The sequence below is a fragment of the Rhodamnia argentea genome, chromosome 1 (assembly GCF_020921035.1).
Source record: "Rhodamnia argentea isolate NSW1041297 chromosome 1, ASM2092103v1, whole genome shotgun sequence".
Classification (NCBI taxonomy): domain Eukaryota; kingdom Viridiplantae; phylum Streptophyta; class Magnoliopsida; order Myrtales; family Myrtaceae; genus Rhodamnia; species Rhodamnia argentea.
Genome location: NC_063150.1, coordinates 36,994,691 through 37,100,003, shown reverse-complemented (window position 1 = coordinate 37,100,003; position 105,313 = coordinate 36,994,691). Strand labels below are relative to the sequence as shown.

The 105,313-nt window shown below is 40.0% G+C and overlaps 11 protein-coding genes and 1 long non-coding RNA gene across 28 annotated transcripts; 3 read left to right on the top strand and 9 right to left on the bottom strand.

The window, feature by feature from the left end:
* The first annotated feature begins 5,058 nt into the window (after nt 1-5,058).
* LOC115755104 (probable manganese-transporting ATPase PDR2) lies at nt 5,059-21,765 on the top strand. Its single transcript, XM_030694389.2, has 22 exons — nt 5,059-5,226; nt 5,679-5,941; nt 6,569-6,661; nt 9,936-10,132; nt 11,600-11,672; nt 12,711-12,883; nt 12,969-13,140; nt 13,888-13,992; nt 14,069-14,179; nt 14,275-14,361; nt 14,451-14,633; nt 14,929-14,979; nt 15,061-15,186; nt 15,841-15,920; nt 16,262-16,370; nt 16,666-16,794; nt 17,744-17,809; nt 17,917-17,988; nt 18,222-18,373; nt 19,110-19,221; nt 19,300-19,416; nt 20,233-21,765. The coding sequence occupies exons 2-22, from the start codon at nt 5,693-5,695 to the stop codon at nt 21,346-21,348; spliced, it is 3,573 nt and encodes a 1,190-aa protein (XP_030550249.2). The 5' UTR covers nt 5,059-5,226; nt 5,679-5,692; the 3' UTR covers nt 21,349-21,765.
* Nucleotides 21,766-22,529: 764 nt separating this feature from the next.
* LOC115755116 (tetratricopeptide repeat protein 27 homolog) lies at nt 22,530-37,768 on the bottom strand. Of its 2 annotated transcripts, none has more exons than XM_048282155.1 (20): nt 37,266-37,768; nt 36,939-37,068; nt 35,908-36,239; nt 35,388-35,469; nt 34,742-35,045; nt 33,808-33,866; nt 33,375-33,464; nt 33,014-33,105; nt 32,577-32,675; nt 32,413-32,490; nt 30,925-31,009; nt 28,943-29,001; nt 28,764-28,833; nt 28,544-28,635; nt 26,498-26,560; nt 26,330-26,396; nt 24,355-24,591; nt 23,568-23,684; nt 23,085-23,169; nt 22,530-22,912 (listed from the first exon to the last, which is right to left on the bottom strand). In XM_048282155.1, exons 1-19 carry the CDS (start codon nt 37,676-37,678, stop codon nt 23,113-23,115), a joined length of 2,526 nt encoding a protein of 841 aa, XP_048138112.1. In that variant the 5' UTR covers nt 37,679-37,768; the 3' UTR covers nt 22,530-22,912; nt 23,085-23,112. The 2 variants fall into 2 exon arrangements, with proteins under 2 accessions (XP_048138112.1, XP_030550271.2); XM_030694411.2 differs by having other exon boundaries at nt 23,085-23,237; nt 37,266-37,766.
* A 733-nt stretch (nt 37,769-38,501) lies between these two features.
* LOC115755128 (protein SUPPRESSOR OF GENE SILENCING 3) lies at nt 38,502-43,431 on the bottom strand. Of its 2 annotated transcripts, none has more exons than XM_030694423.2 (6): nt 43,339-43,431; nt 40,405-41,453; nt 39,904-40,198; nt 39,509-39,753; nt 38,929-39,086; nt 38,502-38,850 (listed from the first exon to the last, which is right to left on the bottom strand). In XM_030694423.2, exons 2-6 carry the CDS (start codon nt 41,431-41,433, stop codon nt 38,652-38,654), a joined length of 1,926 nt encoding a protein of 641 aa, XP_030550283.1. In that variant the 5' UTR covers nt 41,434-41,453; nt 43,339-43,431; the 3' UTR covers nt 38,502-38,651. The 2 variants fall into 2 exon arrangements, with proteins under 2 accessions (XP_030550283.1, XP_030550285.1); XM_030694425.2 differs by having other exon boundaries at nt 38,932-39,086.
* Nucleotides 43,432-46,291: 2,860 nt separating this feature from the next.
* Nucleotides 46,292-48,827, bottom strand: LOC115755123 (GDSL esterase/lipase At5g08460). Its single transcript, XM_030694418.2, has 5 exons — nt 47,772-48,827; nt 47,487-47,614; nt 47,109-47,351; nt 46,753-47,014; nt 46,292-46,651 (listed from the first exon to the last, which is right to left on the bottom strand). The coding sequence occupies exons 1-5, from the start codon at nt 48,022-48,024 to the stop codon at nt 46,428-46,430; spliced, it is 1,110 nt and encodes a 369-aa protein (XP_030550278.1). The 5' UTR covers nt 48,025-48,827; the 3' UTR covers nt 46,292-46,427.
* A 1,227-nt stretch (nt 48,828-50,054) lies between these two features.
* Nucleotides 50,055-54,422, bottom strand: LOC115755132. 4 transcript variants are annotated; one of them, XM_030694430.2, is made up of 5 exons: nt 54,238-54,422; nt 52,552-53,464; nt 51,434-51,846; nt 50,489-50,558; nt 50,055-50,369 (listed from the first exon to the last, which is right to left on the bottom strand). In XM_030694430.2, the coding sequence occupies exons 2-5, from the start codon at nt 53,340-53,342 to the stop codon at nt 50,306-50,308; spliced, it is 1,338 nt and encodes a 445-aa protein (XP_030550290.2). In that variant the 5' UTR covers nt 53,343-53,464; nt 54,238-54,422; the 3' UTR covers nt 50,055-50,305. The 4 variants fall into 4 exon arrangements, with proteins under 4 accessions (XP_030550290.2, XP_048139004.1, XP_030550292.2 ...); XM_048283047.1 differs by having other exon boundaries at nt 52,552-53,357; XM_030694432.2 differs by lacking the exon at nt 54,238-54,422 and adding an exon at nt 54,078-54,214.
* Nucleotides 54,423-55,325: 903 nt separating this feature from the next.
* Nucleotides 55,326-57,637, bottom strand: LOC115755131 (ataxin-10). 4 transcript variants are annotated; one of them, XM_030694428.2, is made up of 4 exons: nt 57,324-57,635; nt 57,262-57,284; nt 56,369-56,992; nt 55,326-56,245 (listed from the first exon to the last, which is right to left on the bottom strand). In XM_030694428.2, exons 3-4 carry the CDS (start codon nt 56,967-56,969, stop codon nt 55,374-55,376), a joined length of 1,473 nt encoding a protein of 490 aa, XP_030550288.2. In that variant the 5' UTR covers nt 56,970-56,992; nt 57,262-57,284; nt 57,324-57,635; the 3' UTR covers nt 55,326-55,373. The 4 variants fall into 4 exon arrangements, with proteins under 4 accessions (XP_030550288.2, XP_048136371.1, XP_048136367.1 ...); XM_048280414.1 differs by having other exon boundaries at nt 55,326-56,158; nt 57,262-57,637; XM_048280410.1 differs by having other exon boundaries at nt 57,262-57,634.
* A 1,252-nt stretch (nt 57,638-58,889) lies between these two features.
* Nucleotides 58,890-62,588, top strand: LOC115755130 (SUN domain-containing protein 4-like). 2 transcript variants are annotated; one of them, XM_048280408.1, is made up of 5 exons: nt 58,890-59,070; nt 59,512-59,716; nt 59,875-61,157; nt 61,238-61,323; nt 62,200-62,588. In XM_048280408.1, the coding sequence occupies exons 2-5, from the start codon at nt 59,557-59,559 to the stop codon at nt 62,429-62,431; spliced, it is 1,761 nt and encodes a 586-aa protein (XP_048136365.1). In that variant the 5' UTR covers nt 58,890-59,070; nt 59,512-59,556; the 3' UTR covers nt 62,432-62,588. The 2 variants fall into 2 exon arrangements, with proteins under 2 accessions (XP_048136365.1, XP_030550286.2); XM_030694426.2 differs by having other exon boundaries at nt 59,502-59,716.
* Nucleotides 62,589-68,714: 6,126 nt separating this feature from the next.
* LOC115755098 (chloride channel protein CLC-c-like) lies at nt 68,715-76,324 on the bottom strand. Of its 5 annotated transcripts, none has more exons than XM_030694375.2 (8): nt 75,929-76,324; nt 75,507-75,806; nt 74,335-74,535; nt 73,061-73,238; nt 72,107-72,369; nt 70,860-71,129; nt 69,424-70,552; nt 68,715-69,062 (listed from the first exon to the last, which is right to left on the bottom strand). In XM_030694375.2, exons 2-8 carry the CDS (start codon nt 75,719-75,721, stop codon nt 68,967-68,969), a joined length of 2,352 nt encoding a protein of 783 aa, XP_030550235.2. In that variant the 5' UTR covers nt 75,722-75,806; nt 75,929-76,324; the 3' UTR covers nt 68,715-68,966. The 5 variants fall into 5 exon arrangements, with proteins under 5 accessions (XP_030550235.2, XP_030550234.2, XP_030550233.2 ...); XM_030694374.2 differs by having other exon boundaries at nt 76,020-76,324; XM_030694373.2 differs by having other exon boundaries at nt 76,058-76,324.
* On the top strand, nt 71,889-92,341 carry LOC125315086. The gene is made up of 3 exons (XR_007198454.1): nt 71,889-72,032; nt 89,087-89,100; nt 92,331-92,341. It is a non-coding gene; the product is annotated as an uncharacterized LOC125315086 (long non-coding RNA).
* LOC115755101 (uncharacterized protein At5g08430) lies at nt 79,054-88,982 on the bottom strand. 3 transcript variants are annotated; one of them, XM_030694385.2, is made up of 8 exons: nt 88,900-88,982; nt 87,412-88,174; nt 86,452-86,564; nt 84,853-84,912; nt 83,761-83,811; nt 82,794-82,864; nt 81,172-81,419; nt 79,054-79,845 (listed from the first exon to the last, which is right to left on the bottom strand). In XM_030694385.2, the coding sequence occupies exons 2-8, from the start codon at nt 88,064-88,066 to the stop codon at nt 79,337-79,339; spliced, it is 1,707 nt and encodes a 568-aa protein (XP_030550245.1). In that variant the 5' UTR covers nt 88,067-88,174; nt 88,900-88,982; the 3' UTR covers nt 79,054-79,336. The 3 variants fall into 3 exon arrangements, with proteins under 3 accessions (XP_030550245.1, XP_048135017.1, XP_048135022.1); XM_048279060.1 differs by having other exon boundaries at nt 87,412-88,118; nt 88,900-88,972; XM_048279065.1 differs by lacking the exon at nt 83,761-83,811.
* Nucleotides 91,599-103,594, bottom strand: LOC115755102 (ammonium transporter 3 member 1-like). The gene is made up of 4 exons (XM_030694386.2): nt 103,583-103,594; nt 93,253-93,944; nt 92,624-92,909; nt 91,599-92,322 (listed from the first exon to the last, which is right to left on the bottom strand). Exons 2-4 carry the CDS (start codon nt 93,919-93,921, stop codon nt 91,802-91,804), a joined length of 1,476 nt encoding a protein of 491 aa, XP_030550246.2. The 5' UTR covers nt 93,922-93,944; nt 103,583-103,594; the 3' UTR covers nt 91,599-91,801.
* On the bottom strand, nt 96,691-101,696 carry LOC115755103 (probable magnesium transporter NIPA6). Of its 2 annotated transcripts, XM_030694387.2 has the most exons (9): nt 101,321-101,694; nt 101,195-101,251; nt 100,922-101,012; nt 100,637-100,797; nt 100,402-100,529; nt 100,155-100,292; nt 98,481-98,573; nt 98,249-98,366; nt 96,691-97,245 (listed from the first exon to the last, which is right to left on the bottom strand). In XM_030694387.2, the coding sequence occupies exons 1-9, from the start codon at nt 101,439-101,441 to the stop codon at nt 97,115-97,117; spliced, it is 1,038 nt and encodes a 345-aa protein (XP_030550247.1). In that variant the 5' UTR covers nt 101,442-101,694; the 3' UTR covers nt 96,691-97,114. The 2 variants fall into 2 exon arrangements, with proteins under 2 accessions (XP_030550247.1, XP_048135030.1); XM_048279073.1 differs by lacking the exons at nt 96,691-97,245; nt 98,249-98,366; nt 98,481-98,573 and adding an exon at nt 98,581-99,454 and having other exon boundaries at nt 101,321-101,696.
* Nucleotides 103,595-105,313: the final 1,719 nt, after the last annotated feature.

Here is a 105,313-nt window from a genome sequence, read left to right as displayed (position 1 = left end):
AGGACAGTTGAAATTTTTTGTTAAATGAGTTTGAATGAGAAATTTTCAATGATGGAGTCAAAAATCCTAAGGTTTAATCGGTGACTATAAAAATCTTCGAAAGGAGACCATTATAATAATGAGAAACAAAGTGATTTTTTCCTGGTGGAGGTGGGGATCTAATAAAAACTCCCCTTCCGGCTTTGGAATGATGGTTGCGTAACTCATACTGAAAATCTTGCATCGATTGGACTTGATAATGGCCAAAACAATATCACATGCCAAGTGTTATACTAAAGAGCAAAAGGAGTTGGCTTTTAGGCGTGCGAGATCTCTCTCAATTTCCTCATTTTGGACTCCTCTCTCTCGCTTCATCATGACATGATTGATGATACAGTGAGTACGCATGAAATTGAAAAGAAGACTTGTTTGTGAGTGCCATTCAACATGACTCGCTTAACGCTCAAGCTTGTGCTCCTCCTCACATCCCCCGCCCCACATACGCGTTCTCGGATCCTGCCCTCGAATGCTTTATGGGTGTCAATGAGTCAGGTTGGATTTGGCCGTAGCCAACCCCAAACCATCCCCGAAACATTAGAAGAACGTGCTTGACTTGACCCAACCCGACTCGAAATACTATAGAAACTAACTCAAAGAGGTCGGGTCGGGTTGATGAGGTTCGAGCTCTTGGTGGTTTTTTATTATTATTTATAGTTATTTGCAAAACCTCATTTTACACACAAATTAGAAGAAAAATAGCATAGTGCAATTAAACTCACCACTCGTCTAATAAAATGAAAAATAAGCGTTCGAAGTTGAAGTACATAATATTAAGTACTTGGTATGGGCTAGGGTGTTGTGGTTCGCCGTATGACTAGCAAGATTATCACGACCCTCATCAAGATCAAGCAAAATTAGCCGTATGGACTCAATTGGCAAAACGTAAAAATATTTTCAGCTCAATCAAAATCAAAAGACTTAAGATTGAATTGGCAAAAGTATGTTAGGATGCACATGTGATGAGTTATGTTAGAAAGTCCCACGTCGGAGAATTGACTTAGTATTGAGTAGTTAATATATCCGAGTTAGCCGATAACTTATTAACTTATACTTTTGAGTGAAAGTGGGTTCAACTAGATATGTTGACACTCTCGAACTTGAGCTCCCTCTTGGCAATCTTTGCGGATGATGGTATCAAACAAATGGTATCAAAGCCGATGGTTTATGACCAATGTAGTTTTTAGGCGAAGGGCCTTATAAAGGCGTTGTGGTGGGCATTGATGGAGATTCAAGATAAGATCTCGGACTTATTAACAAGCTCACACGTGTGAGTGAGTTGTGTTAGAAAGTTTCACATCGTAGTGTTGAGAGGTTAATATATCCAAGTTAGTCAACGACAAAGGTATTGAACTTCTAGTGAGCCTTTCCAACAAATGGTATTAGAGCTGATGATTTGTGACCAATACGATTTTTAGGCAAATGGAGGTTGTTAGGATACACGTGTGAGTGAGTTGTGTTAGAAAGTTTTACATCGGATAATTGATATAGTATTAAGCGGTTAATATATCCAAATTGATCCATAACTCATTCGATGAGTGTAGGTTGATCTAATTGGATATATTGACAAACTCGAACCTGGGCTCTTTCTTGGCATCTCCCCAAATGAAAATGTTGGACTTCTGCTGTTCGCTCTCAATAAAGTGAAATAGGCTTAGAACTTTTTGAACAATTTTCCCCACGCGAAAGAGAGGGGAAAAGCAATCTCACAAAATGTGTTTGCTAGTTTTTCGTTCGGTCCTTCAAGTTTTGGTTTTTCCAATTGCATCATTGTATCTTTCGCTTAAACCAATTAAGGCTTCCGATAAATCTCATCCCGTTGGCATTAGATATGGCAATCCAATTTGACCGCGTGAGAGGGTCTAGGATTAGCTATCCTTGTCAATACCCGATAGCCAATCCTCGACAAGGGCGGTTGGCAAAGAAGGGGCAAATAGTTCCAACTAGAAATGTAACCAAGTTAGCCGAGCCAATACAATGCTAAGCTTGACTAAACTCTCACAATCGGTGCTTAAAACTCGAATTGATTGGACCAAATATTTAAAAGATAAGTACACTTGAAGTCCAAACAACTTATTAAAAAGTGCAATCGAATCAAATTTTTTTAAAAAAAGTCCAATCAAGCCATAAATCCTGTCGAATTAGTGTAATCGAGTCCTTCCGTTAATTTTGTCCAACTTGATTAATGGAAAATGTCGATGTACTTTTCTTTTTCTCTCTCCTATATAACATTGATGTAGTTAAAACATGAAACATAAGTATAAATTAATTAAAAAGTAAAACTAATATTTTTTTTTAAAAAGTAGGCCGCAAGGGCTTTGGCCTCATGGACCGTACGCTCAGGCCCTCATCCATATTTGGGCAAGGTTCGCTAGATTTGGCTAGCCCTAGCCAAGATCTAGCGCTCCGCGGTTGTGGTCGGAGTTGACCATTGACTAAGGCCCTTCGACCTAGCCGACCATCACCCCACCATCGACGGCAATGACCAGGGCTATAGCTTGCTTGAACTTTTCCTTTAGTATTATTTTTTTAGATTTAGTTTTTTTAAATTAAATTTAACTAAACATTAGGTTAAAAAATAAAATCTAGATCAAAACAACTTCGTTTTATCCTTATGTTTCATGTTTTAACCAAGTCAACGCCACATGAGAGAGAAAAAAATGACAATGTCAGCATTTTTCGTTAATCATATTGGACGGAATTAATAAAAGATTTGATTTCACAAATATGACAAGAGACAAGTTTTAGGATTGAATTACACTTTTTCAAATTTTTATGATTTAATTGCACTTTTTTGACAAATTTAAAATTTTCGACATACTTATTTTAAGGAAAAATTTCAAAAAAAGGCCCGAAGTGTCTTCATTTTCTCAAATAAGAGTATGAAGTTGACTTTGTTTAAAAAAAAATCTTGAATTGCCTTCATTGTCTCACATAAGAGCCTAAAGTAGATATTATTTCAAATAAAAGGCATGAAATGACCATATAGTCTCAAAAAAGGGCTTGAGCTCACTAGTTGGTAGGGTATTTCCATAATTTAATTCTTTTTTATTATTTTTCTATTTCCAAAAAATTTAAAAACTAAAAGTAAAAAAAAAAACGAGATAGCAAACAAGGTGGGAGGGCGCCCGTGGCAGCTGCTCTAATGCCGGTGGGATGGCGACAATGGTCTTTGGAGTCACCGGTGCTTCGGCGAGGGTTGGCCCCTCGCCGAAGTGGGAGGCAACGGGACGGTGGCAATAGGCGAGAGGTAGCCCCTCCCGCCCGAATACATTTTATTTTTTTTATTTTTACTTTGAGTTTTTTATTTTTAATTTAATTTAAATAAAAATTAGGTTTTTTTTGTCAGAATATAAAAATTAGGTTAAAATTGTAAATTGACAAAAAAAGCCTTGATCGGCAGGAGTATTTGGTCGATTGGCCGGCCGGTAAGGTCATGCCCTTATCTAAAACAATCATGACCACTTCGGGCTTTTATTTGAGATAACGATGGTACTTGAGACTCTTTTTTGAAATAATGTCAACTCCATGTTCTTATTTGAGAAATTAAGAGGACTTGGGGCCCTTAGTTGAAATTTTTTCTTATTTTAATGTTTGAATAGCTCGAGCTCGAGCACAACTTGAAGTTAAATGAGTTAACCTAGAGAGCATCATCCAGCTAAGTTCAATGAACAAATGTGGGTCTTGCCTTGAAATGGGACTCCCTTCCACCTTCTTGGATTTCCAAACCTCCCCATCTCTTGTGTCCGATTTTATGTTTTGATTTCGGAAACTCTTGTTATTCATCTTTGAATTAGTAATGAATGGAGTTTTTTTTTACCAAAAAAATGTTAAATGCCAATTGAACCTATATATATATTATAGTGTTAATACTACGAAAAACCCTAAACTGGTATATTTATGGCAAATTTACCCTAAATTATTTTTTTGACCACAAAAAATCTCAAACCGGTACACTTATGACAAATTTACTCCAAACTGGTAGACCTGTGATAAATTTGCCCTTCGTTAGTTTTCATTAAATTTAACCGTCAAATTGTTGAGTTAGATGGCGTGTTGCGGTTCATAAATGTACCAATTTAGGGTTTTTATTCTTTGTTTGTCACACTTATATCAATTTGAAATTTTTCGTGGTATTAACCCAATTTAATGGAAGGTAAATTTATCACATGTGTACTAGTTTTGGATTTTTCTTTGGTCAAAAAAATTAATTTAGGGTAAATTTTTCACAATTGTACCGGTTTAGGGTTTTTGATGGTTAAAAAAATAGTTGAAGATAAATTTATCGCAGATATTCTAGTTTGAGATTTTTCATGGTAAAAAAAATAATTTGGGATAAATTTGTCACGGGTATACTAGTTTAGGGTTTTTCGTGGTAATAACCCTATATAATATTCCCTTTTTTTTTTTTCAGAAGTCTATGCCTACATTTTTTTTTTCGTGTAACTAATGTGCAAACAAAAGTCCATGCCGACGTAGTAACCGAGAACAAGAATAATTAAGGTGAAACTGAAATTTTGAAAAATGATTTCTTCCATTTGCTAAAATAATTTCTTAGCAATAAGGTGTTGATATAGATGACAAGAAGTTTCCATTTTTTTGTGTGCTTTTGAGGTTAAAATATTAAGAAATTCATGAGTGAAGATTCTTAATGTAAGAGGTGGAAACTGTATCTATTATTCTGAAGATAGATTAATTTTTTTTTTTGTTATCGGTCCCATGTATAATTCTTATCTTTCTGACTTTTGCTCTTCTTTTTTTTTGTAAAGCACGGGATTCGAACTTCGTATTTATGATACTAGCTTTCCCGTTCCTCTTCTATTGGCGAAAGTAAAGGAGTTTGTGGTTATACCTTTTATCAGTTGGGTCGCTTGCCTATTGACGAAAGTAGATTAGTTAAAGTTGGTCGGACACCGCCCGACCCGCTATACCAAAAAGAACAAAGAAATTGTCTTTATAAAAAAAAAAAAAAGCAAAAGGAAAAGAGCAATGAGCAAAGCTTAATTTGGGTCCGTAACCAGGGGGAGCCCTCGTTGCACAGAAAAATTGAAACTTTACATTGGGAAAACAAAAGCAAGCGAGAGAGGATTAAGAGAGATCGAATCCTTGTTCACGAACGCTGATCTAGCTAGGGTTTTGGATCTCCTCAATTGCAATTGCACCCGCCTTTCGTCTTGGCCTGCGAATCGCGTACGCCCCCCCATCTCTCTCCCCCACTTAATTTTACTTTTCCATGCTCTTTGATTCCACCGTTTCTCTCGAATTGCTTTTTTATACCATACTCAGTTCCCTACATGGGATCGCTCTCGCGCTTTCGCTGCCTTAAAAGCGTCGCAGATTTGACGACCTCCGGATTCCCTAGTTCTCCGGCTGCATGTGGCAATTTTACTGAGATTTGATTCCGCTTGATTTTCTCGTTGCGCAGCTTGGTACTGTAATTCTTCATTGTTTTTGTGCAGTTCAGTTTACTTCGTATTACTAATATTCTGCTTAAGAAAAATGGATGCTCCCAGCTCCGGTCTTGTTCCCGCTTTTAGCGGTTTTCGCTTATTGACTGAATACTGTATCGTGGAGGACGGGGGTTTTTGCTTTTTCTGTGATGCCTCTTCAGTCTGTGATGATAGGTCTCTCTTTTCGCTCAGCGGCAGGTGCAGACATGTCGAGATTCCATGTGGGTGGCAAGGTTGTGGAAAATGTGGACTTGTTGAGGAAAAAACACTGGACTTGGCGTCTGGATGTTTGGCCGTTTGCCATTCTGTATGCAGTCTGGGTGACTGCAATCGTGCCTAGCTTAGACTTTGCTGATGCTGCCATCGTACTCGGTGGCCTTGTCGGTCTTCACATTCTGGTCTGGCTTTTCACAGCTTGGTCGGTAGATTTCAAATGCTTCGTCCAATATAGCAGGGTAAGTAAGTGGTTAGCTTTTTGATCTCATGAGGGCTGTGAAAATGAAAACATTGGATTACTTAGTAGTGCCTTCAACTCCAGAAAACAATCAATCACTTCTTTTTTGATAAGTAATGTAATTCAACCAACAAGCATCAAGGGTGTGCAAACCCATTTACGAAATCATTCAGTCACTTAGTGCTGACAGTATCATTCTGTGGACGGACAGGTTTATGTATATTTGCCTTTACACTGGCTGCCTTTTCTTCCTTTCTTCTTCTTTGTTTGTTTTTATTTTTGACTTTCTCTCTCTCGAGAGCATTTGAATTTTTAAAAGGGAGAAAATTACTTCGGAGCTGAAAACAAACACACATGAGAACCTGTTATCTGTCTTTATCCACTTTTGTGGTTGTACATACCATTGTAGGGCAATTATGTGCATGGACATGCATTGATGAAACTATTGAACGTTCGAGGTAAATTGAGGGGAATGGAATAGTATCTAGCTCATGGAGCTTTTCAACTTCTTGGAACTTAGGTTAGGTTTCTCATGATTGGTGCTCTTTTCTGGTTGAAATTTGGGTTTCGGTTGCCTTTGGTATGTGGTTTGGACTTTTGCTATTAGTGATTCTTTCGATGTCTGCAGGTTAATGATATACATCATGCTGATGCGTGCAAAATAACTCCAGCAAAGTTTTCTGGTTCTAAGGAAGTTGTGCCACTTCATTTTCGGAAACTAGTAAGTTAGAATCTTTTTCCATAAGGATATGGGGATGTGATAATTAGTTATAGCTGCAATTATTTTCTTGTGAAACTATGATTTTTGCTTACTGGAAGCGGATGTTGAGCAAAGGATGGACTGTTGAAATAGGTGAATTGCGCATCGTGATTTGAATAGAATCTCAACAATGCAACAGGGGATGTAAAAATCCGATGAAGTGCCAATACATCTCACAAGTTGGAAAAGTAGGTAGGAATATGTCAATGTCGACGTACTTCTATCGACTGATATCAATATCTTTTGCATCTGAGAAAATATGAAACCAAATTAAATTTTGTAGCAGGGCATACTTAAAGAAAATTTTACTGATGAATTAATGTCACAGCGGATTCTAGTATGCTGGTAGAAGATTAAAGAACTGCAATGATCCTCAAAGAACATTGATGATAGTTTATGCTTTCCCAATGCTTCTTCTCTTAACTGTATTAGTTTGCTTCTTCGGTGGGTTGATGAATCGAGGAAGATGCATCTCAAGGTGCCTCACCCATGGCCATTACTAAATCACAGTAGGGTGCTTTAGAAATGGCTATAATTGAATGCACTTTTTAGTGAACTAAATTTGCTTCAACAACTGGGGCCTACGGTGCTTGTTGACATTTTTCTTTCAAATATAAGTTGTTTTTTATCTACCAGTTGGATCTTGTCTATGTATAAAGGAGACCACAGGAGCCATTTGCTCAGTTAAAATGCAAATGTATCGAGAAATTCTGGCGGAGTTTTACTATGTTGACATTTCCATCAAGCCAACTTCAGCTTGCTGTCATTTCTCTGCTAAAACAACAAAAGATTCAGAGAACATTGGATTCCTTTGTTGTTCCTGTCAAACAGCTTTCTCAATTATGAGTAAGGGACATGTTAACAAGCTACCCACCAAAGCACTATGTTTTTTTGGCTTCCAACAACTGCTGTTTTCTGCCTCAGTTTCACTTTTTCATTTGAAGGTCTTCATCAAAACCTTCCGAATTTCAGGCTGCTAGACCTCCTATATTCAATTGATTACAAGATAGCACCTCAATTTGTTGGTTGGACTTTGGTGACTTCTCATGTTCTTCCATAAGGAAATCCATAGACAGTTCTTTAAGCTTCTGTGAAATACGGAATGAAGTGGGAGTGGAGAAATCTAATAGCAATCTTTTGAACCATGGTCTTGGATGGAACTCTATTCAAGTTCTCTTTCCATTCTTCATCTCAAATTTTATGGGAAAAGGTTTTAGGAACAGCTCAGGAGTAAGCCAAGAACCTCCATTTGCAAGGAGCCATATTAACCTAAAGTTTTTGCTATCTAAGGTCTTAACTGTTCACAAGTTTCTTTATAGAAGGCTGATGTCTGTTAAAGAAAAGTTCATAATATGTGTTTTGCTCTCTTCCTCTTCCTTCCTCTATCTGCAGTCCAAAGAGGAGGATACTTTTAAAATATGTGGATTCCCGATCTGATAGATCTGAGGAAGTTTCTCCTGAAATGCAAAAACTCCTCCCCTTAACCTTCACAGACAGTTGATATAAGAGAGCACCAGCATACACGACGAGAGGCCTCTTTATATCCAGTTTGCACATTGGACATGGATTGCTCCATTCAAAGCCATTGACCATTCCCTGATTAGCATATAGCAATTGACAAGGCATTTAGAAGTTCCATGTTGTAGCAATTTTGAAACTCTGAGGTTAGCTTATGGTATCTGCTTTAACCTATTAGTTGCATTTTTGGTGATATCAGCAGCATATAACTTTGTCAGTCAAATCACTGCTGATTTTTGTTTATTAGAAGATCCTTTTAATATTTAGCAGCAAAGTTATCTATGGGATAACTGCTGAAAGCATCTAAGTAGTAAGCCCACCCCAAGATAAGTGCTCTCCTATTCTGACTTCCGCGTTGTAACATTCATAATGATCAACTTTACGAAGATCCCATTGGATTCCGGAAGCTCGTAGCATTGGTCCCAATAAACCCCAATTTATTCCTTCTTCTGGACCAATAATGCCTACCACCTCAATCCACAATTCTGTTACTTAGTTTACTGAAATAATTTTACTGGAATATAGTAGTGGGAGAAATCCCTGTAGGGTAGAAAGAGTATGTCTTGAAATTGCCTTTTTCTACTTCTTCCAAGTGCAGGATAACCCCTCTGTCGTTAAACCGGGTAGAATACTTTATGAAATGGGCAGAGTAGCAGAAAATATAGCCAGAAAGGCTATTTCAATAGCAGCCCAAAATGCCTATAGGAACTCAATTTATTATGTTGGAATAGGAACGTAGAACCCCAAGAGAACATGGCCGAGATTGGCAAGGATTATGCATGAATTTCTTTATAGAATGAAGTTTGAATACCAATGGAGACTTCAGAAAGCATAAGACAGTTCCTTATTCTTATACTTATTGCACTGAACCTGCTTGGCTGACGTATGAAGGTTGATGTATTGAGCCATGGAATTTTGAATAGAGAATATAGATCTATTCCACATCAATTGAAATGATTATTGTTTGTCTTTGCGGAAATGAACTTGAAGATGGTGGGCATTTGAGACGTTGGAAGTCTTATTGTGGATGGTCAATATTGAATTTCATTGGCAGGGCCAGAAAGATATGTTTTTACTTTCGTGGATGCTGTACCCGTTAGAGTGAAAGATTCCTTGCATTTGATGTTCAAACTGGAAATAAAGACCTACCAAATTTGATAACCTGAAAAAGCATTTTTGACTTCAAAAAAGATCTGGATTTGATTGTTACCATCATGGATTAGTGCTTTATGTCCACTTATGGGGAATGTGTAGAACATATTCATATTTCTTTAAGGTTGCTTTGGATGTTTGGATTGGTTTCAAGAAAGTGGGAAGTTAATGTGGTATGCTGAAAGATGCAAAGGACAAAATTATATGCAGGAATTGTCATGAAGGAAACATGCTCATAGCTCATCCTTGATCTGATGGGTGGAACATATGGTTGCGGGGACTATGGGGGTTTGTTAATGTATTGTTAGTTTTCTAAGCCAGTTGAAGGCGTGGAGTTACCACATGAATTGAAGATTTTGCTCTAAACCATGTTGTTAGCTGGAATGCGTCCGTGCTTTCTAGTTCGAAAGTTCTAGAGTGTGCTTTCATTTGTCTCTCTTTATGCTTTCCATTTCAACTTTTACCAAAATGTCGCCAGTACGCTGTTTTTGCTATGAGCAACTTTTCAACACTCTCTTGTTATTCTTTACACTGCTTTTATGTTGATGCCATACTTGCATGACAGGTAGGTTCATCGTCTTCGGATGTGGAAGAAATTTATTTTGATTTTAGGAAGCAAAGATTCATATTCTCTAAAGAAAATAAAACATTTTGCAAGCTTCCTTACCCGACAAAGGAATCATTTGGCTACTATCTGAAAAACACTGGCCATGGTACTGATGCCAAAGTTGCTGCAGCCACAGAAAAATGGGGACGTAATGTGTGAGTTGCCTTTCTGAATCAGTATTGAGTTGGCCTTTTGAATCTTGCTCTGTGTGTGTGTACTTTTGTTTCTTTTTTATTTATTTTCTTTTATTGGTGGGGTGGCATGGGGGTTTTGCTTATGCTTGTATATAGCAGCATCATCACTGCTCTTATGTGAATAAGGTATCGAGGACTATTCAGGAGCCCTGGTGTAGTTAAACTATGCATGGTTTTGATCTGACAGTGCTTTTTTTTCTTATGGGAATAAGGTATAGAGGACTCGGAACATAACATTGGCTTACTCGAGCAATAGAGGACTTGAACATAACATGGTTTACTTGTCCTTTCAATTATTTCTAGCTTGTGAGTTTTAGCTGCTGGTCTGTTATTGGACTGTTTTTGCTGGAAAGACAATGCTTGAGCCTTTGCTTCTGCCTGCATACATCACTTTAGACATGAGAAACTTAGGTCCTATTGGATAACTCATGACGCGCTGAAAGTACGTTCAAGTTCTAATGAAGTTAAGCATGTCTGGTGACGCCAATTACTTTGACTTAAAAATTAGATTCAGTAATAAATTCACTAAATAATTTCAGAAGACAAGGGGCTACTAAATCATTCCAATGGAAGGTCTTTAATGGCATATAGAATATTGTGGCAGCTATTTTTGAGTTTTATAAGATAAGGTAGTATTATTTTTGGTAGAATAAATTAAAGAATGTTTACCAACTTTGCACCAAAATGGGCCTTAGTACAAATATTCACTGTGGAATTATTGGGCCATTGAATGGAGTTGTTAGTTGTTGTTGAGGTGCAAGGCTCTGCAAAAGTGGTTTTCATATCAGGCATTAATGGAATTTCAGACAGAGTTATGTTGTCTTTTTTTACCCCAGGTGCTTATCCCTTGCTAGAGGCAAAATTGGAATGTTTGTGTTAAGCACTCATTAGTCTTTTTGTGCATTTTTTTAAGATACTCTGTGGATCAGCTTTCTTGCTGTATTTTCAGTCATATTGCAATTGTTAAACCTCCCAAGTCTTTCACTCATTTGTCATTAATTTTTATGGATGTCTGTTTGGTCTATTGCTTGTTTAATTGGAATTTTCTTATTGGTTGAATGAAAATGTTTCTCTTACCATGAAGAAGACAGCAATAAATATTTCAATTCACTATTTCGTGTGCTGTATGGGGTTGGTTTTGCATATTTATGAATATAGAGGTCCAGAAAAAGGAGATCAAGTCTGAACTAAAGAATATCTAATCCTAGCATAGCATGAACTGTTAACACGTTTTATGCATATCCTGTTGGCTTGCAGAAGGTGTTTGGAAACCTATATATATGTGTCCACCTGTGAATGCAGATTGAGCTCGAGCTTTGTTTTGTCTGTCATAACAATCTGATGTAAACTTTTGGCCAAGATAGATCTATCAAGGCATCATTTGTAGAATTTTAATTGATTTATAATTCACTATTTTCCTCTATGCAGATTTGATTATCCGCAACCTACATTTCCAAAATTAATGAAAGAGAACTGTATGGAACCATTTTTTGTGTTTCAGGTTTGTGTCCAACCCTTCCCCCCCCCCCCCCCCAAGGAAAAAAAAAAAACCACAAACAAAAGCACCCCCTCCCTCTCTCTCTCTCTCTCTCTCTATCTATATATATCCACACAGAATTGAAAAAGAAAAAAGACATATATGCTGCTGCTGCATTTCCATTTTGGCCTAATACCCAAAAAAACCCTCCGACTTTAGCATTTGTGACAATTATATCCAAAACTCTTTTTTGTCTCATAAAAAACCTCCAACTTTTATTTTTGTCCCAATTCTACCGGCTTAATACCCAAAAAAACCCTCAACTTTAGCATCTGTCCCAATTATATCCAAAACTTTTTTTTATCTCATAAAAAATCTTCAACTTTTACTTTTATCCTAATTCTATCACCATCAATCTTCCGTCCATAATCACCGTTAGTTAATCCTACATGGCTTGAGTTTTCTCATTGAACTTACTAATAAATCTTCGAAATTTAGAAACAGTAGGTTTTAGGGACGACGAGGTTTTAGATCGTTAGTCTAAATATCTCCATGTCTAGCCTTTTTTGGGCTGCTGAGTGCCGAAAAGAATACGACACGTGTCGTCTTGAGTGATTCTATATCTCTCGCAATATGTAGAGGAAGCAAACCGTAGAAGAGAAGTTCAAAAGTTTTTTCATGTCAGCTTTACTGAGGTGTAATTCATTAACAACGTGAAAATGCCACGTAGGATTAACTAATGGTGATTATGGACGGAAGGTTAACGATGGTAGAATTGGAACAAAAGTAACAGTTAGAGGTTAGAGTTTTGGATATAATTGGGACATATGCTAAAAGTTACGGGTTTTTTTTTGTACTAGACTCGGTAGAATTGGGACAAAAGCAAAAGTTTGGTGGTAGAATTGAGACAAATGTAAAAGTTGGAGGTTTTTTATGAGACAAAAAAAGTTTTGGGTAGAATTGTCACAAATGCTAAAGGTCGAGGTTTTTTTGGGTATTGAGCCATTTTCATTGTGTAGTAGTGTTGCATGTTGTGGTTCATGCAATTTCTTTTTGTTGTAGGTTTTCTGCGTTGGGCTCTGGTGTTTGGATGAATACTGGTACTACAGTTTGTTCACCCTGTTCATGCTGTTCATGTTTGAGTCTACAATGGCAAAAAGTCGGTTAAAAACTTTGACTGAACTAAGGCGTGTTAGAGTTGATAGCCAGACCTTAATGGTGCATCGGTGTGGCAAGTACGTTATTTTTGCATTAATTGGATCTTCTTTCTTGCTGATTTTTATAGAAAAATAATTTTCTGTCGGATTCTTTTTCTTATAGGTGGGTGAAACTCCCAGGGACTGACCTTTTGCCTGGCGATATCATCTCAATTGGACGCTCGTCTGGCCAGAGTGGAGAAGATAAGTCTGTTCCGGCAGACATGCTTATATTGGCTGGTACTGCTATTGTGAATGAGGCAATTCTTACAGGCGAGTCTACTCCTCAATGGAAGGTTGTTCTCTTCTCTAGTTGTCTTTATGATCTAATGTCCTTGTTATGTCGGCATTGCATTATATGTCATTATGTTTGGGTTTTCACTTGCATTTGCCTTTGTGCCCTTTTTTATTTGTGGTTTACTGGAGGATGCAAGTCCAAAATTTCTTCAATGATGAACCAGTACTGCTTCAATCCTATTTCTTGGTTTTATACAGTAACTTAGGTCACTTCCTGCTGAATTTCTGCAGGACTGTTATGACGTGTGAAATTGATTCTTTGTAATTGAATCTCAAGTGTCGTATTTGAAGATTGGTTTATTTTAATAACTAAAGCAAGAACTATAGGTTGTGAAGGTTTAATTAGATATAGCTAGGTTGCAGTCTTGCAGTTTCGGTGGCTTCCTCTGCTCGGTTTGAAGTGGATTGCTTGTTTGACCATAAAAAAAGTGCTGACTCCTATCAGCCAGTTGCCGACAATGTATTTTCGTCTTTTCTTTTTATCTTTTGTTAATGGAATCAGAAAGATATACTTTCATTAGGTACATATTATATGGAAGGATGATACTATAGGGGAACTTGAGTTTTGTTTGGATTAATTATAGGATTATGTCATTAAAACGTTAGAACTGGTAATTTTCTCTGTTGTTTTGAGGATGTAATCATCTGTGAATTTGCTGCATTCTGATGGATGATGGAGATTGGAGCAGTTCCGTGATTGTACTGGAGTTAAACACACATAAAATTTGTTAGGTATGATTGGGCAGGTCTCTGTAGCAGGTAGGGGTCTGGAGGAGAAGTTGTCTGTGAAGCGCGATAAAAGCCATGTCTTGTTTGGTGGGACTAAGATACTGCAACATACTCCAGATAAGGTTGTTTCTTCTGGGTATTTTAAGTTTGGTTATGGTGAAGTCTTAGCTTACCCTTCTATCTTTTGATCTATGCCAGACTTTTCCTCTAAGAACTCCTGATGGTGGTTGCGTGGCTGTTGTTCTGAGGACAGGCTTTGAAACAAGTCAGGGAAAGCTGATGCGAACAATTTTATTTTCCACAGAGAGGGTGGGTTTCCGAATTTTAATGCATCACATTGAATGCTATGTGGAGTGGGGTTCTTGTAAACAATTGTTGAGATGAATTATTTATGCATATTGCAGGTAACTGCGAACAGCTGGGAGAGTGGGTTGTTCATATGTTTCTTAGTAATATTTGCGGTAATAGCAGCTGGTTATGTACTTAAAAAGGTAAGGAAATCCTTGTCAACTTCTATAAAGTATTTCTGGTGCATGTTGATCTTATTTATGTGGATGACATTGCTGTACTATTGTTGTAGGGATTGGAGGATCCCACGAGGAGCAAATATAAGCTTCTCCTTAGTTGTTCACTCATCATTACTTCTGTTATCCCTCCTGAATTGCCAATGGAGCTGTCGATAGCTGTTAATACATCACTGATTGCACTGGCACGCCGTGGGATATATTGTACTGAACCATTTCGGATCCCATTTGCTGGGAAGGTATACAATTCCCTTTTCGCCTTTGCAAATTATGTGTTTTAATGAGCTAGAAGACGGTCGGCAATGTGGATCATCTGACTGCTTGTGTATGCATCAAGAGGATTCAGCAGATCATCGTGCAAAATTTGACCCTTCTATGACAAGTCATAGGTGTCGGAATTTGTATCAGGATTTTGCATAGTTCTCGTTTTAGCCTGCAGCATGAGTTTGAAAGTGGTGCTTTCACAAGCAGAGGAAAACTTGACAGCTAATATAAGATTTCCTTTTGTAATTTATTAAACCTTCTGTTTTGCAGGTTGATCTATGCTGTTTTGATAAGACTGGAACACTTACATCCGATGACATGGTATATTGAAGTACTGAAAGAAGACTTTGTCATTGTTTAAAAATTTATATGTTATATCTTCATTGTTTATTCTTATATCAGGAGTTTTGTGGAGTGGGTGGATTGTCTGGACGAACAGATTTGGAATCTGATATGTCAAAAGTGCCAGTTCGTGCCCTGGAAATTCTGGCTTCTTGTCATGCATTGGTGTTTGTGGAAAACAAGCTGGTAAGCTAGTAGAGATCAATGATGTAACTTTCTGCTGATTTTACTAAAATGCTTAAAGATTTCATGCTCATCCTGAGGTTAAAATGTATGGCATGCAAGCCAAATACATTATGTTATGATTTTCATCCTGAAGAAGTCCTTGGATTTGTTATGTCAGATAAAGTTTTATCTTCATTTTAATGGTTGGAGGAATATTGGATAGGTTAGGTGACTTCTAGCAATACTATCCTCGTTCTTTTTTCACCTGACTAGACACTTGGTGTCCACAGAGAACGGCGAGAATACTTGAAGCTTGTAAATTGTTTCAACTGATCTTTTGTCACCATTGTGCTGTACTTGGATGCATCTTTCACCTGAAGGAAGCCCTTATGGATATCTTAGCTTTCAGATAGAAAAGGTCTATAGGAGCCTCTTTGATTGAAGTAACACATGCAATTCTGTGGATATGGATAGAGGTGGCTAAAATAGGTCCCTTGAAGCATAAGTGATTAAAATTAAAAGAGCTCGCTTGCACAGTCGGGCTAAACCAGTGCCCTTTTGCTAATGTAATGCTATGTCCAATTGTTTCTCCCTCTCCCCTCCCAGGAGAGAGGGTCAAAAGAAAATGACGTAATCCAACTTGTATTTTGTTTTTGTGGTTCATTGCTTCTATAGGTAGGAGATCCTCTTGAGAAGGCTGCTCTTAAAGGAATAGACTGGAGTTACAAATCTGATGAGAAGGCCATGCCAAAGAAGTGAGTTGAGTTGTGTATTGGTTTGAAATTTCTTGGCAAATTTTTTGGAGGATTTAATTTCTCGAACATAACATGATTTTAAGCTATTGACAACAATGAGAAGTCTGGTGGGCTTGTGTATATTGAGCACATGGTTTTTGAAATTAACATGCATCCTGTGATGTATCTTATTTAGTTGGTGATAATGGTCCAGTCACAGTAATAAAGCTTTCACTGAAATAGATTTGTTTGACAGAAAAGGTGAATCTGTCATCTGGTTGAGTATGTCATTTCTTTTATTTTATCTTTTCTGACTCCTGCACACATATTCGGCCTTTATCTGGTCTCTTTTTCTTATGCAGGGGAGGTGGTGAAGCTGTGCAGATTGTTCAGAGACACCACTTTGCCTCCCACTTAAAGCGTATGGCAGTTGTTGTTCGTATTCAAGAGGAATTTTTTGCTTTTGTTAAGGTATTATTGCTCACTGCTTCAATATCCCAAGAACTGTACGAATGTATGCTTATTGAACAAATATGCAAAATAGATTAGCTGGCACTGACACCATTGTACAGGAACCTCTTTGTCCACTTAAGAATTTTTTCTGCCAGGAAGAATAGTATATTGGAAAGAAAGTTGTGCTTTACTGTGGAAATTTTTGCTTTTTAGCTACCTGAAGATCAGTGTTCCTCCGTTCTCAGCCTATATAAGTGATGTAGCATCCTGAGAAACTCAAAGTTGATGAATGATATAATTCCTATTTGTTTAGGGTGCACCAGAAACAATTCAAGAAAGACTGGTTGACTTGCCTCCAAATTATGTGGAGACTTACAAGAGATACACACGTCAGGGTTCTCGTGTACTTGCCCTTGCTTACAAGGCACTTCCAGACATGACAGTAAGTGTTCTTTCTGCTAATTTGCATGGTCCTTATTTATTTCTTTGCATCATATATTCGATTTACTTCTTAATGCTGGGGAGTGAAGCTTCCTATGAGCTGCATTTGAGTTGTCTAAGTGGGGGTTAACCAATTGGGACCTGAAAACTGTTTTGTTGTACTATGTTGCTTATAAAAGGTTAAGCTGACTTCCATTTGAACCAACTTGAGATGTGTTCTGGCTAAATTAATGCGCTGAAAGTTTCATTTACTTCATGTAGCTTAAGACTGATGTTTTCCACTTTAATATTGTTTGTGATATTAAGCCAGATTTATGAAAAGAAAGAAATCAAGAATGAATCCTCATTTAGTTTCAAAGGTATATCCCCATCATTTCATTCTCTACTGAACAGATTATTATGAAAATTTTGGAAGCTGATCTTGATGACAATTCTCCAGTTAATTCTGTTTTCAGATTGCAAGATTATTGCCCTTCATCCTTCTTTATTTTATGTCTTTTGAATAAGGAAAGGGTTCTAACCTTGAGAATGAGCTGAACATAAAAATAGTTGAATACATGATGAAGATTACAGCCTATCGAAGGTTACACCGTATTATCAAGCACATATACTCTTAAATTTTACCTTCCCACTGATTTAAGTTTCCGAAGTGTATATCTGCAATATGCATCTTAGCATTTGTTGAACCATGCATAAGATTGATTTGAGGACCTGTAAGCAACAGATTAGTGGGGTCTTGGATCATCATATAATTTGTGGCTTTTTGAAGCTTGGCAATCCCATTTTTGAGGAGGAAGAACAATAAAAACTCTTATGCCTTTGGTCTTTAATACTTTAAAAGATAAACTCCTATTGCTTGTTGTAATTGCTTGTAACTTACTTCTATCAAACCAAAGTAGCGGTTCATGCAGTTTCTGTTTCCTGCTGATTGTCCTGTTAATCGTGTGAAGGTTAGTGAGGCTAGAAACTTGGAGAGAGATACGGTGGAAAGTTGTCTGACATTTGCTGGTTTTGCTGTAAGCAACAAAATTCTTGTTCTTCTACTTCTTTTTCTCCTCTTCTTCTTTCCTCTTATGCTGGTTTATGGTGACTCTTTGCTCGATGTCTATTTTTTGTGTCGCAGGTATTCAATTGTCCTATCAGAGCAGATTCGGCCATGGTTTTGTCTGAGCTCAAGGATTCATCAAACGACTTGGTTAGAAGTGCCTCTTGTTAGATATTGAATTATGATATATATCATATACTTTATATGTTCAACTTAACCATACCGGTTTTCTCTTTAACTAATATAAAAAGGAGGGTACCTAACAGGCACAAGAATATTAAGGGGAGGCAGATCCCCACTAAATATGAGTGGTTGCTGTCCCACTGTCTCGTACATGTTGAGTAGGATTGGTAGATTGTCATTAATGTTGTTCTTGTTGTTAGGCAATGATTACTGGTGACCAAGCTTTGACTGCTTGTCATGTTGCTGGCCAAGTTCATATCATCTCGAAACCTGTGTTGATCCTCACTCCTGCTAGGAGCACCATGGGTTATGAGTGGATTTCACCTGATGAGATGGAGACACATCGCTACAGGTAATCTACCTGACCAGTTTCTTTCATTGCTTCACCTTGTATTTGCTGCTGTGTATTTTGGGAATATTTTGTTTCATTTGATTATTGTAGATGATGTTGCTGCTGGTCCTCCTAGTTTGTCCTCCTGATGTTGTTCTGAGCATACTTGAAGTTGATTCCGTAGAGTCAATAAGCATTTCTAACTCATGTAAATGGATGAAAATTTATCCACTGACTTATTAGTTGAGCACAAATTATCCCCACCCATTGCCCCTTCTCGTGTGATATTATTATTTCGCCGAAAAAAGGCAGTGGTAGAGCAAGCAAACAGAACTTGAGCAAATGGAGAAGAAACATCTCATCATTGCTAATTGCTGCTGACCCTTGATTTCTCTTCTTCTTCTTCCTCCTCCTTCCTTTGTCTGTGTGGGCAACACAACTTGATGCCTTTCTCCTTTTTCCTGTTGGTGGTAATATGCTATTTCCATTTGCCATGTATTCAATCTCTATTAATATTGATGTGTGTTTTCCTCTGTGTGTACTCATGTTAAATGCACGTGCGCATGCTAATACATACACTTTTGTATATGTACGGGTATAGATTCTTGTGCGCTTTTGCAGTGATGGGTGTGTGGCGTCTGTGGTTGTATGATTTTTTCCCATAAGAATCTAATGAAAATGAATCTCTGTTATTTTCTTTCAAATGTGAAGTTGAATTTTGTTTCTCTTTGAACTGAGAAAATGTGGTTGTCTTCAGTGAGAAAGAAGTTGAAGCTTTGTCAGAGACCCATGATCTTTGTATTGGAGGTGACTGCATCGAACTGTTACAACGCACAAATGCTATTCTTCACGTCATCCCCTATGTTAAGGTACCACTTAGTCTGTGAATCTGCAGTACAACTTGTGCATCTTGTATTTATCTAATTGCATCTTTTCATTTGTCTCAGGTTTTTGCGAGAGTTGCTCCTCAACAAAAAGAACTCATCATGACCACATTCAAATCAGTGGGAAGGATGACATTGATGTGCGGAGATGGAACAAACGATGTTGGGGCTTTGAAGCAGGTAGTGTATTGTTCTCTGACCAGATCACTTTCTAGTTATTGTTTCATGTGCAGTTTCACGGGTGGTAACAAGAGGGTTGAATCTGATGAAGCAGCGCGTTACACTTCAACACATCAGTCATCTTGATTTTCGAACTTGAGGCTCAATTATCTGCTAAAACTCAATAGAGCTCGATGTTTCATGTATGAGCCCAACTCAAATAAGTAACTGATATCCAAGTGACAAGCTTGGCTGGTCTCAATTCCCGTGGTCAATCTGACTTCTTCTTAAGCTAAAGCCTCTCAAGCTTGAGATTCTAAATAAACTATATAAAAGATACTTGGTGCTCTTACTAAGTTGATTGGAAAATTCAACTACTTCACTAACCACCTGGTAATTACCAAGTCTTAGCCAAGACCTCACACATCCCCAAGATGCTGCCTAAATTGGTAAGAGTTCATTTCTTACTAGGTCCATTTCAGAATTGGTACTTGAAATGGAAGTCCATATCCCACTTGTATCTTCAAGAAATAGAGAGACATTTCACCGTATAAACTTAGTATTGCCTTCACCCTATCTGTTGTTTCATGATCTGCTTCAGTGGGGAAAGAGTTTAATGAAAAGAAAACTCTCTCTCTCTCTCTCTCTCTCTCTCTCTCTCTTGTGCACAGAACCCAACACCCACTTTCACATCTCGAGCCTTATCCTTTTCTTTATTTTGAAATTGAGTCATGCAAGTTCTCTCTCTTCATTTTGTAAATGTGCTGCTGCTACTTTTGTTTTATTGTTTTGGCCTTATATACTATTATTTTATTAGTTTGCTTTACGTCTCTCTAGGCTCACGTGGGAGTTGCTCTATTGAATGCGGTTCCTCCGCAGCAAAGTGGAAGTACTTCCAAAGAGTCCTCAAAAGATGAAACTTCGAAGTCTTTAAAACCAAAGAAATCCAAGCTTTCATCTGAATTATCGGGAAAAACTGTAAATGTGAATGGAGAAGGTTCAAAGAGTAAAGCTGCCACAAGGTCAGAAACGGCAGGTCAGCCAATTGCTAATCGTCATCTGACGGCTGCTGAGGCACAACGACAGAAGCTAAAGAAGATGATGGATGAGTTGAATGAGGATCCTGATGGTCGTTCAGCTCCTGTTGTCAAGCTTGGCGATGCCTCAATGGCATCACCCTTTACAGCGAAGCACGCGTCTGTTGCCCCCACAACTGACGTAATCCGTCAGGGACGCAGCACCCTGGTCACCACGCTGCAAATGTTCAAGATACTTGGTCTGAACTGCCTAGCAACAGCGTATGTGCTGAGCGTGATGTACTTGGATGGCGTCAAGCTTGGTGATGTGCAGGCAACAATCAGTGGGGTATTCACTGCCGCCTTTTTCTTGTTCATCTCACATGCAAGGCCCCTCCCAACTCTTTCAGCTGAAAGACCTCACCCTAATGTCTTCTGTTCCTATGTCCTCCTCTCCCTTCTGGGTCAGTTTGCAATCCATCTGTTTTTCTTGATTTCTTCTGTGAAAGAGGCCGAAAAGTACATGCCTGAGGAATGCATTGAGCCAGATTCCGAATTTCATCCCAATCTGGTGAATACAGTTTCTTATATGGTGAGCATGATGCTCCAGGTGGCAACCTTCGCCGTGAATTACATGGGACATCCATTCAACCAGAGTATTTCCGAGAATAAACCCTTCTTGTATGCCCTTTTGGCTGCTGTTGGATTCTTCACGGTCATCACCTCTGATTTATTCAGGGACTTGAATGACGCTTTAAAATTGGTGCCTTTGCCACCTGGTTTGAGGGATAAGTTATTGCTTTGGGCTCTTGTTATGTTCTTGACCTGCTACTCGTGGGAGAGATTGTTGAGGTGGGCTTTCCCCGGGAAGATTCCCGCTTGGAGGAAACGGCAAAAGCAGGCCACTGCTAATATAGACAAAAAGAAGCAGCTCTGAGGGAAACATCTTGCAAGCGTGGAAGGCATGACCTACACCAGTCGCTTGGTCATGTAGAGTTGATGGCACAACTTAAAACACTGGAGAAGTTTGATTGGCCTAGCTCTGTGCCAGTTTTGTCGCCCACACACCCCTATAGTTTCTCTGTATTGTGGTACGGGAAATTTTTGGATCTTTTAATGATTTTACCCATCTAGGAATTTTCTCTCCAATTGTACCTCACCAATCAACGGCAGCTGAGATGATCGCCCAAACATGAAGAGGCTATGGGCTCGTTTCTTCTAATCGTATTGTCCCCTTTTCCTGTTAGGCCAAAACTGTACTTATCGGTTCTGTGGTGACTTCTGAGTACAATTTACGCTTACTCAGTGTGCACATTTTTCATTTATCAAATCAAAATTTTCGTGGTTTTCTTGATCCCTTTTTTTATGTAAATGCTGTATTGTGAATATAAGGTGAAGTCCGTGTGTGATGGTGTCGTGGGATCGAAGAAGAGAGGTATGGACCTCTTTACTGGTTTCTGGGAAGGCCTGGTCTCAAACCTTTTTTTTTTTGGTCGAAAGGTCTCTGGGAACTTAAGTCACCAGGCTTTGCATGGGACGAGCAGCCAAAGGGACAACTATCTGATGCTGTCATCATCTTCTCTGGTTTTCTCGACAGCCGCCTGATGTTTCAATGATCTTGGAGAATGATGATGCCAGCTAAACTGTCGATGATCCAAAAAGATAACACTGAAACTACAACGTTGTTTACAAAAAGAAAGCTGTTACAAAAATAACCTCGACAGTCTTTCATGCCAGACTTAACATTCCATATTTGTACTCTTCCAACCCATACATTATCTGCAACTAGCAGATCCGTTAGTATGTTAGCTGCGAGAAGAATTTCTTACAGCCTGGGTTGTCCCTTTTTACCAGACAACATATTTTACACGAGAAGCCTACTCAGCACTCGGCCAAACCTGGCCGCCACCATCACCAGTCTGATATTTTGCTTATTTGTGCATGGTTTGGCCAATTATCAGATCAAACCATACATCATGGAACTCATAAATCAATGGTCAGCCATATGGAGCAATTTCTACTAAAGGAAGGACCATAATAGGAATATCTCTACAACTTCAATGGCAGAGGGTCAAACAACAAAAATACTAGATCGAAGCATCGAATCCTTTTTCATGTGAGTCCAAATCGAATTTCCTCTGTTATTAGAAGGTACCCTGGACGACTTGAACCTGATTCGGCAAATTTTCGATAATTCACTTCATGAAGACTATTTACATGGGAACAGACGTCTGATGAGTGTAATACCGAGTAGTTTTACATATCATGACAAGAATATAGTGAACGAATGCACTCATTATAGTGATGGCCAACTTGTTACAACTGTACAAAAGGACAGCACCACATTGACCAACATTATCATAGAACCTTCAGAAAGGAGAGCACGCCTTCAAGAAGCTGTCCAACCCTCAAGCAACAGAATCAGATTGAAGTTTCTTCTTCACATCATCGAGGCAACATTGGACATCAGAGAATTCTCTGGTGTCAAGAAAGTTTCCAGCCTGAATTGAAATCAATACCCATGTCAGCGATTGTCCACCAGACCATTCCAAAACAAACTTATTGGAATAAATGATAGCAGTTTAAATTCATTAACCCAGCTTAATAACTCTACTACAAATTGCAAATAACTGAAGCTTAAAGTCACTTCAGTAGGCAATGCAGCATGCTTGCCTGTCTAATGATGCTTTTCAAGTGCATCTCAGCTGCAAGGAGTTCTCTTCGGCTTCCAGTAGATGATGAAATTTCCATATATACTCTGCAAAGGTCCAAAGAGGCCAAGGCGAACTTCTTAAACCGATCACTATCCTTCCACAACTCAGATCCCTGAGAGATGGAGAGAATCACATTTTAGATTTCCAATATGATCATTCAAAGAATATTGAATGGAGAGAAGCTACCTTATGGAATTTATTGACTCCATGGATCCAAGACGTATGGGATCAAAATTATTCTTGAAGTAGTTTATCAAATGAACAAGGTAATTTAGAAACAGGCTAAGGAAAGTGTAGTTTTGTTTGATCGGCAATTATACCAGAATGAACTTCCAGTTTGGTTGGTTTTAGCACAAAACTGAAACTAAACAAGAACCAAAACACTGGACTACCATAAGAAGCAGTCAACTAGATGCCTCTTGGCGACAGTACTTGAGACTACCTGATACGACCTAACTTGCTTCAATAAGGCTTCAGAGCACATTACAAGATCTCCTTTCATCTTGTGCCACCTTGCAAATAACCCCCACATATCTGCTCCCGCACCACTTCGGACTATCTGTATTAAAAGAGATTAACCAGATGTAAATCTACAACAAATAATCATCTTTTCTCATCTCAGTACTTGTTACAAATGATTACAGAAGCATCATTTAATTTTCACCCTAAAAACTTTACATTTGGATAATTATGATCTCAAAAGCTCTAGTCATCATTTAGCTGGTATGTGCAGTACAGTTTCACGGCATCAAATGCACATTTGTCTGGTTCTTACCAAATGGAAATTGTCAAACAGGGGATTAGATCAGGAAAGGGAGACGTAATAGTGGATTTCTATAAACATGAACAATATGGCATAATGAGCACATAGATTTAACCTCATTTAACTCATTTGTAAAATACCATAACATGAAGCATGCCAAGTAGTTGGAAATTGATGTCATATGAGCAGTTAACGTTTAATGTAGATAATCAAGCTTGAAAATAATAAAAATGTCGGGGTATCCATCTTATGAAAAGATAAATATCATTTGACGATTGAGGGCTTGGGCAAGGAGTGACAAGTCATAAAAGACTTGGTTTCTCAAGATTTATACACAATCCAGAGTACGTTCTGGATAGATACCAGCGACAAGTCGCAGCAAAAAGTACGCCTGCTTTGGCTGTTTATTTATGCTTTTCAATTCAGAGGTTGAAATGAACGAAGTGCTGAGTAAAAAATAGCGAACCTGCTGTAAAATCTTTCCAAGAGAGTCTACCAACTGTTCAGTTTGCCGTAGTATCCCAGTCTGAGGATCAGTACATCCAGACTCGTTAGCCAACTCTGCATCGGAATCAGGAGATTGATTTTGATCGGTAGAACATCCAGCTCTTTTTTCTATCTCTTCAGTGACTTTCCCTAATAACTCAGCATCTACTCTTTTACTGTTTGTCATTTTCAGTACCATCTGTGTAGCTTCCAAAGCCTAAGAGGAAAAGCAAAAGAATGTAGTATTCATTTTAGTAAAAGATTGCTCCGACTAATTGCATTTCAATCAAGAGAGCAAGAGGGTTTTTTAATAAAATTTGTTTGTCAGCAGTACAAAGCACCATGCTCTCTTAGCTATATTACTATTGGAAAATGCAAATTTGACAAGTGAAGAGACTAAATCATACAGTCAAGCAGAATTCACGGGAGGCACCAGAACATGACCCTTCCAACTAAGGCAGGCACATTGGTCACGTTAAAGGGACAGTAATAGGTATTCACAATGAATAGAATAAAGTAGCGCTATTTAAGATCAAGGAACTTTTTTAATCATCTACAATGAGATTTTCATCAAACTAATTTTGTATTATTTTCCAATTCTCACTAGTCTTCGCATGCATTTTTTTCTTGAATGGAATGCCATGTTGCTTAAGTTGTTATCATCCAGCACCTTTATATAATTTCATGACTCAACCCATATATAGTTGAAGGTTCTATATATGGCTCGCATGAGATGTGTAAATTTCTTGTCCTTGCCAGATGAATTCTAAGAGATTGGTCAAGAGAATGCTAAATTTGTTGATCAGGTACAACAAAATCGGAACAAGGGATGAAAATACTCAAGATTGACTTCAACTACATTTTTTAGATGCACCCCGTAGACTCGAGCAGAGAGTCCCATGATACACCTAAAATGATGAGTTTGGCATATATGCCTTACAATGCCGTGAACCGCTTAATCGGAAAAATCTATAACTGCTATAACCAGTGCCAATACAATTCTACTAGTTTTGAAATATGTCACTAGGACATGAACAAAACTGCAAAATTCGATTTTCAGTGGTTACCACTTAAACTTATCTGGAATTTGGTCAATGCGCTAGTAATCACCATCCTCAAATTACTTCATAGTGGACATTATTAATTCCCCTCAAAATAATAGCGAACTAATTTACGCACTCATTCTATGTTGCGTGCAACATTTTGAATGGTAATAGTATCAAGAGTTGAAGTAAGTTTGCCCAATGCCATCGTATTCCTAGCATTGCTTATTTATACTCGTAAAGGTTCACTAACTCAACTTATTGGTAACAATGGACGTGAGGTAAAGATGGAGGACAATAAAGGCAACAGAATTTTCCCATATCCCTGCTCAGGGCACTGAAGAAATGCCCCAATATATTAGACTAGACAACCATAAGCTAGAAAAACACATGTTTATATTTACGGAGCACCAAGGAGGTGCCTCCTATTCACAACCTAGAAGCTAAAACATATCTAAGATATCCAAAGACTGTCAGAAGAGCTCCACCACAATGCATCAAGAATAAGGTGGAAACCCGAGTATTCTTTCCACATATAAAACTTTCCTTATTTTTTAAAGGCCCGCCTATTTCTTTCCTTCAAGATAACTCAAAGAATGGAACCGGAGTTTAAAAACAATTAAGTTTTTGATTTTTCTTAACAAGAATTAAGTCCAGACCAGGCCGAGTTCCTCTCTAACAGACCTGGCACAACCCAACTAGAGTGCAAGAGTGAGAAAGCCTTCAACTATGTTCAGAATCATGAATCATCCATAGGCTGAACTGCTGAAGCTGCCCCCTTTTTTTTTGTCAAAGGAAGCTGCCCCATGGTTTGATAGAAATTTTAAAATCAATTGGTATGTTTCAAGCATATAGAACCCGCTTACAGATAACTACTAGTATATGGGGCAGCAGAATGCAAACAATTTCTACCTGATTGATATTACCGACATCAAAGGCGACTTGACTAAAGTTCTCCCACAACTGCCAGCTGTTTCTTCTGCCAACAGAGCAATTTTTTTTTTTAATTTCTTGATCTTTCACAGTTGACCCTGCAGTTGAAGAAATCCGAACAATACTAAAAAAGAGAACGGACTTAACTTGAACTTCAAGGCTTCCTTAAATGCGATGAAAGCTTCTTTGCTTCTCTTTTTGATCATATGCCTGCAAATATACGAACTCATCTTAATTTACATAGTAAGAGAATACCATGTGTATTACTTCATGAGGAACAAACAAACTAGCATCTAACAATTAAAGACCACAACAAATGAGACACAAATACAATTCCTACAAATCATAAGGGCGTTAGCAAACATATGGGAAGCACAGACTTCTTCCTCTATTGACACCAGTTCCTTTATGCAGTATTTAAGAAATGGTATCCACAAAAAAGGAATTGTGCTGGTCAATAGATGCTGTTTTTTTTTTCCTCAAAAGAGAGGCAGAGACCGTGAGACATCTCCTTCACTGTCCGTGGACAAGAATGATCTGAGGGACCTCTTAAGCCTGCACTGGCTATCTTGGCTTATAGGAGGACCTACTGTACAAAAATTATCAGTTTGACAAGGTCTTCTTTTGCCTCATGTTAAAAAAAAGAAAGGATTTCCTCAATCCCTCATGTTTTTTGGTTGATTTGGGAAGAGAGGAATAAGAGAGCCTTCGTCAGAGAAATGACCTCTGACGCTTGTTATTGCAGAAAGTCTTACACTTTTGGTGCGGCAGAAAACATGCGAGTATGTGAATGTTTTAAGTGATATTGCAGATGATTTGTCTTTTAGCCGAGCTCTTTTGGTCATGAGCTCTCTTTATTTATGGGTTTGCACCCTCTTAGAGCCCCACAGTAGTGTTTTTGTTTACCTATAAAAATAAAAAGAAAAAGAAATTGCATTCCTAAACCCCATGCAAATTGCCATAGTTAGAGTGATAATGATTGTTACTTCATGGGGGGCAAACAAACTATCATCTAACTATTAAAGACCATAATGGCCATAGGTGAGGTATAATTCGTGCAAATAATAAGGGAGTTCCCAAACATATACTCCATATTCACAAAAGTGCAGATACGCTACTTCCCTTATTGACATCATAGCCTTCATGCAATAAAGAATAAATTATATCCAGATTCCATAGGCATATGCTACGCATACCGTTTAAAATGCACCCATTTAGGTGCATCTTATCTCCATGAGTAAGCTGAAATTGGGGAGCGCTTTACTGCACTAACATGCTTTAATCTTAATCCTTCTTCACGCATCCTTCTCCATCCACTCTTGAAAGCTAGTTATCCTCCATAAAGTTTGTTAAAGTATCCTACAATGCTTGTCTATGGGGTTTCAATGGACTTGTATGCATGCATTGTCCCTCCACCTATTCGCTTAAATTTTTGGTTGAACATTCTTACATGGAATAAGAGTCAGGTGTCGCCAAAGATATATTTTGGGTGTGAGGCTCTCTACCATCATGTGATGTGCTCAGTCCCATTTGCAGATGAGAAGAGGCATTAATGTATCCCACAGTACTTGTCTATGAGGTTTCAATGGGCATTATGCTCATATAGGCTCCTTCTACCAGTCAAGTCTTTTGGTGGGATTTTCTAACAAAGTTCATCGGTTATAAACATGTCAATGTCTTAAAGCAATTAATAGGCTTTTACACCTGGACCATTTTCAAGAAATCTAGAAAAACTCACTAAGCTCCCTTGTCAGCAACGGTACTTACTCACAAGGAAGCAAGAACAAATAGGTAAGTGACTTTCCTTAGAAAGGACACCATGCTTAGAATAAAAGATAGGAGATAATTTCCTTTCGTCCCTTTCTGAAAAACGCAGGTGAAAACATAATATGTGATACATCCAACTAGTAAGACCATCCAATTTCCAAATTGGTAGCAAAATAATGCGAGAAATTATCCAAAGAGTGACAATACAAACGGGTACCACTGCGAGGCCAGCAGGGCAGAAAAAAAGGAAAGAGGCTTAAATTCAAACCCAAAGAGATCTTACCACCGGAAAAATAGAAATGTGCCACAGAGCATATGTATTCAATCAACCATTCACTGCTCGGATTGTGATATGGTAGAAAAATGAGATATGACGCAACAACCAGTGGACAAGAAGGGTAAAAAAAAAATTGACAAGAAACTCACAAACAAGCAATATTGTTCCAAGCTTCCCCATTGTCAGGATCAAGTTGAACCGCACGAGTGAACCCATCAAGAGCCTTTTCAATGTCCCTCGCCTGTATCAAAATTAGAAAACCAGATTGAATACTAAAGAGATGTTTAATTAAGAAAAGAACAATACCTACAGGATATAAAACATTATATGCAAATCAAACTGGTCTTAAACCATGCCAACACAAAATACCTTCAAAGCTGCAGCACCCAACGCAAACCAGCCATCTGGATACAAAGAATTCAAGGCCATTGCAGACTCCCTAAGATGGAACAATGGTAAAATCAGTGCATGACATGTCACCCATGGGATAGAGGCCAAAATTTATACAAAAATTGAAACTAAAAGGTAAAGCACACATATAGACTTACCACAAAACCACAGATTTCCCATAGTCCCCTTTGTTGTATGCACTTCGAGCAAGGGACCTCTGTCATTTAAAACAAAAAAGGGAAAAAAAAAAAAGGAAAACCTTAACAAAAACTAGCAGTTTAGAGAAGCCATCTAGGAAAATGGCTTCAAGATTTATGAATCAGCAAGACCAGTTATGGAGGGGGCTTGTCGCAACACATCTGGAGTTAATGATCTTGGGTGGCTGCTTAATACGAGTAGACCATGGACAAGGAGAAGGATTTTGGAAATGTGCTAGGAATGAATGGCCTATATTTTTCAAGCTTCATTGAGTACAAGGTCGGAGATGGATCCTCTATTTCTTTTGGAACGACCACTTCCTTCAAAGAACTTTTTTCCTATCCTCTTCATGCTAGCCACAATGCTGGAGGGTGCTATTAGTGCTTTTCCACTTCACTAATGCAAGTGGTACCCAATGGAATGTCCCCTTTGTCCACATGACTGGATCAGTGGGACAACAAAGTCTAATGGACCCTGACCTCAGGTGGAACCTTTTCGACCAACACGTTCTGCCTGGCTCTTATAGTGCAACCAGCCCTGGAGATATCCTGCTTTAGATGGAAATAGATTTTAAGAGTCAGCCTCTCAAAGCTGCTTTCCTTTTTTTGGAGGTTATACAGGAGAGTATTCTAACAACTGACAACTCTCAGAAGAGGTCTTCAGCTAGTGAATAGACGCTTCTCTAAGTTGACCACATCCTAATTCATTTCCCAGAATGAGACAACTGTGAATGCTGCATTGGGACTTTTAGGTATTCATTAGTCGAGGCTTCCACACTTAAAGAACTACTCCAGGCCAGGGAACTTCTTTTGCGAAAAACAAAGAGAAAGAGATTGATCCTAGCTAATATTCCTCCAGCATCATTTTCGGGATTTGTTATTGGAGAGAAACTTCAGGCCACCTGCCACCTGAGAGTAGAGTCTAGTTTCCTTGATGTAAAGATAAGATGGTTAGATATTCTGAGTCTTTGGGTTACTTTAAACCACTTTTCATATGTTGTTAGAATCGGTAGACTCTCTGTGTTAATTGTATAGGGGTACTACTGGCACCCTCCGAGCACCTTTCTTAATGAATTTCCTTAATTAGCTTACAAAAAAACAAAATAAGGGTAAGAGCTCTGCAGCATAGAGGAGGTTACTACTATTTAAGAAAGTCCAACCGGTCCCTAACTCCCTGGATTCAAGAAAACCGTTTATTTTTAAGGCAAGGCAGGCAAGACATCAACAATTCTAGATTTTTCTTACTGCTACATAAGGGACTTTGCTCCAGCGCATTAAAATATATAGGACAACACAGACCATTCCTTATCTAAAATCCGGAAAAGCATGCCTAGAATGTTCTGTTTGCATAATCGGAGCAAAATATAACATGCTCAAGGCATAGTGGAACAAAAAGACAGTTACATACAAAATTATATATTATTTTGATGAAAAATATTCCTCCACACAAATCAGAGTGTAAACAGTTCGTATTGGAAGGTGATTTCTACCATAGCAAATCGGAAGAGTAGCATGAAACAAAGCCTGCTTTCCAAATCTCAAACAGAGTATTGTGTCTATGGCCTGAACTGCACAAATGGCTACCACGAAGCTCAATGCTTTACACGTAATTCATTTTGTTCTTCTTGTGATACAGAGAGAGTTGCAAAAAATCTCTAAGTAAATTGGAATGGGTGGTGAGGTAAAGGGGTACACCATTAGTCCTTCTTTTCATCTCCAGATCTGGACATTTGGTTCTTATTGCAAAAATATGATATCAAGATACGTTCTTCATTTCTTTCAAATTTCTTTGATCTAACTCTCACTATACCTAAAACAGCATGCATTACCACTGCTTATGCCATCACTTTGAAACCTAAGATGTATTTGGCTTCCTCGACCTAACAACTGAACAACTCTGGCATTAACATCATGGCATTAACAAAATGTAATGCAAATGTTACCTTAGCTCGAGCAGATCTACCACTTGAAACTTCCAGTGCCTTTTCATAGCAGGCATCACTATTTGTCACATCACCCAATGAACACCTAGCAAGTAAAATAAAAACAAAGTCAAGCAATAAATCAGCAATGATTAACAAAATTTTAAGCAGAAGCTAAGCAACTTGCTATGTCACGCATAACTAATAAATCAAGAGGAAACAACCGGAATTATGTCTAGATTAGAAAGTTCAGAAAACAAGTAAAAACATATAAGTAGACATGGTTGGCCGCGCTAGTTTAGAAAGATAATTAAAAACTAAAGTGACACGTGTTGCACTCACACTGTCAGTCCTACACGACATTCGCCGCCACTGAACTGAGAAAATGCTGAGAAAGTTTAAACAGGTCCTAACACATTGAAAAACCACAAGTACTTGAGTCTACTGTCTAATTATGACAAATTTCCTGGGATGTATATTGAAAAACAGAAGCCCATCAAACATGTATCTCATCGAAATAAGCAAGACACATAAGCTGACAATTGACAGCACATTGCATCAGGACATAAGTTTAAGAAAAAAACAAAGGGCTGTAGAAGGCAAGGGCTTTACAGGAAGTTGCTCATGGGGCTTTTGGTATTAATTGTGTCGTCAGAGCATGGTGGAATAGGAACTACAGGCATGGCATGATTTTAAAGATTTAACAAACAAGGAAGCCAAGCTAAACTCTTTCGGAAAAGAGACGAATAGACTGACTAATTATCCTTGCCCTAGCTAACTCTAAAGAATCGTTTTCAGGTTAGGCAAAGTGATAAATATGCTCATTGGACCATACCATCTCAAAAAAAAAAATATATATATATATATCCAATAACCAACAAAAAACAGCCACGCAAAATGGAGGTAAACTCTGTTCTGACAGGCTTTCATATGCAAGGATTACGCCCCCTCGAAGCACATTATTGAACTTTATTTGTCCGTCCAAAAAGTTTAACTCGGTCCAAATGTGGAAAATCCTCCCCCCCCCAAACCAATTGGAAAAATATCTTTGTGATCGTAAAAAGTGCAACCATCTGAACAAGATTAAGTTAACAACATTACGACCTACATTAAATCAAGAGAATCTAAACGCAACAATTCAAACTTTGAAAACTCCAATGAGATTCACTAAATCACTTGAGAGTGGAAGACTAGCCTCATTTGGTCTTTGCTTAAGTCATTAGCCTAGTGGTGGGTATGTAACCCCCTCATTGCCCTATGTGGCTTTCCTGTGAGGCAACCCAAGCCACACCTGAAGGAAGCATTGGCCAAGCAGTTTCTCTCTTCAAACTAGGTGATTTTTCCAGGGACACTTAGTATAGCTTCTGCCAAGAAAATTACAACAAATTTTCCTCCTACAAAGCTAAGACAGGTATCTCCATTGATAGGCAGACATAAAAAATCTAAAAGCAAAGAAAACGCACCACACTAATCAAATCAAGACATAATAACAAAATCTAAGCCACATACCATAGCCGCGGGTCATTGGACATGACAGAGAGCCTGGTTTTAATAAGTTCTACCGCTGCCGATTTCTTCTCCAACAAACTGAAAGAAAAATCAATGAAGTGTCAAATAGGAAGTGAACCTCATATTAAAATACTCACTTCTCAACAATAGCTATCATATCATACCGATAGCAGTATATAAGATTGTCCCACAACTCAAGATCTTCAAATATCTTGACTGCCTCTCCCATTAAACCACACCTTATTAAAAATTCACCATATTCCCTGGAAAAATTAGGGAAAAAGGCACCATAAGTTCTCACACAAAGTGCAGTAGAAAAAATGCTATTGTCAATTTTCTGATTTTCCTGGTTAACATATATTGGAGTTACAAAATCATGCAAATGAAAAAAAGTTGTATATACACATGATGGTCACGCACAAATGCATATATGGATCCAGACAGACAAATATTTATAATTTAAAAACATGAATACACAGATATCTGCATGTCTGCATCTTCCTCCTAAAAATGGACACAACAGTAAATGAGCTTATCATCATTGCCAGAAAATATGTATATTCAAAGCCTTCTATTTACTTGACTGAATAATTAATCATACTTTCGAAGTGCAGGAATAGTGGGCATATATACTCCAAAGCTACAGAACATCCTCTCGGCAACTTGTGGAGAAGGCTCATACACACCCTTAACCTGAAATATTTAAACCACGGTTGTGGTGAATTAACAAAAAGGCCAATACGAAGTAGGCAGACATCAAATTATGACTTAAAAGAACAAAAGGACAAAAGAGAGCCATTTTTAATAATCTAATTAAGACATCATTATAGAACGGGTGAGTGATAGATCAATCCACAGATCTTTTGCTAGTGCTCTAAAAAATGAGGTCAACGTAGAACGGATCTAATTAAGAAGTCATTATTCAAAGGAAAAACGAGCTCAGTCAAATAGATGCTTTATACCAAAGTATCCATCATCACCAAAGCGCGTTCCTTTGTGCGACTACGAGTTGACTCCCATTGTATACGTAATATGTCACAGAAGCAACGTATCTGAAATGAAAGAGGGGGAAGGATTAAATTAAGTTATTGGACACAAACCAATATGTGACCAGAAATCTAGACAGGATGGCCAAAGATTGATCTTCTACAGAAATACAACAACAAAATATGCATTGACCAACTACTGACTAGTAACAAGAGATGGCTTCCATAAAAACAAGTAAAGAGCACGACGTCTTGAATATATTATCAATAGGTGGTCATGGCCGAACTGGAATAAAGATGATAACAGTAGAATAAAGATCTCTCTTTTTGTATATGCAGGATCCTACATTCTTGGCACCAGGGCCTTACCATATGCAGCAAAATTACAACACAGTAAAATTAGACTCACAATGAAACACACAGACTGCTGGGAATCAATTGTCTCTATGTATGGAGCCATATCCCATCCTGAAATCAAAAAGGAAGTTACCAAAAAAAGTAGCTCCTACATATTTCAGATGAACATACAACTACCATATCAATTAGGATAATGGTGGACTTCAAGTAAAATATGGCAATGAGTCGCCAAATTAGTAGATGCCGGTCAGAAAATGTTTGTATATGTGAAAACATGCAAACTAAATGATACTTTTCATCAAATTGCACAGTAGATTTATCATTTTCAACATAGACTTTGGTTTTTTTTTTTTTTTTTGAGGTAAATAACATACAACTTTGTTCATAATTGGTTTTTCCAATAAAGTGCCACTGTTGTAATTTTGAGTCTAGAAAAAGGCATCCAGATGTTAGTACTCAAGGGTCAAGCATTAGGATGTGACTTAGTTTTTATTTTTATTTTTATTGTACTTATAACATATGCTAGCCTCATCAACTACCTGACTAGGACCGTCCACCTAGTGCAACAAAAAATCAGCGGATTGGTTTCGAAGTCCCACGAAGTCAGGTTCACAGCGCCAGAACTATTTCCTAAACCAAACTCTTTTACTTTTCACTAACATGTGTGCATGATGCACTCCCACCAGTATTCACAGCTCAAATATCAAGTATATTAACATTTTCTACTTTCAATTCTCTTTTGATCTTTCCAGTGCACTGCCTCTTTCTGTGCATCAATGGCTCGATGGTTTAAATTGTCTGTGCATAACCTCACAATATATGCATATCGTAAACATTCTCAAAGGATGTACAATTTCTGCGCCGATGTACCAAGAATACATGATTATGTAGTTAAGTAAAGGCCAAATTTTCAACATTGAGACCAAACAAAAGAGGAACATTTGCAACCCACAGATGATCTAAGGAGTACATGGTCAAAACATTACTTTGCATATCATCCTGCCGAGAGCTCCTTTCTATCAGAAGGCATTTTGCCAGGATCACTGCTTGTTGGAATGCATGCAATGGGAGAGCCGCAACACTACCATTCTGAACGCTTTGAACAGCACTCTCAACATCACCATGATTATTCTCTAACAATTTAGGAGTCATCAAGACATCAGAGGTCTCACATGTGGCATATTGCAGTGATCTCGAATTATTTTCACCAAGCCTCCTCAACGGCTCTATATCTCCATCGTCCAATGAGCTTACGTTTGTAACAAGTACCCTTTGTGCTTTTGCTTCTACCTAGGATCAAATATTGAAGAAAATGGAAAGAAAGTTATAAAGAGATGCAAACCCACTTCAGTCCAGGCAAAAGATTATGTAACGTTCCAACTGCTCCCTCTTCAGAAAAATTTCAAGAGACAAAAAACCCAGCTATATATTAAGTAGAAAAAGGGACAACAATAGAATGTTCAGATAGCAACACCAATTATCTCAATTCTGTAATCCTAGAGGAAATAGAGCATCACAAATGATGCATCACAGCCATTCAAGCATGGGTCCCAAAACAGTTCCCGTGAAACAAGTTCCGCCATGCTAATGTCCATGATAAGCAACATGGACATTAGCAGCACTTCTACTCACCTGATGTGCAGTTCGGAATCCAAGAACCCCAGTCACTGAGAGCTGAAGCCCAGCAGCCATTTCCGCTGAATCAAAATGATGCCTATTGATGACGAAAATCATCAGCACACATACTGCATCAACATCATACCTTTAGAAAGTTCAATAATAGATCCATAGGGATGGAGACTTTGGTCATATTGCCTCAGCCTAAAACCCCTAATTGCACAAGAAAATGCGCTAGTAGGACATAAGTTGCTGACAATTTTAGGATGATATTACAAGCAATCCCATGTCACCAACGAATTCGAAGTCTATTGCTAGATCTATACACCTTTAGAGAATTTAATCAAAAGCATGGAGCAGCCAAATATCATTACTCAAACACTGTAAAAGATTTCATCTTTTAGGAAAAATTAAGAACAACATACTTTATTTAAAGAGTATTACAACATGAGCTAAACATGTAACACTCATAGAAAACTTGGTTAATGACAATTCAAAGTGTAAAATGGAAAAAAAAAAAAAATTGAAAACTCACCTGCAAGAATCAATCCTTCCATAGCTATGTTCCATCATACCAGCTTCTAGATGGACCATTGATACAATTGCCTTTTTTTCATCATCACCTAACTTGGGACCCCAGTAACCAGATACCTTCTCTAAATTACCAAAATGGTGCAAACTCTCAGCACCAAAGACATGCAGGAGATCAAACAAAGAAGAAGACCTCTCATCCAATACTCTTTGATGAATAAATAGTACACGGGCCAGCCACCATGACATGCTTTGCAGTCCATCCACTGAAGCTATAGTGCCATGAACTGACAAGTCCTTTGTCCTCACAAGCAACATCTTAGCAAGGACTATGTACTATCAACCAGAAGAGAAACTAAGTAAAAAACATAGGTCAAGAAATTGATAGCTGGAAAATCAAATACAGAAAAATTCCTTTGTTGAATCACGTTTTTTTAATAGCATATCATTATTATTACAAAAGGAAATAGTGTAACTTTGTTGTAAAATGTGTACTTATGCAAAGAGAAGTAATTGTCAGGGATTGAGGAGATTCAATGGCATTAATACTTCACCCACTTACAGATTTTCCTTCATCGTCATTCATTAGTTTCAACATGAGAAAGTATGAAGTTCGTTGTGTTAAGATAGCTTTCATCATTTAAGTAAAGTGTTAAGATGTAAAAGTACAATTACTGGTGCGCTCAAGTTTAACAACCACCACCATATGCAGTTGCCATGTCAACAAACGCAGGTACACACACTGGTGCACACCCACCTAGACGAAAGAGTATCTTTTAGTTTCCCATGAGAGTTGCTTTTAAAGTTTACTAGTTGTACATTGGTTGATTTAATGGCTAGAGACAGGGCATAGTATGTTTAGTACATTGCATAAATGTGGACAAGGAATAGTGATGACTCTCCTCGTCGTATCACCAGAAAAACCAAGTTCCAGCCTCAAGGCATGTAGAAGGGGAGAGATATTACACACTCGATGTAAACGAGTTAAATACACAGCGTCACATACAACATACAAGCAGACAAATACAAACCCACCTGAAGATGAGTGAATTTTCCGAGCAAATCAGAACCTGCAGACATGAGCTGATGACGGGCCCAATTGTCCCACTCCACATATTCTTCCACATCCAATGGCAAAGGACACTTGGGAAACCCCTTCAATGGTCTGGATTTTACATAAACATCAAACCTTTATCAATTCTGGAACTGAAAAATCAGGTCTTTAAATGCAATTCGCCCATAACTAAGGAACCTTCAGCGCAATTTACCCACCGATAAGTTGGCATTTCTTCAATAAAAAAATATAATAAATAACTAGCGAGTTCCACATTATATTAGCGAGGAGACGCCGATGGGACTCACCCGGTGATGTTACATTGAGTGAAGACCAAAAGCGCCGCCACAGCCACACACAAGACGAGAACAACTCTCAAACCACTCTCCGCCTCATTGCCCGACACGTTCACGAGAAACGACTCGGCTCGGTCAATCAAATCGGAGTAGACAGCCTCAGCTGATTCGGTGGAGTCGGAGAGGTCGGGGAGGGTACTCGCGGAGAGGTTGAAGACGAGGCGGAGGGCATCGGAGTTGAGCAGAGCTGCGTGATACTCGCCGGCCTCGATGGATAGGAGAAGGTCGTGGATGAGGGCGTGGAGGTGGTGATTCGGAACGGAAGGCGGAGATGGAGTTTGAGGAGGAGGAGTGCGAGGAGGGAGGGTGCAACGGAGGAGGCGGAGCTCATACTCGCGGAGGATCGCGAGGTCAGAATCGCACATCGTTGGGGAAGAAGAAGAAGAAGAAGAAGAAGAAGAGGAGTTTCGCCGAGTCGGGGAGGGTTTAAGAGAGGTTTATATATAATGATCGGACATGATTGGGAAGCTTCTGCAGGTGTTTTAACCATTACGACATTTTCTTCGACCAACGAAAAAAAAAAAATTGAAAGTGTAGTATTTTCACCTTTTTAAGGTAAAATTCCAGTTTCCCACCCGAGATTGCACGCAGGTTCTCAAAGCACCCCACGAACGTCGTCTGTTCCAAATTGACCCCTGAATTGCACGAAAAATTTCTCACATCGCCCCAAAGTCCGGCAAGCACGAAAAATTTCAGTAAGGGAACCAAGATCCCCATTGATGCACCTACTAGAGCACCAAATCAATCGACGAGGGTATGACAGATGAAGTTGAGAGGGAGACAGAGATGACTAGATAACATTTTCTGCCTCTGTGGAAAGAGAGGCATTTCAAAAACCTCCTGGATCGACACAAATCCGGCGAGAACAATAAGAATTCAGAATGTTCGTGAATTATGTTTTTTACTATTGAAAATTCGACTTTCATATCTTACTCTAACATCTAAAGTCATGTGAAATCATACATATATTTCATATTCTTCAAAAACAAATGCAATTTATATCACTTTGCACGTCTGGCTAAATCAAGCTAGAAATAGATTGATTACCATTTGCATCTATCATAGCATCCAAAACTACAGTTTCTTATAATTTCGTAATTCCGGTGCCATAGAGGAGTCCTCCTACATGCACAAAACTTCAAGCACGTCAATCTCTCTCGCATTTCCTGCGGAACAATTCTTATTGGTGCCTAAACATCCACATACATTGCCTTCTGATCCTTTTCGAAAAGTTTCAAGGCATACCCTAAATTGTCGAAAAACATTACTTCCGGAATAAAATGTCGAAGGCCTCTCTACTCTCATGTAAGAAAAAGCAATGTCCGCATCTCGTCCAGGTCAATGGTGGGAGTATGACTCCATCAGTTGAGTGAGTTGGGTCTTGAACTCCTTCTCCAACTCCACTTCCTCATCCCAATGCCTCTTCTTCATCGCCACCAGCTTGTCTTCATGCTCTTTCTCCAGCATCTCCCTTTTCACCACGAATTCATCCATTTCCTTTTCCTGGAGCTGGATGAACTCAGCAATTTCGTCCATCCTGAACCAAAACCAAAGTCAGTACGCACTTATCGAGGGGTGAAACAAAATAGGAACAGCACAGAAGAACTTTTAGTACCCCCTCGTCTTATCTTCAGCACTTGAAGGATTAGCATTTGATTGCCTCACCCGCTCCCTCTTCTCCTGTTGTTCCCTCTCAAAGTCCTCTTCCTTCGCATTCAATTCATCATGGATGACGTTCATTTGCTCTTTGAAGAACTGCTCCTGATAATCCATCTGTTGGAAGCACATCGCAAGAGTAAGTGGACATGAAAATACATCATGGAGGAAGCAGGAATTCTTTATTCATATCGGGATTAACATTCTATGAACACATGCAAATATTCCACCAAACAAAATGAGCAAATAGCATGGACCAAATTCAGCCTTTCAAAAGGATTTGAGCCTGAGAGTGACAATCCTGAGGATTGGTTCAAACTTTCAATATTATAAACATATAGGGGTAAAAGGCATGCAAGTGGCAAAAGTAACTCGTCGCAATTTCAAAAAAATAAATTTGAAAAATGAAAAGTTTAGTTTCTTGAGGTCAATTGACTTCCGCAAATGAAATGACAACAGAAATACAAACACATGGGAGTGATGTTTCGCTATTGAAAAAGATTTTTCAAACTAAATTTCACTGAGATACGAATACATACTTCCTCCTTGCTCTGTTCATGTTGCATCTTCGTTCTGTGCCTTACAATACGGTTCTCCGCGATGGTCTTCCGCAGCTTTTCAGACACGATGTCAAATGACTTCGCCAGTTCCCTCGAGTGCATTCGCTCCTTGACAACCTTGTTCTTAAGCCAGATCAGTTGCTGGTTGTCCTCCGTCATCTGATTCACTTGGTTAACGACCATCTCTTTGTAGGATCTCAACTCAAATTTCAGCTTAGATTTAGCTGACCACAAAAAAAAAATTGAAACCGAAGGGTCAAATCAGAAAAAGAGAAAAGTAAATACACAGGCAGATGCAGATGCAGATTCAATATATAAAAAAACACACATGTAACCACCCAACCCCACACACATGCAGAGAGAGCGAGAGAGACCTTGTGAGTGCCTGTTAAAAATGTCTAAATCCTCTTTTATTGCCATATATCCATAAAGCTGACGTTTTCCCCCAGGATGAAATAAGGAACCTCGGCGATCCCAAGCACTTCTGTCTGTTCCTTGGTCTGCAAAGTGCTTGTGCAGACGTTCAGCCTCGAAAAAGCCCCTTGGAGAGGTCTCAAAAATAAGAATGCTCATGCCACGATGACCCAGAGGTCCATAAGCATGACGAGCTTTTACAGCTTGATACGAACTGAAGCAGTCCAGAAGTTCTTGGTTTCCCATACCAATCCACTGAAATAGAAGACAATGCCAAGTTCAATTGTACTCTACCTAAGCATATATGATGCATTTTCTACCAGATCACAATGCAGTTGCCTGTGCTTGCTGACTAAAATATTTATATAGAAAGTGACATGTCATCAATGAAATGAATAGAAAACACGGGTCTTTCCACTATTGTCAATACAGAGTATCGTCACGAGAGAGGACAACTTTACCTTGTCATTTTCATCCTTTTCCAGGATTGTGTTCATGATGACAACCATTGGAGGCCACACTATGTCATAATCTTTCTCCTCAACCTTCAACCCTTTCCACTTCCCAAATACTTCGCCAGCAGGGACCACTGAAGTGCCTCTCCTCATCAACTCCTCATCTAAGAGTTCTGCGAGCTCCCGGTGAAGCTTAACCCTTTTCGCTCCAATTGTTTTTGCATGTGCCATCAGAGGCTGCAGACCTCGGTACCAGTCAATAGCACCAGGACCCCCACGACAAGCAGGACAGTGCCACTGCCTTCCAGGTTCATTTATCTCCTCAACAGTCAACGAATCCATTATCTCAAAAAATTTCTTAAACCACCTATTGCTCTTCCGCGTTCCATGGCTCTTTTGACTTGCGTCAGAATCAAATTCATCACTCATCAAATCATCATCAGAATCATCCATCATATCAAGGTCATCGTCATCCACGTCATCATCGTCAGCATCACGATCCTTGTCCGCCTCACCATCCTCACCAGCAGCATCATTTGAGGACAAGTTATAATTAATTTGGTCATCCTCTTGAAACCCAGCCTGCACCGAACCAGCTCTGCCTTGCCAATTCCATCCATGCTCAAGAGGTGGCCTAAGCACAGTTTGTGGCGCCACATATTGTGAAGAGCTCATGCTTCCTCTACCAGCTGGTTTCCTGAAATCAGCAGTTTGTGGAAACCCGGATCTGTTGCCAGCTGCCCTCCCTGATCCACTATTAGTCTGCATAACCGGCTTCTGAGCCACATCTTGCTGCCCCCATACTTTAGAATTAGAATTCTGAGGCAAGGGTTTCCCGGAGCTGCTACCAGCTTTGGTTCTCGACTTCCTAGCATATACTTCCCACTCACCACCATCATCTGGTGCGGAATCCATTCGAACATTTCCCACTCCCCGACTCAATTGCTCAACCTCTGACATCTCTTTACCCTTGGAAGAGGGATGACTATTGTTACCAGAACTAGAAGAACTCCAGCTCCCTCTCCTGGAAGTCATCTTTAGTACGCAAACCCTAGCTGGATAACATATTCAGTTATTTAGTTAGAACTGAAAGAGAAGAATCGATATAAAGTAGACTATACTATAAGAACCATGCAACAAAAAAGAAAGAGACAAGCCCCTTTCTGGGTTTTTCCCCTTCTAACTCATCTTATCAAGACAACAGTGAAAATAAATGAACTAAACTTTGGCAAGGAGTGAGGACACACCAAAAATAAAAATAAAAAATTCAAGGCAGTCTACACATCAGTGTTAATTTGCGCTTTCCTGTCACCAAGGTGGATAAAACTGCTGAGGTGGTGAACAACATCTTACCTAAAGCTACACTCTTAATGCAAAATGGGGAATGAACTGACAGAAGTAGAACGGTTTACATCCATCCAAGCCTCCTTCTTGTCCACCTATTTGATAATTTTCATCTCCCACTCTTTTGAGGGACTCCATGCAGGGGAAGAAAATGAATAGAAAGGAAATAGAAGAAAAATGTCTCCATAAGATAGCGCCAAAAACACATTAACACTCAGTTTGGATGGAGTTATTAGAAGAGGATGGAAAGGATTCAGATGATGACCTCAGGAGAGAGAGGAAAAGAAAGGACAGTGATTTGATTTTATTGTCGTTACGAAGGGAATTTGACAATTTCATGTTTAGTTGACAAGGAGAAAAGAACGGAAAAGAATCTAGTTGTCCCTTTATGGCAATTTTGTCATACTTCTTTGTAGATAAAAATGAATAAAAATTCATGTCACCAAATTAATTCATGTCATCGCAGCGATGTGCAGGGTTAATGTTAGTAATGTTAAAGCCATGAACCAATGAAGATCATGCACTTTCAACGATTAAAGTGCACAATACTTTGACATGATCTTCCACCAAAAAAAGAAAGAAAGAAAGAAAGGCATAAAATGAAAACAAGCACAAAAAACGCACGTCATGCTTACGACCAAAAACTTACAGAGAAGATACATAAAGAGTCAAACAAATGAAACGGAGAAGAAGTATACTGTTTATCTTTTTGCCAGCAAAAGAAGCTAACTGTGGCTCATATGAAAATGCTTAAAAATTTGAACGAAGTTGTCAGAGATGCATACTTATAGGATAAACAATACGGCAAGTTAAAAGAAATTCATGAATAAAATGAAAATAAACAAGAAAAAATCTGTTCCGTCGCTAAAAAGAGAGTTAATGTACACATGACGTCAATGTTTTACAGACATAACGAGGGGCCATGAAATTTTTTTCACAAGTCTCCCACAACATCCAGATTTGGACTGATTTGAGGAGATTAGAGAAAGCAAGGAAGTTTGGGACTCTAATCCCTCCATATCCCTTCTCTGAAAAATCCCTTGATCTCAATCCCTCCTACCAATCAAGAAACACTTTTTTCTCATCCTCTCTAAACCCTCCTAATCACCCCGATCCAAACTGGAAAAAGAAAAGATACTTTAAAAGGTTAACCTAAAAGGTCCAACGTTTTCTTTTTCTCCATTCTCTCAAAGTTTTACTGCAAAACCACATAGCATATCGAAATTGACAAGGAAACCTACACGATTTCGATCGACACGTAAATGGCGAGACAAATAGAGAAAAAGAATGGGGGGAGAAACCCCGCAGAAGTGATGAATGCACCTCCGATTCAGATGAAGCCAACCCTAGGAGCGACCAGTCCCAAGAGCGAGAAGGGTCGAAAGGCACAAAAGCACAAAAGGCGAGTTGGTGAGGCGATGTCAGTACCAGAGCAAACGAGGAACTACAGCCATTGGGGAAAAAAGAAAGAGAAAGCGAGACGATTCAAACCAACAAGGGCAGATGGCCCCGTAATGCATGCAACGAGAAGGAGAGAGAGCACAGGCGGGGAGAGAAGGAGAGAGAGAGGGAGAGAGAGAGAGAGAGAGAGAGTACCTGAAGATCGAGCGAGCAAAAGTCGGAGGAGATGACGGAGGGGAGGGGAGGGGGAGGCGGCGGCGAGAGGATCGGAAGACTGAAGAAGACTTGAGAGGAGAGCAGAGGAGGGAGAAGAGAGTGTGTGAATTGAAACGACTCAAATGGAGGAAGGAATGGAGGAGTGCATGCTATTGCTGCGGACCTCAAACCGTCTATTCAATTCCGCCTATAAAATCTGTCCTTTTCTTTCACTTTTTCCAATTTCCTTTTTCTTTTTCTTTTTCCTTTTTTAATTAAAGCGGGGCCGTGGGGATTTTGCCGTCCCGGAGTTTCCGGGCCCCACTGATATTTCGGAACTTCCCAGCAGTAGTAACTCCTTGTTTGATGAATTGAATTCGTTTACAATCGGGAGCATTCCTTGCATTAAGAGTGAGCGGTTCCAGGTTCCTTATAGGTTCCACCTGGAACCTACCCATCAAAACAAGTTTCTCATTTTTTGGAACCCGAAACCTACCCGTCATGGAACCTCATTTTTTGGAACCCGAAACCTACCCGTCATACCTTGGAACCTTGAACCTACAACCTACTCTATCACACTACAACCTACTCTATCACAAGTTCTAGGGTCGGTTCCGGGGTACTCGAGAACCTATCAATTTCTGTTATTTTCTTTTATTTTTTCATTTTTAGTTAAGCAAAATGATAGTGAACGTTACAACATCTAAGAGAAAGTAGAGGTGAGTGATTTTAGACTCTGTACATGTTACATTTAGAACCTAAAACCAATCCATTGGAACACGTTTATCATTTTTTGAAACCCGAAACCTAAAAATTTATTTGGCTCCAAATTATACACTCATCATCGAATGCCATAGAATATTATATGATCGTGCAAAAACATATACCAAGAAAAATATAAAAATTTATTTCAGAATCTAGGGTCCAGGTTCTAGGTAGTGGAACTTGGAACCTACCCGTCGGAACAGGTTCCTCAATTTTTGGAACCTAGAACCTACCCCGCATACCTTGGAACCCGGAACCAGGCCGGATCCTATAGGTTCCGGTTCCGCACTCTCAGCTCTACCCCTGGAACCATGCTCACCCCTACCTTGCATCCTTGGCTCGATTAAAGGGTCAACTCGGGGAGAACCCGTTTGGAAATCCGACGAGTTACCCGAATGCATCCTTTATTTTAAAGCATCGATGCTCACATCTCCTGCACCCCAATTTGTTAATCGTACATTTTTATTCTTTGATAACGGGGAAAATGCCCTCTAAGTGTTTTGCGTTTAAACGATCTCGAGATCCGAACGAAGCTTTTTGTTTTTTAGTCCAAACAAGAACTTTTCATTGAAATAACTCATGAAGGAAAGTCCAAAGAATGGGCATCAATACATAATAGCTCCCACAAAGCAAAGGGAGGGGAGAAAACCCAATTTAAAGGTAAGGTATTTTTCCTATGGTTTTTAGCCACCCAGTCAGCAACGGAATTTAATTCTCTAGGGCAATAGGACACTTGGGCATTTGGGTAATTCAGCAAGATATCTTTGCACTTAAGGATTGGCACGTGGACTTCCCACATGTACTGCTGGTGGGGATTGGAGATAGCTTCCACTAAGACCAAGCAATCAATCTCCCGAACGAGGCTTTAGACAAAGCAATTTAGGGATTTATTTAGGTCCGATTAGAACTCCTTGTCGATTGAGTCATTTTACGATGTCGGTCCACCAATTTACTTCCCAATGAAGGAAAATCACACACCCACCTTCGTTTGGAAGTTGTCTCTTGCCTATGCACAATTGGGTACTTTATAAAGCGTGGAAGTTCGGTTACTTTATCATGTCCAAATCTTCCTACATGGAATTTAATCATTGAAATTCAAAAGAAATCCTCATTTTTGGCTGCTCGCGTCATAATGATCCCAAGGGAAATCACCCAAAATTGGTTTTTGGAGTCCGCGTTGCTCCGCCTCTTTCGACGTAAAATCTTAATTCAATCTCAACGTGGAAGTTTTGCTATTTAATGCGATCGGATGATAAAATCAAAATGCATTCCCAACCGACTCAAAATCATCGATTATCGAGACCGGTGTGGACTCAAAAGCAATGACCAAAAGGATTTTCATTCTCGCCCGCTTCATGACGGACAAGTTTCGAGGATAGTAGAAATTGACAAACTCAATCAAACCAAGATCAAAAGTCAAATTATGAAATAGTCAAAACACGAATGACCAACCGGGAGAGCCGCCGATCGTAAGGGGCGACCACCAGGCCAAAGGGCCAATGGCTGTGGCCCCGCGTCAAAAGCAAGCCCTCACCACAAAATAAGAGAAAAAAATAAAAAACAATTTTTTAAAAAAATTAAGAATATGTTCACGCGCCAACCATAACACGCAATAGTTAGAGTCTACGATTTCATACAAAATTAGCCGATAAACACAACAACAAAAAGGGTTATGACTAAATTAATCTAATTGAAAGTCTTCGAAATGAATTATATCAATGCAATGGATTTTAGATTTTTTGATACTTTTCCCCAATCAAATGAGAATCAAAATAGGAAAAAAAAAGAGACAATTACAGAGATGGAAAGCGCGCGCCTTTATATCAATGGCGTCTCCGGCAAGTTGAGATCTTGAGACTTCAACGATGAGCTTGAGTTACACAAGTTGGAGAGAAGACATGAGGATGGAGGCGATAATAAGCAAGGAGAGTCTCTAGGTTTTCTCCACATTTATATACTTACTGTATACTATCCTTTCCTCAAAGTACCAAATGTCCGGCGCGGATTAATCAGAAGGGGCGGGCGGGGCTGGTTTGACAATACTTGCATCGTTTTTCCGTTTCGTAAACCCGAATCAGTGCCCGATAGGACGGAGGAAATCCGCGCCTCGTTACTTATCCTTAGCCAAAGAGATAAATTTCTTATTTCTTTGGAATTCGAAATAGATCATTTAGATTTGCCAATGTTTCTCCATTCATTCCATGCTCAACACCACAATTAAGGGATTTCCATCCTTGAGTGACATGAAGCAAATCCAGAGGAAAAGCAAAGATGCATGTCAATGTCATAAATAGTCACATGTACACATTAGCCATTGGCCAAAGTTAGGCATCATAAGCCATTTGCTTGACATTGATAGGGTAGCAGACGGAAGGAGGACCAGCGTACGCTCCCTCGGCGATGATCTTGTTCACGGCCTGCGTCGGATGGAATGCGTCCCAAAACACGTACTCGTCTCTGTTCATGCACGGCATCTGCAATGGCAGGCATGTGATCTGACCTCGATTCCTTCCTATCCCACAACACCCTCTGTCCACCACCCTTAATCCTACCACCAAATCAATTCAAAACTTTCAGACTCTAGTCATCTAGATCAGTACTGATCCATAAGGTGTAGAAGATATCTCGCAAAAACCAAAAGTGGCTAACCGTAAGTATTGGCGTTGGCCAAGATGTCGGCGAAGAGATCGAAAGTATTGGCATACACAAAAATGGCACGTTGGCCATGAGCATTGGCATTGAGTTGGTCCACAAGAGACCTGAGCCGCATGTTGAACAGCCTGACCATGTTGTTGACGGTGGAGATGCATTTCCCCGGCGTATCAGCTCCAGTAGCCAGTTGGTTCGGCATGCAACCCAGTGGCCCGATCCCAGCAATTAAGAACTTCCTCAGCCCCAGACTGTGCAATGCCTATGACAAGAAAAAACCCAAAATTTAAATCATCCCTTGCCAAGAACATCGAGATGTAAAAGGGGTCGATCATTTTTTGTCCTAAATGGATCACCACAATGTGTGTAGTGTAATTGGAGATGAGAATCTGAGCATAGTCACTGGGGTTGAAGATGGAGCTGGTGTCATAGAGGGAAGGCATCAGGTAGTTGTTGAGGTAGTCGTTGCTGCCAAGGTTCATCATCACCAGCGACTTGGCCAAGTACTGCCCCAACTCCTCCTCTCCCTTTTGGTTCTTGAGCTGGCTCAATGTGCTCCGGAAATTCTCCACCTGTTGCCGCAGCGAGAATCGACCTCCCTATCACATACACATAGGGAACAGTCGTTTCAATTCATCAACTTTCAGTTTTTTTTTTTTTTTCATCAACTTTCAGTTCAATCAACCTAAAAAAGTAGCGAAATGAAGCGGAGAAGTAGGGGGAAAAATATGTACAAGCTCTCTTCCCGACTCATCTAGAATGCCAGCAGCGGCAGAAGCATAGTTTACCCCTCCTAGAATGCTTCGGTCATCTTCAAGCGTGTTCACATATGCCGGTACATATGGAAGACCCAGTAGCTCCCCTACAGAATACGGTCATCTCAAAACATAATCAGTCAGTGTTGTGATCTTTGCTTTGGCAAGCGGCTATTGCCATAAGAAGTTCATGCGTGCATCGTGATGGATTCAAATATTAAAAGATCGAAAGATAGAGAGCGAAAAGGACAGATAATCTACTACCAAGAAAGTCGATGATCGTTTTCCCATTGCAGAATCTTCCCGAAGGACCTCCGTCGAAATCGACACCATAGGGCAAGTAGTTTGCTTTAGCCAAGGAGGTCAAATAGTTATTGTTTCCATCGTCGACTAAAGAGTCTCCAAACACAAAGAACGCTGGAACTTGTGGAGACCCAGAAGCACCAATTGAGAAAACAACCGCCACAGAAGCACCCATCAGCAGTAGCCTTGGAAACATTGAGAAGGGCTTTGCCATCTCTCTCAATATACAGATTCACATGCAATGCAAGTAGCTAAAGCCAACGTTATTGTTATATAAATGCCGCCATTGCGACAAGGCGCAGACAGTTCTTGAAACAGCAACGATCCATGTTTTCTTGCTGTAACTCTCCCAATCTCCTCCTTGTTTTCAGAAGGCCGGTTACATCTTCATGATCTCTTTTCAAAGTCTTGGATTGGCAGTTTACTCATGTTAAATGGAGTCTATGCCGTTAAGACGGCGTGGATGTACTGTCAAAGCACTTATCTGGGCCACACAAAGCAGCTCTGCCATGAACAAAGGCAATACTTTAAAGCGCGTGCATTATGCCATCTCAATGGTGGGATACACATGATGCCCGCAGAATAAACATGATTTGCTTGCTGCTTAACGTGACCCCAACGAGAAGTAAAGAACTTCTTGGGCAAACCACGTAACTGATGGATAAAACAAGCTGCAGACTTTCCCCAAAAGCATTTGATCGCAATAAGGACCTTCCTCGAAATGGATTCATCGTCGGTATCAATTCATAACCACTAGCTATTATTTACATCATTGGAATCAATCTGGAAAACAACGGCCATGAAGCTGTCATGATCACAAAGCCGAATTTCCCCTGTATCTCTACCTTGCTCCTGTTAGCTTAACAATAGCCAAAGATCTTAGGCCCAATCATTGAGAAGAGCTTCACTTTCTCTGCAACCAAGGCAACCGTCTCTCGCTCTTTAGAAACATAAAAGGTGCTCTGGCAATCAAATTCTCAGATAGGTCCAAAGCATGAAAATGCTCTAGCTGGTCAACCCCATGATCGACAAGCATCGATTTCTCTATGTCTTCCCTAGTGTTAGGAAAACATTGTCGGCAGTCTGTTAAACAATACACAGAAAAAGCTTCAAAGGAAAAGGAAGCTCAAAGACATGTACAAACATGCACCATGATCAACAAGCATTGATTTTGCTATGTCTACCCGAAGCTCAGAAATTCCCCAACTAAAGAGAAGACGTTCTTTAAGCTTTTTAAAGTCTGAGCTTCCATCTACAGATTGCATTTTGATTATAAAGTTCTTCACCCACACAAATTCTCAGACATCACATTCAAATAGGTTTCGATCGAGAAACGTGTTACAGCTTCGTGCATGAATTGCAGAACCAACACACAGCCATTGACAATGGGAATGAAGATTCCGTCCACTTAAATCTCCCTTCGATATCATCACAACTGTCATCCTCAGGAGGAAAGGCAGAGCAAGAGCTCTTGAAGTCTACCTGGGCACACTTCTCCATTCATCCATTTAGGCTCGACTAGCAACATGTGGATCCAGGGAAGCTGGCTCTAATGCAGTCTGACGTCTAAACCAACGGTCTTTAATTGAACAAACCACTTATTCTATAGCTAAGTTTAAAAACACAATGGTCTCGTGGTTTCTGAACTCTCTCTCCATAAAATCTTGCAAAAATTTCTAATACAAACTTATTTTCTGAAAAGATGATCCAAAGTGGACGTTAGTCTCAAATAAGAGCCTAGCTTGCCAACTGGGCAAATCTTCACCGGCCAACGAGCACTGCCGCTGATTCTAACGACACGATTAGGGGCGTAAGAAAGCATTCCTTTCCTTTTCTTTTCATTTTACTGTTCACCATCTTCTTCATTCTTCCCTCTTCTTTGGCACCATGCCATGCACGCTCAATGTTGGGGGATTTATGAGCTGGTTTCGAGGAACCAAAAGAGGAAATAAACGAAAGAGAAGAAGACGGGCTGCCATGAGACTCGAGGAGGGAAAGGGAGGTGATATTCTCCATTTTTGTAGTAATGAAGAAGGCGGGAGAGAAGATTGGCTATGCCAAAGTGATTGAGGGAGAACAGAAAGCGAGACGTCGAGGGAGAATTTGTGTGTTTTCAATAAAAGAGCTCTTAGACAAATACTTTACATAGCAACTCATTCAATGCTTTATATCTTTCAACTTCGTACTTGGTGTTAGATGAATTTGAATAAAAAGCCATTCTGTCCAAATCAAAATCATAGTCAATTGCATGAAGAACAAGGTCATATTATTTGCGTGGCACTCAACAGCATGTGGTTCTCACGGCCAAACTAATTCGTCCGACAAAACAAGATATTCCAAATATACAACACTACTATTTCATGAGATGAACTACTGGCATGCACAGAGAAACATAGAAAGACAGTGGATGACTGGAGAGATCGTTCCACCAACTATTCATTTCCATATAGTACATAAAGGAAAACTATCATGAGCAGCCAATGAGAAAGTTTTACTCAATTCTGTCGGAACTTCAGGCGTACAGTTATTACCCCTGGCCTTGTATCATCAAAGCGGTACCTGCACAAGTCAAGCCAGTCATAAACAAATATTCTCTAAACTACACTGAATGAACAAATTTGAGAGAAGACATGTTTATGTTTATGCATATCATGCGTAGTATGCAGACATGAAGTTACCCGTCTTCATTAAGGAAACTTCTCACTGCTGCTGGTAGTGAAGCCTGCATTCGGCTATGGTTGCCTACACCTGCAGCAGTTGTCAAATTAGACCTGTCTCATAGGAAGAACATTACCTACAGACTAGTAGTCACAAAACTTGAGTTCCAAATTTCCAAGAGCTAAGAAATATTAGTTCCGAGCCACAGTGTTAAGGTCTATACCTTCTAGGTCAAATGCGGGTTTTGTCGGGGTTGGGGCAGGGATGCACAGTGGCAAAGTTATTGATGAAGAGGGGTTACATTATTGACTCTCAACCAGATCTCTAGGTCTTCTCTATGAAATTTCCAGGATGATTCTTTTTCAGCCACCCAGGTGGAAACTTAGGGGAAAAAAGGGCAAAACAGACTAAAGAGGGTTGATATCACACACATTTATGACACTCAATGGAGACCAAGCTTTCACCACCATTAGGTACATGGCATGAATTCCTTAGATAGATTCAGTTCTTGTCATGGCAACATCACAATTGCAGACAAAACAAGTTCATTACGGATTCTATGAGAGGAACATTCACAAGACAAACAGGAACGAATTACACAAGTTAGTAAAAGCTGTGTATTTCATGTTTACGTTCATGACAGCTACATCCTAATAACTAGCACCTGACACATAAATCTGCTAGGACACACCCAAGGACAAACTTAATCTTTCAGTGATAATTGTATAAAAAACTCATCCATTTGATTGTGCATCTTATAATACAATCTCTAACAGAGTTTCCCTTGCACAACTGCACAGAAAGAAGGAAAAAACTTTCCTCTCAAATCATAAATAGAGCTAGAGCGGTACATGAGGATGGATTTCTTATTAGAAGGCAAATATGCATGAGGATAGGTTACTTATATAATCGTACGTAAGGAGAATAGTGTTCTACCCGACATAGGAGAAAAAAGGGCAAAGTACCTGTTATGACTTGCAATGATAAAGGTCTTTGTCCTGATTGTGGCTTATCCATTTTCTCCTTGTCAATAGAAGTTAAACACTCAACCGATGAAGATCGAGCAACTCCATTCTTCTGATGAATCCTATGAAGTCTCTTTGGAGAAACTGATCGATTTGATGGCACCTGCGATTCGAGTTTTCGCAGACGTTCTTTCAAGGCTTGAACAGCTTCGGTTTTATGAAGACCATGCAAGTCCAATGTCCATATATCGTTGTTGCTATTCCTGATATTCAAGATGTCCTTGGCTGCACTGTCATTGAGTCTTTCAGCAACCAACCATTCCTCCCGAGCCTTTAGAGAGTGATGCCGTGCAGAAGAATGATCACCTCTTAGAAAGTCATTTTGTGCAGCCCTTGAATGCTGAGATGCTGATCTACGTAAAGTAAAGATTTCACCAAATCAGGATTACTCCAGCAAACAATACAGGACTCCCCAACATTCTGTTAGAGAGGCAACACCATGACTCCTGAATACTTGCATTCTTGAGGTGTTAAAGCATAAGGATCATAGAACCGTCAGAGAGGTCAATTGTCGCAACAGTTCAGCAGTTTTGCCACAGTTCAGTACCTAATATAGCTTAGTGAACACCTTGCGAGGGACAACTAAAGCACAGAATCTATTTCCATAAACAATTCACACAAAATAACATAAAAGCTATATATGCCACTATAATCATCACAAGAAAATGAACCACAACGAAATCACATGTACAGAGTTTTGCAACAGAACCTTCTCTTTAGGAGAGGTCACAGAAGTCCTCCTAAATTGTAAATCTTCTCAGGCTCTAATATTCTTTCCAGGGTGGAACATCCTTTTCAGAATGGATGATTGAACCATGTTTCCTGGAGTCCTAACTACACAAGCAGATATGTGATGTGAAAATTTGTTAACCACTGTTTAAGTTCCATGCCAATAACTGTGACCAATGTTGGATGCCAAGGTACCAAGTCTGACAATTTACTTGTAAATTGAAGACAACGGTTGATTAATTGAGTATAAGAGTGGATGCACAAATTAAAGAAAGTAAGTAGAATGAAATTTACAAAGAATGAGGATTCAAGAAGGGTGGTAATGGTACCTCAAAACGCGAATTGCATCCTTCCTGAATCTCAAGTAAACATCCTCCTCCTCCTCCTCCCCACACTCCGGCTCAAGAGGCAAAGACTTCAAATGGGCCAAAATAGACCTTGTTCCAGTGGAATCATCATAAGTTTTTCCCCCAAAAGATTTTTCATCAAACATATATTTGTTGACACTGTTAAAGTCATTGTTAAGAGTGTCAGTGCCATCAGAAAAGTCCACATTCTTCCCTGATGAAAAATCTTTGTTCCTCATTAACTCGTCAAGGGAAGAATCCTGAGAAGAAGTATTTTGTTTTGCGCTTTTGCATTCTTTATCTCCTTCAAAGAGCCCAGCAGATAGCATACCTTCCAGCAAAGTCGAGGCCTTAACAAAATCATTGTTGAGAGCTTCTACAATATCCACAATCAACTCGTTCTCAGCCCAAGAATGAAGTTCCGCTGTGTGGCTCTCTTGTACCAAATCCCTACTGGTACCTTGTACATCACTGGAATCATCAGAAAGCAGTTGTTTCTCTACATTTCCATTGTGTGCCAAACCTGGAAAATCTACGGCAGATCGGAGAACTGCCGAGAAAGGCCTCTTATTATAAGAGTTATTGTTCCCGGCCAGATTTTGACAGGGGTTCGGCAAGACAATTGCTCTTGATATCGGTGGGAAAGGATCATGTTGAATTTCAGATTCAAGAGCATGTTCTTGTCGATGCTTTCGATCAAAGGCAGCCCAACCAGTAGATTTGCCCCTGCTATGGGAAGTCTTCTTCTGCTGAGAGCTAGTAGACAAATTCATCACGAGTAGTGCACTACCATATAGAGATAAGTCCAAGGCAGGGCCAGCTGGATACTGTATGCTTCTGCTTTGATAGGCCTTTATGCTGTTAACCCCAAGATCGCATCACACGTGTCCTAAAACTAATGAAAATAACAAAGTGGAACAGTAACAAACTTATAAGTCAAGATGAGATGAACCAGATTTCACCATTTAAGGAACGCTGAAACAACAAAACAGTGCAAATATAAAGTTTGAGAAATCAGCAGGAAGCAGCAAGGCGTTCAGTTTCAATATCTAGAGTTCTCAATAGCTACCAACTGCAGATGAAAGAAACTGCTCAACACTACCTAATGACGATGGCCATAATCCTCCCTTAATTGACCACTTCCCTTAACTATACATATACTTTTCCAAAAAGGATTTCCCATATTCTCTACTAAGTTGAGAGGAAGTCCATTTGCAGTCCATTTATGTCAGAAGTAGTTTTTTTTTGGGTAAGGTATGTCAGAAGTAGTTTTCTCCCTCTTTGGGAGGAAGTAAGAACGGAAGAAACTCACCATCAAACTCAAAACTGTAAAACAGGTATGCAGTAAACAACAACGAGATATCATTAAAAGATTGAACTAACAAGCAATCAAAGCAGATTAACATTAGTAGGTATGTACTAGCAGTCTTCTGGCTTTTCCACAGTGACAAAAGGCGCCCAATACTTCCCTACCCATACCCTTCTTCTGACAACGCCGACTCACTTACTTCTCCAGGACTTGAAGGTCCTTCATTTCCGTAAGAGCAACCAGCTCGTTACGAACAGAGGAGTCATAGAGCACCAGGATACAATAGTCCAGGTTCCCAAAGCATAGATGAACACTGACCAATTCATGGGAAAGCAACAGGAGCAAAGAACAAGTTTTACCTATTCAAACCGAGGGGGAGAGGTGAACCGGAAGAGAAGTAACCAAGGTATGAATATATGGAGAAAAGTGAGGGACAGTCGAAGCTTCTTAGATCCAATCACGGAAACAGGAGACGACGCACGGGTTGTCATAATCAGGGAACCGACGAAATCCGGCGCTTCTGTGATCTGCATACGAGAGAGAGAGAGAGAGAGAGATGAAGAAGACGGGTCTCCGATGTTATCTTCTTCAGGGAAAGACAGAATTCAGGTGGGACTCGACCCTGTCGGTTTTTCCCCGTTGACGGTCTAAACTTTTCTGTGTTTTGCAGAGGAAAACATAAAGAAAAGACAACCTAGTGCCCTAAATTATGCATCCCATATAAACAGCAAGCAAAAATATAGTAAGTCGAATCTCGAATTAAGATTGATGAAATTGTTATGTTGATTAATACAGCTTAGAAAATGTCTTAGTTTTCATATGTTTCACAATCAACGCATGCATCGAGACAATTTTTTTTTTAACATTCACTAGATATCACAAGCAGAATTATCCTAACCAGTTTTATATTTTCGTATTGTATTAAAATATCATTTATTATGTAATGAGTTGTGAATGTCAAAATTTAATTTAATTGCCTGTATTTACTATTGTCTTATAGATTGAAATTTTGCGTATGGCATAAAAAGGTGTGCGCATTGATCAAAGGACAATAGTATCAGCTTTTTTTTATAACCTATTCAATCTACATAAGGGCAAATTATTGTCATATAGACAACATTCATTTTATCTTAATTTGACTTCCTCATTGCTTACTATTGAATTCACATAATGATAAGATGGGAAGAACTATTGATTTCTGCTGCAAAATTAAATGTAATAAGAGATTTGCGCTTTACTAGAACTAATGTGATTTCATGCTAACGTTTTTTAGCTGCAATACGCCTTAAATTACTTGCATATACTGTTATTCCTAAGGAAAAATTGGCAAATTTTACAATCAAATTATAAGAACACGCTAATTCATCAAAATTTGACTCTCGATTTCGCCTCAATGTCTAGGGGCAAAAATTGCCACCAGAATACCATGGAATAAATTTCTGTTAACTTAAACATCAGAGAAACACATCATGGATTCTGGAACTCCGAAAAGTCCTCAGGCAGAGTTTACAAGCTTTGGTCTTCTAGTCTTGTGATCCAACTCCACCCGAAGACCAAGTTCTACAATCTCCGGTGTATTAACAGTTCCCCGGAGCTCCAATTCAGCAACTGATTGTTGGTTTTTGGTATTTCCCTCGAACAAGTTTCTGACTGTCCAAATACCCCATTCCCTCAAGAACGGGTTGTCTTCATCCGCAACGCACTGCTGCATAAGCAGAAAAACCCCATCCTTGCATCTGACCTCATCTTGCACGCTCTTCCTCCAGTACAAACAGTTGCCAATGACGGCGACAATATCTCTCCGAAACCCCTTGTAAGGGCAATGCTTCAGTTGTTTAGAATCTGCATTCCCTTGGCACTGACCATGATCAGTGGTTTTTCTGATAATGGTGGGAGGCTCAAGTTCACGGAGCAAATTCAGAAGCGAATCCAAAAGACCCGAGGAGAGAAGTGAGCCCGTTGCGTCTTGTGCATTTTCCGTGGGTCCTCGCGCACCATCCTGCGCGCAAATATCTCTCAGCATGGTGAGCGAGTACCCAAGGACATCAATTGGAGAGGACCCTGTAGGAAGACCAAACTTGCCCCTTTCCGAAAAATCAACAAACCCGCTAGCTTTTCTGAACAATCCAAGAATGTATAATGCAAACTCGGTAGAGACAGTGACATCGTCCATTCGCTCATTTAGGATCTCTGACACGATCCTCTGGAGAAACGCCTGTTCCGGTGAAAACTCATCACAGTCCATTTGGACATCTTTGCTGTCAATAGCAGGAGCAATGGCTAGTTTGGCAAATAAAGTGGGTAAATGAGCTTCTTCTAAGCAGATAACTGAGAGAAGCAACTTAAACCATTCTTCTCTAAATCCAACTGTCAAACGAGAGGAAATGACGTCACGTGACGAAAACAAGAATAACATTACTTTCAATCAATGTGGGAGGAAAAGAACTTGAGAACCAGGCCTAAAGAGCGAAAAAAAAAATTTGAACTTACCTATTGAAGCAGTTCGAGCAATTTCTGTCACCAAAGACAAACCATGATCTCCACACAGCTCTGCCAGGCGTACAGGGTTCCCATCTTGACAAGTATATAGTATCATACACAAAGGATCAACCGTGTCTTGACTCCGAATTCTTGCAAGCGTGAGATATTCATTTGGAAAGAATTGAACCCAAATAGTTTGTTGATGTCTCTCTCCAGCCAACGAGACATTTGCCAGAGCCTGCAGGGCCATCCTGACGGCTCCACAGTCTAAGGAAGGAGTATGCATTGCAGACCTCAAGACAGTCAAAATGATCCCAACTCCATTCTTCTCAATGAAGGTATCCTGATTTACAACCTCTCCAGCACATAGGTTCCTCAGAAGCTTCAGTGATGATACCAGAAGTTCAGAATTCAAATATTCCAAGTGTCCTTGAATCAGATCAAGTATCAAGGCAAGGACATTCTTTGAAGCAAGATCGGCACGCCCATCTGCAGTTCTTGATATATTCACAAGAGCTTGCAAGGCATCCGCTAGACTTGTGGATTTAGAATAAGCAAACAGCCAATTGAGGATATCTTTTGGCAAAGACGACCCGACCTTGTCGTCCATTGAAGATTAAATTATCGTTGTGACTGCACACAGAGAAAGCAGCTAATCAACTATGCAACATTTTAACTGGGCAAGGAAGTATCAAAGACAAATTTCCATCGGGAGTCAAAGTCCTCAAGCTGAAAACTTGTCCACAAAGCATGCCCCAAATAAGGAAACTCAATCAGGCAATCCATCGATTCGTCAACGGATAAGAGGGAATCCACGCAATGAGGGCAAAATCCAGCAATCGGCAATGTTTCAAACACTTGGTGGGCAATAACTACAAAGAGCATAAGAGCAAGCGGAGTACCTGTTTGGATTCTCAACTCTGCCACCGAACTAGTGCCGATGTGCTTGCGATCCTAGCCTTTTTTTTTTTTCCTTTTGAAATGCTAGTTGAGCTCTCCAAGGCGATTGCGGCAACACGAACCGCGCTGGACCCTAAATTTCCTCAGTAAAGCTGCGAATTACAAATCGATAGAATGGGCGGGGGGCAAAACTGAAAGTAGAGGTGTAATTTTAGCTCAAATTTGCCTTCCTCTTCTCGGATTCTGGGAGCTTCTCAAACGATGAAGCCCACCGCCTCTACAGAAGTTGGCATACACTACTGAGAATGACGGGTTTTATTACGTTGTCACTGGTAAAAAAACGCAACTTTCTCAAGAGCGAGAACGTCCATCGTGTTGTGATTGGTGGGTATCAAATCAAGCAAGGCTTGGATTTACCTCCTCTCTTCGTCGATTCAACCAAACTTTTCCTGTTCCAACTTCAACTTCCAGGGCGTGATCCGATTGCGTGACGGAACTTGCAGAGATCAATAAAGTAAACGAATGTCGCATTCCTAATTCTTGTCAATTTGTAGTTAAAAATAAGCTGCAAACTGTTGGTTATCGCAGCCAATAATAAAATTGGGGAAATTCTAAAAAAGAAAAAGGAAAAAAAAAGCTTGAAGTTATTTCATTTTTTCAAATAAGGACATAAAATTAACCTTATTTCAAATATTGGCATCAAATACCCTCATCGTCTCAAATAAAAGTGTGAAATGAAAATTATTTTAAATAAAGGGCATGAAATGATTTTATCGGTCTAAAAAAAGAGCATGACTCACCGGTTAATAGAGGCATTTTGGTCATTTGGTATTTTTATTATTTTATCATTTGTTTTTTTTTTCACTTTTAATTTTATTAATTTTTAATTTAATTTAACTAAAAATTAGGTTAAAGTTGTATTTTGACGAAAACACTATTGATCGGCCGAAATATTTAGCTGGCCAGGGAAGTCGGGCCCTTATTTGAAATAGTCATGGCCATTTCATGTCCTTATTTGAAACAAGGATCATTTTATGCCCTTATTTAAAAAAATTGAAAGAACTTGGAGCTTTTATTGAAATTTTCTCGTAAAGCTGCCTCATAAATAGTTATCCCACTTTGCATTCCTTGTAAAGCTTATTTGCTTATGAAATATGGTTTGTTCTTGCACACATCAATACATTTAAAACTCATTTAAATTAGATTGAGGGCCGGACCCTGCAGTGGGCCAAGGTCACCAACCACTAGCCTTGGCTTGGTGACCCCAGTCAATCCTTGTCAGCACTTTCTCTCGATATTGTTTTACCTTATCTTCATATTTTAGCCATGTAAGAGGAAAAAATAATAATAAAAATCCAACGTTAGAGTTTTTCATTAGTTGAGTTAAACAAAATTAACAAAAGGATTTGATTATACCGATTTGATAAATTTTAAAACTCGATTGCACTTGCATTTTGTGTATTGATAAATTTTAGGACTTTCATGCTCTTGTATATAAATGTATGATATATGTATGCATGTTACATTCACTGCATTTGGATGTTGTTGCGTTTTCGGCATTGGCAATGGTAATGGTAGAAATTGTTCATTCACCGCGTCTTGGAAAAGAAAAGTCAAAATAGGAAAATGAACGTCTTACCACCAAGAACTTTGCTGGAAACTTCCTTTTCTCCTGCAGAGCAGAAATTGAGAAAGTGAGAGCTTTGCAATTTATACGGAATAAAGACGCGGATTTTATAGACATATGGATTGCCCAGTTGATGAATTGATGACGAAAACCAAGAACCCCCTTCTGATGCAGAAGGGTTGAGGTGAATTCTTTTGCTCGCCCCTGTGTGCTCTGAAAAATGATGGAGTTTCTCGTAGTTTTCTTCTTCTTTCCAGTTGTTTCTATTCGCAGTATACTCACAAATTCGAAAGCTCGGAACTTGCTTGTGCGTGTTGCTATGCTTAGACTTAGAGGGAAAAGGGCTGTTGATGCGACTGTAAATCGTCGGTGAATATGTTCCCAGTTACTACTCGTCAGAGTTTCGTTACATGTTAGTCTTGAAATTGAGGAAGAATCTTAAAGGCTTAGTTCATTGTTGCGACAAGTTTTATATGTCGTCCTGAGTCATATTCACGCTCTGACAGTTTAAGATTTTGGAACACTCGGATAATTTGGTGTTTTGTCTCTTGGCTGATGTTTTCATGCTGGAAAATCATCTTGTCTAAATAAGATTGTTCATGCTTTTTGATCCAGAGAGAACCAGTTGCTTACTTTTGCATTGGGGAGGGGGGGTTTGGATTAATGTGAAATGCGGAGATCAGTTGAAGCATTTTTGCTAAGAAAAGCTGCGCATTATTATTTTCTTCAAAGGAAAGCCTTGAACAAGCTGTCACTGTCCCTCCTGGTCACCTTTTGGTGGCTGATTTTCGCTTCATGCATTTACATCAATCTTGGCAATGCTCTTGGAGGTAAGCATATTTTCACATTGTTACTTGGTGATGCTCATGTGGACAAGTTCCTCTTGTTTGTCGAGGTCATCTAACTTTATACAGTTAAAATGGCTTTATGTCAAATATTTGATCCTTTAAGATTGGCATTTGATTAAAACTTTAATTGCTCGATGCAGGATTAGACACATCAGATGTCCCGGATGGTAAAGTTTGCTTGCCTGAATTTGGGCCAGGATCACTGAAGACATTTACTTTGGTACCTGAAAGTCATTGTGCTGTTATTTGTCATGACTTCCTTGGTAAGAGTGCTCATTGTGAAGGTGTTGGTTCAAATGTACCTGGCAGTCAAATAGAGTCTAAACAAGAATGTAGAAATTTTGCTGCAAGTTCTGAAGAGCAGATTGAAGTTAAGAATTCAGGTGTCCAAGATGGTTTGGACAAAGATGCACGAAAGGGTGATAGGGTGGCACGTGATGAACCACCAAAATTCGATGAATTTAAGCATAAGGCTATTAGTCCTAAAGAAAATACTATGGGTGGCCAAACTGGAAGCACTATGCATAGGGTTGAGCCGGGTGGGGCTGAGTATGATTATGCATCTGCTTCCAAGGGAGCGAAGGTCTTGGCCTTCAACAAGGAGGCAAAGGGTGCATCTAACATTTTGGGCAAGGATATGGACAAGTATCTGCTCAATCCATGTTCAGCTGAAGAGAAATTTGTGATAATAGAACTTTCTGAAGAGACTTTAGTTTATACTGTTGAAATAGCCAACTTCGAGCACCATTCATCCAATGTGAAGGAGTTCCAGGTACTGGGTAGTCTGGTTTATCCAACAAAGACATGGGTCAATCTTGGCCAGTTCACTGCTAAAAATGTTAAACAATCTCAGAGATTTAGATTATCAGAGCCAAAGTGGGTGCGATATCTCAAATTAGATTTACTTAGCCACTATGGTTCAGAGTTTTACTGTACTCTAAGCACTGTGAGAGTTTATGGTGTTGATGCTGTTGAGCGCATGCTAGAGGATTTGATCTCTGTCCAAGATGATCGGTTTACTTCAGACGAGTCAGGAGATGAGAAGTTGATCTTTTCCCAACCAGTGCCCTCTCAAATTGATGGGCTTCATCAGAACCAATTTACAGAATCTGCCTTGGGAGCTGCACACGAAGATTCTAAGCAGAAGCTTGACGTTTCAAAGAGTAAGTCAGATGAACAAATTAGTGATATACAACCACAGCCAGTAGGAAGATTGCCTGGGGACAGTGTTCTTAAGATATTGATGCAAAAGGTGCGGTCACTGGGCATAAACTTATCCATTCTGGAGCGGTACTTGGAAGATTTGAATTTAAAGTATGGGGGTCTATTCAAAGAAGTGGATGAAGAAATTGCTGAGAACGCCATGCTGTTGGAGAAGATCAGATTGGATATAGCGGATATTCGTGACAACAGGGGTGCTATTGTATGTACCGTATCTGTTAGTGCTCTCTTGGAGTCTTATAGGAGGCATGATTTTTGACATGGTTTCTGGGGCTTTTTCAGGTTAAAGATTTATCTGATTTGGTCCTGTGGAAGTCACTTGTTTCCACACAAATTGATATTCTGAACAGCGAAAATGCAATTCTCAGGTAATTCTCAGTCTGTGAATAGCTCAATGATGGTAGTAATGTTCTGCTGCATGTTCCAAGCTTCTGTTTTGACATTAGCACATGGAATGGCATCAGTTCACATGCATGTATGCACTGCTTGAACGCGTGACCTTTCCTCCAATCGTCCATATGCCGTTGTTCCTGCATGCGGCTCTGTATACATCTATTACTTCTTGTCTGTTCTTGCCTTTTTTAGCTGTAGGACTTCTGATTATGCTAGAATTTTATTGTTCAATGATTGCGCTTAAATGTGATTCTTTTTCATTTTTTGTTTGGTCTAAATTTACAGGGTGTGTGTGTGTATCTATCTATATATATATATATATATATAATGAATGAAAGTCTGTAATCATTTAACTAGGATTGTAATTTCACTAGCCATGCTGGTTAAGATGAATTGAGAAGATACTGTCCAGGAAAGACAAAGGTGGAAGCTTGGTTGGAAGATGGATACTGATGCAAGCTATGGTTGGATGGGCAAGTCAATGTTGGCATTCCCGGTCCATGTACTGAAAAATCCCAACCAACCAAAATTGTTTGCTCATCAAAATACCGTGTTCAGTACCAAGCTCTTAGTTCTTACAAAAATAATGCCTTTGTTTTGCATATCAACATCCCTTCACCCTGGATATAGTTTATGAAAGATGCAACTGCAGTGAGCCATCCATTACAAAATAGATTGTCTATCTGATATACTTATTGAATTCACATATAGCATATACTAGCATATCGGATACTGCACAACTTGTGAGACAAACATGAAGTTGATGAAGATGATGTGGCATATTAATTTTTTTTGCATCATGTGGATGACATTTTTCTGACTACTGATAATAGAACAAATGCTATTTGCAGATCAGAAATGGAGACAATCCTGGATACTCAGGAACACATGGAAAACAAGAGTGTTCTTGTGCTTCTTCTAACCTTGATATGTTTTTTCTTATCAGCTCTTAAGCTTATTGTAGATTTGACTGTAAATATGTTTAGTGGAAAGCAGAAATTTGTGATGCTTCCTCACTCTAGGTCGTCTTGGATTTTCTTGCTGTTGTATTGGGCCATTGTAGGAGTCATTCTTTTGTTGTGATTATGTTGAGATCCGTCTCACTTGAAGATTGATTCCTAGTAGATTGAGGATGGTGAGAATATTGTAGTTCTCGCCATGGTTATTGTCTCAATGGTTGAAGTTTGTTTACTTTTAGTTATGAACTTATGGGACAGTCGTTCTGATAGTGTTCATGGTTCCTTCACGTGACCAACCATATCATGCCAGTTGTTGATATCATGAGTTAGAGCCGTCGCTTCACCTTGGAGTCCTTTCACCTAAACTTTCCATGTCATAGAAAGAAATTTGACCGTCCAATTGATGACCCTGTTGTAGGCTTGGATACAGAAACCGAATCCTCTCTATTTTGCTTTCTTGATTTGATGTCACCGAAGATGGAAGAACGTTTCTTCCAGCTCCTTGTTATTCTGGGTGAGAAGTTGCGTGATGTATAATGTTGAGAATTTTCGGTTTCCCTTGGAGGAGATTTGGCTGCAACTGGTTTGAGACGTCATGTATATACAGGTGTAGAGAAGTATATTTTAATTAGAAAGTTTTCTATTTTGATTAAGACAATTCATGGAGGATTTTGGACTTTCTCCATATCTCAGAGAAGTTATGGTGGCCAGGCGCATGTCAAACTTTTGCCGGTCTTCTTTGTTTCTTGTCTTTCGATGAGCACACAAAGGCTTAGACTGTCTACTCACTGCATCTCATTTTGATCTTTAAATGAGCTATTTGAATGGCGTTTATTTCAAAGAAGAAAAGTTGTTTCTTCTATTTCTGAGAATATTACATATAAATAGAGTCTAGGATAGCTATGCTATAGAAAGGAAATAAAAGCAGAAAATGAAAAGATTTTCTATTTCCCTAATCTTGAGGATTAAGAAATAAAGCAAATAAAATAAATGGAAACAAGAAAATCATATCCCAAGATTTTCTCCTAATTTATCGAGATCTTCTTCCGATTCTTCGACAACCCTCCTTAAGTTGGTGCGTAATATTTATCATGCCCAACTTGCTGATGAGAAACTCGAAGTTAGGTCCGAATAGCCCCTTTGTAAGAATGTCGGCAATTTGTTGGGTTGTTGGCACAAATGGCATACAAAGAGCTCTTGCATCAATCTTCTCCTTGATAAAGTGTATATCAATTTCAACATGTTTAGTTCTGTCATGTTGCACTGGATTATGTGCAATGTTGATTGCAACCTTGTTGTCATAATACAGCTTCATAGGCATTTTCATTGGCACTCGAAGGTCTTCTAGTACTTGTGTTAGTCACAACATCTCACAGACTTCATGGTCCGTTATTCGGTACTTTGCTTCCGCACCGCTTCGTGCCACCACATTCTGTTTCTTACTTCGCCTAGTAACCAAGTTCCCCCAAACATATGTGCAATATCCCGAAGTCGATCTTATGTCGGTAATTGACCCCGCCTAGGTTGCATCAATGTATGCTTCAATTTCCTGTTGAGTAGACTTTTTGAATAGCAGAACTTGTCCAAGTGTGCTCTTTAGGTATCTCAGAATCCCACACATGGCCTCAAGATGTCTTTCATAGGGAGAATGCATAATTGGCTTACCATACTCACAACAAAGGCAATATCTAGTCGAGTATGCGATAAACATATCGGTTTCCCTACAAGCTTCTGGTATCTCGATGTATCAATAAGAACCTCACCTTTGTCATCTCCAAGTTTCTGATTTGGATCTATTGGAGTATATGCCGGTCTACAACTACTCATTCCAGTCTCCTTTAGAAGATCCATAACATATTTCCTTTGTGAAACTGCAATTCTCTTTTTTGACCGAGCCACCTCCATTCCAAGGAAATACCTTAGAGTTCCCTAGTCATTGATCTCAAATTCAAAGGCTAGACATTCTTTCAACCTGTTCATCTCGGCAATATCATTCTCGGTGAGAATGATGTCATCCACGTAAAATATCAAAATTGCAACCTTCCCATTACGAGAATGCTTTACAAACATGGTATGATCAGCTTGTCCTTGAACATACCCTTGTTTCTTCACAGATTGTGCTTTACAAACATGGTATGATCCGCTTGTCCTTGAACATACCCTTGTTTCTTCACAGATTGAGTGAACTTCTCAAACTAGGCCCTCGGTGATTGTTTCGATCCATATAGTGACTTCTTCAAATTTACAAACATTCGATTCAAACCTTATATCAAAGCCTCGAGGGGAAAATTCACGTATACTTCTCCCCCCAAATCTCCATTCAGAAATGCATTCTTCACATCTAGTTGCTGTAGAGGTCAATCAAGGTTGGCTACAAGTGATAGGAGCACTCTGATAGTGTTTAGCTTTGCAACTGGAGCGAAGGTCTCATAGTAATCGATGCAATAAGTTTGGATGAATCCTTTGGCAACGAATTGATCTTTATACCTTTCAAGGGACCCATAAGCTCTATGATTGATTGTGAATACCCATTTGCATCCAACCATGAACTTTCCCTTGGGTAGATCCACCATATCCCATGTTCCATTTTTTTCCTAGAGCCTTCATCTTCTCAAGAATTGCTTCCTTCCACTCAGGAACTTGTAGAGCATCCTGCACAATTCTTGGAATCTCCACACAAGACAAGGTTGAGGTAAATGCATGAAAATTGGATGAGAGGTTTTCGTAAGACCATAATGAGACATAGGATGTTTGGTACAAGACCTAACTCCTTTTCGGATAGCAATAGGTATGTCAAGTTCATCAGTAGACTCATTTTTTTTACTATAATCAAGTTGGATAGATTGAGTTGGAACATTACTTGATGATTGTATGGAGTTCTAGTTAGGTCATGGGTCGGACTAATGGCACCTTAAGAGAGCAAAAACTTATTTTTTTTAGTTTTGTTTCTTCTCATGTAGATTTGAGCATAAGATGGGAGCTCGGTATTCTTGGTACTAGTTTCGCACCTGTTATGCTCACAAGGAGATGAGATGCCAAAATAGGTGGACCTGAATTTTCATTATTTTAAAAACATTGTTCAAAATCAGGTATAAGAGTTGTGGGAAGAGGATTTTTAGGTTTTGCAAGATGAAAAGACTCTATGAAGTGGACAAAGGAGATACGGCCAAATAGTTTTAAGGGTAAGGCTTGAGCAAGTGGAGAGGATGGATAGGTCTTCTGAAGGATTCTTAGGGGTGTTTGAAACTTAACACTCTAGAAGGCATTCTATTGATAAGATATGTGGATGTAAGAAGAACGTCACCTCATAGATATGTGGGCACTTTAGTTGTGAAGAGTAGAGCTCTAGTTACTCACTAAAAGGTGCTTATTCTTCCTCTCTGCCACCCCATTTTGTTGTGAGGTGTCAAGACAAGAACTTTGATGCGCAATTCCCTTTTCCAAGAACAACTGTCCCAAAATTTTATTGAAATATTCTCTCCCATTTTCACTCCTAAAAATCTGGATTTGCACTTGAAATTATGTTTGTATCATGGTGTAAATTTTTTTGAAAACAGACTCTTCGTCAAATTTCTCTTTTAACAAGTACACCCAACTCACCCTCGTATGATCATCAATAAATGTAACAAATTATTTCTTTCCTGAGGGTGTAGGAATTCTAGATGGACCCCAAACATCACTATGAATTAATGAGAATGGTTTCGACAGCTTGTAGGTTTGAGAGGGAAAATTTGTTCGATGATGTTTGGCTAATTCACATAATTCACATTGAAATGAAGATGGACTTTTATTCAAAAATAACTTTGGGAACAAGAACTTCAAATATTGAAAATTCGGATGACCTAGCCTATAATGCCATAACATAATACCATCATCCTTACAAATAGAAACAAATTCAAAACAACTACCCCGAACTTGTCTACTTGAGCTTGTTCCATCTTCAAAGAAATAGAGTCCTTCACTCTCTCTAGCACTACCAATCATCTTCTCCGAGGTCAAGTCCTGAAACTCATAATGAGATGAGAAAAAATTAGCTCGACACTTTTGATCAAAGGTTATTTTACTAATGGACAGCAAGTTACAAGATAGCTTTGGGACATGAAGAACCTTATGAAGCGTGAGGGCAGGGGAGAGCTTGATGGATCCTAATCCAACTATAGTCGAAAGAGAACCATATGCAATTGTGATTTTTTTATTTCCTGCACATATATTATAAGTAGAAAAGAGTTTTGGACAGCTTGTCATATGATCGGTTTCTTCTAAATCAAGAATCCATGAAGTATTTTGGTGTGGATTTTCTATGAGGAAAGCACTAGAAAAATGATTACCTTGATGGGCTAAAGAACAAGAAGAATTTAAAGAATGTCGTGGAGGTTGAAGAAGTTTGTATAGGTGCTCTAACTATTCCTTTGTGAATGGAATCGAATCTGACTTAATTTGCTCTTCCTCATTTATCACTTGGAACGCACGACCATCACTACTGCTCCTCTTCTAGCCTTCTTTTTTCCAATTCTACGGTTTGCCATGAATTTTCCAGTAGGTTTCTTTGGTATGGCATGGGTTCTTGCGATGTTCACGCCATTGTTTCTTCCTCTTCTCCTCTTTAGAATCAAGGCCCCGAGCTACAAGTGCAGAATTCTTAGATATAGAGTTCACATTTGTTTCCAAATCACGTAGCATGAGTCGCCTCCAAGATTCCTCCCTTCTAATTTTAGAGAAAACCTCGTGGATGGATGGAAGAGGTTTTTGACTAAGGATTCTGCCTCTCACCTCATCCAAGCTTCAATTAAGGCTTGCTAGAAACATGTATACTCTATCACTGCTAGAAACATGTATACTCTATCATTCTCTTCTCTCTTCATTTGTCTCTTGCAATCAGCCGGACTTTCCCATGTATCATCATAGCATTGATGTAATTCCTGCCATAAGGTCACCATTTCATTGAAGTAAACAATGACCTCACGATCTCCTTGCCTTGATTGCCATGACTTTGTATTCAATTCAAAGATCCGGGAAGAGTTCTCCAAATTAGAATATGTTTCTCTCACAGCGTCCCACACATCTTTAGCGGTCAAAAGGAATAGGTGCGGTTTTCCAATTGCTGGCTCCATAGAATTGATTAGCTAAGCAATCGATGAACTGTTAATAGCAGGCTGGTGTTATGAAAGAATTGCTCTCCACTATTGCTCGATTGTCCAAAGACTCTCTCGCGGGACACCCGAATCGACGTCCCTACAAGCTCCGGTCATCGCCGTTTTCGCCATAGTAGGAGTTGGATTCAAAAAGTCCACTCTGATACCATGTTGATTTCAAAGAAGAAAAGTAATTTCTTTTATTTCTTATTGTCACTATGTTACGTAGATCATTACACATAAATAGAGTCTAAGACAGCTATGCTATAGAAAGGAAATAAAAGCATAAAAGGAAAAGATTTCCTACTTCCTAATCTTGAGGATTCAGAAATAAAGAAAATAAAATAAATGGAAACAAGAAAATCATATCCCCAGATTTTCTTCTAAATTTTCGAGATCTTCTCCCGATTCTTTGAGAAATGGAAATAACCAGCTTTATGCCAGAGTGGACTGGCAACTAATCCATTTGCATGGAGATTAATTTCGGTTAACAAACATTGGTATCAAATGGCAATCCAACCAAACAAGCGTGAAAAGTCCCCCATGAAATGCTTGTAGAAAACAACTGAAACAAGCAAATGATTGAACAGACCATCCACAGGGAAACCGGTGATTAGGCTACATCGTATTGACTAGAACATGCTGAGCCAAATCCGACCAAATGAAATTGAAAAGCCCTTGTATAGGTTGGGCGACCCTTGTGAACTGGAAATCCTGCAAATAAGGCCCCTAACTATAGATAGGGCATTAGCGCCCCAACTTGAAAACTCGAGGAAAGCCATCAATGAGAAGATTATCTGAAAAGTTCAATGGATTTTTTGTGGAGGGAAAGAGGACAAAACCAAAACTCATATTTCTTGAAAAGTGGAAGGATTAGTGGGCATTAGTAGGAGGTGAATCTTATGACAAAGACATTGGTAAATCCACTTTGATTTGAATGTGAAGGTCCCAAGAACTACCTTCGCTTTTCAAGCTGCAGCAGTCGAGTGCAATGAACATCCTAAAGTTTACAAGGTATGCACAGAAACGAAAAGCCGTCTGCAATATTCGCCATATGTTGTAGCAGTAGCACAAATATAAGCTGGCCAGTGGCCAGCCATATAGAAGATGCGAATCCATTCATGTATGAAAGGAACTTATATCATCTATACAAAAGGAAAGAGCAATTAACCGTAAGAATACCACAGTTCCCAAAGAAGAAAGAGGTAAATGAAAAAAGAAGAAGAATAAGAAAAAGAGTAGGCTGGATTGGTTGTTTTCTAACTCACTCGAAACAAAATAAATTCTTCATGCATGCAACAACAGCCTCATGGACAAAATCTATCCACACCTGAAAATGTACATAAGACTGGATAAGGTGTCTGAATGGTATGATCTGTATTCTAATGGCAAAACCAGCTTCCACTTCTGTTGCTAAGTAACTCTTGTAATCCGGTTGGAAAACCCACTCATAGGAAACAGAGGTTCCGTCAACAAAAAGTTCATTTCATCCTGATCTCAATCAAAAACTACCAAAGAGACGTTCATTCAAATTCTTTTGTGTGGCTTGATATGAGGATAAAGTCCCAAAACGTGCTCCGGCATGAAGTCATGACGCGTTAAAATTCCAACAATTGGGGGCCTCTGCAAAGATTAGAGAGATCACTGTGAGTTTTTGTTCATATAAGCATATCACTAGCTGTTTGATATTCTTCTTTGCAATGCTGGCAATAGAAGAGAGCAACAAAAACTGGTGAGACATGGTTTGTAGCATGAGTGAAGAAAAGATGGTTTTACCATGGAGAAATGACCACTTAGATATGACAAGCACCTTGCATGGTTAGAACTACAAAAGCAGCTCAGTAAGCGAGACTCAGATAACTCACCGACAAGCATAATAACAATCTGAAATGCCATTCTATATTGGAAAATATGAGGCCAAGCTTCACGAGTTAAGACCTGTTAAACAGTAAAGTAATTATAAAAAAGGATGCATGGATCTTACCCCTTGACTCTTTGGTACCACACACATGTGCCTCAGACCAAGTTGACGAAAGAGTATCGCAGCTTTGGCAAGCGACATCGTCTCAACTACTGTGTACGGGGAAGCATTTGTAATAGGGTGGAGATCAATGTACATTTCCATCTCTTCATCATCAATATCTAAATCCTCCAACTTAATCCCCTTTCCAGACCCCGGCTTGGCAAAATCAAAAGCGGCATACTTTTGTAAAATCTCTTCTCCACTAAGCACCCTTTCCCTTGAAAAATTCTTCGCCTTGAGCAGCACAAGCAAATGAGACCTCAATACAACGCCGCACAGTTCTCCAGACTCTGAGAAAGGTGGTTCATCTATCACAGGAAACCCATTATGGCCAGTAGTCCTTAAAGCATGCAATATGGTCCCTACCATCTCAATGCCTGAGAACATAATTAATGGTCCAGTAACCACATCGCGTGCAACCAGTTGCCTCATATAAGGTTCTGCATGCGCCTCCATGTAAGGCAGTCCTTTAAGTTTCACTATTTGATCATAAACACCTTTGTTGAAGCAATCCGCCACTGATTTGGAGACAAGAAGAACCAGCATAACAAGGGGAAGAAGCAAGAGGTCGTTTGTGAGCTCAAGCAATATAACGCAAAGTGAGACAGTCATTCTCATTGTGCCACCCAGGAATGATGCAGCACCAAGGAGGGCATAGAGACCTGTGTCAAGTTGTGAGACAGATTCGAAAAGTCTCCCAACAAGACGACCATAACAGGCACCAGCAAGAATAACAGGAATAAAAAGACCAGAAGGAATGGCGATGCCATAAGTTATGATGCCAAGAAAGTAGACGGCACCAAAGAAAATAAACAGACTGGATATATCAAATTCTTTTGTGGTACTAGTGCTGAACAGGTTGCGGATAGCATCGTCATTGGTATTCAAAAAGAGGGAAGCGAGATCATTGTAGTAGCCTGATGAGCACTGGAAGCTCTCATAGTTGCCAGATTCTCCAACAGTTGGACAGCTCACTGACGCATCGGTAGGGCAGGCTTTGCACTGGGCAATCCATGGAAGGCCAAAAGAACAGCATGAAGTCAAGAGCGCAATGGTGATAACAAGCAAGATCTTGAAAGAAGCACCTCGCCTGCAGTAGTCATAACACCGTATAGGATATTAAACATCACTTTTCTCTGTACTGTAGAAACCTCCAGTCAATGCTACCGAGAACGCCTTACTGTATGAGAGAAAATTCTTACTGTACGTACCTAGGGAGCTAAGACATAAGCAAAGAAAACGAAACAAGTTACATAAACATGATATTTCTCTATATTATAGAGCCCTCTAGCCACTGTTACCAAAAATTCCTTTCTGCAAAGAGAGAACTTTAAAAGTATGTTCCTAGGGAGCTAATAAATAAGCGAAACAAACCAAACAAGTTAGATAGGACTTACTCATTAATGATGCTATAAATACGTAGGACCTTGTCTATAAGAAAATTGTAGAGACTCCCCAAGAGGCCTCCAATAATTCCTAAGAGTATAACAGCTATTATATCTGCACCAGAATATGTTGCCTGGGCTGAACTGACATCATACATTATAAGACCACCTTGGCCAAATAGCCCACATTTTCCCGTAGAACAATACTCTATGAAAGCTCTCAACACTATAGCAACGACTGCTGTTGTGAAAAAGGTTCTCCAAAGAAGAGCACTTCGCCACCTGAACAAAGAACAAGGAGAACGCACATAAAAAACTTATAGTAGTCACAGCTTAGACAAATGAGGAAAGAATCTGCTTGATCTATCCAAAGTAGTTTTTCTAGCTAAAAGGTAAAGGCAAAGTAGGTTTTCTAGCTAAAAGGTGAGGGCAAGCCCTTACAGTCCATGTTATCCTTTCATCGAATTAGCAAACTAATTGAGCATATAATGGTTAACCTGGGATTTTTTTTTTTTTTTTGGAGGGGGGGAATATCCAGCCAAGATTGAAAGAACACATTACAAAAGATATAGTAAGGCAGACCTTTACCAAAAAAAAAAAAAAAAGATATGGTAAGGCAGTATAATTTGCTCGGAGTAAGCTGTATGGCTGCACCAGTAAAGCTCAATACTTGGTTCACTTGATGTGGACACATGTATATGAGGAGCATCTTGCAAAATAACATGCTTAAATTCTATATAGGAAGATAATAGCGAAGTGGAAGATTGAGTTGTCTTGAAATCTATATAGCAAGATAATATGGGTTGAATGGTTTGAACGCCATCACATAAGATTCTCCCAGCACTTAATCCCCATAGGAGCATATTTAGAATAAGCACCGAAAATGACAGATGAAAATTCAACCATGATCTTCAAAGTACTTATCATCAAGTTCTTGTACTAAACATCACAAGATATTTTTGACTGATAAGAACAATAATTTTACTGAGGCACCTGCAGGATAAAGAAAAGTATGGTGATATCATTGAAGAGTTCTCCAATGCACTAATCTTTAAGTTCCATGTGAAAAATGCAATGTAAATCTCGCTAAAGCCTAGCCAAAGGAAAATCTCGATACCACATTCTTTTAGGTTTCCCATCGATAACTCATCTGGTCATTAGCAAGAAGCTGCTGTGTGTGTGTGTGTGTGTTGTGTGTGTGTGTGTGTGTGTGTGTGTGTGTGTGTGTGTGTGTGAGAGAGAGAGAGAGAGAGAGAGACCATGAAGCTGCCTCTTCAAGGGCAAAGAGGACACCGCCAACTGGAGCACGAAATGCAGCTGCCACACCAGCAGCAGCCCCACAAGTAATCAGATCTCGCCTATCTCGGTCATTTTTGAAATATCTCAACCATTTCCAAGTCAAATGATATCTGCGAGACCCCCCTTGTCCAAGTAAAGAGGCTATACAAGCACCTGTATGCACCATAGGCCCTTCTTTACCCACGACAAACCCAGCAGAGACACCGAGGATGGAGCCAAATATCTGACAAATTGTTAATAGATGTCAAACTAGAAGATAGATTATAATTAAAAACAACATGGCGACAGAAAAATGCAGTGCAGTGCTTGTCACTAAACCATAATAAGGTGCATACGTTCCTGGCTATTCAAGATCACACAATAAGCTCGTGTTTAATTTCCAATATGTGCAGTGAACAGGGTCAAACTGATATCATAGTGAGGAAGGACATGCAGAAAGTTGCGGACAGACTACTACACAAACGTACTATCAAGAGGATTAGCTGCTAAAGGTATCTATGAAGCACCTGAACCTTGAATTACCCTATGAATCATCAATTATTTTCCTTCAAGAGAGTAAGTGGCCAAGGGAAAAGGAAAGAATATGCAAAGCACATTGATGTGTTCTGAGCAATCAGTATTCATTCTATAATTTATTTTGGACATCAGCTATGAGAGTCAGTTTCCACTCCTATCACTCTAATTGGCCCCATGAAACCAAATACATTATGTTGTCTTCATTCTGATACCTGACAAAAGCATACCAGTCAGGACACTAAACTGCTATCAAAGAAAGTCAGGAAAAAGTATCATTAATAACAATTATATCCTGGATATATCCATCTCATTGCATTCACCTATCTGAAAAGTCCAATTTGGAATAAGCAGATGAAGACTTCCATTATGCAAGACAAGTATTACTTCTTAGGTCTTACCTTTACGAAAAGGGTGCTAGGAGCTAAGATGGAATATGCATCGATGCCATTGAGGTAGGCTTTAACCTCAGGAATACCAGAACCTGCAGCAGCTGGAGCAATGAAAGCACAAAGGGCACCGGCAGCTATTGCCAATGCCACATTACAACCGGCATATGCTGCAAAAGCCGCAAAATATCTGCACTGAAACCAGTATCCCATCACACTTGGTAAAGAAGGAAGCAAACACACATACTAAGGCACCAACACCTGTGCGCACCATAGAAATACGAGCATATGCACACACAGAGATAGAATTTGCTGGACAGAGTAAAGAGATTCAAGCAAATTAATGCTACACAAAATCTTGTAGCATATGAAAGCAGGCAGACCCAAGGTACAATGGTCAATGCAATCAAAGCAACCCAATTTTTAGAAAGGAGTGGTACAAATGTAGGACAAGCAAAATGAAGAAAGAGGTCTATCAGAGAACAATCAGTCGCAGATAATATTATTTGAAGGCTGAGCTTCTGAAGGTAACAATAGGTGCATGGCAGTGGTCTTGATCTTGAACCTTAAAAACTTTAAATAAGAGACAAGCAAACCATTGAAAAACAGACTAAACAAGGTGACATATATAATATAAAATCATAGAGCGGAGAGGAAATTAGGGCAGGAACAGGTGGTGCAATTTCAGCTGGCTACTGCTAAGCAATGTTCGATATTAGATGACCAATAGTTGCCTCCACATAGTTTTTCTGGTGTGTTGGCCCAACTCTGAGAAAACAATGACACAGACTAGAACAGGACTTTTGAAGTTCTTAAGAAGAGCATGTTTTGAGCTGAGGACATGAGTATAGATGGCCAAGAGGAATACTAAGCAGAGAAATAAGATTAAATGCAATATAGCTTAGAATGTGTCTGAACGCCTAAATCACCACAAATGTGATTATGGTGGCTATGCTTTAGGATAGTGATTTTGGGCAACAAAGAAGCAAGATGTTCATGAACCAAGCAGGGAATAAGGATACTGAAACTATTCTTGAAGAAATGACAAAAGTGAGCCAGTAGGTTCCAAACAATATGGAGTGCAGGACTGAAGGCTCACCTCTTCTTAAAACAACCAAGTACACTTTCTGTTGTCAAAACAAGGACATAATACATTTAGGTATGTTAGTCTGGCCAAATGGCCCACACTCAGAGAGACAATAAAGATGCAACCCTCACCCCAAGGAGAAAGAAAGAAAAAATGAGAATAGAGATGAACAAAAAGAGCGCAAGAAAAACATGCTCACCTCTTCTTAGACACGAGATCTGTAGTTAGTAGCAGCTTGTACCCAGCTATATTCTCAACCGCAATATTGTTAAAGAAGCCAACTAATCCAGTACCTAGACCTATGATAAGTGCAAAGGCCCATTTGAGCAGAATGTACTGGAATATTTGAATTTTCTTCCTCGACCTCCAGTCCTGCTTAAATAACTCGTTTTCAGCAATCCTGTCATTAGAAAAAAAGAGAAGCAATATAGCTGAGAAGTGGATTTGAGTATTTTGGAATCTCTGCCAAACACATTTCCCAAAAAGATAATTGCAGAGAAATCAAACCTAAACTATTGCCATGTACAGTTTCAAATACTAATTTTCAAACATTCATCGCGGGAACCACAACAAATATACGGCTTCTATTATCTCTTTCACACAAGAATGGAGTTTCACATACAGTTACAATACATAATTGCAACCATGGTAAGTAGAGAAACAACATGATGACCTCAAAAGTTCTCGGACACAAGAACACTCTCGCACGCACGTGCAAGGACACAAGAATTGGTAGTGTCACCATTCTCTCACTTGACTTTTTACTCTCTTTTTTACCTCCTGTCTTTCTCACATTCAATATTTTGTCTGTGCATATAATGTGTAAGGTAAGAGATGCAAGTTAATTTCTTGGAGGCTTGAGGTCTGAATTATTTATTATTTCATCAAAGCCCTCCCACACTGGACATTGCTCGAATCCAATGCAATAGGTTTTGAAGTTGTCCTTTCGAAAATTGGGCTGCTCGCAAGCACATAAGGGAGATATAGAGATTTGCTTTTAATGAAGATTTCTCTAGATCAAAGTTTGCACAGAGTCTGAGCCTTGTTTTCTAAACCTTACTATACCACCGTTACAATTTAATTGAGCCAATTTCATCTGGCGTATATGAGTATTTCTCGGTCAAGCTTGAGCACAAGATGTAAGGTAGGATGAAGCTCGAGTCAAATCTCGAGCATCAAACTCCAGCGTTGACTCAAGTTCAAGTAGCGAACTTTGTCAACTCGCCTCATCTTGTTTACATCCCTAGAGGCAAGCCACCTATCATAGCCCGAACCAAGCAATTGGGTAACGTGAATGGCCCGAAAAAGGACATGAATGAACATAACAGACAAGCTGAGTGCGATGAGAATGTACAAGGAGAAACAGCATACTCGTAGTCAAGGCTCTCGATGGGGCAAACATTGGAGCCGACGATGGCAATCTGGGAGGTGGTATTGACCCTTTTGACGAGAAGAGGCTCCCGGAAGGTCATGTTCTTCTCCGAAACCCCGGACCAGTTCCTCTCGATCTCCTTCCCATCCAGCAGTCCCTCGTTCTCAACATCGCGCTCATCTTCGCCATTGTTCGCATGGTTCTCCCGGTCCATAGTCCCCTCAAACCAATGTCTGGATTCTTTCTTTGGCAAAGCGTTCAGTAACTATGAATGAGGCCTCCTTTTTTATGACAGCGACCTGCACAACCATACGATTCAGACTACAAATGGGATGTAGAGATTTCACGAGTTATGATCCGGATTTTCGAAATAGAGAAAACATATCAGGAAGGATCCACCGCCATTTTGAGAAGGCATGACAGGAACTAATCAATCAAGAGACGATCGCAATCAGCAAATTTGCTCAGCCTACGCTCTATTTGGACAGGGGTCGATAAGACCAGATACATACGCAAGAAACAGAACAAGAAAACAAACAGGGGAACCCACGTCAAGTACTTGATCGAGCTGATCGAGCAGAGGAGGAGACTGAGCAGAAAGTAAGGAGCAGGGACCAGTATATGCACATTCATCGGACGACTGCGTGGGCACGACAAAGTTGAGCTGGTTCGACTGTCTGAAACTCTGCGTCAGGACAACAGAAGCAAGCGAGAAAGCTGCATCCTTTCTGCACCAGAGAGAGAGAGAGAGAGAGAGAGAGAAAGGAGATAACGTTGTTAATGAGTCGACTGCGAGTTCATGTTGTTTGGCCAGAAGGTGATGCGATGAACATCTATAGAGAGAGAGAGAGAGAGAGAGAGGTGGCAAATGGCAATGTATGCGTGGAGAGATGTGATTGGCATTTTGGAGGGTCGGAAACCCAGTTTTTGGACAATTCCCTTCTTAAACATAAATTATTGGACATCCTAATCCTCATCGAATACTCACTAAACCTGCAATTTTTATGTTTAATCATTCCCTCCTCAACTGCATTTATGTCCTTTCCCAACTTAAAATCTTCACTTCTCCTATTTGCATCTCCACTTCATTTTTCAGCCTACCAATTTAATTTGCAACAAATTTTCAATCAAGGGTGTTTCCTCGCTGCATTACGAGAATTCATCTGCTTGGGTTTCTTTAAAGAGCCGAGTGGTTCGCTAATAACTCAAAAAGATGAAATATTGCACTCTAAAAAGGTGAAAAGGGTCTGAACTTCCAAGTGTAATAAAATGAATTATTATGATGGAACTGGTTTTGCAGTTAGCAGACACAAAATAAGTCGTGGAACAAAAGGGGTTCCCCCTGATTACAATTAGATGGACACAGGAAAACAGTTGGTTTTTACAATTACTAGTAGTAAAAAAAAGAAAAAGGAATGTTGGTCAAACTTGGAACCAGATGGCGAAATCGTACACGAAAAGCAAATTGCTTATAAATGTATTTTTGCGGTGGTCATCTATCCATCCGATGACGCCGCCCATCGTTTCCCAAGACGACCCTATCATGTCAAGGCACGTGCAATTGATGGCTCACGTTGTGCTTTTTGAAGGGTGTGTCGATTATTCCCTTCTAGAACACCAAACAAAGTTGAAACTTTAGTCCTTGTTCCCACTCCCCTTTTTCTTTTTCTTTTTAAGGAAAGTGTCTGGAGTTATGCAATTTGAACATTTTTTTTATTGATCCTCGAATCTTTGAATGAGAAGAGGACTGCCCCCTTTTTTTTGTTAGCTCCCATTTGAATGTAGTCCGAGACCAAAACCATGTGACCTTGCTCCTATAAACTCAATGATTCTCGACCATTATTGACACATGGGGAATAAGATCCGAATTCAAGAATAGGACGTCACGTAGTTCATCATTTCTATAGTTGCTTTGTCTTTTACTTTCGTGGGGGGCGAGCAATAATTGATGCAGGCCAAAGGGGTCACTATTGCTTCACAGCCCTCGCCAGGGAGATCCCTGCATTATGTTTAATCCCGAGGAGATGTCAAGTCATGCAAACACCCCAAAAAAAGAGGGAATCAATAGAGAAAAGAGAGGATCAAGATTTCACATTTTAAACATTAGAATACATGAACTCTAGATGCATGAGAGAGGGGGTCGTATTGTGATTAGGGAAAATAGCACAAATAATCTCTGAATTTTGGTTAAATGTACAATGCCGTCTCTAAATGTTTAATTTGTCCAATGAAATCCTTGAATTATGGATAAATATTCAATACAACCCATGAACTAAATGAAAATGTAAAAGTTTAAGAATCGCATTGCACACTAGATCAAAGTTTAAGCATTAGATTGAACAAATTAAAAGTTTTCATAGATGAAAATTGCACATTGAATAAATTAAAAATACAGTAATGACATTATAAATCGAATCAAAATTTCAATGATCATTTTCGTCATTTCCATTCATCATTATTCATTAAAGTCGAGATCCCACACACGAAGGGAAAATTGGGGTAAGGAGAGGCCATGAGCGATGGGGACAGGAACCATGCCACATGGCCCACGCTCACCAGCTGCCGCGACACCGACATAAACGTGGGTCCCTCTTTTCTTTTGTCCAGAACGGAAGTATCGCTGCACCACCACCACCTCGTCTTCAGTCGTGAATCGGTTGCGTATCATCGAGGATTTCTCAAATCGTGGGACCGAGAGAACTTTCCCCCGAGCGAAAGATTTAAGAGCAATGAATCAGTTACTGACTTTTCCAATTCAAGGAAGGAATTCCCAATCACGCACCAACCTCTCCGGTGGCTTGTAATGTGGGCCAAACCCAAGAAAAGTTGTGTCCTGTTTAGTCAATAAACAAGCGCCCGGAATTTATTAGAGGGCGGCAATGCAAGCGGCCAGCCATGGCTTTTGCAACTCAAAGATGCATATAACATAGATAAGATGACGTACTATTAGTGTGAAATTCCCAATCTTACCCCGGTCTTTCAATTTTATAGCAAAAGTTCAATCTCACGAGTGCAGGATAAGACAGGCAAGATTAATGTAATATTGCCCTATCTCTGGAATTGTGGCTATCCAACTAATTAATCTGGAATTACCTGATAATATACAGTTCATTTGAGCTCAAACTATGATTGAAACTCTACGTGGATCGATCCCTCTAAATGGAAAGATGGGGTAGGTTGGTAGGCAGGATCCGTGCCGAGTACAAAGTCAACATACCTACCGCTCTGCATGCTTCCCTCTCAGTCAAAACTCCAAAACAGCACCATCACATGAGTTATCAACAAATGGAAGTATGTGTCTACCCCTTATGAAAAGAAAACCAGAGTGACATGCCATCCTGTATTAGAAGACTTGAGAATAGATCTTTGGCGCAGTACAATCCTCTGAATATGGTCACAGAGTAGAAGTGAAACGGGGGTCGACGGATCACTTGCACCCCTCCTAGGCGATCCTGCAAGATTTTCATCAAGCACAGACGAGCACTTAAACTGACAAAGCACGGAGTGAATTCGTCACTCGGCTGTATATTTACTGCAATTCACATGTTTGCAGAGTGTCGGAGTTTAATGAGAAGTAAGGCACAGTTTCAAACTGGTTGAGATGAAATGGTCTCTTTTACAACAAGATGTAAGGAATGTACAAGAAAACAAGAGGACCAGCTTATTTATTTGCCGCTGATTCAGAGATGCCGAAACTCAAAGCAGTAATTCCTCCGGTCAGTATGAGTATAACTCATTCCCCATGCCCAACGAATTCTGGGGTTTGTTAAAGAACGGTGACTAAAATCACAGGCGAAACCTAAATGAAGTAACAAAAATGTCTTCCCCATTACTTAGAGCACACCCTGCGCAGTATATCACTTAACAATACTGCTTTGCTCTGGCTTTCACCAACCTTCCATATCTTGAAATCAGGGGGAAAGTATTCTGGACTCCAGTGCTTTAGCGATGCGAGCGAGAAAGGACCCCGGACTTCGCCTTGGGGATCAACATAATGCCATATTAAGCTTTCCAGGTTATAATCATGGTTCTGACTCTGGCAACTGCTAAGATCCTCATCCTCATCATCACTGGTCAAATCAATCACTACCTTAGGCGACTGGACACTCTTACCCTTTGTTCCATGAAGGTCGCCATTCTCCACAACCCCACGTCTTTCTTCCTTGCTAATATCTGTTATTGGCTGCTGCACCCATTCTTCAATTTTCTGAGTAGAATGAATTCCCTCATCCTCCGTTCCCTGAAACCCTTTCTTCTCCATCTTACCAGGTCCTCCTCCATTTCTCTGATTTGCTACCACTTGTTCATTGTATTCAGAAACATGACCATTCTGGTGCTCTGCAAATGATGACATAAAATCGGGGAATGGTTCTCATCATCTCAAAATGCAAAGATAGTAATGAAAATGACAAATTGACATAGCTGATGACTTTCAGAAATCTGTTCCCTGCTCATCACAACGTTAACTGCAATCTGGAATTTATTCTCATAAGCCAAGCAGCAGACGGGATGAGAGAGTATGTTGGCTCAAAACTGATTATCTGGCATTTGTTAATCAAAAAGCTAAGTAACTTGTATCAGGCAATTTACATGGCTTTATTCGAGGTGTTAATGCAACTCCCATTCTGTTCTGAGCCTTTGAACACTCTCCCATGCAATAGAATAGATCCGATAGAGGTAATATATTTGCATAAAAGTAGTCATTAAGGGCAAGAAGACCCGGAATATTTAATTCTCTAGGTTCCAACTTTTCTGTATCTTTATTGCGCTCTACAACAGTTCTGGCGAAATTCACCACAAATTCTCCTATTGATTCCCAAATAGAGCAAGAAGATTATTCATCCCTTTTTATCAGGGATTCTCTTCTTTAAACAGGGGTAGGAAAGGCATTCCAGACATTAAAGCCAGAAAAGTTCAACAGAGAATGCTATTGATCAGGTCCGGTCGACAAAAGCTCACCAGACTCGATCCAAGCAAGAACAAATTTGGCACTGGATGCAATAGAAAGGTGAAAGATGGCACTTTTATCATATACTCAGACAACAAAGCCTTCCCATATCGACTTTATACCCCTAATATCATTGGACTTCCACAAGCACATTTTCGAGCTTTTCAACGGTTATACTTTTTCTCCGGTAATTTTAAGAAGATTTGTTTCTTCTCTCTGGTCTTTTCTCTTTAATTTAATCTTCACCTCAAGATATTGAAGCAGGCATCATAGACATAGAAATTATAGCAGGAAAAGTACAGGCAAATAAAGAATGGTGGGTCAGCATAAGCCCTTATGGCTTTCATGGGCAAAGTTAGAAGTTCCTGAATGGGAGCATGAAATTCAGTGATATTGTAGAGCTCAAGTCTAGAAGGATGTTGATGTGGAAGAGGTAGAATAAAGGATGTGAAAATGAGAACAAATGAATTTAATTGGCAGCAGGAAGGGGAAAGCTAGGTGAAAATGCGATGTCCCTCAGAGTCGAATATTTTAAAGCACATTGATGACCCAACACAACAAACCAAATACTAAGAGATGAATCTTGTTTTGTTCGCACCAAGGGAGAGAGTTGTTTTGGGAGGGAGGGGGGTTTAAATTCATGGTTGACCCTAGATGCAGCCATTTGATAAGTCCATGCAGATGCCCGTCGTTATTTAAAAGGTGCCCATACATACCTTCCAAGTTGGTCCTCCAAGGTATCTTAGTCACTGGTACGATATTGCCTGTAGTAGCACACTTAGCCTCCTGTGAACTTTCCCTATGGAGCGATCTTGGAGATGCAGTGATTTCTTCTAAATCATCTGGAATATCTGTAGAATCAATTTCTACTCCATCCGCAATCACTTTAGGAATCTCACGCAATAAACGTGATTGTTCTTCAGGAGTCTGGAGCAGCTTCCTCCTCTCCAAGTATTCAGACAACGTACAGAATAAAATAAGTTAAGGAATAGATTACTGGCTTAATACCAGAAGAGGGGAGAAAAAGAGAGGGGTTAAGTATTCAACAATTTTCAGCAAGGGAAACCAAGATTCTAGATGCTGTCTGATAGGTTATAACGATAATGTTGGACCATGATAAAGGTAAGCCAACATTGAACAAAGTAATGGCAATTTGTAACAAAGTTTTAAACTTCCACAAGCTTCCATCAGGTAACTGCAACTGTGGAACTGAGTGGTTAATTGAATGATTGGAATTACCAAAAAGACTCCATCCCTCCTTTCACTTAAACGTATTCTGTGCCTGGGTCACTAACAGAGATATTCAATCTGAAAATAGTGCATGACGAGATCCACCACCAACAAAAGCCTCAAAATAACAAATTCCAGGTACATCCTCAGTGTGATAATGCATGCATTGGACGACAAATAGCCTTACTTTACTTGCAAGGGGAGGAAAAGCATGACATTTCAAAAATAGGATGCTTTCATGGAAACATTCCATTAGATCAGGAATGACTAATTTTCTTTACACATGTAGCGAGAATTATTTCATTGGACTATCATCAGCAATACCACCTCATGTCAAAACTAACTAGCAGTGTTCATTGAACACAGGTCTTTCTTATAGTAGGCTATGACTCCAGGGATGCCTCGCCACTAAATAATTTCAAATTATATCCTGTTTTGCTGTTGCTTTTGGAAAATATATAATAAAAAACACTCAAGATCAATTCAGTTATAACTAATTCCCAGTCCTTTTGTCATTACAAATCCATCAATCACAATACAGAACATTCCTTTATTGAGAAAGCTTGGACTTCATAAATGTACGTTACGTTTTACATGGCCCAAAACGCAGGAAACAGTAAGTAATTGTACCCATACAATCCTAGAACTAGAGGAAAATGCAGTTAAAAAGTACATGGGAATTGTCCTCAAAGTATAGTAAAGCCAAAGCTCATTGACCACTAACATCACAGAGAGGATCAAAGAACAACACGGAAGGCAAATGATTGGAATAAACATTACCACATCATCCAAATGTTAACGCCTTAATTTGGAGGATCAAATAATTCATATGGCTTGGCCAATTAAAATGACCAGTTCCTAGTATTGGAGCTTGTTGTGAAACAATGCAGGGCTCACGTTACTGTACTCGGCATGAATGATATGTGGTGCGAACCCCCACGGCAAGATAGTAGCATCAGGAACTGTGCTGCTCACCTTGAACTGATCTAAGTTAGCAATCCAGATATTATTGAACAATCCTCATCTTGTGCATTTTATCAAATTCACATTAGTGTTTTGGCCAACACCTATTACACAAGTAAACTTTCCAGCACAGGGAAAAGGATATTCTTTGCGCAAGCCCTTCTCATTGGCTCGTTCAATACGACTCTGCAGCAAAGCAAGTTCCTTTGGAAGCCACTTGGAAGGAAAAGGCATGAGAAAGAAGAAAGGTCAGTTGAAGATTAATCAAGACGGCAGGACTAACGAAACAAATATGCAATGACATTCATGGAGGAAAAATTGTTCTACAAGGCAAACATGAGAACGCAGGCTTATGCAAAGCCAAACAATGAGACTTATTTACAGCCACTTAGTGTGACGACCTAGCCTGACCCGTACGAGGTGTTGCCCACATTGGCCAAGCATATACTAAGCCTCATTGTTTTGTCAACCAAAGGCACCTCATAAGGTTGGGTCCACCTCGTGAGGAGGAGGTGGGGGGGGAGGGAGGTGGGCCCACCCCCAACATATATAGGTCAGCAACACTTCCCCCTTTTCCAGGCGGGATTCGGTTCATTCTTATCCCCTTCACCAACCTAAAGGCATTTAGAAGCAGCACCATACCTGAGCCTTCTGGTTTCGAGCCTCCAGAGATCACTCCCCTACCGAGTCGTAAAGAGTAGACTCCCATTAAAGTCCACCACTCCCTTCTACTCAACTCCATTTGTTTGTACTCTCATACAACTGAGGATACTAAACTAATCTAAATGAAATTGTCAAGTTTTCTTGGTGCTCGTCTCTGAATCCATTCTATTCATGCATCAACATTTTAGATTTAACACAACGTACACCAAGAAATTCTTCTAACCCAGATTAAGCAATAAGAGGTTTTCACCATTTTCTCCAAAAAAAAAAGGTGTCGACGAGAACCACAAACAAATCCCGTGATGTTGTATGGGGCTTCCTAGCATGGAAACTAGCAGTGCATGCATTAAAAAAAAAAGTAATAAAAGGATAAATGCTGCCTATATTACTGTGCACTGTCAACTGCACAATTTAGAATTCAGACTGTAACATAGCAGATAAGATCTTACATGATTCGTTATATCTTCATGCAAAATTCGAGCTCTCTCTTCGAATTCTACCTACCAAAAACAAATTGCAAATGAGCCTCAAAAGCAAGAGCAAAAACCATAAGTGAAAAACTCAACATTCAGGTTCTGCTTTGTCAAGTTGAAGGATTAATCTTGAAAGAATTTTCTAATAAGTGACTGCATGAGTGGCATTATTGATGGTTAACATACAAAAGGCATTCGTTTTGGGAAAAATACAAATTTGAAGCAATAGGTGTGCACTGACAATAGAGATAACTAAAAGAGTGCTGCATATCAACAGTGAGCCAGAAGCAGTTGCAAGAGAATGCCATATAACTTGGTTACTTTGACAAAAGCAGGCAGCAAAGAACAGTTCAAGTGAAAGGCCAGCATGATCATCTACCGGTGCAGCCTATCCACGGAAAGCTTGCTTAAGACAAAATCAGCTAATCATAAAGAAGCTTATCTACAAATTGAAAATAATTTATTGAATCCCCAATGGCAAGTGCAAGGCATACAATTTCCACTATAGAGGAAAGATTAATGCAAGCGCCATCCTGTTAAACTCCAATGGACCATTGGTCGCACTCTACAGTCACACTAGACTAATTCCATGTTGAATGTTGATAGAAATGACATCAAGTTCTCCAAAATATGTATCAGCTTATCATAATTTTCTGCTTCATCATTGTTGACAAGTCAAGTGGAGCAGGGGCAAGATGGTAGTTCAAAACATGATGCCTAGCAATAACAAGAAGAATGCAGGAATGAAACAGGCTTAACCTTACTCAGTTTTGAGAACTATGAAGACCTTCTTGCAGATCTATTAAAAAAAAGTTAAGAGGTAAAATCACGTTTTAACCCTTGTCATAGAAGATCAGAACTTCTTCTTGCTTCCATTTCCAAGTAAGAAGGTGCTACACTTCCCTAAGAGCTGTAATTTGGAAAAAGGCTGCTACCGCCTCAGGCCTAGAAAGAAATATGAAATACACAAGCAACCACTGCAACACACAACTAATTTTATGACACTGAAAAGAGCGTAGAAATATTTCTGATAATCGAGATTGATAGGTCATAAAAGGAAAAACTTACTACAGTTGGCCTCTTGAGCAAACCATCTTTCACTCTCTGACGCAAATCTTCACATTCTTCCTGCAGAAACATTAGCAAGCGAAATTATGGGCACGTATCTACAGTTTGAAAGAATCTTCAGAAAACTTAGTATTCAAGCAACAAGAAGTCACTGAGAATCTTTCAAGAACCATGAAACAGGAATGTATGCAAGCCGTGTCTTGACTCTGCCGTACTGTAATTGACACTGCAGCTATTCTGATTTGAAAGTACCTCATACTCTTATCATCAGAATAAAACCACATCTCGACTTAATTATTCCCATTTGCCAAGGACAAGAAGCTCTACAATCATCTAAAGCGATTGTGACATTTTAAAATGCGAATGCTCAACCAGCTATACGATCAAAAGACCCTTATCATTAGCCAGTATTGTTGGTTATGACCTTGAGCATGCCAAAGCTGGTAAAAAATTCTAAGTTGGAAATGCACAGGTAAGTTATTCAACTATCTCTGGAGATAATGAACAGCACAATTGCTTTAATTAATCTCGCAAAACTAGTCACCATGCAAGCATAGTCTCTCCATATTAGAAAGTCCAACCCAAAAGCTTAAGGCGATAGGTGGAGGGAGACCACACAAATATAAAGAGCATTTAGGACCCGTTGTCAAGCGATGTAGGATAATACTTCAACATCCTCTCTCACGTGCAAGCCGGATTACAAGCGGCACGTAAAATTTTGACCATGCACATTCACGTGAAATTTTGATCACGCAAATTTGCGAGGAATAACACTTGCTCTGAACCATGTTATGTTAGAAGTACCAACCCAAAAGTTTAAGCTAATAGGTGAAGGGAGACCACATGAATATAAAGAGCGATTAAGACTTATTTTCAAGCGATATGGGATAATAATTCAACACCCCATTAATCAACATCTTAGCTAGAAAACCACATTTGACCAGGATGAAATTTTCCCATGCCTACTCTCTTTTACACACCTATAAGTTAGTCATACAACCTTCTCTTCTTTACCCCCCAATCAATTGCTTTTGAGCTGGAAACTTGGAAGAGGTTTATCTTTTCTTACCATGGGAAGAATATCGTAATGTTAAATATTCTGCGGAACTAATGCTCAAGTTAAAAATCCCCAAAAATTGATAACTTTTACTTATTGGTCCTCATCTAAGTTGCCTACTAAGAAAGCAGTTCGGGAAGCAAAAGCCTATTGTGCATTCATCTCATTGAGTAACACAATAAAAATCTCCAAAAAGAGAAATTTGGTAGTTCAATTGTATGATCAAAAGGAAAGAAGAATCAATTAATATCTTATTTAACACTCTCATTTTCCCCAATAAATGTGGAACCGGCTCTTTTAATTACCAATATTGATCTGATTTATGCCTACAATCTGCAATAAATTTGCTTCGAAGGGGGCCATCTATTGCAATCTGCCGAGAGCTTTTCAAAAAGAGATGCACATTCCCTTTTCTTCCACCTTAAAGATGGTGTAAGCATTTAAAACCATGAAAGCCTCCTTAACTTTGATTTGTATCAAGCCTACACAAGTCGGGAAATAGTTCTAATCAGAAGAAAATACAGCTAGTATCTGCCAATTACCTCAGTGAAGTTCTCATCGGAAAGCATGGAAATGGGAATGTCTTTAAACAACCCAGCCACTTGAAGGAGGACTTGAGTGCTCGTATCTGCAGATCCCATGGCCCCTTTCACACCTAAATAAGTAGCAAAGAAATGGCATCTATTCGTAAACAGCATAAATAACTTTCCATGTGTTTGTTTAGCGGAGATTTCACAATAAAGCAAAATGCTTTTCACGTAAATCATATTCAAGGAAAATGGTTAGTTTTCATCTATTTGTTTTTTTTTTTTTTTGGGGAAATTTTCGCTCCAGCGCTCGATTTTGGGCCAACCAGGACGAAATTGTTGCAGGAGGCCAACATACGCACCCGAGTTTTCATCTATTTGTTGGTATGCTGACAAACAAATAAAACTCCTTCTATCTTAGATAGAAGGTGAAGAAGCTACTTAGAGTTTATGGAAATAGACTTGTTATGCTTGGAAAAATGATTTCCTCTATTTTGAGCCAAGAATTCATTTTCCCAATTCTAAGTGAGGGTGTTTTCTTTTACCGTAAATGCCTTTCCATAGAGCAACCATTTTCCACGAACAAACACATGAAAGTCCAATAAACCAATCTACGGAAAATTCTTTCTATGAAACAAACACACCCATTATTTTCCCTTTTTCATTCTCTTTGTCGACTCATGATTACTTTGCATAAGAGAAACCATCAGAAGTAATGTGCAACAATAAGGGTAGTCCAATTTGTTGCGTGCACGACGTGTAGGTTATTTTGCTTCATCTTATAGTATAACTAACTGAACAAACAATCCACACACAGAATCTTTGACAGATTTCACAGAAACGCATCCTCCCCAACAATATGGCAGGTCTCAAAGAGACTCAACAAAAGAAAGGGCCAGAGCTTGAGAAAAAAATGCAGCAAGCACCCAGGCAGATTCCACCAGTGCCCAAAAGCTAATAAATACGGCAAATCACCTGTCACTTGCAGAAGTTGATAAGGATTTTTCTGAAGGTAGTCATTGGGATCTGACTTTACCCTTACAAAGCTTCCAACCACTTTGCCTTCAAAGCTAGCAGAGTCTTTGCAGAGAAGTTGAATTAAGCTCCTTTTCAAGTAGATGAGTTTGATGTTATCGGGAACTAAAGCAGCAAAACAACTTTCTGAAGTTTCGACCACTTTTCTCTTCTTTGGTGTTTTTCTCTGAGGAAGTAAAGGTTTAGCTGTTAAGTCCTCATCCCCGGAACTCCAGATGAAATCCTCATCCGACTGCTCTAGGTTCTCTGCATAATGTGCTTCAAGCAGATCAGAGATTTTAAGTCTGCTAATAGTTTTCCTTCCAAAAAGAGAGCGAAGCCTTTCATCACAAACAACTCTCTTCTTCTTTTGTGGATGGAGAAGCTTATTTTCATTGATATAACTGGTTATAACCGATGCTACATCATGTTGAGGGATCTGTTGGCTGATATCTTTACCAATAGATTTGAGAAACTCGATGAGCTGTCTCGACCCCCAACCAACAAACTCCTTTTTCCGGTGTTGGTACTTCCTCTTTTGTGGCAAAGGAGCATTAATCGGCCCATCACACTCCTCCAACCATGTGAAAGGCTCTGTTTCTACTTTGCTGTCCATCCTCAAGGTGTAATTGAATTCAAAGGGTCACATTTCTACGCTCACCATTACCCTCTCCAAAGAAGAATTTCGTTTCACGCTCAATAGTAAACCAACTTATATCAATCCCTGCAAAAGGGTTGAGCTTGTCAAACAATGTAACACGGGGGCGAACAAGACAAACAACGCAACGTATAGAATAACCGAGACACCTGCAACCTCAAGACCTCTATCTACAGAAAACAATGAACAAAACAGATAAAAATTGTCATGTGCCCTAGAAAAGGACCAAGCAGTGAAAATAGCAAAAAGGAAAAAAAAATTTGATGGAGAATGGCCAAGCGAAAAAGAAAAAAGAATCAACCGGTATGCCCTGGGATGCTTGTCAATTCACATGCTACAACATAGTCGTACATAAAACGCAGGCTGGCAGTACCGAAAAACAGCTACAGATTTCCCAATTCCAATATCAAAAGATCACGCATTCGTCAGGGGGATGCCACCTTGAAAAACAAGGGGAGAAAAGATGCAGCAGCCGAAAGATAATCGAAATGGAAGGAACAAAGGAAGGAGGGAAAGGAAAATATCGTAGGTTGTGCCTAAAAGAGGGGAAAAAAGAAAAAGAATGGCATGCAGCAAGAGCAACAACAACCACATCGTCAGTATCATCCCGTCAATTGACAATTAGGGAAACCAATTCATCAGCGACAGCCGCTACGCGGGAGCAGATTGTACTGTCCAAAAAGGGCACTTCCAGCTGTTCCCAGCCCAGGCTACAATCCGGACGAAACGAAACGAAACCAAAACAGAACAAGGAGTCGAAAAGAACTGCGGGACAGGCGAATGCAATTTACCTGAGAGTCCGACTCGAGAGGAAGGCGTCGATCACGGCTCGCTCAGTCACTGGCGCGACCCAAGGAATAAAAGAAGAAGAAGAGGAGGAGGAGGAGGAGGAGGAGGAGACCCGCGAGGAGAGAGAAACGCGCGCGCTCTCTCTCTCTCTCCTCGCTCTCTCTCTGCCTCTATCGGAGTGGTGTGGAGGGCGCGAGCGGGTGGTGGACTCCTGGTCGCGTTATGTTTGTGGAAATGACAAGTGTTGGCTCGAACGTTAGCAACGGCAGACGTCGCTCCTGGAAACGCCAACGACGCCGTCGTTTTTGCCTTTCTTCTAATTTTCGCGAAGCCAAAAAAAAAAAACAGTTGATTGGGTTTGGGTCACATTTTGATTCTGAATCCCTTTCGGGGAATCCTAGGTACACACCCCATCCGTTTGACTGTTACAAAAAAAAAAAAAAAAAAACCCCAACTACCAACCGACACTTGTCTTCTTCTTTCTTCCAAATGCTAATTCATATTTTGCTTCGGATAATTTTGCAGCTACAAATTTCCTCGAATTTACAGAGACTTTTTCTCTGGCATATGAAGAGGACCAAAGTAAGGGCTCTGTGAATCTCCTGACGATATAAATGAGCTCAAATAATCCTAACCCCGTTAATGAATCGATTCGAGGGAAACAAACATGAATGAGAACGAGCAACGAGTAATTGGGATGATCGATCTACATTTGGAAGTTCCTTAGTTTAGCCGATCACCTATTTAGTCGTTGTCGTGCCATAAGTGTTCCTCCGTTCGTATCGTTTATGCTCGGTCCACGTCTACTTTTTCTCGCCCATTTCCGCCTCCGGCATCATCAGTGAAAACACGGTAACATGGCAATCTTCTATTCGCGTCTCATCTTACACCAAGTGATAAAAGCAGCACTACGAATGGAATGGATACTAAGTGCTGTCAAAATGGGTCATAAATCCATGTTAAAACTTACATTTGTTTAAATGAGTCATATATGGATCACTTCAAACTTAATGTATGGGTCGAAGTGGGTTTACGATAACAAAGCCCAACTAGATATGAGTCTAAAGACAAATCTATTTACAACCCATTTAAGCTTAAAAAAATCTTTAGTTGAAGAGATATGAAAAAGAAGAAAAATACAAGAAATGGGAAACTATGTTTAGGAGTGAGCAATTTCAAATTCTTTCAAAGTTCCATCCGAAATCTATCCGTCAAAACCGGTTTCCCATTTTTCAAAATTGGAACCCGCTTTGCATGTGGTGAAACCGATTACCCAAATTCTATTTTTATTCTTAATTAAATAAAAAAAATGAATTATTGCCTCTAATGACCACCATTTGCTAATATAATATAGTGACCATAACTAATAGTAAAAGTCTCAATCATGGATATCATCAAAAATAGAAGCTCGAACTAATGATTCCATATTACACACTTATCATTGGACATCATAGAATTCTACAGAATTACATGAAGACATAAAACAACAAAAACACAAAGATTTGTTCCAAATTTGTCTAGAGCCTATTCTCTATTTTTGAAACTTAGGACCTACCATGCATATCTTAGAACCTTGAACTTATTATGTTTCCACTAGTTTGGTTCTATATTGGAACCATACTCAACCCTCACTATGCTGTCGAACAAGAGAGAGAACCACTATTGATGGTGCCCCTCCGTTGTCAGTGATGTCGACGACGATGGCCACTCTCCCCGCCGACTCCACCGTCCTCGTCGTCGTTGCTTTGCTGAAACAGAATCAAAAGAAGAGAGATGAGGCATCGCCTGCGGACGCCGGATAGAGAAGTTTCCAATCGAGGAAAAACATTAAACAAAAAAGATCGAGAATAGAAACAGCAGGTGCAGATCGAAGAAACAGGCGAGGGGACTAGCAACATCAGCGACTAGCAGAGTGGGCGCCGACAAGGGAAGGAATAGCAAAGTAATGGGCAACGACAAGAGCAATCGGAGGCTGTATCAATTTCCTTTTTGTCGGATTATCAAGTTAATCATGCATTTTCATTTTTTCCATTAACTTATTTTTAAAAATGCCTTTTTGTCTATTTTTCGGGTGAATTGTGTGAATGAGTTTGGATTGGATCTAGGTTGGGTATGAATCATGTAAATTGTTTGCAACATATATGGGTCAATATGAGTTAAATAGATGGATATGAGTTAAACTCATTTAAGACCTACCCAAACCCAATTCAACCCACCCATTTACCACTTTTATGGATACACCGTTCATATCTCGGAGGTGCTTTCTCCTTCTAACCAAATGAGGACAAAATAGAAAGGAATTCGAACAGATGAGCGTGTATTCAAGCATCTCATCTAAATTCGTTACATTACTTTGGAAATTAACTTTTTTTTAACTTTTTTTTTCCAGTTCTATCATATCCTATTCTACTATAAAAGTCGCACTGTGTGATTTATGTGCCGTATGTAGGTTGCGAAACCATGTTCTCTCCTCACAATCCCCGCCTTACTCCGGGATTCGAAGCCCCTATCTCTCTATTCTCAAATGATAAGAGTTGCCAATATAAATGGAAACGAAAATGCATAAAAGATTTCAGACCCAAAGAAATATAAAAGCAAGTGCTCCAGCAGTAAAGCTTCGGCCTCTAGCCCATTCAAGTTTGGGGTCTAGAAGATCAAAGCCCATCCAATTACCAAATCCTTTTGCAGTCGATTTACTCAACGGCCGATTCGGTTCTCTTAAAACCAGAAGGACAATGTCCCCGTTTAGAACAAGGAACGCATGTACAAAACTATGTTAAAACCACGAAATAAAAGTCAATAAAACCATTGACTTACGCAAATCACCATCTATTTTATCTGTCTATGCTAAAAAATAATCGCCTATTTATTCTCCCATCCCCGTATCTCGCCACATACGCTACATTACACCACTTGTGTCGCGCCACTAGGTGCTTTGTGGTGCGTGGTATCGTCCGAAAACATCCCGTGCTGGGTCGAGTCGTACTTCTCCCCGTCCCCCCACAATGCGTAGGCCTCCTCCCCGTGCACCGCGTCGTCCCCGATCAGCAGCTGCTCCTCCGGCATCCGCAGCGGTATCACCCAGCTTATCGCCACGCACAGGACCGAGGTGACCACCACGTTCCAACCGATGATGAATGCCCCGCCCACGATTTGCTTCAGGACCTGGACCCCGCCGGAGCCCCCGTAGACGCCTCCCCGCGAGTTGGTGACGGGGAGGAAGAGGGCGCAGAGCTCCGGCTCAGCGAAGAGGCCGGTGAGGATGCCGCCGAGGTAGCCAGCCACGGCGTGGGTGTGGAAGACCCCGAGGGTGTCGTCGATCTTCTGGAGCAAAGTCCACCTCTTGTGCACGATCATCATGGTGAACCACGGGACGCTTCCCGACAGGATCCCCATTATTATGGCCGCCCATCCTTGGACGAGACCTACGGAGAGAGAGAGAGATGTGGAAAAGTCAACAAGTCAAAATTGTCCCATTTCGCTTTCTCTCGAAACCTTAACAAGCTCCTGAAAATCGCAGCATTAAATGATGGAGGTTAGCCATTCGAAGGTGGTTGCGGTGGGGCTTATCTCGTGACCATCGCTCCCACCACAAAAGTCGACTAGTAAAAGTCACGGAGTCATCGAATGATCGATATCTCCACATACTTATCTTAACGAGACTTCGCTGACTATGAACATTAATGTGAACGTAAAGGTGTCCACGGCCAATTGAGTTCGGCGTACCTGCGGCCGGGGTGATGCAGACGAGGCCGGTGATCATGCCCTGGACGGCTCCGATGACGGATGGCTTCTTGAAGAAGATGACATCGAGCCACGTCCACACCAGGAGGCTGGTCGCTGCGCATATGTTGGTGTTGAGAACGGCCATGGACGAGTCGATGTTCGCCGTGTACGGGTCTCCCCCATTGAACCCCGCCCACCCCATCCACAACAGTCCTGCCCCCGCCAACATCAACAGCACGTTGTTCGGAGGGAATCTCTCCCTATCCTTGGTCGATCTCGGTCCGACCTACATGTATAAAATAACATCATTTCGCGTAAAAAAGAAAAATAACAATCGGTGTCTAGAGAATACGATTTTATGTGCACGCAAACGTTGAATTTGTGAGCAAACAGCTAAGCATTCCTTAAGTTAATTGGGCACCGAGCTACGAATGTCAAAAATGAAATTGTTGATTATTGCCATACAAGTCAAAAAGATGATTCTGAATGTGTGTGTGCACGTTCAAACTGACTTTCTAGAATCGCTGCTCCACTAAAGACCATCGAGCCAAATTCAACTCTCTCGCACTGTGCACGAAGAAGGCAAAAAAAAAAAAAATAATAATAATAATAATAATTTGGGGAAGTACCCAGTAAGCGGTGGTCAAGCCGGCGATGCCGGAGGAGAGGTGGATGACGTAGCCGCCGGAGTAGTCCATGACGCCCCAGTGGAACAAGAAGCCGCCGCCCCACAAGCTGAAGGCGCCCACCGTGTAAGAGAAGGTCAGCCAGAGCGGGACGAACGTCATCCACGCCTTAATGTTCATCCTCCCGAGCACGGACCCGGCGAGGAGGATGAGCGTGATGGCGGCGAACACGCATTGGAACCACACCATGGAGGCCATGGGGAAGAAGGGAGCGATGGTGGCGGTCTCGAGCGTGCCGTTCTTGTGGTAGTGGGTGGTCTCGGGCAAGACAGCCTGCTTGATGAGGAACTTCTGGCCGAGGGCGGGGCCGGCCTTGCCCCAGAAGGGAAGGAGCTTGTCGCCGAAGGACATCTTGTAGGCCCAGGTGACCCAGCAGAGGACGACGGCGGCGAAGGCGTAGAGGGCCATGAAGGCGGAGTTGACCGCCCACTTCTTCTTGACGACGCTGCCGTAGAGGATGACGAGGCCCGGCACGCTCTGGAGGCCGACGAGCGTGGCGGACACCATCTGCCATGCGTTGTCGCCCTTGTTGAGCCAGTCGGGCACGGCGGACGACGTGAAGGCCTGGTAGGCGACCGGAACAGGGTTCGGCGGAGGAGCGGCGGCGGCCATAATCAAATCTTTGACTATGTACGCTGAAGATTCCGCGGGGGAGAAGGGGAAGCCCGGCTGGCACCACTGAATTAGACAAGTGTGGATTCAGAATCTCTCGTCTTCTTCTTCTTCTTCTTTTAAAAAATCTGGGGGAGAGCGTTTGAATATTCTGCCCTTGTACAGCGCTGCATGCTGGCCACGTTTCTTGCCACAAATCCCTAATATAATATTACAGCTAAGTCAAAGGTCCTCCCATGGTGGAAACGGGGAAATATACGTAGGACCCACCATTAATGCCTGCAAATCCTTCCTCCCTCCTGCCATCATAAATCGTACATTTTAAGGATCCCCATGTTATGATAGGTGGGATTCCCGACAATTTCGGGTGTAACGGATACGAAGTATAAGGAAGTTTTAATGGGCAAAATTTGAAGTTGCCGCGATTTGCGGTGATTGAGAGTGACCTCTTTAATCACTTTCACATGATATTAGGTTGACTCCGAAATATTAATCGAAGACTTGTCTCTATTCAATCAAAACCATGGAAGATTGTGCGGTCGTAACTGCTTTTTTCAACTAGCATCTTTTCCTATTATCCTCCTCCTCTACACCTGGGATGATCTCATTTGGATGACGTCGAAATTGTCGAGGTAAAATCGCTTCGGTGATCCTCGTACTCTTACCCTGAGAATCGAAATTATCCCTCCATCGACAATCCCATTAAGTAAGCAAATTCTGTTAATTTACCATTGTATGCCTCGGACTTGGCATGATGGGGTCGAGTCTCCTTCCTCCTAAACTTTTCTATGCAATAAAGAAAAAGCCAAAAGCAAGAGATGGCATGTCCACATGACTTACGAGTACGAACGCCAGGGCCTCGCTATCGAGCCCATCACATTGGCCCCCACGTAAACCGGACGTGTCTCAACTCAAAAACTCCATCATTAAAATCCGCTCGCCATTTTCCCAAATGGCCAAAAAGAGAATGGAAGAAGAAGAAAGAAGAAATTCAGAAAGGAAGGGGGTGGGGGGCCAAATTGAAGATGGGTATTGGAGAGAGGAGGCAGAAAAGGTAGAAGGATGCATGAAATTGGTGCTTCCATCCATACACGTTACGTACGGGTTGGATCGTATCCGTGCTGTCTGTTCGGTTGGATGGTACCGTTTCGTTGTTTAGGCCTTTTTTTCTTTTCTCTCTCTCTCTCTCTCTCTCTCTCTCTCTCTCTCTCTCGCTGTAAAGTGACCAATTTGACGGTAGAGGCCAACGTCGGGGGGTTGTTGATTGGGACTCTCGTGCTCGTCTTTTGTAGCCTTTCCGACTAGAAAACAACGCCCAAGTTTGCAGAGGACGAGATTCTTTTCCTTGTCCCAGAGACTCCAATTTCCCAAATCCTCATTCTCACCATCCAAAACCAAGTTAATTATGTCTTGATTTTTCTTTCTTGCGTTTATTCTTTATTTTGTTGTGATGGTGCGCTCAATCCCTCTACTCAGTTTTGGTCCGAAGTTGTCCTTGTTTATTTTAAAATGATTCATCGTTGGCCCCTGAATCTATTCCGATGGTGGAATTTGGCAAGGACACATTAACACTGTTAAAAAAAAAAAAAATCGACTCCCTTTGTCGAGTTGGAAATTCTTTTAAATGCTATAAAATAAATTCTCTCTCGTAAGATGAATTGGAGTCCCAAGTCTGTAATGCAACGGTACGTCTCTCATCATCGTCTACCACTGTTAATTAGTAAAAGGCGATTCAGCATTCCGACCATCCAATTTAATTAAAAGAGGACTTGTCCATAAAATTCTACGTTTGACCGCCGGGCGCAGCTGCTTCTTTCCACCCACTTTGCCACCCACCATCTTGGAATCGTGTTTGTCGTCTTGCGTAGAAAATGGGTTCATGAGGGACAAAAGCTGATGCCCCCTCGTGTTAACGTGTGATGATGCATCAAAACTTTAAAAAAAAAAAAAAAAAAAATTGGAAAGATTCCAATGATACGAGGTCTCATTATTTTTTCAAATAAAAACCCACAGTGAATTTTATTTTAAATAAAGACCTAAAAGTGGCCACGATGATTTCAAATAAGGGCCCGATCTCGCCTACCCGCTGAATATTCCGGCCGATCAAGGACATTTTCGTCAAAAAATAATGTTAACATGAATTTTGGTTAAATTATAATAAAAATTTAAAAAGCTAAAAGTTATAAAAAAAAAATTACAGGAGGAGGACCTAGGGCCTCTTTTTTTTCTTTTTTCTTTTTTTTAAGTTCTAATCTTTTATTTCTTCTTTGCATGGAGTCAGCGGAAGAATTCGATTTTGCCGACTATTGGCAAGAATTGCCTTGCCCAGGTTCTCGCGGCGAACAAGGCAACTCTCCCCCAAATCTGGCGAGGGCCCTCACCCGGCTCTCTCCAGGCATTGCCGGTGGCCAACTATCGCCTAAGACCGGCCACCGCGAAAAGGAAAAAAAAAAGATAAAAAGATAAATGACAATAATACCCTTAAGGGCAAGGGCTTTTTGGAGCCCTTATTTGAAAAAATGAGAGCACTTTAGGCCTTTATTTGAAATAAAATCCACTTCATGACATTATTTTAAAAAATAATGATACTTCAAATGCTTATTTGAAAAAATCTCTGCGAAGTAGCCCAAAAAGGAACAAAGCAGAAGATGTATCTGTTCTCTTGCTTGTCACCGGCGATTAAAAGGGGATAGCAACACTAGAGAAAACGAGCAAAAGCATCTCCGACATGTTAGAATTTCTCTCTTCTGATCAAGTGCCACCCAGTCGTGTACAAAAGAACCTGCATTATAGTGTTTTCTAAGTGTCTATACAGAGGGACTGAATAATTGCAGAATCTGCATCTCACTAGAAAAAGAATTAAGGACATGAATATACATGCATCATTCAATATCAAATAAATTAAATTACACGGGTTAGCTCGCCTACAGAATCAAAGCCATGTGCACCATTATTGCCCCAGAACCAAAATTTTGAGAAGCCCAACAATAGGTATTGAATAACCTTAGGACAATGGGAAATGGATCTCCTATCGTCATCGCACTCGCACATTCAGATCAGCTACACAGGTAATTTAAAGATCTAGAAATTGCTAGAGTGGAGTTCCCCATGATCTGGTTTGCTTGCCTTTTACTCTATGTCGGTGAGATTTGGCAACATCTTTAAAAATATGTCACCTGCAAGCACACACGACTTATTTGAAATAGTCTTGACGCAAAATTGTAACAAAACTAGGAAATGATCCGTCTTCATCCTTCTGTTTCCACACTTCTCCATTGCCCGGGAGGTACCATGATACTTTCGGTGATAGTGGTGTATATAAATCTGCACAACATTTCAGATAAGTTATCAGAGTAATTGTATAAAAAACTGTAGGCAAAAGAGGGAAAGGTATCTTTAGTATTAAATCAATTGCTCAACAAATCAATACGCCCACCACACGTCTTTCTATAATAAATCCATGACACATCTCAGGCTACCCCATTATGCCGTGAGGGCATCATATGCCCTTACAACTTATAAATGCTGAATCGCCTATACTGAACCTCGATCTGTGATTATTTTTGCATGAGATTCAATGTCAATTATTGTCCCATGATCATAATTGTCTTGGGTATGAGGTCTTCATGGCAAAAAAGCCTAGCCCCCACTTCTCACCCCCTGGTATTGATCATACTGCTATATATACCCACCTTTCTTGGAACAAATATACCTTTCTTTGACTCATGATTTTGGGAACAAATAGGAAAATTACAGTTCTCTCACAGTATCTTACTATATAGAGCTCTGGCCTCCTGTACCATTTTGCAGAAAATTAATTTAAACTAGTGGTGAATATGCCCACTGATTTACCAAAACTAAGACTTGGTCATCGTCCCTAACCATACCACGTGGATGCTAGTATGCTATTTAACTCTACATATCGAATCTTCACTCATATCCAAATACTCAAAGATCTTTCCTGAATCCTTTTAATCTGCAGGATCCACCTGCATCATACATGCAGATGTTCGTAATTGAAAGCATCTAAGGCTGCCATTACATCTGTCAAAGCCAATTTACACAAGCTTCTCTTATCTTTATCCTCAATTGGGGTCACCCAAACTGCTCCTCCAATACATTTATTTCTAACCATGTCTGTAAACCGCTATCCAACATGTCCCTTATCCATTTAGCAAACATAGCTTCCATGGACATCTACCCAGACCATCTAGTAAAGGCTTACTCATTTCTGAGGCCATAATAACGCATTCTGGATGGTTGGCGGCTTTTCAATACTTTACACCCAAAGTTTTTCCTCGCATATAAATACACTTGAGAAAAGTACCTGTAATTAGAGGAGGATCCATTTCTCTTGTACTATGCAATACAGCGGTTCCAGATAGCACAGTAATCAATCCACAAAGCTCTGATGCTATGCTGCTGGCACTTTGACCAGAATAATCCTGCATAAGTATACGCCTCATTTTGAAGTCAAATCTCTCCGGGGGCGCGCGCCCACGAGCTAGTGGGTGTGTGTGGGAGAGACTAAGTGTAAGAGAGAGTCTTTATTGAACTACCTGGAACATAATTGCACTGGCTAAAATTGTAAAAGATGTAAACATGGCGTAATAGATAGGTGAAACAACAGCAGTGTTGAATATATCCAATGCCTGCAACCATTTGAAAGGGGTGTTAGATTAAATGGCCATGAAAAATTAAATTCAATGTCTTGGGAGCATAACTACTAACCAAAATAATGATTAATCATAAGGGGCCACTAACAGAATTAATATGCTTAACATCAAGGGACAGATAATGAACTAAATGCTTCACCCAGTGTCCCCTGATTCTTTACCCAATCATTCCAAAGAAGTCCAGCAGCAAATTACAGCAGAACGCCATCATTGCATGAAAAGGGGACAAACAAGAAACTCTGGCATGTAGTTGCGACTATATTTGACAGTCCTCATAACCATGTAAGCAGTAACGAAATGACTCATAAGCTCTCAAAATAAGTATGCAAGTGATGTGTTTCGGGAGCTGGTGGGTCTCTCCTTAAGTATCTTCCAGTATCCTCTTTCACATCCCATATGAGACTTGGGTTTCACAAGCCCACTACACCCCAACCCTAGTCCTTGTTGCATCAGCATCATACTTAAAACTCAAGGGCTATTGGAGGCCATAGTTCCATAATGCTAACTGTCGTCATTTCACAGCACCAGGATGCACTATGCATGCTAGGAGCCTTCCACATGGTGAATGTCCATGTTGTAAATGTTGAGTGTTTGGGGGCGTAAAAGCTTAATTGATCCTCAACTTAGAAAAGCTCAAACGAGAACTGTGCCGCACTGTCCAAATAGCAGAAACAGTTGACTAGTTGCGCGTATTTGCTTCACTTCAGTCAGATTCTGGTTGATCTACTCCCGGCAAGGTTCTCCAATTAACGTGGTCCTGCGGGCAGATCCTTAATAGGAACGCCATGAGAGATATGTGGAGTGGAACTGTCTTTTCCTTCCACTCCCTTTTCTAGCTTGTAATTACCCCTTACAATCTTAGTAAGTACAAATTAAAATCTAGAAGAAGAATGGATTAAAATGTGGAGTAGTATGGTAGCTGGATTACGGAACAATAGTAGCTCTTTTTTCTCGCAGATAAGTGTTTGCTAAGGAATCGCGCAAGGCTGACACAGAAACTGGGAGACAATGAAGGAGACCCAGCCAAAAAAAAGAATAAAAGAAAAATGAAGATATCATAATAGAAGAAAACAGGGAATGGTAGTGCAGGTAGAATCAAGTTGAATAGGACAAAGAATGGCATCTGAAAGAGTGCAAGTACTTTATGTTACATGAAGAGTGCATTATTATCCTCCACCTCTTTTGAATTTCCTCAATTTGTGGCAAATGCTTCCGATCATTCACGATGTCATAACGTCCGCTCTCCAGTACTTTATGCAGGAAAGAAATCTCTAACTTCTTCTTGTTCCATATCCTTATCAACTATACAACTCCCTACAGTGTTATAAGAAGAGGCACTCATGTAATGTGTGCTTATCCAATTCTCTTCAATTTCAGCGAAATAGTGCGTGTCATGCATACTTTGCTGAAGTGGAACACAAAGGAAGCTCATATAGAGCGAGTGCAATAATGAACCATAAGGCACAAAAAGACTATCTGGAAACTCTGCAAGTCGAGAGGAAAGTGAGTGATGTACTTATTATAGGTATCTAAGCCCCTGTAGAATAAGATGCTTACCATGTTTAGATAATTTAATTGGGTGATGATACAGGTAACTGCAACCATTGCAAAAATCCACGTCTGGAAATATATAATCTGGTTCATTCCCTCCAATGTCAGCTTGATTGCAATGCCAATTGCCTTGATACTTACAACCTGCCACGCACCATGACTCATAATTGGAAGTCTTCTTACACATCACAGCGGAAAGAAGCTAAGAGCAGAAATAGGAGGCTAGGTAAGAGAAAGGAGAAAGATTTCTCACCGTCAAGGACCCAATGACAGAGCAAATTCCAATGTAAACCAGTATATTGGTTTGGCCATAGCGAGGAGCACAATAAAATATCAGCGTCAACGCTACTGCTATTACTGACGCCGTATACAAAAGAAATGCTGCAAGAAGTAAAGCAACACCAATGAGGAAGAATAATAGAAAAGGAAAATTGAAGAATCAAGGTTTTGCATTACAAGGAAAAGCATTCTTTTCTGGCACAACCAACCTGGTTGAATTGCTAATTCCCATATTTCCTCAACAGAATCAATTGAACGCTCTTCGGGAGCATGAAGAACTATTACCGTGGAGCCCACAATGCACAAAAGGCACCCCAACATCCCCATCCTCTGGAGTTTCTCGTTCAGCATGAAATGCGCCAGGATAGCACTGTAAAATGAAGACTTTCCCAGAGTTCATATCATTCACACCAGAGAATTCTACTTGAGTATATAGCACGCGGCATCCGAATAAACAGGATAATCCAGTGCAAGCCAATTAAGAAGCGGTCTACCTCACAATGATACTTAATGCGCCCAGTGGCGTCACGAGCACGGCAGGGGCGTAAGCGTAAGCTACGAAATTCGAAATCTCGCCTACAATCACTGCCAAGATCCAAAACAATCCCAAAATCAGAATGCCAACATTGTAAGATCTACATTGCACATAACGAATCACGCACTTGCATCTAGAAAGCGAAATCAAAGACAACTAGACACAGGGCCATGAGCGAACCACAGAGGCAAAAGCAGTTGAAAAATCTACCGGCAACAGAAGAGCAACTTACTCGTAATCATGCCCAACCACCATAGTGGCTCCAATAAGTAAGCATATCCTCCACCACCTAAATAAACGAAAGAAAATCAATTCCACAAAATAAAGAGGACCTCAATCAGCATGGGAGGAGAATTACTGGCGCGAGCGCCATTGGCGCCGGCTCGCTGGAGGCCTTTCTTCTTGATGATGAAGCTGGAGCCGATGAAGGCGCTGGAGACGACGGCGAGGACGAATCCTTTCAAGTTGCTCGAGTACATGGGCACATTTAATATTTTACGAGCAGCAAGGCAACAAATAAAGAATAGGCGTTCCCCTTCCTTCCGGCTGAAACTAGGCGATTAAACAAGACGGATGTCGTTGACGACGGCGAGGACGGCGGAGAGCATGGCCTCGATTCTGCGCAGCCAGCGACCGCGATTGCATTGGCGTCGTGACGGGAGAGAGAGAGAGAGAGAGAGAAGAACAGGGACGATCGAATCGAATTGAACTTCTCTCCCTCCCTCCTCCTCCTCCTTCTTCTTCTTCTTTGGTTTCGATGGAGAAATTGGAATGGACGCAGAATCGAAGAGAGAGAGAGAGAGAGAGAGAGAGAGAGAGAGAGAGGGGCGTCTCCTGCAAGTCCCCACGAAAAATGTAAAATAAAAAAAAATGAAAAAAGTTAAAAGAGGATGTATTTTGTTTCCAGGCCGTGCCCGCCCCCTCTTTTTTAAGGGGGGGTTGAGTTTGTTGCTTCTCTTCTTTCATCGTTTGCTAATCAATGTCCACACAAAATCGTTAGTTGGCTGCCCAAAATTTATTATGGTTGGGTTGCTACTTACTAGACCCCCATCACCAAATTCATTTCCATTGCTAAATCGAATCAATTGTGAAAGATTGACTCCGAGAAAAATATCGACTGGACCCGGAACCGAGCTGATTGAAGCCCCGAGCTCGATTCCAATTTCATCTTTTACCTTTTTCATAAGGAAAAGTCATATTTAAATCGAGCCAATTCAAACTCTACTTGGCTATTCGACACCCAATCTAAGTAGAATCAAGCACCCACCCCCCTGCCACCAAGTACTGGCTTTTTTCTTCGGGCCAATTTATATGTCTTAGGGCCGATTTGTTCGATTAAAAACCATTTTCAGAAAATTATTTCTAGACTTTTCGGGTGTTTGGATGACAAAAAACTATTCGGTCGGCGGAAAGCAATTTTCATATACTAAAAGATGTTTTCGATCATACCACCAAGCAAATGAAAATTAATTATTTTAAACAAAATTGATTTCCACATAACACATTCGCTTTTTATTACGAAAATTTATCGAAAGAGTTTCTTGAAAAAGAAAAACTTGGTTCACGAAAGTCCTGCACATTTCTGTCCAACCCTCCTCAACTCCATGGCAAAAAAAAAAAAAAAAAGTTCTCGTTGTCCTTCCAATTCTTCATACGGATCAAAACATTCTTTTGTGTTGAATTTGCGTTTCCGTTTGTATTATTCATGGTACGATGAGTGATGCTGAAGCACACAAGCGTGAGAACACAATTGGCAATAACATAACAAATTCCAAGTCGGAGCAAAGATCGACAAATGGAAACTAACTTACACAATGATGGGACGTAACAAAAATATGGAGCAGGATTGGCCCTGTAATCTTTGGTCTTGTCTTCCTGCTATAAGACAATAATTAGGAATATTAAATAACCTCGGACGACTCCAGTCATTTCACGAAAAACTTGACATTTTTTTTTTAGAAAAATATTTTATAGAAAGTCATGATAGTATTTCCTGTTGTTTGGCCGAAATCTGAAAATGAGCTGTCCATCATATATGACAAGAAAAACTTGCTTTTATTTTCCTAAAAAAATACGTGCATTATCCGCGCAACATAAGGCTATATATGTTGTATCATCAAATTTGTAAATAAAGTATTTACAAATTATTTTCACGACATAGATACTTCAATAGATTGTAAACAATTATATTTTCTCCTGTGAAACTTGGCCTCCCTTGCTTAGGAGTTAGGCCTGAGCCCAGCCATAGGGTGCTTAGGATCTAAAATAACTTGCCTGTCGATATACCTGCTATACACGTAAGAAGAAGACACCGAAATATAGCATCAAGACACAAGGCAATCATATGTAAAACATGTGAGGATTTCAATGGATGTCGATCAATGTGGAAACATCGGATGGGCTATCGATGATATCCGCATCTTCCACTCCTTGAGGGTTTTCGAACCGCATCTTTAGGAGGCTGTTTTAAGATTCAGATAACTGCCGATAACTGTTCTGGTTGCTTTGTCCATTTTTTTTTATATATTTGTTATTAATTTGGACGCATGGCATTAACTCATACTGGTGTCGATAGCCCGTCCAATGTTTCCTCATCATTCAATCCTCATGTGTTCTAGACATGATCACCTTGTGTATTGACACTGTGTTTTGATGTCTTCTTCTCACATGTATAGCACACGTATCGATCTCTCACATGTATCGACGAGCAGGCTATTTTGAGTAAAGCTTCAGACTTGTACAACAATGCTGCATTCATCCTAAATTAATTTTGTCGCCACAAAAGCTCCCAAAATGATTTACCCGTGCTACATTTACCCCAAATAATAAAAAAAATCAAATTAGTACAAATGTACCCTATTTACCTCCAAACTAATTTATGAATGTCCCATTTACCCCAAAGTATGGTAAAGTTGGGATATTTTGATTAAATGTGGCACGAAAATACCAGTTTAGGATTTATTGCGACATAAAGGTTAGTTTAACGTGGCCGACCACCGCCGGTCGATTTTGAACTTAAGAATATCCATCTTTCTTTTAAGCAATTCACCAATTAAGTCTTTTCCGCGGGACTCGGGGCAATGAACTGGACCAAATTTTCTCGTGTGTAGTTATTTCTTTGTTTCCATTCATAGAAACAACTTCAATTTTTTACTCCTTGCGCAGTTAATGCATTGCACATCTGTTTCTTGAATAAATTCTTGGAGCTCTTACATCAGCAAGCAATTTCCGATCGATTTCCTCATATTTTCACTTTTCAACATCGATATGATTACTTGTTCAATCATCTAAATTAGGGTCTAATTAAGGTTTGGAAAAATGGCGTCGCTTTTGGCATCGGTTCACACTTAACAACCGCGTGGGAGAGTGAAAACAACAAAAAGGAAAAAAAAAACAATTTAGTCAGCATTTTCCTTTAACTAAATTGGACAGACTATGGCTTAATTACACTGACTTCACAAGTTTTAAGACTTTTTTTTTTTGGTCGGAAATTTTAAGACTTAATTATACTATTTTGAAGGTTTTGGGACCGAATTCCACTCTCACAACAAGTTTGAGGACTTATGATGAGCTCATCTTTTTATATTTTCCCCAAACTATGATAGTTAGATGAGTCTTGCGTATCGAAGTTTGTTTGGACGAGCCTTATTTGATCATCGAGATGGCTAATAAGCTGTCCGGCCCCTAAATTGCAAGCCCCCACTTCAAGACACGGTCAAAACAAAGCAAGTTAGCGCAGAGTCATTTTGAACGGTCATAGCCCTCAAAGAGAAAAGCCACTTCAATGTATCGGCAAATCGCTTGGCCCCCGTTCATCTTCGGCGCACAATCGCGCGATTTTTTAACCTTCAACTTCTTCTAGAAAAGCCGCATTCCTCCATAAATAATTGCGAAAGGAAGAAGGAAAGGGACGAAATTGAAGAGCGGAGAAGTCGTCAAAAGCACTTCTTTTTCCCCCCAATCGTTCACATTTTCAACGACTACAAATCCAATCAGTGCTTGCACGACCCGTGGAATTGCAAAGCGCGAACGTACCCGAAAAAGATGTCCTCGTCGCCGTCGGAGGCAGACAACAGGATTGAACATCGGACACAAATCCACTAATCTTAATTAATTAGACTAATTAAATATCAAGTAATTAAATTGGGGAGGAGAGAGATGGGTCCAAGTCCCGGGGTTCATATTTCACCGACGCTCCAACCAAAACGATCATGTCGTCGTCCCAACCGGTCAAACCAAGCTCATGAAATTTCCAAATCGACCATCGACTGTGTCCTCCGTTGCGTCCGTTTCTTTCGTGCACCCCGTGTCCAAATCTCACGATCCACACCCGGGTATCTTATCGGAAGCG

Bases quoted from the DNA above. Each gene is read 5' to 3' on its own strand.
- LOC115755104 (XM_030694389.2), top strand. From the start codon at position 5,693: ATGTCGAGATTCCATGTGGGTGGCAAGGTTGTGGAAAATGTGGACTTG. The intron at 12,884-12,968 runs GTACGTTATTTT...TTTTTCTTATAG, and splicing joins ATGGTGCATCGGTGTGGCAA to GTGGGTGAAACTCCCAGGGA. The intron at 14,634-14,928 runs GTATACAATTCC...TCTGTTTTGCAG, and splicing joins GGATCCCATTTGCTGGGAAG to GTTGATCTATGCTGTTTTGA.
- LOC115755116 (XM_030694411.2), bottom strand. From the start codon at position 37,678: ATGTGCGATTCTGACCTCGCGATCCTCCGCGAGTATGAGCTCCGCCTC. The intron at 32,676-33,013 runs GTATGATTAATT...TAATTTTTCCAG, and splicing joins ACTATTCCTGCACTTCGAAA to GGAATATGGTGAATTTTTAA. The intron at 29,002-30,924 runs GTAACATTTGCA...TTTAAATGACAG, and splicing joins GTAGATCTGCTCGAGCTAAG to AGGTCCCTTGCTCGAAGTGC.
- LOC115755128 (XM_030694423.2), bottom strand. From the start codon at position 41,433: ATGACTTCCAGGAGAGGGAGCTGGAGTTCTTCTAGTTCTGGTAACAAT. The intron at 39,754-39,903 runs GTCTCTCTCGCT...TTTTGTGGTCAG, and splicing joins TTTTAACAGGCACTCACAAG to CTAAATCTAAGCTGAAATTT. The intron at 38,851-38,928 runs GTACTAAAAGTT...GTTTTGGTTCAG, and splicing joins GCTGAAGATAAGACGAGGGG to GATGGACGAAATTGCTGAGT.
- LOC115755123 (XM_030694418.2), bottom strand. From the start codon at position 48,024: ATGGCAAAGCCCTTCTCAATGTTTCCAAGGCTACTGCTGATGGGTGCT. The intron at 47,352-47,486 runs GTACATATTTTT...TGTATGTGATAG, and splicing joins ATGAGTCGGGAAGAGAGCTT to GGAGGTCGATTCTCGCTGCG. The intron at 46,652-46,752 runs GTTAGCCACTTT...ATTTGGTGGTAG, and splicing joins GGCCAACGCCAATACTTACG to GATTAAGGGTGGTGGACAGA.
- LOC115755132 (XM_048283039.1), bottom strand. From the start codon at position 54,103: ATGAAGGACCTTCAAGTCCTGGAGAA. The intron at 53,356-54,077 runs GTAAGTGAGTCG...TCTATATGGTAG, and splicing joins GACCTTCAAGTCCTGGAGAA to TGCACTACTCGTGATGAATT. The intron at 51,847-52,551 runs GTACCATTACCA...TACTTTACGTAG, and splicing joins GATGCAATTCGCGTTTTGAG to ATCAGCATCTCAGCATTCAA.
- LOC115755131 (XM_030694428.2), bottom strand. From the start codon at position 56,969: ATGGACGACAAGGTCGGGTCGTCTTTGCCAAAAGATATCCTCAATTGG. The intron at 56,246-56,368 runs GTAAGTTCAAAT...CTCGTTTGACAG, and splicing joins TGCTCGAACTGCTTCAATAG to TTGGATTTAGAGAAGAATGG.
- LOC115755130 (XM_048280408.1), top strand. From the start codon at position 59,557: ATGCGGAGATCAGTTGAAGCATTTTTGCTAAGAAAAGCTGCGCATTAT. The intron at 61,158-61,237 runs GTATGTACCGTA...GGGCTTTTTCAG, and splicing joins GTGACAACAGGGGTGCTATT to GTTAAAGATTTATCTGATTT. The intron at 61,324-62,199 runs GTAATTCTCAGT...TGCTATTTGCAG, and splicing joins AGCGAAAATGCAATTCTCAG to ATCAGAAATGGAGACAATCC.
- LOC115755098 (XM_030694375.2), bottom strand. From the start codon at position 75,721: ATGGACCGGGAGAACCATGCGAACAATGGCGAAGATGAGCGCGATGTT. The intron at 71,130-72,106 runs GTCTCTCTCTCT...TTCTTTGTTCAG, and splicing joins CTTGAAGAGGCAGCTTCATG to GTGGCGAAGTGCTCTTCTTT. The intron at 69,063-69,423 runs GTAAGATCCATG...TAATCTTTGCAG, and splicing joins TGGTACCAAAGAGTCAAGGG to AGGCCCCCAATTGTTGGAAT.
- LOC115755101 (XM_030694385.2), bottom strand. From the start codon at position 88,066: ATGGACAGCAAAGTAGAAACAGAGCCTTTCACATGGTTGGAGGAGTGT. The intron at 82,865-83,760 runs GTAAGATCTTAT...TTTCCTTCCAAG, and splicing joins ATGAAGATATAACGAATCAT to TGGCTTCCAAAGGAACTTGC. The intron at 81,420-82,793 runs ATATCCTTTTCC...TTTATTCTGTAC, and splicing joins GAGAAGGGCTTGCGCAAAGA to GTTGTCTGAATACTTGGAGA.
- LOC115755102 (XM_030694386.2), bottom strand. From the start codon at position 93,921: ATGGCCGCCGCCGCTCCTCCGCCGAACCCTGTTCCGGTCGCCTACCAG. The intron at 92,910-93,252 runs GTACTTCCCCAA...TTATACATGTAG, and splicing joins GCTTGACCACCGCTTACTGG to GTCGGACCGAGATCGACCAA. The intron at 92,323-92,623 runs GTACGCCGAACT...CTCTCTCCGTAG, and splicing joins CTGCATCACCCCGGCCGCAG to GTCTCGTCCAAGGATGGGCG.
- LOC115755103 (XM_030694387.2), bottom strand. From the start codon at position 101,441: ATGTACTCGAGCAACTTGAAAGGATTCGTCCTCGCCGTCGTCTCCAGC. The intron at 101,013-101,194 runs GTAAGTTGCTCT...GGATCTTGGCAG, and splicing joins GTGGTTGGGCATGATTACGA to TGATTGTAGGCGAGATTTCG. The intron at 100,798-100,921 runs GTAGACCGCTTC...TTCATTTTACAG, and splicing joins GCATTAAGTATCATTGTGAG to TGCTATCCTGGCGCATTTCA.